The 139,856-nt window shown below is 48.4% G+C and overlaps 7 protein-coding genes across 11 annotated transcripts; 4 read left to right on the top strand and 3 right to left on the bottom strand.

Moving 5' to 3' along the window:
• Window positions 1-26,759: 26,759 nt before the first annotated feature.
• On the top strand, window positions 26,760-29,523 carry EGR4 (early growth response 4). Of its 2 annotated transcripts, none has more exons than XM_023224107.1 (2): window positions 26,760-27,277; window positions 27,678-29,523. In XM_023224107.1, exons 1-2 carry the CDS (start codon window positions 26,833-26,835, stop codon window positions 29,000-29,002), a joined length of 1,770 nt encoding a protein of 589 aa, XP_023079875.1. In that variant the 5' UTR covers window positions 26,760-26,832; the 3' UTR covers window positions 29,003-29,523. The 2 variants fall into 2 exon arrangements, with proteins under 2 accessions (XP_023079875.1, XP_023079876.1); XM_023224108.1 differs by having other exon boundaries at window positions 27,061-27,277; window positions 27,681-29,100.
• A 21,180-nt stretch (window positions 29,524-50,703) lies between these two features.
• Window positions 50,704-66,030, top strand: FBXO41 (F-box protein 41). Of its 2 annotated transcripts, XM_023223983.2 has the most exons (12): window positions 50,704-51,746; window positions 54,191-54,416; window positions 54,905-54,978; window positions 55,230-55,588; window positions 56,345-56,586; window positions 56,810-56,925; window positions 57,041-57,193; window positions 57,539-57,634; window positions 60,010-60,128; window positions 60,320-60,478; window positions 61,476-61,591; window positions 61,705-66,030. In XM_023223983.2, exons 1-12 carry the CDS (start codon window positions 50,842-50,844, stop codon window positions 61,765-61,767), a joined length of 2,628 nt encoding a protein of 875 aa, XP_023079751.1. In that variant the 5' UTR covers window positions 50,704-50,841; the 3' UTR covers window positions 61,768-66,030. The 2 variants fall into 2 exon arrangements, with proteins under 2 accessions (XP_023079751.1, XP_023079752.1); XM_023223984.2 differs by lacking the exon at window positions 57,041-57,193 and having other exon boundaries at window positions 50,803-51,746.
• A 1,691-nt stretch (window positions 66,031-67,721) lies between these two features.
• Window positions 67,722-87,541, bottom strand: CCT7 (chaperonin containing TCP1 subunit 7). Of its 2 annotated transcripts, XM_023223985.2 has the most exons (12): window positions 87,393-87,541; window positions 80,524-80,677; window positions 79,783-79,889; window positions 77,752-77,877; window positions 76,862-76,914; window positions 76,191-76,362; window positions 72,717-72,881; window positions 71,470-71,658; window positions 70,748-70,845; window positions 70,268-70,400; window positions 69,280-69,486; window positions 67,722-68,089 (listed from the first exon to the last, which is right to left on the bottom strand). In XM_023223985.2, exons 1-12 carry the CDS (start codon window positions 87,396-87,398, stop codon window positions 67,868-67,870), a joined length of 1,632 nt encoding a protein of 543 aa, XP_023079753.1. In that variant the 5' UTR covers window positions 87,399-87,541; the 3' UTR covers window positions 67,722-67,867. The 2 variants fall into 2 exon arrangements, with proteins under 2 accessions (XP_023079753.1, XP_023079754.1); XM_023223986.1 differs by lacking the exons at window positions 76,862-76,914; window positions 79,783-79,889; window positions 80,524-80,677; window positions 87,393-87,541 and having other exon boundaries at window positions 77,752-77,813.
• On the top strand, window positions 82,429-83,296 carry LOC111550522 (nuclear transport factor 2). The gene has a single exon (XM_023223987.3). It carries the CDS (start codon window positions 82,506-82,508, stop codon window positions 82,887-82,889), a length of 384 nt encoding a protein of 127 aa, XP_023079755.1. The 5' UTR covers window positions 82,429-82,505; the 3' UTR covers window positions 82,890-83,296.
• Window positions 87,542-88,480: 939 nt separating the features above from the next.
• PRADC1 (protease associated domain containing 1) lies at window positions 88,481-93,413 on the top strand. Its single transcript, XM_023223988.1, has 5 exons — window positions 88,481-88,661; window positions 91,254-91,354; window positions 91,859-91,968; window positions 92,452-92,619; window positions 92,845-93,413. Exons 1-5 carry the CDS (start codon window positions 88,496-88,498, stop codon window positions 92,963-92,965), a joined length of 666 nt encoding a protein of 221 aa, XP_023079756.1. The 5' UTR covers window positions 88,481-88,495; the 3' UTR covers window positions 92,966-93,413.
• A 770-nt stretch (window positions 93,414-94,183) lies between these two features.
• On the bottom strand, window positions 94,184-107,159 carry SMYD5 (SMYD family member 5). Of its 2 annotated transcripts, XM_023223990.2 has the most exons (14): window positions 107,026-107,111; window positions 103,252-103,322; window positions 102,423-102,531; window positions 101,211-101,350; window positions 100,642-100,763; window positions 100,185-100,254; window positions 99,495-99,599; window positions 98,596-98,658; window positions 98,298-98,368; window positions 97,875-97,981; window positions 97,404-97,460; window positions 96,449-96,543; window positions 95,709-95,779; window positions 94,185-95,613 (listed from the first exon to the last, which is right to left on the bottom strand). In XM_023223990.2, the coding sequence occupies exons 2-14, from the start codon at window positions 103,309-103,311 to the stop codon at window positions 95,466-95,468; spliced, it is 1,218 nt and encodes a 405-aa protein (XP_023079758.1). In that variant the 5' UTR covers window positions 103,312-103,322; window positions 107,026-107,111; the 3' UTR covers window positions 94,185-95,465. The 2 variants fall into 2 exon arrangements, with proteins under 2 accessions (XP_023079757.1, XP_023079758.1); XM_023223989.2 differs by lacking the exon at window positions 103,252-103,322 and having other exon boundaries at window positions 94,184-95,613; window positions 107,026-107,159.
• Window positions 107,160-108,868: 1,709 nt separating this feature from the next.
• Window positions 108,869-119,769, bottom strand: NOTO (notochord homeobox). Its single transcript, XM_023223962.2, has 3 exons — window positions 118,985-119,769; window positions 112,749-112,963; window positions 108,869-110,590 (listed from the first exon to the last, which is right to left on the bottom strand). The coding sequence occupies exons 1-3, from the start codon at window positions 119,745-119,747 to the stop codon at window positions 110,432-110,434; spliced, it is 1,137 nt and encodes a 378-aa protein (XP_023079730.1). The 5' UTR covers window positions 119,748-119,769; the 3' UTR covers window positions 108,869-110,431.
• Between the last annotated feature and the right edge of the window lie 20,087 nt (window positions 119,770-139,856).

The following is a 139,856-nucleotide window of genomic DNA, read 5'->3' as shown; positions in this document are numbered from 1 at the left end:
TCTTTCTTTGCCCCATTTAATGGGCTGCTCCCTAATAGGTCGTCAAGCATTCACAGAGCGATATGTGAGCTTCTCTGTGATCCCCCTGACCTCTGCCACCTGGGTAACTGCCCTTCTCTGGACTCCTGTGGCACCCCATGTTGTCCTCGACCGTAGGAATATCACGCAGTGGTTATACACAGAGACTTTAGGCAGAACTCTTGCCGCAACTCCCAACCCTGCCTCTTGCTAGCTGTGTGACCTTGAGCAAGCTATTTAGCCTCTCTAAACTTAAATTCCCTCATCTGAAAACTGGAAATACTAAAGTTACCATATAGGATTATTGCGAGGATTGAACAAGATGAAGCCTGTAGTGTGCTGGGTGTAATACCTGTACCTAGTAAGGGTTCCCTGAACACTTAGCTATTGTCACTGTTATCAGAGCACTTCATTTCAACTGTTAGGTGGCTGTCTGCTGTTCTGGATGGTACGTCTACGTTGTCTCTGATTCCCAATTTCTAGCATAGCAGGTATCAATATATCCTCACAGAATATTTGCATGTTTAAGTGGGGAGGTTGGGAGGACTGTGCCCAAAATAAAGGGGTCACTTTAAAAAGAGAAAGTTCTGTTATGTGTAAGGCAGGGACCTTTCTCCCACTTTCCTTGTATGCCCATCTTTGCCTCTTGGGGAATGAACACCACATTACCAGTCCTCTCTGAGCTTGGAGGAGATGCTCAAAGCCAAGACTGTGTTTCCTGAGCAGTGTTTTACTGGTGGGCAGAGCGATTATATTTTATGAGAGGTGAGAGTTTAGGCTTCACTCCCTTTCACTCTCTGCCTCCATGCAGTGAGCAGAGCAGGCTTGGCCATTCTTCTAGTCAACCTCCACTGTCCTAGCTTCTCTGCCTGGATCTGTGGGAGGAAGGGGAGTGGGTAGGCTCTGTAGACTCAACTAGCCTCTCAGAAGAAAGGGCATAGGAAGAATTTTCTAGGCTTTCACACCTAAGTCTTGTGCTCCAGCTCAGAGAAACCCTGCTTCTGGCAGGGAGCATCTACTTGTACACTATTAATAAAGTGATGCTATGTTTCCCACTTTCATGTAGAGCTGAGGGAACCCTGAAGTGGAGAAGGAACAAGTGCTGCAATTCAGATACCAATATTCCACTCCAATTGAAATACAGGATGTGGCTGGGCACCAGTGGCTCACGCTTGTAATCCTAGCACTTCGGGAGGCCAAGGCGGGAGGATCACTTGAGCCTAAGAGTTCAAGACCAGTCTGGCCAACATGGTGAAACCCTGTCTCTACAAACAATTCAAAAATTAGCCAGGCATGGTGGCGCATGCCTGTGGTTCCAGCTACATGGTTGGCTGAGGTGGGAGAATAGCTTGATCCTGGGAGGCGGAGGTTGCAGTGAGCCAAGATCGCACCACTGCATTCCAGCCTCAGCAACAGAACAAGACTCTATCTCAAAAGACAAAAAGAATAGAAAATAAATAGAGACTATGAGGGATAGACTGTGCCTCGGCCATGCCAGGGACTATGGAAAGGATGGCAACTCTATGCAGACACTCTCGAGACATTACGAGAGGGTGAGTGAGATGGGCCACAGCAGAGGAATCTTTCTTCTTACTCTCTCCCCTTCTTTTCAGATTAAATCATTTGTGATGACCACATATGGCTTCCAGAGATTAAAAAAATCAGGCTTCGGCCGGGCACGGAGGCTCAAGCCTGTAATCCCAGCACTTTGGGAGGCTGAGACGGGCAGATCACAAGGTCAGGAGATCGAGACCAGCCTGGCTAACACAGTGAAACCCCGTCTCTACTAAAAAATACAAAAAAATAGCTGGGTGAGGTGGTGGGCGCCTGTAGTCCCAGCTACTCGGGAGGCTGAGGCAGGAGAATGGCGTGAAGCGGGAGGCGGAGCTTGCAGTGAGCTGAGATCCGGCCACTGCACTCCAGCCTGGGCTACAGAGCGAGACTCTGTCTCAAAAAAAAAAAAAAATCAGGCTTCTCTGATTGAAGGAAACAGAGGCATTAAGCCTGGCTTGGTGGCAGTGAAGAAAAGTCAGGTCAGGGCAACCATCTCTTCCTCCCTTCTCCTTTGAGCCTCAATTCAAGTATCCTTTGTTTCCCATTCTGTTCCCCACACTGAGCCACACGATCTTCTCCCAATACCCCCTCAATGTTATGAGTAAATATCCTTTGGCTGGAATTAAGGTGACCTAGATTCTTGCCCAGCTCTCCCCCTAAGTCAGCAGCCTTGGGACCTTGGGTCCTTCTCTAAGAGTCAATTTCCCATCTGGAAAATGGCTATAAATACTTAGCTCTTAAGAGACTGTCAGCCGGGCACAGTGGCTCATGCTTATGATCCCAGCACTTTGGAAGGACGAGGTGGGCGGATCACTTGAGGTCAGGAGTTTGAGACCAGCCTGGTCAACATGGTGAAACCCTGTCTCTACTAAAAAAAAATACAAAAATTAGCTCGGTGTGGTGGCATATGCCTGTAGTCCCAGCTACTCAGGAGGCTGAAGCATGAGAAGCATTTGAACCTGGGAGGCAGAGGTTGCAGTGAGCCAAGATCGTGCCTTTGCACTCCAGCCTGGGCGACAGAGTGAGAGTCTTTCAAAACAAAACAAAAAGAGAGAGAGAGAGAGACTGTCAAGTTCTGGCCAGATAATACACGTAAAAGCTCTCTCCAAAGTACACAGTGCTGTAAACAATGTCCCAAAGGTTTGAAAAAGTCTTGAAACACTCAGCATCCCATAGCCCAACCCCAAAGAGTCAAGAGGAGAACAGAGCTAAGGAGTCAAAGACAATAAACACATTCCAATCTCAAGCAATAAGACTCAAATCTAGAAAGGGAACCAGGAAAAGCAGATTTAGCAACCAACTACCTCATGTTGTGACCCCAGTAAGTCACAAACCTACAATTCCACAATTCAGAGTAAGAAGAAATCTTAGTTTATACATCTCCTGCCCCCTCACTCTATAGATGCAGAACTCAAGGCTCAGGAGGTCTCGTAATCTCTCCTGATCCTCAGTCCAGTGCTGTCAACACTACACACCCCTCTCTAGAAAATAAGCCTTCAATTCTCAGCTTCTGTGATGTGATAAAACTGTGACTTGGAGAAACTAAGTGAATGTCCCAGGGTTAGAGATCTTAGTGGCTGCGGACCCAGAGGAGAAGCCTGATCTCCTCCCACCTGGTCCAGAGTTGATGTTCCTGGTTGTCACTGCAACAATGGGAAAATCCAAATTTCAGTCCCCACATACCCAGCTGAGCCCATGCCCATAAGGTGTTCAGGCTTGACAGGGGCTCTTTTGCTAAAAACCATGACTTCTGAATGAGAGAACAGATTCAGGAGTATGCCAAGGAGGTCATGGAGTCCAAGCTATGAACTTTCAGGGACACTAACAGCAAGTTTGGGACTGTATGAACAGAGCAGGTGGTTTGTTTGTTTGTTTGTTTGTTTTTTGAGATGGAATCTTGTTCTGTCACCAGACTGGAGTGCAGTGGCACGACCTCAGCTCACTGCAACCTCCGACTCCCTGGTTCAAGCAATTCTGCCTCAGCCTCCCAAGTAGCTGGGATTATAGGCACGCACCACCAGGCCCAGCTAATTTTTTTGCTATTTTTAGTAGAGACAGGGTTTCACCATGTTGTTCAGGGGTCTCAATCTCCTGACCTCGTGATCCACCCACCTCGGCCTCCCAAAGTGCTGGGATTACACATGTGAGCCAACACGCCCAACCCAGCCTTCTACATATCCAGGCCTACACCCTACATTTCCACATCCTTCTTAATTAGAAGACAACAAAGTAAGAAGAGGATTGCTGAGCTCCAGTGGCCATTTAGCATGGCACAGGCTTAGAAGCCATGGGTATTTCTCTTTCTAATCTTTGGGACATTGCAGATTCTATTCAACAGCTGTCTACTGAGTGCTGATATTGTATCAACAGTTGGAGGCTCAGGAAAAAAGGAATCTGTGGAACAGCCCTCAGATAGGACATCAGACAGACTGGTTGGGGAAGTGAGACTCAAACCATGAGAGGATGAACTAACAATCCAAGACAGTGTGAGTTTGTAGGCTAAAATTGTGAAGTAGACCATATGTTCTATGAAAACTAAAGGAGAAAGGGAAGCAGTGGAGGCTAGAATGGTCCTGGGAAGCTATAGCAGACAGACAGGAGGTAGAGAGATGAAGATTATATCTTTAAAGTTGAAAATTAACAAACAATTCAGCTCCCCTGAGTAATCAAAGCTGCAGTAGGAGATGCTCCCAGACAGATCACTATCACCGCTTACTAAGAACTAGGTTGTATGGCCTGGCAGATAGATGTTCTCGTGCCCATATTACAACAAGGCATGTAGAGAGGTTGGCAGCTTCCCAAAGACTCATTACAACGAAAAGGGCAGAGCCACGACCCAAGCTCACATAGTGCGACTGACTTCCACTTCACGTCTATTTCGCTCTCTCTCTGCGTGAGGTGCAACTCTCCAGCCTTCTGGGAGAATATCCGCTGTATCGGGCACAGAACATCTGGGACATGCACCATATATCTGGGAGGCCCAGAGCCAGGGTTTGGCTTGAAGGGCATGGGCTGTAGAGCAAGGACAACACTGAGAGTCTTGCCTACTGCATACGCAGACTAATCAAGTAGGTAAAATGCAATCTGAAAACACATACGCATGAAATAGAATAGCACTTTGAGCTCCTTAGATACGAAGTGACCATCCCAGGAAACACAATGCATATATTCACTCAAAGCAAGGTAAATAATCATATAAATCATATAATGCTCACATGGCAGACACTGTTGGTTGGATAACCCAACAACCAATCCCAGTCTGTTCCTGTTTTGTCTTTTACACTGTAGAGGTGAGAAGCCTAGTACTCACTTTCCCAGCCTTCATTGCAGACAAAGGTGACTAAATAACTTAATTCCAACCAAAGAGACATAAGGAAAGTCTACGGGGATGGGTGGAGGTGAGAAAGCTGCTGCTTTCCTGATAATAGGGTTAAGTGTGAAAGAAGGTTGTGCTGGGACCACCCTTTCCTCTCTTCATCCTGCCTTTATTGAGGATGTAATGTCTGGAATTGTGGCAGCCATTTTTGAAATAACAAGTATGAGAGAAACCGGGCACGGTGGCTCATGCCTGTAACCCGAGCACTTTGGGAGGCTAAGCCGGGCAGATCACTTGAACTCAGGAGTTCAAGACCAGCTTGGGCAACATAGAGAGATCCCATCTCAACAAAATTAAAAAAAAAAATAGTCGAGTGAGGTGGCTCATGCCTGTGGTCCTAGGTACTTGGGAGGCTGGGGAGGGAGGATCATTTGAGCCCAGGAGTTTGAGGCTATAGTGAGCTGTGATCATGTCACTGCTCTCCAGCCTGGGTGACAGAGTAAGACCCTGTCTCAAAAAAGAAAAAAAGACCCCAGCAGACACTCAGAAGGAACTGACTGGAAGAGAGAGATGGAGACTGCGAGACTGTTCCCTCGGCTTTGGCCTCACCAGAGTGCCGGATTATTCCAGTTGTCCAGAAAGCATTAAAGTCCAAAAAGTTTTGAACTTACAATCAGTCAGAAGATATCCTAGCATAAGGTTAACTTGGAGACTATGCACTTGCCATTTCTTTGAGGAGAATCCATCTACATATAGCCCTTTAATTTCTTTTTTAAAAAATGTTATTTTATTTCAGATTCACTTCCCTTTCAGCCCATCCTTAGCCCAGGTTTCCTAGCAGAAAGCACGGAGGCAAAGCTTCTGTGCTAGTGCTTTTCTGAGAGGGACAAGCCCCAGGGCAGCAAGAGGGAGGGAAGTGAGATGTGAGGGAGGCAAGGAGGGGAAGCAAACCCAAGCTGGTATACAACCAAGTTGGCCACAGCTTCACAAGCAAGCATTGCTGTTACTCAGCCACACAAGATATCTGCCAGGTAGGACTCAACTGCTTAAGAACAATCTCTTGGGGGAAAGAGAATAAAAAGATGGGATCTAGAAATCTGTGTTTTAACAAGGCCTTTGGGTGATTCTATTCACATTCAAGTTTGAAAACAAGGCCAGGCCCAGTGGCTCAAGCCTTTAATCCCAGTACTTTGGAAGGCTGAAGCAGGAGGATCGCTTGAGCCTGGAGGATGTTGAGGCTGCAGTGAGCTATGATTGTGCCACTACACTCCCACGTGGGTGGCAGAGTGAGACGCTATCTCAGAAAGAAAAGAAAAGAAAAGAAAGAAAAGAGAAGAGAAAGAAAAGAAGAAGGAAGGAAGGAGAGAGAGAGAAAGACAGAAAGACAAGAAAGAAAGAAAGACAAGAAAGAAAGAAAGAAAGAAAGAAAGAAAGAAAGAAAGAAAGAAAGAAAGAAAGAAAGAAAGAAAAGAAAAGAAAAGAAAAGAAAAGAAAAGAAAAAAGAAAAGAAAAGAAAGGAGGGAGGGAGGGAAGGAGGGAGGGAAGGAAGGAAGGAAGGAAGGAAGGAAGGAAGGAAGGAAGGAAGGAAGGAAGGAAGGAAGGAAGGAGCACTGCTTTATGGAGACAGTCACTCATCTATGGACAAAACTTCCATAAGCTACAGTAACATTAAGAGCTAAACACTATGTAGACAGCTGAAAACCTGTCACCTGGATCACAGAATTAAAAGCCAACTGCAGAAAAATTCCTTCTTTTTAAACCACAACTACAGTACAAACCTCCAAACCGCACATCTGGCCCCACCAAAAAATTTTCCATATGAATATTTTTTCCTCTTCATCCCACTCTTAGGTTTTTACTTCTTAGTGTTTCTGGCCAATGTACCAAATGTTGAAGTTTCTGAAACTGCAAACTCCCAACTTCTAAGTTGAAGCCCACTCAAGGGGCAAGGCCCCTCCCCATATAAATCTAATGTCATAAGGGAGAACACTGAAGGGCACATGTCCCTGCTGCTGGCAGCTGTCTCCCAAGAAGAAAAGAAGTCAGAGCTAAGACAGGCACACCAAGCTCACCCTCCCTAACTTTACTGAACAGAGAAGAAACTTCATTTTCCTTCTAGAAAGGATAGGAATTTCAGTAATGGGTATCCCCGCTCATGGAGGAAAAAAGCAGAAATGGAGAAAAAGAATCCTCCCCAAAATGAAGGATGGTGGAGAAGAAAACTAAAAGGAGGCTGGGCACGGTGGCTCACGCCTGTAATCCCAGCACTTTGGGAGGCCAAGGCGGGTGGATCACGAGGTCACAAGATTGAGACCAGCCTGACCAACATGGTGAAACCCCATCTCTACTAAAAATACAAAAATTAGCTGGGCGTGGTGGCAGATGCCTGTAATCCCAGCTACTTGGGAGGCTGAGGCAGGAGAACTGCTTGAACCTGGGAAGTGGAGGTTGCAGTGAGCGGAGATCACACCATTGCACTCCAGCCTGGTGACAGAGCAAGACTCCGTCTCAAAAAAGAAAAAGAAAACTAAAAGGAGCCTGCATCTTTGATGGCATCCTATAGCTGCCACACCAGCCCTGAGACTTCTGCCTCCAGATTTCTTGACACATAAGCATTTGTTATGGGTGGAATCGTACACCCCAGGAAGAGACAGGTTGAAGTCCTAACTCACAGTGCCTCAGAATGGGACTTTATTTGGGTCTTTAACAGAGGTAATCAAGTTACAAAGAGGTCATGATGTTAAGGAAGCAGGAGCACAGTACTTTGGAAGGCTGAAGCAGGAGGATCGCTTGAGTCTGGAGGATGTTGAGGCTGCAGTGAGCTATGATTGTGCCACTACACTCCCACGTGGGTGGCAGAGTGAGACGCTATCTCTCTACAGGAGAGCCACAGTGACATCATTTTAAAATCAACTCCATCTTAAACCTAGCAAGGCACATTCCTTACCAGTCACAACCCATGATGCTAAGATGTTTACAGCTGAGGAAGCAGCTTGGTAATGCCTGCAAGGACAAACTCCTACAACAACAGAAAGTCTAGATGTCCCAACACCCAAAACAACATACCCTTTCAAGATAATAATAGTTATGTTTTGATGTACTCACACACACAAAAATGTCAAGGATCGTTTCTTGAAATCAATAGGATGATACATTTTGTCATGCTATCTGCTCACCCTCACTTAGTCCTGGTTTAGTTTAGTCTTTATGTAGACAAGACCCCTATATAAGAAAAATAGCTTAAAGACAGTGCATTCCGCTGCTTGCTTTGTGAGGACACCATAGTCTGTAACGTAGTCATTTCTAATAAACTTGCTTATTTTACTGTGCTCTGTGACTCACCTTGAATTCCTTCCTGCCTGAGATCCAAGAACCCTCTCTTGGGGTCTGGATCAAGACCACTTTTTCTGGTAACAATTAGAGTGGGTCCCGATCCAACATGACTGTTGTCTTTATAAAAAGGGAAAATTTGGACCCAAAGACAGACGGACACATGCATAGATGGAAGATGATGTGAAGAGACACAGGGAGAAGACAGCCATCTGCAAGCCAAGGATGCCTGAGGCTACTAGAAGCTGCAAGAGAGACCTGAACAGATCCTCACCAAGTACCTGCAGAAGGAGCACAGCCCTGCTGACACCTAGATTCCAAAGATCCAACCTCTAGAACTGTGAGACAATAAGTTTCTGTTGTTTGAGCCATCCAGTTTGTGATACTTTGTTATGGCATTCCCAGGAAACTAATACAGCTTGGATCTATATACATATCTGTTCCAGTTATTTATTGCTGTATAACAAATTACACCCGAAATGTAGCAGCTTAAAACAATAAGCATTTATTATCTCACACAGTATGTGAGCTCAGTATCTGTGAGGCAGGAATTCAGGAGCAGCTTCAGTGGATATTTCTGCCTCTCATGAAAGTCTCAGGAGGGTAAAGTCAAGATGTTGCTGAAACATCCAGAAAACCTGGCTAGGGCTGGAGGATCCAGGTCTAAGCTGACTCACTCCTGTGGCTGGTGCTGGATGACAGTGAGAAGCTCCAGTTCCTCTCCACAGGAGCCTCTCCAGAGGGCTGTTTGAGTATGCTCATGACATGGCAGCTGCATTCCCCTAGAACGAGTGACCCAGGCAGAAGCTGGAATACCTTTCATAACCTAGGCTCAGAAGTTACACACCACCATTTCTACAATGTCCTGTCATCACACAGGTTAGTCCAATCACTGCGGGAGGGGCATGAACATCAGGAGGTCAGATAATTGGGAGCCATTCAATGACTTCTATGTCATTGAAGTGAATAAAATACCATTTTAATGTTCTTGTTCATAATTTACCTCTCTAGACATGGAAACTGGACATTCTTTTTTTTTATTTTTTTTGAGACAGCGTCTCATTCTGTCACCCAGGCTGGAGTGTAATGGTGCGATCATAGCTCATTGCAGCCTTGACCTCCTAGGCTGAAGCTGTCCTCTGCCCCGGCCTCCAGAGTGGCTGGGAGAGTGTGGGAGGATGCAGGATAGCAAGAGGATAGAAATGTAAATTTGGCCCCTAAATCCCAAATACCAAATGGTGGGGCATCAAGGGCTGGGCAGCAGGATATGGCTAGAAAAGTGAACAAAGCAAGTCAAAGTAAATAAAAAGCAATCCTGTTGCACCCACTGAAAGTGCAGAACTCATCTCTATGTAAGGCAATTCAAGCAGGAAAATCAATACAAGAAGGATTTATAGAAATTTAAAGATGATTAGCAAAACCACAAATTAATAAAGGAAACATGAAATTTGATGAGCGTGTCAGTTAAGATTTTCTTGGTTCCAGGTCAGGTGCAGTGGCTCACGACTGTAATCCCAGCACTTTGGGAGGCTGAGGCGGGCAAATCACAAGGTCAGGAGATCGAGACCATCCTGGCTAACGTGGTGAAACCCTGTCTCTACTAAAAATACAAAAAAAGAGCCGGGCGTGGTGGCGAGTGCCTGTACTCCCTGGAGGACATTATGTCAGGTGAAATAAGCCAGGCACAGAAAGACAAATACTGCATAATCTCACTTACATGTGGAATCTAAAACAGTAAAATGTATAGAAGCAGAGAGTAGTTGCCAGGGTGGTCGCTGGGGTGAGGGGGAAATAAGAAGACGTTGGTCAAAGTATCCAAAGTTTCAGTTACACAGAATGAATAAGTTCTGGAGACCTAATGCACAGCATGGTGACTATAGTTAGTAATATTATATTAGATTCTTGAAATTTGCTAAGAAGAAATCATAAGGTCTTAAGTGTTATAACCATAGGAAAAAAAAAAAGAAAACGTTAACTATGTGAGGTGCTGGATATGTTAATTAGTTGATCATGATGATTATTTCAGTGTATATGTATATTAAAACATCAAGTTGTATACCTTAAATATACACAATTTTTATTTGTCAGTTTTACAACAGTAAAGATGAAAAAATAAATTATTAGCATATCTCCCCAATTTAGTATTTGTGTTTATGTACAAATTATATATCAGCACTAGTTTTCCAATATTATAAAACATGCATAAATTTTTGAGGGATGAGGTTTTAAAGAATTATTATATAATAACATCTTAGTAGGAGAAAAGTGATAGAATAAGCTTCATTATTTTTGAAAAGTTTAGATATTGACCTGGGAATTCTACAATCGTTAGGCAAATACTAGCAAATTAATAAGGTTTTCTAGTGTTAATGTTATTTTTGCTTACAAATGTGATTTCTAATTTGTTTAAAAGTTTTGAAAAGCATATTTGTGAATAATCAAAGGAAATGTTCAAATATTCCTTTGGCAGAATTATAATGTTTAATTAAAATTTGTGTCATGAAATGTATCATATATAAGAGTACACAAAGATAATCAGTTTAAAAGAAAAAAAGAAAGATTGCTTTCATTTGGTTCAAGCAAAAAATAATTGTATAAAGGTAAAGGGTGTTTAATGGATAGTGAATAACTGTGGGGCCAGGAGTAATCTGTACCCTGCTGGCAAGTCACCTGGATAAATGTGCATTGCATCTAATGTATGTCAAGCCCTGGGTGCAGAAAAGATACAAAGGTGAATAAGAGCTGATGCCTGCCTGCAAGGAGCTTGGTGTCGAGTAGGGGAGATAGGTGTCTATACAAATAGATAATTTATACAAAAACACAGAATTTGACCAAAGCTTAACAACAATAACCAAAAAAAGATACTGAGAGCACAGTAACAAGGGGAAGGACAAGTCTACTTGAGAATTTGAGTCAAATTGAGCAAGGCCTGGAGAAAAAGCCAGGAAGAGCCTCACTGGAGAAGGCTGTGAACAAGGGCTTAGAGAAAAGAGACTTGAAGCCTTAAGAAGGGTAGGTGAGAAGTAGTAGGGACAAGGGTCATGAGGAAGGGCAGTGTCTAAATCTGGGTCTTGCTCTTAGACTTTCCAAAAGGCCCAAGAGCCCCTAAGATGAGGTTAATGTGGCCAAAGTGATAGGAAGGTTGGGCACAGATGCTGGGTCAGGTAGGAGCTCTTCAGGGAAATCTGGAGGGTGGTCTCAGCCCTAGACTCACCACCTGGGGAGCTGTCTCTGGAGGACCAGGTCTGCTATGGGATAGGTGGCTTCCTGCCTGGATAGCCAAGTCAGGGGCTGGATCAGGAGACTGATAGGAAGGCAATCCGGCCGACGTGAGAAAGTAGAAGAAAGAGAGTAAAGTGGTTAGGGGCACAGTACTGGAACCCAGTTTATGTCCCAGATCTCCACCTTCTATCTTCTTAATCCTGATTCAAAACTTAAACTCTCTGTTCCTCAGATTCCTCATTCATAAAATATGGACAATAAAATCACCTACCTCATAGAGCTGCAGTGAGCAGCAGGAAAGGAGCTGACAAATAGAAACTGCTAGCACAGGGTTAGCACCCATCAGTGTTATCTGGGAGTAGTCTCTAGGCATTTGACCAGAGGGTCCTTCCATTTCTCTATCCCCACTAATTTTTTCAAAAATCCATTTCATTGTCATCAAGGGCCAATTCATTCAGCTGGTCAAAATGTGGACTACTGAGACCAATGGGTTGAGGCTCAGTCTCCCTATGGATCCATTAATGCTTCTTGGTTCCACATCAAAGATGGAGCCTGCTTCCAGCACAGTCCCCAGCCTGGGGGACCAGCCATATTTTGAGATGGTCATGGGAGGGCCTATGGGAAAGCAGGGGTGGGCCAAGGACCCCTCCCCCATTGAACAGTGTGGACCCCACCACTCTCATCCTTTAATTTTCTAAAATAAGGAGAGAGACGAAATAGTTTCAGTCACAGGCTTCAATTTCTCTTTTTCTCACCCCTACTTCCCATATCCTCCAGCCCCTCCCACAAAGCTAACACCCCAAAGAAGAGTCTTGGCATTCCTGCCGCTCTGGAGAAAGGCTCAACCTCTGATAACCAAGGGACATAAGGCACTAAAAGGCAGTAGAACCACCAGGGAGCCCAGGAGCTCCGAGGCAAAGGTGCTGGCAGCAGGCACCCAGCAGCCTATATATGGAGCTGCCAGGAAAGCAACTTGTTTCCAGGGTGAGCCAGCGCAGCCTTTCAGGAAACTCGGAACCTAGCAACTCAGAACCTAGCAACATAATTGAAGCCTGCCACGCTCACCTCTCAGCCCTCCACCTCCAGCCCAGCTCCTGCTCTGCGCGGAGCTGCTTTGGAGAACTTGCTGCTGGCACCCAACAGCTGGGTAAATTCTGCTTACAGTGGTTCCCAAAGAGGCCTGGAGGACATCTGGGTCTTCCATGGTGGTGGGGGTTTTGGCCTCCACAACAAGGCTCTGGTGGTAGAAATGATAGCAACCCAGTGAAAAGAGAGGGACAAAAGAGTCAAAGGAGTGAGTGCAAAAGCACTGTCCAGGAAAGCAAATCAACCCAGATTGTCCCCTTGGGAAACATGGCATGTGCTTGGGGTGACAGCTGATTCTCCTCTTAATCACTGTCATGAAAACAAAATAACCATAAGAGCAAAGGCAGATTAGACAAGGGAAATTAAAGAACCCAAATACTGACAGGATGCATTTTTGAAGATATAGCCGACTCCTGGGTCCTCGTGACAACCTTCCCACACCAATTCTCAGACCACCTTCTACCTGAACCTGCACGGTGGCAAAATGGCCTCCACAAGAAGCAACCCAATGGGGCTCTGTTCTCTCCTTGCCAAGACCAGGATGATAACGCAGTTGTGATGGTCACAGGACAAGGAAAGACCATGGATATAGGCAGCAAAGTCTAAGGAGAGTTTCTTAGACAGAAGTCTGAAACTAGCATGGAGAAGAAACGGTTAAGGAGAGAGAGAGAAAGAGAGAGAGCGAGACAGAGCAGAGATGGGACCTCCAAAGGCAGGATGTAGCAAGGTTACCAGCAGCAGCCCTGTAAGGTAAGTCCGGTTCCACAGGGCCTTTCAAGAGGGATTCCTCGTGTCTAGGGCTAGAAATGACTTCTAACTGACTTCTGGTCATTTTTCCTTATTTTAACAAAGATCTATTTAATTTAATAGGTTTTGTCTCAATGCTATTTGAATATACTTTGTTGACTCAATAAGGGCTGTTTTAACCATTCTTCTTATACTATCCTTACCCCATTTCATTGCTTCTCTTCCTAATTTTCAGGCTTCCAGTTCTACCTTCTTTCTATTATTTTCCCTTACCTTTCCATCCTATGTATTAAACTTTATTCTTTTTAAAACTATTTGCTTCTATGTTTTAGCCTTTTTATTTAAGAAAAATTTAACCTTAAAAAATCTTCCTTCACTTATATTTTCTTGTATATTCCTTTAAAATGTTGTTTAGATATTTATAAATTTAATGTTTGTATTAAATTAAATACTTGTATATTCCTTTAAAATATTATTTTGAGGCCGGGCGTGGTGGCTCATGCCTGTAATCCCAGCACTTCGGGAGGCTGAGGCGGGCGGATCACGAGGTCAGGAGATCAAGACCATCCTGGCTAACACGGTGAAATCCCATCTCTACTAAAAATACAAAAAAATAGCTGGGCGTGGTGGCGGGCGCCTGTAGTCCCAGCTACTCGGGAGGCTGAGGCAGGAGAATGGCATGAACCCGGGGGGCGGAGCTTGTAGTGGGCTGAGATTGCGCCACTGCACTCCAGCCTGGGTGAAAGAGTGAGACTCTGTCTCAAAATAAATAAATAAATAAAAATAAAATAAAATATTATTTCAATATTTACAGATTTAATATTTTCTATTGTATTTAGTGTTAGTTCAACCTTTTATGCTTAAATTGTTGAGGGCTTTAGATCCTTGTTATTAACTATATCAGTCATGATTCAGAGCAGGCATGTGGCAGATACTTCCTAAAAATGGCTGCAATATTTCCATCACACATGCTCTTCCAGAATTTTGTCACTCCTCCATCAACAGGTGGAGTCTAAGTCCTCTCCCTTGAACCTAGATGAGTCTATATAACTGCCTTGACTACTAGAGTATGGCAGAAGGGATGCTATGGGACTTCTGAAGCTAAGTAATAAAGGTGATCCCTCTCCCTCTCTCTTTTTGTCTTTCTCTCTGTCTCAAAAATCTCTCCCTTGGAACCCAGCAACTCTGTTGTGAGGAAGCCCAGGTCACCTGGAAAAGTCCCCGTGGACAGGAACCCAGGAAACTCAGCTGACAGCCAGCACCAGCTGGCTCACTTGTATGCATGGACCCTCTTGGAAGCAGACCCTTCAGCCTGCAGTAGAACCCCTCCAGCTCATTCGATGTGGTACAAAGATGAACTTTCCCTGCCAAGCCCTGCCCAAATTGCAGGTTTGTGGGCAAAATAAATTATTGTTGTTGTTTTAAGCTACTAAATTCTGGATGGTTTGTTAGACAGCAATAAGATAACTGAAACTAGGAAACAGAAACTATAGGTTTTAAAACGGAAGAGGTTTACTAGAAGATATCAAATACTTACAAATTATTTGAAAGGGCTGGAATGAATCTCAGAACATAAAATTATTAAACTCAAAAATATGCTATAGTACAGGGACCAGGAAGTCCCTGCTGGCCAACACACCCACTTTTCAACACCTAAAAAACCAGAGAGTGGGCACTGGAGCACTGCTCATGTCCCTTGATATGGCTCAATAGCAGAAAAACCACCCAAAGAGACAGGGAGATGACTCTGCCCCGTGCCCACCTTCTAAGTCTCACACAAGGCATATGTTTGGTATTACTTAATTTGCATTCAAATTCTAGCTGTAAAGGAATCTGAGAACTGTAGTTTTCAGCTTTCCAGCCTCTGCAGTACAAGGAGACCCTCAGAAGCAAGGAGAAATAGAGATTAAGCAAATCAGTCCAAAATATCCGCGTCTACCTTCTGCCCAATTGATTATACCAACTACCATATTTTCAAACTGTTTTTATTTCATTTCCCTTTTTCCATATTTATTACCTGATTTTTCATGATTTGTTTTTATACCGGCTAGCAGAATTAGTGGGTGTAATGATGATAGCACTGAGGAGATCACTCTACAAGCAGGGAAGTTTAAAACCTCTGTCTCCAGATGCACCTGTGGCACTCATCTGGTCTCGCCTAATAGATACCCAGTCCTTGAGGTTGGCTCCTCAGTTGTGCCTAGCATACTCTCTTCCCTCAGTCTCACTCTACAAAAGCTACCAGGTTATTAGTGTGAAATGTATCCATCCAGCTCATTTTCTACAAATTAACATTTTTATACTCACTATCGAATTTAATAGACTAAAAATATGTACTGTTCTGCAATTCACTTTTGTTACATTACAATATATCAAAACAACTTTCTAACCGTGTATATATAGATCTATCTTATTTTAAACTGCTACAGTTTTTTTAATCACATGAATTACTATAATTATTTAACTAATCCCCTCTTGATGGATACATAGCCATTCTTTTCCAATATGGCTTCTGAGTTTTAGTTCATTCTTGCAAAGATCTTCTTCATGCCAAGATTATAAAAATTACCTGATTTATTTTTTGGTTATTTTATAGTTTGGGGTTTATTATTGTATTTTTATATATCTGGAATTTACTTTTGAGTGTTGTGTAAAATATATATTCTACTTTTTCCTACAGAGGTCTGCCCAGTTCTCTTAATACCATTTATTCAATAATCAAATGTTTGAGTTACTGTGAACAGGTACTTTTATCATATTCTAAATTCCATATCCATGTGGGTTGGTTTCTCAGCTCTGTTCCACTGGTTCATTTGGGTATCCCTTGCACTAGCACTACATTATGTTAACAGGTTTTGATATTTGATAGAGCTTTAGACATCATTTTCAAAATTCTCTTGATTATTTTTTCCTATTCTTCCAAACATGTTTTAGAACTAATTTGTCAAATTGCACCCCGTTCCACAAAAAAAACCACACAGATGTTATTGGCCTCTTTGCAGAAATTGCATGAAACTTACAGATTGATTTGGGGAACTGACTGTGGTAGCTATGGAGGTGTAGCCACTTGAGTCTCCCTTCAACAATGGATTTGCCATTCAGCTGCAAGCAGTGCAGCTATCCATGAGCCTACAGCTGTTAGCACCTTTCAGGTTCACCTCAGTTTTCAGGCCAAGACCATGCTCTTTCCAACTAGGCCCCTCACCAATGACTGAGAGCAAAGAGGGCATAGGGACTGGCCTCTTCTTCCCAGTGCAGGATTCTTCTAATGGGTATTTGCTCTGGAACTCGCCACTAGGTTGGCTGAAACCGTCAGATGCTCATTGCAGTATGAGGCTCTTCCATCCAATCTTGCCTTTATCTCTCACATGTGTTACTCCCAAATAAACTCCCTGTAGCCTTCCCTCTCAATGTCTGCTTCAGAGAGAACCCACCAACACCGACAATGACATATTCATAATATTGAGTCTTCCCATCCGATAAGACATATCTCCCCACCTAGTATATTTTTCAATGCCCTTCAGAAAAAATTTCATCATTTTCTTCATATTCATCTTTCACATTCTTAAGTTTATGACTAGTAATTACTCAATTTTTTAAAGTTTTTTTTGCTGAAGTAAATGACATCTTTAAAGTGTGATAAAATATATCAATCACACTTTAAATCAATATATTTTAAAGGTATGTAGTAGGTCATAAGGGTTTATAACTGTTATATCATTGCCTCGTCATTCATTTGTAAGTTGTCTTCCTTTTGACCTCCTGAAAACACACATAGAATTAAGCAACAACAATCTACTTTCATCAGTAAGGGAATGCATAAACAAATTGGTATATTTAAACAATGGAAAGTTAGTGACTGAGAAAAAAGGATTGATACATATAAAACATATATATATATTAATTGATACTGATGCATGAAAAAAAAATGGAGTGGGTAAATCTTACAGAGATTGTGTTAAGCAAAAGAAGCCAGACACAAAACAGTACATACTGAATTATTCCATGTATATGAAGCTCAAGAGTAGGCAAAACTAATCTATAGTGATATAACTGAGAAATATGGTTACCCGAAAGAGGGGGTATCTACTGACTGGAAAAAGGTACAAGGGAACTTTTTGGAAGATGTAAATGTTCTATATATTGATTTATGTTAAAAAGTCATCAAATGGTAGATACACTTAAGATTTGCTCATTTTACTGTATGTAAATTAAAGCTCCACGAATAAAATATAGTGGGTCGGAGGAAGACTCTTCCTCCCACTGATTCTCCACCTAAATAAATGACCACTGGCCAGGCACGGTGGCTCATGCCTGCAATTTCAGCACTTTGTGAGGCTGAAACAGGATAATTGCTTGAGCCCAGGAGTTCAAGACCAGCCTGGGCAACATAGTGAGACCCCACCTCTAAAAAAAAAAAAAATTTAAATTAGTGGGGTGTGGTAGTGCGTGCCTGTGGTCCCAGCTACTTGGGAGGCTGAGGTGGGAGGATTGCCTGAGCTGGGGAAAGTTAAGTTGAGCCATGATCGTGCCACTGCACTCCAGTCTGGGCAACAGAGCATGAGAGCCCGTCTTGAAAAAAAAAAAAAAAAAAAAAACCACTAACCCATGGTCAAAACCAAACCCAAGAGTCAACCTTGACTCCTTCCTCTCTCTTCTGCCCCATGGGTAGCTATTCACCCTTGTGTGTGTGTTATAAAAGAGCTCCTAAATGACTGCTGACTCTGAAAGCTTCTCCTTTCCTATTGCCACCCACTGTTCAGGTCTGAGGGCCCACTGTCAGGTGACTTGCCACAATGGCCTCCTAACCGATCCACCCTCCAGGTCACCTTCCACACTATATTAGTCCAAATGCCTATGCATGGAAGCTTGTGATCAGATAGGTGGGCGGGGGAAACAAGTCCAAATGCCTAAACCCGCTTAAAACGTCTTCTGGGATCCTAAGCTCACCAATTTCTCCAGCCTGACCCCGCTTGCCCTTTCCCTCCTTACGCTCCAGCCGTCATGTGCTTCCGCCAGTTCCCTGAATCCTTTTCTCCTCCCTTGTCTTTTTTCTCTCACTTTCTGGCTTTTGTATATGCTGTCCCTTTTGCCTAGAATATTCTCCCCACTCAACCTTTCCCTTTTTCTGGCTAACTTTTACTTAACCTTCTAGTTTCCATTCAAATGGAGACTAGACTTCCTTCCCCAAGGAAGCCTTCCCTGAATATCTTGATGAGCTAAGGACCTCCTGCTTCATTCTATGATCTCAAACCATCCGGTCCTTCTCCCACTGGCACATGCATCGCACCTTTCTGTAATACGTAGTTGAATTGGCTGATGTATTAAGTCCTCAACAAATATTTAGATGAATGAATGATGAATGAATGAGAGCAAGGATTGGAAGAAAACAACTAGTCATGAAATTCATGTCATAGTGACCAATTCCACCCCCATATGCATAGATGCCCAGAAAACACAGGGCATAAATTTGGGGTACGAAGAATTACTCACCATTTCTCAACTGGACATATTGTTTCTAACATCACCTTTTTTTTTTTTGTAGCAAGTGCCTGTGCTTCAACCACCACTTAATTTGTTAATTCTGACTCTTAATCCTGAGACTGTAGGTAGAGAAGATAACATACTCCCATTTCACAGGTGAGAATACACAAGCACAGAAAGTATTTGTAATTTGTTCAAGGTCACAGAACAAGCGAGTGGCAGAACTGGGTCACAATCAGTTCCTCTGACTCCCTGGTTTAAGGTTTTACTCTATTGTCAGATTCTCTACGTCTCCTGCAGGCCACGTATCCCTACCAAATGTAGGGATCACTGGTTTGGCCTTTGTGAGAGCAGGTGCTTAGAAATCCTGTTGAACTTTCTTCCTTCGCTACCTACCCTGTACCAGAAACTCACTGCACAACATTGATAAAACCAGTTCTGTTCGAGGCTCCCACTTGCTGCTGCCTGGGGAGGAGACCCCCAGGGCATCCCCCCTCATGCCTTGACTGAATAAAACTCCCTGCTGAAGTCTTCACATGGCACACCACATGAACATGTGGAACCCACTGGTTGCCAAGCCAAATGTGGCTCCAGATTATTCTAGGAAACAAATAAATTGTTTTGCTGTGGATTGAAGGAATTGCTAATTAGGGATTTTTATTTTGAGCAGTGTTCCTTGGAGCTGGCAGACAGATGGAGTAGGCGAATTGCTCCAGGGGCATTGTTAAGCAGAGGGAACTGTTTCTGCCCCTGGTTATGAGAACCTGCCAGAGCTCATTGCTGCCCAGCTCTTGCCCTCAAGGACAAGGGAGGCTTCCTGGCTTACAGTGATTTCCTCTTTTCTGGGACTGGCCCTCAAAGCACAAGCACAAGACCCTAGTGGTGTCAATTGTATATTACCCTGCCTGCTAGCCATATAATTGTCCTCGGGAGAAGAGCAGAGGTCTTTTCTAGGATTCCCTACCTGGGACTGGGAATGAAAATCCATTTATCACAGCATCTGACATGTAGAACACACAATCTGCCAATGGCCAGGTTTTCAGTTATCAGTGAGAAAAAAAAAAGGAGCTGGGAGCATTCTGAGAACTCTTAGCCTCTGATACCCAGCTTCCAACACCCAGTGTGTCCCTGATGCCCTTACAGGTTGGTTGTTTGACACTTTTCTGGATTCCCCATTCCCTTGGATATGCTAATAAGTTTATTCTTTCCTCCCCTCTTCCTTCCTTCCTTCCTTCCTTCTTTCCTTCCTTTCCTTCCTTCCTTCTTTCCTTCCTTCCTTCTTTCTTTCTTTCTCCCTCTCTCTCTCTCTTTCTTTCATCGTTCTTCTCTAAGCTAATTGAGGTTGCATTTCTGTGATTTGCAACCAGAAGCCCAGCCTGATGATGATGGACAGGATTCAAGGACACACAGAGGACCCCGGCTATGGCTCAATGGACCTAGCTATGGATAAATTGCCTGGGCATTTGGGAGTTATATTGTCCAAGCTCAGTACAGTGACCAATCTACCTCAAAGAGGTTTAAAGAAAACTATGGCAAGATGGCGGAGGAGAGACAGTGAAAAGACAGTGAGATGAGCTCGGATAAGTGAAAACAGGAGGCCAGAGAGAGAAACATGCCAGACAGATAGGTTAAGAAGGCTCGTTTCTGATTCCAGTTCTATTCTAGAGCTATAGGTCTCTCAGTCTGCTCACTAAGCCTCCTTTTTACCTTCTTAACACATGAATTGAAAATTAGTGCTCTGAACACCATTATTTAATCAAATAAAAACATTCAGCAAGATCCAAGTCCATTATTGCCCACAAAGGGAGAACGAGGCTTAGATCCAAACAACTGATGGGAGACCGATTCCAAATCACAGGGCAGTAGCAGTGTGAAGTCATTGTAACCGTCCGCCTACCTCTGACCCTCCTAGAACCCACCCTAGTCACACCTCTTCTGTGATCATCTACCTCTCAGCTCTGTCCAGTGTTGCCAAAGGAGGACTGTAGAATGGAAGACAAGAGAAAGAATAACCTCCCTCTCTCCTGTAGGAGAACAGTTTAGAAGCCAAGCCACCTTGGAAGAATCCACTTTTCCTAATGGCACGCAGCCACCTTGTTCTCCTCGCCACCTCTCTCCATGATCCAAAATAGAAAGAACAGGCCAGGTGTGCCGGCTCACACCTGTAATTCCAGCACTTTGGGAGTTCATGGTGGGAGAATCACCTGAGCCCAGGAGTTAGAAACCAGCCTGGGCAACAGAGCGAGACCCCATCTCTACAAAAAATGAATAAATAAAAATAGAAAGAATTCAAAACAGAAAGAACAAAAGTAAGGAGGGTACAGAAGCCCCCACACCCAGTGTCCCCACCCAGTCCTCCCAGTCTATGCCAGAGCAGAGCAGCCTCACTTTCAGTGCCCACTACAGGGATGTGAGGAGCATAAGGAAGGTTTTTCCACTCAAAAAGTCTTTGGGTGAGGAGGACAAGGTGGGCGGATCACTCAGGTCAGGAGTTCAAAACCAGCCTGATCAACATGGAGAAACCCCGTCTCTACTAAAAATACAAAATTAGCAGGGCATGGTGGTGCATGCCTGTAATCCTAGCTACTTGGGAGACTGAGGCAGGAGAATCGCTTGAATCCGGGAGGTGGAGGTTGCAGTGAGCCAAGATTGCGCCATTGCACTCCAGCCTGGGCAACAAAAGTGAAACTGTGTCTCAAAAAAAAAAAGTATTTGAGTGAGGTATTAAGCCTATATATCATGGAAAAGGAAATACTAAGGCCCCGTGAAAAGATTCTCATCCTTATTGATAATTTTTACAACAAAAATTAAAATATCACTGGGATGCCTCTTTCTGTTTACCAGTTGGTCCTCATATACTGCTAGTTGGCCCAGAGATTAGAACAATCTTTTTAGAGAAATATTTAACAATATATATAATTTTAAGTGTTTGTACCTTAGTCCTAAAAAAATTCACTCTTTTTAAGGACTATACTACTCTTCCCTGTGTCATTCCAATTTTAGTATATGTGCTGCTGAAATGAGCATGAAATTTCACTTTTTGTAACCTAGCCTATGGCTATAGTATGAGTTCATCATCACTAACCTGGTAAGCTTGGACAAATTTCTTAGTGTTCCATGCTCAATTTCTCCTTCTGTAAAATAGAAATAATAATACTACTAATCAGGTTGTGGTGAGGATTAAATGATGAGTATATGTAAAGCTCTCAATACCTGTCAGATAGTGCCTATAGTAAATAACATGCAATTGTTAGCTAGAATACTGTAATATTATTACCCTATCAATGTACCACATATACATAAAAGGCTATATATAGCCAGATTTGTTATAATAGTGAAAGACAGGAAACAAGTTAAAAAATTATATTCATCTACACAATGAAATACTCTGGTGAAATTGTTACCAACACTATAGATCAACACTGTAGATGGGTATCATTATGGAAAAAATAAAAAAAAACAAGGTACAGTGTTAAGTTAGTTACAAGACTATGTATAGTATGAAAATGATGTAAATAAGAATGATGATAATGTGATTGTTGACTAAATGGATGTTGCATGAATATGCATGAAAAAAATCTATAGGAATTGACCTAAAATGTGTTCATGTGTGTGTGTGTACAGGATAGTGAAAGATACCCTGTTCTTTGCATTCTAATTTTTAACATTTGTCTTTTTTCAATAAGCCTGTTACTTTCATGGGCACTAAAAATAATAGCCATACTCATAATCATAATAATGACCCAAACCACAAACAAATGATGGGCCATGAGCAGGGAAGAGAAAAGAGACAGAGAAGGTCGGCCGCTTGCCTCAGGGGCAGATGATCACACTACTTCTGCCCTACTGGCTGTGGAAGCCCGGGGGCACTGCTGAGGTCTTGGAAGTGGAGTTGGGCACTGCAGACGCTGCGACTGGATGCAGCCTTCGTCTCTGCTGTGGCTTCATTGGCCATGTTTTTTGTTAATCTGATGGCTAACCCTGCCTCTGTCTCTGCTTTTAAATAAATCCTTTAGGAAGAGAAAAAAAGAGGGAATGGAGGGAGGGGGCAGGAGAGAAGAAGAGAGGAGAGGTAAGGAAGAGAGAAGAAAGGAGAAGCAGAGAGGAAAGAGGAGTGAGAGATGCAGTGCCCCTGCATCTCCATGGCCCCAGGAAGTGGGACATGGAACTGTTCCTCAGTTCTCATTGTCAGGAGTCGCCATGGAGACCGAGTGCTGGCCTCTTCATGATTAATACTCCCAGGCAGCTGTCTTCTTGGAGTCTTTTAAAATATATACACTATTATTTGAACACAATGATATTTAGAGCAGAAAGATCAAGGTAGGGTGTGGAGGAGGGAGCAGTAGCATAACCAGAACTATGACAGGGGCTGAGCCCTCCCCAGAAGAGAGAGCAGGGAGGCTGCCTCTACCCTCCCTCTGCCCCTCCCCACCTCCTTCCCTGGATTCAAAGCTTCCAGTCTCATGCACTGCGGCATCAGCATCTGAAGGGCCAACCCAGCACCTGGCACTAGGCTGTGCTCAATGAATATTTGATGAATGAATTTCTTCATTCATTAATTCATTCAGCAAATGTTTGTTCAGTGCTTGTCTAGAAAGTGAATTCTCCTTTGCACCTTTTCCCATGGAAATAGAAACTTTGCTCTCACCTTCCCCAAGAGCACACATACAAACACACACACAGACACACACACACACACACACACACACACCCCAACAACTTACACAGCAGCTCCAAAGAACCTTATATGTGCTACTCCTCAGTACTAGTTGTGACCCACTAGTGTGACCTATCCATGGCCATCACTCCAGGGAATTCTTGCAGGGATGGGCACCAGCCAGCTTGAGTTTGCACATCACATCCTATTTGAAAGCTACAGGGAGATCCTCCATCTAAAGCCATCTAACAGTGAATCCTTTTGTAAAATTAATTATCTTCTCCTAAATTGTCTTATAGAGTAAGATAGCCTGGACTTGACTCTCAGCCCTACCACTGAATAGAAGTGTGGTGTCGATCAAGTCATTTGACGTTTTTGAGTCTGCTTCCTCATCTGTGAAATTGGTCTCCAATTCCTTACCCCATAGAACTTTTGTGGAGATTGAATGATAAAATATTTGTAAAGTGCTCAATGTATGTGATTTCCCTTTTTTCCCTTATGTACATTTGTGTTTTTATATTTGAAGTGTGATTAAAATGGAGCTCATAGATCTAAGCTCCTCTCTCTTCCTTCCCTTCCCAAAGACCTTTTGGGCCCAGAATCTCTTTGTAAGCTGTTAAAATGTAGGGAGAAGGGACGAGCTGGGAAGAACTACAAAATGCTCAGCCCCCTTTATATTCCCTCTCAGTCCTCAAGGAGCCAAATGCAGATGCAAATTGCCCTCCAGAGGCAGCCATCCTCTGTGCCTGTGAGTGTGTGTATGTGTGTCCACTGGAGGTGAGTAGTATAGACATGGGGGTGTGAGCCATCCCACACCCAGAGCACAAGCTGTCTCTTCCCTATCTCCTTTCCTAATCACTCCTACCCAACCCCAAGCCCTTCCCCCAGGTCTGGCCTCTAACACAAGAAACTTAGGGTGACTTGGACCCTTGTCCTAACACAGACCTAGTCCAACAGCCCTTGGCAGAGAGCAGCAATGGTTTGGCAACTCACCAAGAGAGTAGGGGAATTATCTGTGACTAAGAAGGAGGAAGAATGCTGTGGCAGAGGGAAGAACAGCAGAAGGGATGGGCAACCTGGGGCCGACCAATCTGGCCCGACGGGGTGACCTGGGGAGACCTGGACACCAGCCCAGCCAAACTCCTCCCCTCCTCCTCCCTCTGAGGCAGTAGGATGCCAGAGTGGATTTGAGACATGTGTGCCCTCCGTGTCTGGTGTGGGCTCACCTGGCCTTGGCAATGCATTTGGATTAGAATCAAACCCTGGATCTGAAATAGAGTATAAGGAAAATCATGCTTGGTGTGTCCAATCTTTACAGACATCTGCTGGGTTTCTGCATTTCCTACATGCTCATGTATGTGTTACTAACATAGAACTATAAGTGTAGCCATTTAGTAAGACACACTGCAAGTGCATGACCCTGTGAGAACCTTTGTATGATTTGTGGACTCGAGGAGAAGATGCATACAAATGTGTCAGCATATGTTTTGCAGGTGATTGTGTGAAAGGACCTATTCTGTGAAAACACTTATAGGGTCATAGTGGGATGAAGAGTGGGCACCTAGTGCTGGAGATGGGGCTCAGGGTCCCAGCAGACATAAAACCAAAGTCTACCTTCTGGTCTGTGATAGGCACTTAAGAAATGAATACTGAATGAATGAACATCGAGAAACTGAATGAATGGATGTTTGGATAATGGACATAGGGTGAAAGGACTGAGAATGTGGTGGGGTTTGGGCATTCTTGGGTTCTCTCTCTCTTGAAAAGGAGGGCATGGGGTGGAAGAGAGGCTGGGAACTATACAGACCATGATGCTGAGTCCACCACCCCCAAAGGGCTTTGTTTCTATTTCAAAGAAAGTAGAGAAGGAAGGCGGAGCCCTAGACCTGCCTGCCTTACCCTCCAGCACACAGAGTCTCAGGAATTGATGCTCTTCATAAAGAAGAACATGCTATTCCATGTATTTATTTAATCCTTCCCCCCATGTATTTATTTATTTGGTTTCAGAAAGGAGTTAAGTGAGCTATAATACAAAATAAAATAAACATTGTAAAAAGAATGTAAGAATGAGACAGAGGGAAAACCATAGCAGAAGAGAAATTAGACTAGGAGAGTAGGCAAGCTTCTTTGCTGGAGTTGGCTCTGATGCTTCTGCAGCCAAGATTCACAGCCTCCTTAAGGCTAGGAATTTTTTTTCCTCAAAAGAAGTCCAACTATTTCAAGTACTGATTCCAGGGAGATATTTCCCGTGGATTCCCTATGTGTTGCTGGGAACAACATCCTTAGAGTGAAAGTCATTTGTATGAAGGCAGAAAAAAATGGTCTGCAGAAGCATCTCATACCCTGTGGGTGAGGGAGGAGTGAGCAGGAATTGGCCCTACTTTCCTGGAAGACAATTTGCCAGTTGTCTATCAAAATTTTACATATACTTTGGCATATAATTACACTCGTTGGAATTTATCTCACAAACACATTCACATTTCTATACTCAAGGATGTTGACTCCAACAACATTGGTATAAGTAAAAGGTTGGAAACTGCCTACATGCTCACGGATAGGGGACAAATCGACTAACTCAAGGTCCTCCCTTACAATGGAGTACTATACAGCCTTGAAAAAGAATGACAAGATCTTTATGTTAGGACATGGCACAATCTCTTAAGTTATTTCAAGTGAAAAAATAATAATAATATTGCAGAACAATGTGTATGCTTGGATATACATAAAATTATTCTGAAAGAATACCCAAGAAACTTAAATGTGGCTACCCCAGGAGTTAGTAATAAACGTGGGTGGAAAAAAGAGGGACTTTTACTTTTCAATTTAGAATATACCCTGTCGTGCTAGTTGACTTTCCTCCTACTATTGACAAGTATTACAGTCCTTTTTAATTTAAATAAGTTATTTTTCCTAGCACAAATTAAAAAAAAATTAAAATGGAAAAACACAGGCGTGAGCAAAATAAATGAATGGCAATAATCTCCATGGTTTACTGAATGCGCCTGGACGTTTAAGTGCTCTCAGTTTTTCTCCATAGGAAATGCACAGGTGAGAAACTGACGTTCAAGGGGATTCAATGTCAAGCTAGTAAGTGGTAGAGGGCAGATTCAAACCCAACACTGTGGAACCCCAAGTCCAGAGTCCTCCCCTGCTGCCCCTCGGCCTCTGCCTCTAGTCGGGAAGCCCATCTACTGGACTGTCGGCGGGGTGAGGCGCAGCGCCCCAGACCGGTGCATCCGCGGCCCCGCACACAGGCTCCACGCTTGGGGAGCGCGCGCACGCAGCGGCGCTAGCCTGGCGGCTGCGGCGACAACAACAACGTCACAGCTCGAGCTTTCCTTTTCGGGAGTCCCCGGCACACATCCTGTGTCCATGTTTGGGCATTTACGTCACGGCGGCAGGGCCGGGGCCTCCCAAAATGGCAGTGGCCCGGGGAGTCGGAAGCCCGGAGCCAGCGCCGCCGCAGCTATATAAGTGGGGGGGCTGTGGGTTGGGGGAGCCCGGCTGCGCTTTGGAGAGGCGAGGAGCCGCCGCCCGAGGCCGGTGCGGGCGAGCGAGGGCGCCGCGGCTCCCCAACTCCTTTCCCAGAGGTGAGTGCCCGAAGCCAGGAGCCCGGGCGCCTAGGTCTGCGCGCTGCGGGGAACCCCTACCGCCAGCCTCCCCGCCACCCGCGCGCCCCCAAGCCCAACGGGCGAGGCCCCGGGCGCCCCACAGCCGGCGCCGCGCCATGCTCCACCTTAGCGAGTTTTCCGAACCCGACGCCCTCCTCGTCAAGTCCACTGAAGGCTGTTGCGCCGAACCCAGCGCTGAATTGCCCCGGCTGCCCGCCAGGGACGCTCCCGCGGCCACCGGCTACCCTGGAGGTAAGGAGGGCGAGCAGGGGTGCTCAGACGACTACAGCACAGCGCGGGGGCGCACCACACCTGAGAACCGGGAGGGACTGGGACACTGGAGCTGTGAGAATAGGGGCGATGGGAAGCTTAGGAGTCCTGGGGTGCGCACCCCCATTCCCACCCACACTGGGCCGCCAGCGCCTCCGCAGGAACCTGTGCGGTTATCGGAGCGCCCTTTTGCCTGTGCACGTGTGTTTTGCGTGTGCATGTTTCTATGTGCTCCTTGGGACGTATGCGGGCCCCTGCTGAATCAGAATGTGCAAAAGGCACTTTGTGTATATCCGTGGGCACCAAGAGTTTCGTGGGTAGGGGCTGTGGACTCAGGTGCACCCTTTGATGTGCCCAGAGCTGATTCCTGCTCCCTCCTCAGCAGGCGATTTCTTGAGCTGGGCTTTGAACAGCTGCAGCGCAAGTGGGGACTTAGCCGACTCCTGCTTCCTGGAGGGGCCTGCGCCCACACCCCCTCCCGGCCTCAGCTACAGCGGTAGCTTCTTCATTCAGGCAGTGCCCGAACACCCGCACGACCCAGAGGCACTCTTCAACCTCATGTCGGGCATCTTAGGCCTGGCACCGTTCCCCGGTCCAGAGGCAGCAGCGTCCAGATCCCCGCTGGATTCCTCTTTTCCCGCGGGGCCCGATGCCTTGCTGCCGGCTCCGCCGGACCTTTACTCCCCGGATCTGGGCGCTGTCCCCTTCCCAGAGGCGTTCTGGGAGGCCTCGCCTTGCGCGGGCGCCCCCTCACAGTGCCTGTATGAGCCTCAGCTCTCCCCGCCCGACGTCAAGCCCGGCCTCCGGGCGCCTCCCGCCTCGCCAGCGCTGGACGCTGCCTCTGCCTTCAAGGGTCCCTACGCGCCCTGGGAGCTGCTTTCTGTGGGGGGCCCGGGGAACTGTGGGTCACAGGGAGGCTACCAGGCCGCCCCCGAGGCTCGTTTTCCCGCAATAGGGACCAAGATTGAGGACTTGCTGTCCATCAGCTGCCCTGCGGAACTGCCGGCCGTCCCAGCCAACAGACTCTACCCTAGCGGGGCCTACGACGCTTTCCCGCTGGCCCCGGGTGACTTAGGGGAGGGGGCTGAGGGCCTCCCTGGGCTCCTGACCCCTCCTAGTGGGGAGGGAGGGAGTAGCGGCGACGGCGGAGAGTTTCTGGTCAGTACGCAGCCTCAGCTTTCCCCGCTGGGCCTTCGCAGCACCGCCGCGGCGGACTTCCCTAAACCTTTGGTGGCGGACATCCCTGGAAGCAGCGGCGTGGCTGCACCACCCGTGCCGCCACTGCCGCCCACCCCTTTCCCCCAGGCCAAGGTGCGACGCAAGGGGCGCCGTGGCGGCAAATGCAGCACGCGCTGCTTCTGCCCGCGGCCGCACGCCAAGGCCTTCGCTTGCCCGGTGGAGAGTTGTGTGCGGAGCTTTGCGCGCTCCGACGAGCTCAATCGCCACCTGCGCATCCACACGGGCCACAAACCCTTCCAGTGCCGCATCTGCCTCCGCAACTTCAGCCGCAGCGACCACCTCACCACGCACGTGCGCACCCACACCGGCGAGAAGCCCTTTGCTTGCGACGTGTGCGGCCGCCGCTTCGCGCGCAGCGATGAGAAGAAACGGCACAGCAAGGTGCACCTCAAGCAGAAGGCGCGCGCCGAGGAGCGGCTCAAGGGCCTCGGCTTTTACTCGCTGGGCCTCTCCTTCGCCTCCCTCTGAGCAAGAGATGGGTTTATGGGTTGGAGCGCCGCCATTCGGCGCGCGCGAGATCCGGGCCGTTCCCCTCCCCGCTCTTCTTCCAACTCCTCCTCGCACGCCCGAGGGCCGGCCTCCGGTCCCGCTTCCAGTTTCCTTGAAGCGCCCGCCGCACATGCCCTATTCAGCACCAGTTCCGCGGACAGTTCCCGCGGTCCAGGCGCTGTCCCTTGTCAGCCGCGCTTTGGGGGAAGTCTTCTGAGACCACCCAGTGAATAGGCACTACCCTGGGATTCAAGACAGTCTTTTGTAACTGGCGCACGCCCCACGCCTTCCTCTATAACCCCCAGAGACAGGCTGGGGCAGCGCCAAGCCGGTCTCGCGCGGGACTTTGTACAGCAGTGTCTTATCCAGCAGCCATTGGATGTAACGTTTTGCTTTGGGGTTTTTTTCCTTTTGTTGTTGTTAATTTTTGTAAAGCAGACGCTACTCTCAAGCAGTTGACAAAACTGTTTATTTTTGCAATTAAAATTATTGTGCTAAAAGCTTACCGAATCTGCCATGTAAGCTCCTGTCCCTTCCCCTCAGCTTCTCCCCCAGGACCATAAGTGCCCGAGGATAAAGGACATCCCCACGCTCATGGGGTACAGGCCCTGAACATGTTACACACCCACTTCAGGTACACCTGCCAGGAACTGCGGCACAGAGTAGGCATTCAATAAATGTGTGCTGCGTTAAAGAACGAATTTAATCACAGCTCACCTAAGGGCTGGAGGTGTTTCTGGAACTTCAAAGTGGTTAAAAGGTGTAGGTGTTCAACATTATATATATATATATATATTATTCTCCTTAATCCTCAAAATCCCAAATAAAGCAGGCATACACCTCACTTCAAAGATGTGGAAGCAATGTAGATAGCTTGCTGGAACAATGTAGTTAACCCAGCCTAGGAACAGACAGGTCAAACACATCTATCTAACTTCAAAGCCAACCCTCATTTTCCAACCCCAGAATGGAGGCACCTAAGCTTAACAGCACTGATTGGAAACGCTTCCTACCAGAAGGTGAGAAACAGGTTTGGCAGCTAGAGGGAGCTCCAGGCAGTAGCGACAGCAGCAAAAGGCTGCAGTATTTTGGTGCTGTTTGTGAAAGCCCAGAGTGTTCACTGTCACAGAGGCTCTAGACAGTATCTATGCATCTGTTAAAGAGTCACATGGTGTCAGGGCCCAAAGGGTATCAGCATTTAGCTAGAGCATACCTGAATATAGCAAGGAGCAGGCACTCGCCAGAGACTCATGGTCACCTTAGTTGCTCTTCCCACAAAAAGGATCTTCTCCAGGACGCATCAGCCTACTTACCATTCAGCCATGCGCCTGCCACAGCCACTTTTCTCCAGCTGTCCTTCCAAGTGAACCCTTTATGGCTTTGGGATCAGAGGAAAGCTAGGAGGGTGATGAGGAAAGCATGACCTTGTAATGGCCCTTTTTACTCTTTGAACTCCCTACCCAAAGCTTTTCCACTCTTTCTGGCCACCTTGGGCAGACCTTGGAGCATAAAAAGGCTGCTGTGCTTTCCATCTCTCTGCTCCAATGACCCCTCTCTGATAAGGAAGAAAGAAGGCCTGTGTCTGGGGACTTCATTCTTTTCTCTTCTGAGCTGAGCTGTTCTTGAATTAAGAGAGCTTACAGCCCTATGATGCCAGATCAAACCAGCTTCTGATCCTCTTGCTTCTTTCTTCACCCCTTCACTCTCAGATATGCTCACCCTCCACCGCACAGTCCAACTGACCAGAGACAGAATGATCAACTCAGAGAATCCCATCCTTTTCTCTCCCCAGGTGTTAAGTGCTTTCATGTGGCCAAGTATCTTGTATCTAAGAAACTAATTTGTGGTAAAGGACTTAATATTACCTCTTCTAGGAGAATTAACATTTTAGAAGAGCAGCCTGCAGAGGGCAATGTTTAACCCTATGAAGAGGCCCAAATGGTGAACTGTCAGGCACTGTGATAAGTAAGTGGTATATTCATGGAGACGCAAGATAATGATGACCCTCATTGTCTATTTAAGTCACCACACCTTTCACTTATTAGGCATGGGCCACCTGACTTCACTTTTCATGAAGAGTAGGGCAAGAAAAGCATAATGGCCCATATTTCAAGCAACTGCTCCCAAACCACACAACCTGAACAAAGGAGGAAATGCAGACAGTGGGTGGCTGGCCCCTGATCACCCCTATCTTGTCCTCTCCAGCAGCATTACAGCAAGTGCTATCAGCTCTATTATTCCCCTTGTCCTCACACTCACCTAGGCTTAACATCACTGATGAGAAAATTGAACCCCAAAGAAGTGACTTAGTAGTAGTCCTGGTATCAGAGCCCAGTCTGGCTCTATAATTCCTAGCTGAGAAGTTCCTGCTATGTCCCAAGGGACACTGCTCCCATTTATTGGAGCGTCCCCTAGGGATTGTGAGGGACGAGAATGTTAGGCTAGAGATGGAAAGAGTTAAAACCAAACAATCTGAAAATCAATCCAAACCCAGGACCCAACCAGAATTGGAGACCAAAGAGCTCATTTTCCTTATTTGCTCCTCTTTTTCAACTGGTCCTCAAAACATGTTTTCCTGGAGCAGTTCTTAGCTTTCTTCTTTCCTATTTCAACACTTTCCTTAGAGAGTACATTCATTGCCAAGCCTTCAGCTATTATTCCTACGTAAATGGCTTCTAAGTCAGGCAGCCCCATGGTTCTAATGAATACCCCAATATGGATGTCCCACCGCCATTCCAAATACAGTCTGTCTAAAATCAAATCACCCTTCCACATTTCTGGTAATAGCAATGTTATTTGATTCGCTGAACTCATCTAAGCAACTACAGCTCTGTGGGATTCTTCCCTCCCCACACATCCAGGCTGTCACTTAGACTTGTTGAATCTTACTGTAATTCTTCAGGGTCTTCTCTACTCTCATTCATGGCACATTGTTTCCTGTTACGTATTATAATCTTTAGCTTGTGAGCTCAACTTCAGTGGGGATTTACTTGGGCAGCAATACTCTGTGGCCTTGGGTGATGGTATGTTTCTCCTGAGCAGTTTCCTGTTTGCTTCTACCAGGCACTCCAAGAGTATCACCTGCTGGAGATCAATCTTTTGTTAATTTATTGGCTTGAAGTTCTTGTAACATGCAGATGTTTTGAGTTCAAACTCCAGCTCAAGTAGTTATAAATTCTCAGAGGCAGTTCCCCCTTCTCTAACCAGGACCCAGGTCAGGACAAACAAGAAATATGCCTCCCTTCCCATGCCTTCTGGGGTTAGTCATGGCATATCTGATGCTTCTATTTCTTGGTCTTGGTCCCCTTATTTTGGTCCATGTAGACTTTTTCCCCTTTCTTGCAAGCTCAGCTAAGCATTTCAGGAAATGTCTGTCAATTTTATGAAGCAGTCCACATATTTTGTAGCAAGAGAGTCTTTGGGCTATCTAGTCAACAATGTTGTTGAAAACTGAAGCCAGATGATATGAATTCTTCTATTAAAATATTTCCCACACTTATCCTCTCTGTGCCGATTGCCAGCACCTTAGTCCATGCCACTCCCTCCATATACACACATACCTTGGCTATGTCAATTTCATATAATCACATAACAACGTTGCAGTTGGAAGAAGTTTGTAAGAATATCCTGTCCAGGCCAGGAATGGTGGCTTATGCCTGTAATCCCAGTACTTTGGAAGGCCAAGGCGGGTGGATGGCTTGAGTCCAGGAGATCAAGACCAGCCTGGGCAACATGGCAAAACCCTGTCTCTATTTTTTAACATATTTTTTTTAAAAAGAACATCCTGTCCAAACCCACGCTCTATAGAAGAGAAAACTGAAGCCCAAGATATTTGGGGATTTTCTGAAGGGCACACAGATAATAATAGAATGAAATGGGCCTTGAACCTGGACCTTCCAGTTCCAAGACCAGTGTATATCTAAATATTCACTCACTCTACAGATACTGAGTGCTACTACATGCTGGGCCAGTGGTTCCCAACTATTTTACTTTCTGGTGCACCTGAGAAATTCTACACACACATAAGTAATAGAGGAACAGAGAAGTCCTGATTCTCACACTGGAAAGGTGGGAAAAAGCAATACAAATCTTGATGAGGTGGGATATGGGGGAGAGTTTGAGAAAGCACCCCAGAATGTTTGCTATTTTCTCTCTCTTCACCCCAACTCCTGTACCCTATTTGAGAGAGGGCTACATTATGCCAAACTGCTTCCTGTGGTCCCTCTGCCTCCCTTATCCCTCTTTTATTCCACATTGCCCAGCACTAATGATGAAAATTTCCTAATATGCCATTCACAACAAACAAGTGTTTATCCCAAACTGACCAAGGTTTCCACTCTTCTATTAAAAAAATACCTATTTTTCACCCTTACTGTCAAAGCCCTCTATATCTGATCCAAATTCACCTTCCAACCTCCTCTGTCATCTCTCCCTTTGTGCTTTGCTCTGCCACCTCTCTTCCCCCACCAGTTATCCAAATGCTCCCACTCTTGAGCACCTTCAAGGGCAGAAACCTTGTTTGATCCACATGTGTGGTCCCCGTATCACCAAGCCTAACATGAAAGTGCTTAATTATTGTGTCAATTAGTTGAACAACAACCAAAAAAAAAAAAAAAAAAAACTCAAAAGGAGAAGAAGGGAAACAGAAAGGGGAAGAAGAGAAGTGAGGTGGTTGGAGAGCATGAAGCTGGCAAAGAGAGAGGGAGGAGAAAGGATCAGGAGGGAGAGATGGGAAAAAGCAGGACTGAGGACCGAGTCTGCAGCGAGGGGCTCTGATGGGCACCATAGGTCTCATGAGTGGGTCTACACCTCTGGCTAGTCTGGGTCTTTCCAGCTCTTCCTGAGCCCACAATTCTCCGTCTCAGCTCTGGGACCCCAGAGGTGTCTCCGTCACTGAGCTCTCTCTCTCTTTTGGTTTCTCTGGTTCACATGGAGTGGGATTCAGTTTAACATTTTTAGAACTGTGGTTCCCATAACAACCAAGCAGGAACTGTTATCTGTGAAATGTAGCATGAGCACACATGCGCACAAATACACATGCATACATTCATAGACATATGCACACACACATGCACATATGTGCAAATACAGATGCATGAACTCATACCCACACATACACACATGCACACATGCATGTGCTCACTGATACATGCACCTGTGTACACCTGCATACACACACACATCCACACATACTCATGCACACATGCACAAAAGCGCACACATAGCCGTGCATGTCCCAAATTGTTTTGACACATTCACAGGATTCACAGAGTGAGGAGAAACATCACAACAACAAAGGTTAAACCAAGAAAATATACGGACATTTTTGGCCATCTGCAAGAGCAGATGGATTTGGGGAATCTGCATTTTAACAGGTGAAGGTCTAGTGGACTTTATTATAGAGAGAAGGCAGGAGAGCACTGTGGTTGAGCATAGACTTTGGAGTTTGATGACTTGAGTTCAAATCCTGACTATGCCATTTTTTGAGCTCTGAACTTTAGCGGCTTCATCTGCAAAGTGGGGATAATAATATTAGGAAGAGTAAATGATATGCATAAAAATTATCAGCATGATGCTTGGCGCCTGGTTAATAGGAGCTGTTATCGTTTAGGTATTAGGAAAAGTGATTTCTCATTTGCCCAATCTCAGAAGACTTCCTCGAGGAGGAAAGAAATTCAAGAGCTACAGAGAGGAAGAGATCAAAAGAGGGGGAATTCGACCTGATTGGCCACTGTACAGCCTCTGTCCTTATTAAATTTGCCATTCCCCCAAAGCCACTGACAAGTTTACAAATTATCCTTCCTGATACTGAATGTCCCAATGCCTCTGCCTTCACAGGAATGGGATGGGGATCAAAGAGAGTTCCCATGAGCCCCAGAGTTACTGGAAACCTGGGACTAAGTTGGGTTTCTGCTCTCCTGCAACCAGACTGCCCCTCAAGGCACATGTGCACAGCCCTGCCCAAGCACCACCCTCAGGCTGAAATAACACTTTCCCCTTTTCTCATCCAAGCCTCAGCTCTGCTTTGGCCTTGGTAGCCTCCAAACCTGTTTCTCAGCCCCACTGCAGCCCTGTGGACTTCCTCCAAACGCAGGACAGCCAGATTGTTCCTGCCTCACCAGCTGGGTAGGCCTTAGGCCAAAGGTGGGGCCCTCTGGGTGCTCCAGTCCCAAGAAGCCTGGCTGCTCTCCTAGCCAAGTGGTGGGAGTGGGTAGGAGGGAACCAGGGACCTGGAGGCCTTTTCCTCCTCCTCTAGGTCCGGGATGGGATTTGTGATGGGTACACGTGTTCCTAGGCGGCTCTTTAAGAGCAGAATTGGGTCCCCGGATGGGGTCCGGCAGCAGCTCCGCTGGTTCCTTAGGAATGCCCAGAGGGGATCATCCCAGGCGGTCTCCGCGGAGACCAAGCGTCTGACCCGAGGTCGCCGAGTGCACGACCCAGGCGCGCTGCCCATGAGGCCGCTTAGGGACCGTGGCGCAAGTCTCAGGAGTAGCGCCCGCGCCCGCCCCATTCCGGATTCACAGAACAGCCCACCCCCGGATTTGCCCCCACGTGGAAGCAGGCCCAAGCCAGAGTGGTAGGGTTAGGGTGGAGAGGCCCTGATTCAAGCTGGGCAACAGAAGCCACAGCTGGAGGTGCCCAGGGCGGGGAGTGCACTGGGCGGTGCCGGGAGCCGGGAAGACTGGCATCCGGGAGAAGCGCGGCGCAACCTGTCCCTGCACCCCCAGGGCGGCGCCGAAGACCCCTCCCCCATCGAAACCACCTTGAGCGGAAAACGTGGGGTCCCGGCGCAGCCGCTTCTGGCCGCATCTGCCGCTCCCCAGCTTGCTGGAGAGCCCGCCCCGGAGGAGGGGCTGGCTCCGCCCCACCTCCGTGCTGCCTCCCTCCCACTTCCCTTGCTTTCCTCGGGCCGCGCGCCCCCTCCTCCTCCTCCTCCTCCTCCTCCTCCATCCTTCCTCCCGCCGGGTTCGTGCGCCCCTCCCGCTGCGACTGGCTGGGAGGCTCGGCCGCCCCCGCCCCGACAGGGAGGCGGGGGCGCTAGCCGCGGCCGCCACCCGAGGCTGCGGAGGGGAACGAGATCCGAGGCCCCGAGGCGGCCCTGCGTCTGGACCGGGCGCGCAGGGGCTCTTCTGCGCCCCCCAGCCCTGGGCCGCTGGGCCTGGCCTCGCCGCGGGGTGGAGGAGGTAAGGGCGAGTTGCGGACACGCTGCGGGACTGCTCCCGGAGAGGGAAGGAGGGAGGACCCCAGCCACTGTGCCTTCTTCCCCTTCCTTCTCCCCCACAGCCCTCCGGAGGCCCGCGAGGCCGCCCAACCGGGAGGGATTCTGGGCAGGCCAGACCAGAGGAAGGGAAGGGGTTAATTTAAGAAATTAAAATCAGAACGTTTTGAGATCAGGCTTCCCCTCCCCCCTCTCGCCTGTCGCTCCCTGAGCCAGGTTTTGGGGCGGGGGCGGGCTCCAGAACCCCACTGGGACTCTGGACCTTGGAGAACAGGGGCCAGAGGGAGGGAGGAGGGGAAGCGCCCTGAAACCCCAACCCTCCCTGCCGACTTCCGAGGGGCTGGGGGAGGGGCCTGGTGTTGAGGCCTGGCTGGGCACCTGTGCGGGTGTCAGTGCGTGCTGGTGTGCACGTGTGATAGTCTGGAGGTGTGCATGTGTGTGCACGCATGTTTCTGACTCTTTATATCCAGTGCCTGTACTGGTGACAGTGCTCACAGTGTCTCTGAATGTGTGCTCCCCTCTGCATTGCTTTGCATGCGAGTGTGTGTGACACGGGGCCTGTGTGCACTGCCCACAGTCTGCCGGCGAGTACTGTGTGGGCCTGCTCTCTCCTTAGGTCTCTCTGCAGCGAGGGACCCAGATGGTTTTCTGGGTGTGGGATCCAGGTTCTGGAGCCTGTGTGTGACCTTGGGAGGTGTGTGCCTGTTTGCAGGAGCAGGAGAGTGAGGGAGGGCTTAGAACAGAAAAAGCAGTGCCAGGGCTGCCAGAAGGCAGAGGACTGGATGCATTGACCCCTGAGGGTCTTCGCCAGGCTAGAGTGACTACTCTGGGAGGTATACATGTTGGGGCCACAGCCACAGGTGTGGAGAGTCAGAGCCCCAGCCTTCTTGGGGGATTCAGAGGGATTTATAGAGGCAGTGGGCATTCCTTTACTCCCCACCCACAGGGGCCTAATAGGGGTATAATGGGGACAACTCCAGCTGCCTCCCCCATCCTTAGGATACCTCCACCTGCTGACACATGCCTCCTAAAAGTACCCAGCTTAGAACTTCATTTCTTTGGCTTGTAAATCCATCTGTTAACATCCAAATCTTCCTTCCCCATTTCTGTAATTTCCACCTTCTCAGCCCCTTTTCTGCAATGTGGATTTTACATGGAAAGAGAGGGAAAGAATGGGGAGTTGGGGGCAGAGAGGCAGGGCCACCAGTAAACAAACTCTATTACCTTCTCAATTTTGCCTGATCTGAATTTAACAGAGAAAGAGACAGACACAGAAAGGGAGTTTGGTGATATCCACACAGTTGTTTCTAGATTTAGGAATGCCTATATGGCTTCATTTTTGTTTTTGTATTGGAATATTTGTTTTTTAGACAGGCTCTTGCTCTGTCACCAAGGCTGGAGTGCAGTGGAGTGATCATAGCTCACTGCAGCCTTGACCTCCCAGGCCCAACCGATCCTCCCACCTCAGTCTCCCAGGTAGCTGGGACCACAGGCATATGCCACCACACCTGCCTACTTTTTTTTTTCTTTTGGTAGAGACAGGGTCTCCCTATGTTGCCCAGTTGGTCTCAAACTCCTGGGCTCAAGTCCTCCTGCCTCAGCCTCCTGAAGTGGTGGGATTATAGCCACTGTGCCCAGCTTTGTTTTGGAATATTTGTAATGGGAAGGGGGTGATGGTTGTTGAAAAGTAATTACCATCCTGCCTTTGAATTCCCTAGATCTCTTTACCTCTCTGGTGACCTATCACACCCTTTATCCATTCATTTAACAAATATTAGGCCAGGCGCAGTGGCTCACACCTATAATCCCAGCACTTTGGGATGCCAAGGTGGGTGGATCACCTGAGGTCAGGAGTTCGAGACCAGCCTGACCAACATGGAGAAACCCCATCTCTACTAAAAATACAAAAACTAGCCAGTGCGGTGGTGCATGCCTGTAATCTCAGCTACTCAGGAGACTGAGGCAGGAGAATTGCTTGAACTTGGGAGGCAGAGGTTGGGGTGAGCTGAGATCATGCCACTGAACTCCAGCCTGGACAACAAGAGTGAAACTCTGTCTCAAAAACATAAAAAAAATTATTGCATGTTACCATGAGCCAACCTGTGTGTATTACAGTGTTAGCATGATGTTCCCAATCAGAAGGAGCACAATGTGGAGACCAAGGGCATGAGCTTTGGTCGTCAGGTAGTACTGGGTTCATATCCTACTTTATCATGGTTTTAATTATTCATTAGGTTGTAACAGACCACCCCAGAATTTCTGGATTTAAAACAACAGTGATTTATTATTCCTTCATGGTCTGTGGGTCAGCTGTGACTGTGACTGTGGCTGTGGGCCCTGCTGTTCTCACGTGGACTTTCACACAGCTGCATTATGTTGAGAAACTAATAGGAGAAGGACATCAAAATAGCCTGTCATTCTCCAGGGTCTCAATACATGTGGCATCTAATCATTTACTAGTCTGGCCCAAGTTTCTTATGTGGCAACTGGATCCCAAGAGGGAGTATTTCAAGAGGACAAGTCCTAAGTTACAACTGCTGATCAAGCCTCTGCCTGCATCAGGCTTGCAAATGTCCAGTTGGCCAAAGCAAGTCACATGGCCAATCCCTGAGTCAGTGTGGGAGGAGAGCACATAAGGACAGGAATACTGGGAGGCATGTCTCATTGGGGACCACCAAAGCAACAGTCCATGACAGGCTTTCCTTGGGCAAGTGATTTGGACTCTCTGAGCCTCAGTTTCCTCATCCTAGTATGGAAGCAGTACCACCTACTTGGCAGCATTGTTGTGAGGACCGAGTGAATAACCTGATGTCTGACCAGAATCATTAGTAGATAAGTATTCACTGTTTTGATTGTTAAACTGCAGGCACCCTAATGGCACAACTCTCATTCATTTATGTGTACCCAGTGCCTAGCATGGGCCTTGTGCTGGACATCATTTGCTGGGTGGATTAAAATGGACTGAAGCAGACAAGCCCTGAGCCTTAGAAGTCAGCTAGAGCAAAGCTGCAGCAATGAGAAGACAGCAAGCTCTTACCTCCCAGTAGGTGACCAGCGGAACCAGGAAGCCACCTGTTATTCAAGGTGATTCTTGGATTTACTTAATTGTACCAGTTCATCCAGTTCCATGATGACGAGTGGTGGAAATTGCTTTGGTTACATGAAATCAATTTCTCCATTATTCAGTGTGATTCCTCTAACAACATACTGATATCTACTGTGTGTGAGGATGAATCCGTTGTATTGTCTCTGCTTCCAGTGTATGTGTTAGGAGTTATTTGATGTGCCAACATGTCCATGATTATCAGTATGTGATGCCTGCTACCACATCCTTGAAGAGGTACAGTAAGGAGTGATTCATGCAGTGATATGATTTGAGCTGTAGAGGAAGAGGTCAAGGAAGGCTTGAAGGAAAAGGTGGCATTTGAGCTGGGCCTGCAGAATTCAGGCCCAGGAGTCCCAGGAAGAGGGACCAGCATGAGCCTAGACTTGGGGATATGACAGCGCATGGCATTTCCCCATGGAGCAAAATCTTGTAGGGCACCCTAAGAACGCATATGGGAGACAAGCAAGGACAAACGCTAGAGCTGGCGGAGCTCAGGGATGGTTAGATTCCAGCCAATCTTGAGGGTGGGCAAGGCCAGGTGGATGTAACCTCTCAGAAGATGGCCAGCCTTCTGAAATATTTTTAGAATAAAAGTGATGTGACTGGATCAATATATGCAGAAAATTTTGAAAGCTGTGAGAATTCAAAGCTGGGAGATTTATAGACTCCATTTAGACAATATCAGTGGTCCATATAGAAGGGGATATAGGTCTGAACTGGGGAAGTGGCTGTAGGAAAAGTAGACAGAATCAAATATTTAGAAGTTAGTGTTGACAAAAATCAGTGATTGATGAGATCTGAGGGGGACTGAAAATTCAGAGATGGCTTTGGGGCGGCAGGGGATGTGGCGCTATCCAGGGTGCTGAATAGATAACAAGGGCATTGGTTGAGATGAGAAAGAATGTTTGGAGGTGGGCATTGGGGTATTGTGAGTTCAGTATTAGTCACATTAAGCTTTGAGCCACCAATATTGAAATACCACTCTTTTCATTCTCTCCCTGTCTACTGGCTGCTTCTAAGAAGCATTTTTTTTTTTTTTTAAAGAATTGCTATACATTTCAGGTCTAAGGCATTGAATTATTCGTGCCTCGGGCCTGCAGAAGTGAAGATATACAGTAGAATTAGGTTAGCCTTAAGAAGCATTTAAATATGTTCAGGTCACTCCCATCTTAGAAACTGCTTCTGGATTCTCCCATGCTGCCTCCTTGTCTTCACAGTTGAGCTTCTTGTATTCACTCATTGTCTCCTCACGTCCTTACCTCACTCACTCCTCAGCCCACATCAACCAGGCCCATCAAAGCAGCCCTCTTGAAAGTGCCCAGTGGGCCCTTCCCTCTTCTGCTCTTACTTGAGTTGTCAACATTATTTCTACTGTTGCTCACTCCTCTCCTGAACCTCCTCTCCTCCCTAAGATTCCTTGCCAGAACTCCCATTTCTGCTGCTGGTTCTTAGGAACCTCTTGGTTCTTCTGCCTCTCTGAGGGTCCATCTTTTCCCGCAGCTCCCCTCTCTCTGAACCCTCTCCCTGGACTTGCTCATTGATTAAATACTTTCCTTTTTACCCTTAAGTTGCCAAAACTGTATTTTTTGGTTCCGTGTTGCAATCCATGTACTGAATATCTCTACTTCCATGGCCCACTGGAACCTCAAACTCATGGAATCCACAGCCAAAATTATCTCCCTTCAAAACTTGCCATCCTCCACTTTTCCTCCTTGCTGAATCACATCCTCATCTCCCCAGTTGTTTAAGACCCAAACCCGAGCCTCATTCTTGATTCCTCCCTTTCTTACCTGCCACGGTCATTCTGTCACCAGGCCTTCTTGACTCTCCTTCCTTAATTACTCCCATATCCATCCTTCTGCCCATTTGCACTCCTGCTACCTTTGTTAATAGCTTCCACTTCCAGTGTTCCAACAACCTTCTTCCTGACCTTGGCTCTCTGTATTTTATTCTCTAAACTAAATCTGATCAAGCCCTTGCCAGTTGTTCATTCCACAAACACTACCCCATGAGCACCTGCCCCACGCCAGGCACTGTTAGAAGTGTTGGGGAAATAGCAGTGATTGAGATACACAATGTCTCTATCCTCAAGGAGCTTACATTTTAGTTCCCTGAAGGAGGAATACTCTTTCTCACTTCCTTGCCCTTATATATGCTGTTTCATGTGCGCTGAATGTCTTTCTTCTCCTACCCCAACCTCATAATTGCTCTTCCTCACCTGGCAATTATATTTTGCTCTTCAAGAGTCAGCTTAGATGCTACCGTCTCTGGGGATTCCCCAGTCCCCCAATTCTTCAAGTTAGGTTAAGTGTAGATCCCATGTCTGCCTCTTGCATAATGCTTATTTCATAATTGTATCCTCTAACACCTCAGTCAGCCCCAGGAGACAACAAACTGTGTGTAGGCCAGGACTGGATCTTGTTTGTCTTTGCCCTCAACAAACCTAGCACAGCACCTGGTATAGCTCATGGCACAGGGTAGGTACTCAGTAAATAGACGTAGAATAAATTTGTGTTTGAATAGAGCTTAGGAGAGAACTCTTGGCTAGAAATGCAGATTTGGGAGATGATTAGTTAAGAATCTTGATTGCAAGGGACAGAAATTCAACCTGAACTACTTTAAGTAAATTTACCAATTCCTATAACTGGGAAGAAGGGAAATGAATGAGTCTTGGACACCCAGGTCCTCACAGATGTGGTGAGGACTCTCCAGCTCTTGGCTCAGCTTTCTTCTGAGTATTCCCCACCATGCATGGGCTTTCTCCATGTGATGGGTGGAGGTTGCACAAGGCCATAGATAGCTTCACCATCCTAGCATGGGATCCCAGAGGGACAAGAGAACTACTTGATCTTTCATATAAACTCCCAGTAGAGGACTCTGTTGGCTCAGCTTGAGGAATATGCTCAACCCTGGGTCAATCACTGTGGCCAAGAAGATAGAAATACTGTGATTGGCCAGGCCTGGGTCATGTGCCCACCTACTAGGATTGACACCCCGGCCAGAACCACATAAAGTACAGAGGGGCAGCTCACTAAAGAAAGGATGAGCTGTTGCTATTACCAGAAGGTGAAGAAGACTTGCTGAGCAGATGAAAATCATAATGCCCACTGCAGGGACTATCAGTGACCACATGATGGTGGAAGCCATAGAAATGCAAGATGATCTGTGTTGCTGGCAAAGTCAATATGTGAGAATATGATAGGAAGCACAAGCTAGAGAAGACACACATCTTAAGATGGTTGGTTTTGTTTGAAGAGATAAGACTCACATACCTGTAAGCCTTAAAAAAAAAAAAAAAGAAAAAGAAAAAGGTACCTCTGATTAGTTCAGCCTGTAGAATCCTTCTATCCAAAGAAAACCTTGACGGGGACTTGAAAGAAAGTAGGCTTGAGATAGGCATTTCAGATACAAGGAGCATCACAGGTCTGGAGGCATGGTCAGGCCAAAAAAGGAAGCAAGTCTTAGGACTGCAGAGGTTGCTGATTTGGGGAGACTAGAATGCAAAGGAAAATCTCCAACTGTTCTGTCCTGGTGCTCATAGTATAGACTTGTGATAAAATTTGAACACTTCTGTTTTCCTTTTTCCTCTGTCCTGCCTCCCCCTGACTTTATTGCCCTTTCGCCTGCATTCAAGCAAAGCTTCAGGTGCATGCTTAGGAGGTGCATAAATCTAGACAAAAATTTTCCTAAGATTTGTAGTCATTCCTCAGCTCCAGCAGATGGAGGGCAACTGGAGGAGGGCAGGCCTGGGGTGAAGAGGCACCTGTACCCCAGAAGTCCCTCTCCTCCTCCACCTTATACATCCATCCACAGGCTGACACCCCCAGACTTTCACCTTCCCCTGCTCTCTGGCAGCCTGGCTAGCAGGATGCTGTGAGGCAAAAAGGGGCACTTCAAAAGTATATGGTGAGAGAGAGCAGGGTGGGGAGAAGGCTGGCTACTTCTGGGGCCCTGAAAGATGCCCCCCACAGGAAGGACCAGCACTTAGTTAGGATGAACAGATACACACAGATGCCCTGACACCAGGCTCACCATACATTATAGAATATCCTTGTTCTTGAACAGTTCTGTATGTATGTGAACTCTAGAATATCTCTGGTCACTTTGCCAACTTCTTCAGTTTTGTCTATAGTTATTAGTCTATTCAAGTTTTCTATTGCTTCTTGAGTCAATTTTGATAATATATATTTTCCTAGAAAAGCATTCAGTTCACCCAGATTTTCAAAGATTTGGGCCAAGAGTTGTACCTGGTAGTAATTTAAGAAAATCTTCTCTGTGCCAGCAGTTATCTCTCTTTTTTTTTTCCTATGTGTTATATATAAATGCATTTTCTCTCTCTCTCTCTCTATTTCTCTCTCTCTCTCTCTCTCTCTCTCTCTGAATAGATTTGCCAGAGACCTAATTATTTTGCTGGTCTTTTCAAAGAACCATCTTTTGGATTTACTTCTCAAGTCTACATTTTGGGTTTTAATATACCTAAAGGATGGTGATGTTGGAACAATTATTACACACCATTTTTTTTTCTTCTTTTGAGATGGAGTTTTGCTGTTGTTGCCCAGACTGGCGTGCAGTGATGCAATGGCTTACTGCAGCCTTCACCTCCTGAGTTCAAGCGATTATCCTGCCTCAGCATCCTGAGTAGCTGGGATTACAGTCACCTGCCGTGACGCCTGTCTAATTTTTGTATTTTTAGTAGAGACAGGGTTTCACCCTGTTGGCCAGGCTAGTCTCAAACTCCTGACCTCAGGTGATCCACCCGCCTCGGCCTCCCAAAGGGCTGGGATTACAGACGTGAGCCACCGCACCCAGCCTACTACATATCATTTTTTTAAAAAAAGAAAGTTAAGTATTGGCCAGGAGTGGTGGCTCATGCCTGTAATCCTAGCACTTTGGGAGGCTGAGGCAGGTGGATCAGGAGTTCAAGACCAGCCTGGTCAACATGGTAAAACCCCCTCTCTACTAAAAACACAAAAATTAGCTGGGCCTGGTGGCACACACCTGTAATCCCAGTTACTCGGGAGGCTGAGGCAGGAGAATTTACTTGAACCCAGGGGGCAGAGGTTGTAGTGAGCTGAGATCACACCACTTCACTCTAACCTGGGAGACAGAGCAAAACTCTGTCCAAAAAGAAAAAAAGAAAGTTAAGTCTTGTCTCATATATACTAAGGTATTTATGGATGAAACAATATGATATTTAGGATTTGCTCAAAATTATCCAATAGTGGGGGCAGGGCAAGTGTGAAGCAGGGAAGTAGTGTGCAGATGAAAAATAATTGGCCAAGAGTTGAGAATTCTTGAAGCTGGATGATGGGTACCTAGGAGTTCATCATAATAGTCTATTTTTGAACATGTATGAAAATGTCTATAATGGAAAGTTGGTTTTTAAAAATTCCTGTCACACCATGCACACCAAAAATTTCTAGCTGGGTTATAAAATGCAAATGGACCGGGTGTGGTGGCTCACACTTGTAATCCCAGCACTTTGGCAGGTCGAGGTGGGCAGATCACCTGAGGTCAAGAGTTCAAGACCAGCCTGGCAAACATGGTGAAATGCTGTCTCTACTAAAAATACAAAAATTAGCTGGGTATGGTGGTGGGTGCTTGTGATCCCAGCTACTCGGGAGGCTGAAGCACAAGAATCACTTGAACCCAGGAGGCAGAGGTTGCAGTGAGCCAAGATCACCACACCACTACACTCCAATCTGGGCAACAGAGCAAAACTCTGTCTAAAAAAAAAAAAAAGAAAAGCAATCAAAATGTAGGTCACATGCAGTGGTTCAGGCCTATACTCCCAGCAGTTTGGGAAGTTGAGGTGAGTGGATCATTTGAGCCTAGCACTTTCTGACCGGCCTGGACAACAAAGTGAGACGCTGTCTCTTTTTTTTTCTTTTTTTTTTTTTTAATTATTATTATACTTTAAGTTCTAGGGTACATGTGCACAACATGCAGGCTTGTTATATATGTATACATGTGACATGTTGGTGTGCTGCACCCATTAACTCGCTATTTACATTAGGTATATCTCCTAATGCTATCCCTCCCCCCACCAACCCTGTCTCTTAAAAAAAAAAAAAAAAATCCAAAAGGAAATCATACAGCCTAAAGTATTTATATACTACCAAGTCATTGTTAGTTTATGGTATTATGGTTAGTTTAAAGTCTTTAATTCTAAAAAGTATTCTGGAATTTTAAAAAAGGAAATCACGAGTATCGAAAGAAAACATATGTAACTGTTTATAATCTTTGGGTAGGGAGAGATTTCCTAAGCATAAAAACAAAATCCGATTTTACTGCGGCATAATTCAAAACTTTAGTATATCAATAAAGACCATAAACAAAAGTAAAAGCCAATCAACACACTTGAGAAAAATATTTGCAGTATTAAATGACAAAGGATCAATAATATTAAAAGCTTTTGTAAATCGATAAGAAAATATGAATGTTAAGTATGAAAATGAGTGAAGTAGTGCACAGGCAAGTTACCAAAGAGATAGAAATGGCTGGTGTATGTGTGAAAAAATATCTAGCCATCACAATTAAGGACATGGAAGTGAAACAGCCAGGCCACTTTTCAGTTTCAAATTGGTAAGAGCACAGAGGCCAGATTATGAAGCTGAGGAGTTTGGCTGCAGTTGGTAGTGGATGGGGGTCCCCTTGAAGGAGTCTGAGCAGAGGAATCTGATGCCTTTACAGATGGAATAGAGCTGCAGGACTGAAGGCTGAGCCAGCAGTCTAATGTGATGAGGTTGTGGCCTAGAAGAGTACAAAGCATGAGAAAAGAACAGTTGGGTTGAAAGCACTTGGAAGGAAAAACCAGTAGGTCTTGATGGTTAGCAGAGAGAAAAATCAAGATGGTCAGTGGCATGGCTGGGAGGACAGTGACACCAAAGGAAACAGGGGTGCTGGTAGTAAGTGAGGAGAAGTCTGGGATTTGCTTTTGAAACCGTGGGCCATTGTATTAGTCTGGAGTCTCATTACTAGAGACTGGCAACTGACGCAAATGATTAAAGCTACAAAAACATTTGCAGCCCTTCTCAATGGTCAAGTCCTGGGTTAAAGCTTCAGGCACATCTGGATGTGGATGTTCAAATATCATCAGGGGTCCTTTACTTCTTTTGTCTCAAAGAGAGGACAAAAATGGCCACAGGATGCTCCAGGCTCACATCCTACCAACTGAGCACAGCTCCTGAAGTGCCTGTATCGGCCCAGGTTGAGAAATGAGTCCATTACTGACCGGACCACTGTGATTCTAATGGAACAGACTGAGGTCATGTGTGTTCCCTGGGAGCCAATGGATGTGGTCAGCCCTACCCAAATCTATTCAAAGTGCAGGGAATGGTTCTCAAAGGAAAAATTGGGGATCAATTCACAATAAAGAGGGATTAGAGCCAGGCAGTAAAAACAATAAAAGTGCACTGTATTTCACTTCTTAGATGTCCAAGATCAACATAGTCCCCCTTTACTGTGTAATTTCAAAAAATATTTTCATGTTTATCATAACGCAACTATCCCTCATCAAACTTAAAGCATAGTTATCCCACTTCTGGGAGGAGACATTCCAAGTTTTCACCCAGTTACCATATCTATCCCCCATTCAACATCTTGGCAATGGCAAAGGGCTGTTTGGTTAGGTACTAAGCTCATGGTCTTTCCATTTGAGGCCCAACTACAATGATGGAGAGAAAATTGTATAGCTGAAAGAAGAAAAACCCTCCTAGTTGAAGAGGGGCGTGAGGAAAAAACCTGGTCTGTGGTCCACATGCTTGACTGAATGGTGAGGAAGAGGTTCCCTGGTGCACCAACCTCACTGCTCTGATTTCGCTGTCTCTGTGGGAGGAACACTGAGGGATGCAGGTTTGGGGAGGTTCAGGGCAACCATAGGGGCTGAACAATCCTTTGGTTTGTGGGGGCTTTCTGGCAATACAATTCCCTTAATCCCCGGGAGGCTTTTCAGTCAGTTTGCATTTGGTTATCCCCAGAGCTATTAACCAAAGCTAGAGACCTCTATGAAAGTTATGATTCTTAGCTGGGCGCAGTGGCTCACACCTGTAATCCCAGCACTTTGGGAGGCTGAGGCAGGCAGACCATGAGGTCAGGAGATCAAGGCCATCCTGGCTAACACAATGAAACCCCATCTCTACTAAAAATACAAAAAAATTAGCTGGGCGTGGTTTTGGGCACCTGTAGTCCCAGCTACTCAGGAGGCTGAGGTAGGAGAATGGCATGAACCCAGGAGGCGGAGGTTGCAGTGAGCCGAGATCATGCCACTGCACTCCAGCCTGGGTGACAGAGCGAGACTCTGTCTCAAAAAAAAAAAAAAAAAAGAAAAAAAGGAAAAAAAGAAAGTTACGATTCTTGAATGAAGTCCCTGGTGGTGGTGTAGAAGGAGGGTAGGGGTTATCTCTTAGCAACAGGCCCCAGTGTTCTGCCCATCCCAGGAGCCCTTGGTTCTGCAGCCTCTAGCTGGGCCTCTGCCACAGGGCAATGCAAACTCCTAGTCTGGGGTGGGAGGCAGAAGGTTATCTGCCTCTTCTCACTCAAGCTTCATCCCAATGGAAGGCTGCTTATAATGGAAGCTTCTGTCCAGCTGGGGGGGGCACAGCAGGAGAGGTTCAGCAGGGCCCGAGGAGTTGAGTGCCTGTCAGGCCCCAGGCTTGTCTCCCTCTTAGTTCCCAGCCTCTTTGTCTTCGCTTGAGCTGCCTTTAGCTTGAAACAAAGAACTGGCTCTTAATTATCTGACGCTCAGCCATATTGAATTACTGGCCACAAGCAGAAAGGGCCTCTCTGGGCAAGCCCAAATTTTCTTCCTTTCTGCTTTCAGATGGGCTCCTTTCAGCCAGAGTGTCTCTCTTGCTTGTTGGACCTTACTGAGGCCATTGGAAAGACACTCCCAACATCCTGACATTTTTCTCCAAATCCCCTAATGTTCCAGCCATGGTAGGTACATGGCCTGAGCTCCAGGGATGGGGGGAGACAGTTTCATCATCTGCTTTGCTGCTGCTCTGTTCACCAACCTGTGAATGGGGAATGGGGGAAGTAGTGCCAGCTTATGCCCCCCTCCTTAGTTCAGCTAATTTCTTTTGTGGGTCTATGAAAATTTTCCATCTCTGATTCTAATTTCTTGGTTAGGATGTTTTCTGGGTGCAAGTAACACAGACAGACCCAGCTGTAACTAGCTTAAGCAAAAAAGGGAAATAGGGGCTGGGTGCAGTGGCTCACACCTGTAATCCCAACACTTTCGAAGGCTGAGGCAGGTGGATCACTTGAGGCCAGGAGTTCGAGACTAGCCTGGCCACCATGGTGAAATCCTGTCTCTACTAAAAATACAACAATTAGCTGGGCATGGTGGCACATGCCTGCAGTCCCAGCTACTTGGGACTCCTGAGGCAGGAGAATCGCTTGAACTTCAGAGGGGGAGGTTGTAGTGAGCTGAGACTGCATGACTGCATTCCAGCCCAGGTGAAAGAGTGAGACTCCATCTCATAAAAAAGGGGGTGGTGGTGCAGAACTGATTAGTTTGTGTAACTGAACAGGCCAGGCTCTCAAACAGTGTCTGTGAGGAATGTCTTTCTCCATCTAAGTTTTGCTTCTTTGGGTTGGCTTCATTCCCAGGTGTCTCCTCCCAAAAGGAGAAAGGATGGCCCCAGCAGCTCCGGCCTTCTCCATCAGCTTAGAAACCTGATCCCAAAGACAATGCTTTCCCTCAGTCATTCTAGAACAGTCCTGAGGCTCACTGGCTCAACTTTGGTGCTCTATGTTTACCCCAGGACTGGGGATTTGCCAGGTCTATGTCACATCCCCAAGACCATGTGGACTGAGAAAGTGGGGAAGGATGGTTCCCTATGGTCAAAGCAGGGTGCTGTTACCAGGAGGAGGACTGGTTGCTGGGCTGGCAAAGGTAACAGACATCCAGCCATACATCCTGTGGAAATGCCAGAAGGCAACAGAACTATGCGGCAGGTCAGGATGGAGAAGTAGAGCTTACAGGTGCAAGTAAACCTGTGGGAGGGAAGCCGACTGCCTTCCTGGGGGGAGGATAGAGACGGAGGGCTCCAGAGGCAGACCTCAGGGAATGAGGACGTTTAGGAAGGTAGCAAGAACAGGAAGTTGCAGAACCCATGGGAAAATCCAGACAGGAAAGCTCATGGAATCCTGTGAAGATGGAAGGGTCAACAGTATCAGCCATGGGACCAAGTAGGTGAAGACCCTTGATGACAACTGGCTTAAGTGATCAGCAGGTGGTCTGTGACCTTGATCACAGGGCAGTGGAAGCCCGATTGCAGACAGGAAGAGGATGGCAGTGAGGAATGGGATGGAGACCCCACAAGGTAGGAGAAGGGTGACAGGAAGCCAGATCTGGAGGGGCAGCAGGAGTTGACGGTGAGGAGGGTTGGAATGCCAGAATTGGTGGGGGGATGGAGGGACCTTGTGCCAAAAGGGATGTGGGGAGGATGGATAATAAAGCCCTTGGGGTAAAGGTGGGGCAGGGACACTTACTGGAAGCCTACTTCACCTTTTCTAGGTCTGAGAAAAAGACCTAAGGGCTTGGAGTAATAGGGATAGGAGGATGTGGTGCAGAAGTCGGGACAAAACAAACAGTGACACAAGCGATGTCATTAAGTAGAGTGATGTTTTGGTTACTGCAACATGGTACCAATAGTTCCAGCCTGTGTGGGGGTACAGTCTGCAAAAACTGAAAATAAGCATCTTCTTTCCAAGGATTTTTACACTCATCTTAAGTATACAGCTTGATGATTATTTAAATATGTACACAACTGTATAACCACCACCCAGAGCAGATATAGAACATTCTCCTCATCACATAAAGCTGCCTCTTGCCCCTTCCCAGTCCATGTAGCCCCCAGCTGGGGACCTCTATGCTGACTTCATCATCAGTTATGTCTGTTCTTGAACTCCATCTCTGGCATTCTACAGCATGCACTCTTTGGTCTGGCTTCTTTCATGCAACATAATATTGGATGGACTCATCCATGTCACTGTGTGTACCAATAGTTTCTTTTCTTATTGCTGGGTAAATTCCATCATTAATATGCTACAGTTTAACCGTTCTACCATTGATGGGCACTTGGGTCGTTTCCAGGTTGGAACCATTATAAATAAAAGTAATTATGAGCCAGCCCCTTTAAAAACAGATTATCTCATTCTCTCGCTCTCTCTCTCTCTTGCACATATACAGGCCCTCGCACAGGTGCCAGAGCAGGCCAGCCTCCTCTGGGAGGTCGCCCCTTGCCCCTCGATGCTGTTTCCTCATGGCTGGGGGATGAGGGCTCGGGACTGAGAGCCGGGGTGGGAGCAGTGATACCCTCTTCCTAAGACTCATCGCGTCTCTTCCAGCCTCCTCGCCCCGGGCCGCGGGCGCCCTGAGCCTTCCTGACCCCGCAGGGGGCCTGGCCCGTGGTCCCCCATGAGCGCGCCTGGCTGACCGGCGGGGCGGCCGCGGTGGAGCCCGCGTGCCGCGGGGGCGGCGGGGCCATGGCCTCGCTGGACCTGCCGTACCGCTGCCCCCGCTGCGGGGAGCACAAGCGCTTCCGGAGCCTGTCGTCGCTGCGCGCGCACCTGGAGTACAGCCACACCTACGAGACGCTCTACATCCTCTCCAAGACCAACAGCATTTGCGACGGCGCCGCCGCGGCCGCGGCCGCCGCCGCGGCCGCCTCGGGCTTCCCGCTGGCGCCCGAGCCCGCCGCCCTGCTGGCCGTGCCCGGCGCCCGGCGCGAGGTCTTCGAGAGCACGTCCTTCCAGGGCAAGGAGCAGGCGGCTGGGCCGTCGCCCGCGGCGCCGCACCTGCTGCACCACCACCACCACCACGCGCCCCTCGCACACTTCCCCGGCGACCTGGTGCCCGCTAGCCTGCCCTGCGAGGAGTTGGCCGAACCGGGCCTCGTGCCCGCCGCCGCCGCGCGCTATGCGCTGCGCGAGATCGAGATCCCGCTGGGGGAGCTGTTCGCCCGCAAGTCCGTGGCGTCCTCGGCGTGCTCGACGCCGCCGCCTGGGCCTGGCCCTGGCCCTTGCCCCGGGCCTGCCTCCGCTTCGCCCGCGTCCCCCTCACCTGCGGATGTGGCCTACGAAGAGGGCCTGGCGCGCCTCAAGATCCGCGCGCTGGAGAAGCTGGAGGTGGACCGGCGGCTGGAGCGCCTGAGCGAGGAGGTGGAGCAGAAGATCGCGGGCCAGGTGGGCCGGCTGCAGGCCGAGCTGGAGCGCAAGGCGGCGGAGCTGGAGACTGCACGGCAGGAGAGTGCGAGGCTTGGGCGCGAGAAGGAGGAGCTGGAGGAACGCGCGTCTGAGCTCTCCCGCCAGGTGGACGTGAGCGTAGAGCTTCTGGCCTCACTCAAGCAGGACCTGGTGCACAAGGAACAGGAGCTGAGCCGCAAGCAGCAGTGAGTGGACCCTCGGGGCCCTGTGGGTGGTTGTGCCTGTGCCGGTCACTGTGCCGCCGCCACCACCACCGTGGGCGTACCTGAGTGTGTCTGTATGTGACCATGGCTTTGTAATAGAGGATCTGTGGCCAGGAGCATGCATGTGGGGCCAAGAGTGTCATGATGATGTGTGTTTGTGTGGTACTGTGAGGTACTGTGAGGACATGGCAGTGTGACCCTGTGCCTCTGTGAAGACTGCCTTTCTTCTTCTCTGCCCTAGACAAACCAACTCCTGCATTTTGGCACCAGATCCTCTTCTCTTTTGCCTACCCAAAGACATAGCTCAACTCTCCCCTCGGGAGCATCATCAGATTTTCTGTTTCTGCATATTTCTTTTTTTCTTTCTTTCTTTTTTTTTTTTTTTTTTTGAGACAGAGTCTTGCTTTGTCGCCTGGGCTGGAGTGCAGTGGCGTGATCTCGCCTCACTGCAACCTCCGCCTCCTGGGTTCACGCCATTCTGCCTCAGCCTCCCGAGTAGCTGGGACTACAGGCGCCCGCCACCACCCCTGGCAATTTGTGTGTGTGTGTGTGTGTGTGTGTGTATGTGTATGTATATATATATATATATATATTTTTTTTTTTTTTTTTTTTTTTAATGGAGACGGGGTTTCACCGTTTTAGTCAGGATGGTCTCCATCTCCTGACCTCGTGATCAGCCCTCCTCGACCTCCCAAAGTGCTGGGATTACAGGCGTGAGCCACCGCACCCAGCCTGTTTCTGCATATTTCTAAAAGCATACAGACATGTTATTTCTCTCATCTGCCATAACTCCCTTCCCCTTAAGCTACTGCTCCTTTTCTCTCCTCCTTACAGAAAACTCCTTGTATTTGTTTATACTTCTTGTCTCCAATTTCTTTCCTCACTTTCTCTCTTGAACCCAGGCTGATCGGGTTTCCACCTCTGCCAGGGTCCCCATGTTACCAGTGACCTTTCTGTTGCTAAGGCCTAGCCATGGTCTTACTTGGTCCATTGGCGGCATTTGACATAGCTGATCCCTGACATGCCTTCTTCACTTGGCTTCCAGGACACTCTTGGGATTTCCTTCTATCTGTCTCAATCTTCTTCATTTCTCTGGTCTTTAAATGTAGGATTATGAACTACAGATGACCCCTGACTTACGATGGTTTGACACAATTTTTAGATTTTCTGATGCTACAAAAGCATCACGCAGTCCGTAGAAACTGTACTGTGTGAAAATGAAAAACAGTATGTACAACCATACTGTTTCTTTAGTACAGTATTCAATAAATTACATGAGATCAACACTTTTTTTTATAAAATAGATTTTGTGTTCAGTGATTTTGTCCAACTGTAGGCTAATATAAGTGCTCTGAGCACATTTAAGGCAAGCCAGGCTAAGCACTGATGTTCAGTAGGGTAGGTGCATTAAATGCATTTTTGACTGATGATATTTTCAACTTACAATGGGCTGACGGGGATGTATCCCCATTGTAAGCCAAGGAGCATTTGTATATAGATGTTATTTATGTGTCCCCATTGTGATATAAACTCCATAAAGGCAGGAGTTGTTCACTGCTATTTCCCCAATACGTAGTACAGTGCCTGGCACCTAGAGGGTGCTCAATAAACGTTGAATGGATGCACAAACAACCGGGAATGCATTTGGGAGAAAGTACACACTGATTCTATGTGTGCCATGTGTTCATGCAGTTCCTAGAAGTTGGTGCAAACTATCAGTATGCTTCCGCATTTGAGTGTATTGCTCTGTGGGGTGATGTGACTTAGTGTGTATTTTTGAAGGTTCCTGAAAGTATGTTTGACTGTGTCGGTGGTACTGTGCCTCCATGGTGCCTCCTCACACGTGAGCACATGCCCGAGCTGGAAAATGATGTGAGTACACGAACATGAATGTGTGGGGCAGTGCGTGGGGCTGTGTAATGGGCCTCTGTGTGGGGACATGTGACATGGCTGGTGGCTCTAAGTACGTGCCTAGGAGTGTTCTGTGTTGGGATGCTGGGTACTGAAGGCCATGCACATGTGACTGAACATGTCTGTGTTTCTGTATGAGAGAGGTGTGTCTGGTTATGGCATATGAATGTACATGGGGTACGTGTGTGGGGATGTGTGTGTGCCTCGAGTGGTTGTGTGGGACTGAGTATGCCTGAGTATTTCTGTGGAGAGCAGGGTGTGTAGTATTTCTGTGGAGAGCAGGGTCTGGGGCCGGGTGGGTGGGGTGTGAGTGTGTGGCTCGGAGTGCATGCATGCATTTCTGTATGTATCATCGTGCGGGGCTAGGCCTGTTCTGCAGGAACCCATGTGACCATTAGCAGACACTGCAGGCAGCTGTGCCGGTGTCTCCCCGCACTGGCCAGGCTCTCCTCCAGAGGGTGGGTGGGCGGGCAGGCAGGCTGAGGCTCTGGGGTAAGAGACTGCTCTGGGCCCAGGGAGGTGGTGCAGATCGACCAGTTCCTGAAGGAGACAGCAGCGCGGGAGGCCAGCGCCAAACTGCGGCTGCAGCAGTTCATTGAGGAGCTCCTTGAGCGGGCTGACCGTGCTGAGCGACAGCTGCAGGTCATCAGCAGCAGCTGTGGCAGCACGCCCAGTGCCAGCCTGGGCCGTGGAGGTGGGGGCGGTGGTGCTGGCCCCAATGCCCGGGGCCCAGGCAGAATGGTGAGTGCCCACCTGCTTTCTCTCCTCTACCTGCACACCTGGTCCCCCACAACCTCACCTTTCACGTGGCTGGATATCTCCCCATGATGCCCCATTCGCCCCTTCTTTGGCTTTTCCCCCATGAGCAGATGCCAGGAATGGGGAGACCCTCTGATTGGGCAGGAGTGCCAGTGCCAGCCCCCGAGGCTGTAGTGAGATATGATTCAGTGACTCCAGCCCTCAGGGGCTATCTCTGCCCATCCCTGCAAATGAGAGTCCAGGAGCCACAAGCTGGGGTCCGGGGTGTTGGGTGGGTGTGGGGAGGGGCTGGTGAGCCTGCCTCTCTGGGCTGTCTGTCTGTCCATATGTCCATCTTTCCCAACTGTTTTCCCTTCTCTCTCCTCTCCCCCATTTCCTCTCCATCTTTTTCCCTGTTTCCCCTGCTATTCCTGCTCATCCTCTTGCCTCCTCCGCCCCTCTCCTTTACCTCCTGCTCTGGGGGCCCACAGCGAGAACACCACGCGGGCCCGGCCGTGCCTAGCACATATGCAGTGTCACGGCATGGCTCCTCTCCCAGCACAGGGTAAGCCTCGGGCCCAGCACACCCCATGCAGCCCACCCTCGCCCTGGAAAGATCCGCTGACCTGTCTGGGGCTTGTGTCATCCTCCTGTCCCTACCCCCCTGGGTCACGTGTGTCTGCCTTTCCACACCCAGAGGGGGCTTTTGGAAAGCAGCACGGGTGGGTTGCCCTCAGCCTACGGTAGGGGCAGGGTGGGGAGTTTGGGCAGGCCTGGTGCCTCTCACCCCTTACTGTGTGATCCACCCTGCCCCAGGGCCTCCAGCCGTGTGCCAGCCGCATCCCAGAGCTCCGGCTGCTATGACAGTGACAGTCTGGAGCTGCCCAGGCCGGAGGAGGGGGCCCCTGAGGACAGTGGCCCTGGGGGCTTGGGCACACGGGCCCAGGCTGCCAATGGGGGCTCAGAGCGGTCCCAGCCCCCTCGCAGCTCAGGCCTGCGGCGCCAGGCCATCCAGAACTGGCAGCGCAGACCCCGCCGACACAGCACTGAGGGGGAAGAGGGTGATGTCTCTGACGTTGGCTCCCGAACCACTGAGTCAGAGGCTGAGGGCCCGTTGGATGTGCCCCGCCCCGGGCCTGCTATGGCTGGGCCATTGAGCAGCTGCCGGCTCTCAGGTAGGTCCCGGAAGGGTTGGCAGGGGGACACAGGTCTGAGGCAGTGAATCTCCTGGGCTCCTGCACCCCCCTCCCCTTTCCCCAGACTTGCCCACCCCTCCTACGTAGCGCTCTTCAAGCCTAGGGCAGGAACTCTTGTGACAGGGCAGGGCTGCAGTGGCACAAGTATGCTCAGATTGTCTGATGCACAAGAATGCCACATCCGAGGGACGGGGAGGTCCATTCACGTGGTGGGCTCATCAACATTTATAGGACAGCAGTTGATTGTTGCCTCCCAACTCTGAAGCCCCTGGTGCAGTGGGGGAGAGGCCTCCCACCATATTCACAGAAGGCCCCATACATATGTGGGTGGGTTGGGAGGTGAGAGGGCTAGGGTCAGGGTTGTAGCTGCACCCCATGTTCTGGGTAGCCCCATGCCCACCTTCTGTTTCCAGAGGCCCAGTTTATACCGCAGCACCCCCCAACCCCTTTCCCTCTCCAAATCTGATGTATTGCCTCATGTAGGGGGTGAGTTTGAATGATATATAACCTTAAAAAGAAAGTTTACACAAGGGATGCCTTTTTGTAATTTGTAAAACTGGAGATGGGGTACCGCAAAGGACAGAGACGCAGACGCCCCTTTTCCTTCCTTCCTAGGCCCTGGTACCACAGCATGCCCATTGCTCTGCAGCTCCTACCCTGCCCCAGCTCCCCACACACATCCCCGCACCAGCCTTGACCCTCCACGCTCACTTTTGAAACCCTTGTATTCTGCAGCCCGTCCTGAGGGAGGCAGTGGACGGGGTCGGCGAGCAGAGAGGGGCAGCCCCTCACGCTCCAATGAGGTCATCAGCCCAGAGATCCTGAAGATGCGAGCCGCCCTCTTCTGCATCTTCACCTACCTGGACACGCGCACACTGCTGCACGCTGCTGAGGTCTGCCGGGACTGGCGCTTCGTGGCCCGCCACCCTGCAGTCTGGACAAGGGTGCTGCTTGAGAATGCCCGCGTCTGCTCCAAGGTGCCTGCCCCTGCCTGCCTTCTGTGCCCTGCTGTGAACCCACCTTTCCCCGTGGGTAGAATCTGGCCCCTGAAGGTCTGGTTCTTGCAACCCTTACAACACTGTAGCGCCAACCTGGCTTCCCTGAAATGCTCTCATGCAGCCTCCTATCCGGGGCTGGCCCACCTCCAGCCAACCAAGTGCAGACCCCTTCATCTCCAAATACTCTTCCCCTCCCCCACAGTTCCTGGCAATGCTGGCTCAGTGGTGCACCCAGGCCCACTCTCTGACGCTGCAGAACTTGAAGCCCCGGCAGCGGGGAAAGAAGGAGAGCAAGGAGGAGTATGCCCGGAGCACCCGGTGAGGCCTGCAGTGGGTGGGTGCTGGGTGCTGTTGGGCCACAGACCTGGAATTAAGTAAGGATGTGTCCCAGAGGAGGAGGTGGCCAGCTCTCTGACCTCTTGGTCATCCCCAGGGGCTGCTTGGAAGCTGGGCTGGAGTCCCTGCTGAAGGCAGCTGGGGGGAACCTGCTGATCCTGCGCATCTCCCACTGTCCAAACATCCTCACCGACCGCTCGCTCTGGCTGGCCAGTTGCTACTGCCGTGCCCTGCAGGCTGTCACCTACAGGTGGGTCAACCGACTAGAAGCATGGCCTGTTCCCTCTAGGCCCAGGGTCCCACGGGATCCCTAGGTGCTACATAGCCTCCGCCAGGGTTCTCAAGCAAAGGGATCCAAGAGCTCTATGGCTGAAGGGAAGGAAGCTTTGGCAAGAGCAGAGGCCACCAAGAATGGGCAACTCCAGCTTTGTCTTGTATCTTTTCATTTTCTCTCTCTCTCTCTTTTTTTTTAAATAGAGACGGGGTCTCGCCGTATTGCCCAAGCTGGTCTAGAACTCCTGGGCTCAGGTGATCCCCAACCCTGGCCTTGACCTCCCAAAGTCTTGGGATTACCAGCAGCTTTATCTTTTCACAGGAGTGCCACAGACCCCGTGGGCCATGAGGTCATTTGGGCCCTGGGCGCAGGCTGCAGAGAGATCGTCTCCCTCCAAGTGGCACCCCTTCACCCCTGGTGAGCCCTGACAGGTTTGGGGGATGGGAGGGGGAACACGGTTGGGCCTGGTCTGGGGCTGAGGACTGAGCGGATCTGAGCCCATTCCACAAGCTATCAGGACAGGTTAACACACATTAATCTGTCCATTGAGGCATTAGGAGCAGGGCTTTAAAATCAGACCTGGTTGGCCGGGCACAGTGACTCACACCTGTAATCCCAGTACTTTGAGAGGCCAGGTTGGGCAGATCACCTGAGGTCTGGAGTTCGAGACCAGCCTGACCAACATGGAGAAACCCTGTCTCTACTAAAAATACAAAATTAGCCGAGCGTGGTGGTGCATGCCTGTAATCCCAGCTACTCGAAGGGCTGAGGCAGGAGACTCACTTGAACCCGGGAGGCGGAGGTTGCGGTGAGCCGAGATTGTGCCATTGCACTCCAGCCTGGGCAATAAGAGTGAGACTCTGTCTCAAAAATAAATAAATAAATAAATAAATAAATAAATAAATAAATAAATAAATAAATAAATAAATAAAATCAGACCTGGGGTCATGTCCTGGCTTACTGGCAGTGCCACCTTGGGAATCCCAATCATGTCTTAGTTTCTCAAACTGCAAAGTAAAGGTGGTATTAGGAACTAGGGCTGTTGCTGGCCCAAATGAGATCAGGTACACAAAGCCTGCAGGGTCCACAGTAATTGTTCAGTAAACACCAGTTAAAAACTACCAGCTTTGTTTGACATATGAAAGGTGGTTCAGGGAGGTCAGTATATGAAAGAGCTGGTCGTTGGAGAATCCAGGTTATGAAATCATTTCTCACTCTGCTTGGAGTTCCTCTAACACACCAGGCTCTTTTACTCCTGTCCACGCGACAGCTCCTCCCAGCCATCCAGTGTGCCTTCTGTAACACCCTGGGTAGAGCGTGTCACTGCGCCCCTGCCTCAATCCCCACTGCATTTTGCCCTGATCCCTCTGTCATCTACTTTGCAATAATTTCTTTTTTTTTTTTTTTTTTTCTTTTGTGAGACGGAGTCTCGCTCTGTCACCCAGGCTGGAGTGCAGTGGCCAGATCTCAGCTCACTGCAAGCTCCGCCTCCCGGGTTTACACCATTCTCCTGCTTCAGCCTCCCAAGTAGCTGGGACTACAGGCATGGGCCACCACGCCCAGCTAATTTTTTTATTTGTAGTAAAGACAGGCTTTCACCATGTTGGCCAGGCTGATCTCGAACTCCTGGCCTCAGGTGATCTGCCCGCCTCGGCCTCCCAAAATGCTGGGATTACAGACATGAGCCACCACACCCACCCCTACTTTGCAATAATTTCTTGATATTTCGATCTCCTCCACTAGGCAGGTGGTTCTCAAGGCAGAATCTAGGAATGTCCATTTCTGTATCCCTGGTACCAAGTGCATAATAGATGCCAGAGAGATGTCTGTTGCCTGGGCAAATGTTGAGGGATGAAGTGTTCAGGGAAATGGCGTTTGGTATGAATGGAAAGGAAAGTTGGGGCAATGAGGAAGGGCCTTGCTAAGGAATTTAGGTTTTTTGCATTTTATCTAGAAAGTATTGGAAGCTGTTGGGGGGATTTTAGATTTTAAGAAAGGGATTAAGATCAGACTGGTAATGTTCTATGCCCCTCACCACTTTCCTGCCACCAAAGAGACTGTCCACTCTTTGAGGGCAGGGACCATGTCTATGTTGTCAGCACTGCACCCCAGGGCCTAGCTCAGTTGTTGTTGACTTGATAACCACTTGCTAAATGGCGGAGTGAGTGGATGTAGGAATGAGGGGTTCCCTGTCTACAGTGTGGAGGATGAGATGGCAGGGAGACTAGTGTTAACCCAGAGAATGCCAATGGTGGTCTGAACTGTGGGTTCAATAATAGTTAAGGCCAGGCACAGTGGCTCACACCTGTAATCCCAGCACTTTGGGAGGCCGAGGCAGTGGATCACTTGAGGCCAGGAGTTTGAGACCAGCCTGGCCAACATGGTGAAACCCCGTCTCTACTAAAAGTACAAGAAAATGAGCCAGGCATGGTGGTGCATGCCTGTAGTCCCAGTTACTTGGGAAGCTGAGGCAGGAGAATCACTTGAACTCAGGAGGCAGAGGTTGCAGTGAGCCGAAATTCCACCACTGCACTCCAGCCTGGGTGGTAGAATGAGCCCTGTCTCAAAAAAAAAAAAAAAAAAAAAACAGAGTGCTTGGGAATCAGAAGCTACAGGACTTGGTGGATGAGATGAGGGCAGAGGAGTCAGGGATGATCCCGGTTTTCTGACTTGACCAGCTGGGTTGTTGGAGGAACGCTTGCCTGAATCAGGGAGGGGTCCCACAGGAGGAGCATGCTGGGGTGTCAGGCATCCAAAGACTTCCCTGACGGCTCCCCCTTCCCATTCTCCAGCCAGCAGCCCACGCGCTTCAGTAACCGCTGCCTGCAGATGATTGGTCGCTGTTGGCCCCACCTGCGGGCCCTGGGGGTCGGGGGTGCCGGCTGTGGGGTGCAGGGCCTGGCATCACTTGGTGAGTCTTTCCTTGGACGGGGTGGTGGGTAGTAAGAAGCAGGCATGGGTGCAGTGCTGCCCCGTGAAATCCCACAGGGGCCTGGGGCTGCAGCCTGGGTGGTGGCGGGTGGCAGAGTGGTGGCCAGGGTGCTGGCTGCAGGGGTGACCTCGGGAGTTTGTCAGCAGGATCCCCCTTCTTCCTCTTCCTAGCGAGAAACTGCATGCGGCTGCAGGTCCTGGAGCTTGACCATGTGTCAGAGATCACCCAGGAGGTGGCGGCAGAGGTCTGCCGGGAAGGCCTGAAGGGATTGGAGATGCTAGTGCTCACAGCGACTCCAGTCACCCCTAAGGCCCTGCTGCATTTCAACAGTGAGCAATGGGGGAATGCGGGGCAGGCTATGACTATCACCTGCCACGGGGCTCTGTCAGCAGGTAGCCTAACTATCACTGGGGCAGATGGATCAGGGCCTCCAGCCAAGGGCAGAGGCAGGGGGACAGGTTAAGAGCACTGGTTCTGGAGCTTGACTGACCTAGGTCCCAGGTCTGGCTCTGCTACTTATTAGCTGAGTGATGTTGGGCAAGCTACTATACCTCTCTGAGTCCTGTATTCCCATCTTCTAAGGTGACTTTCTAGGATGGGTGAGAGGATTAAATGAGATATGTGAAAGCTCCCCCCACCCCCCACCCCAGGACAGTTCTCAGGGTGAAGACTCCTCTCTCCCTGGACTCCAGATCATACCTCCTTGGCTTCCACACCTTTCTCAAACCACCCACTCCACTCTCAGTCACTACTCCTGCACTGAGGACCTTCTTTCCAAGACCTTCTTCCCCCTTCAGCCACATGGGACGCCCTGGACTTTATCACCAGAACTAACTGCTCAGCCTCCAGAATCATGACCTCCAGGCCCTTCTCAGCCATCTGATCTTCCTCCACCTCCCCCGACTTCACGCCATATCCAGTTCCTTAAGCCGTCTGTTCCAAGTGTTTGTCCCACCTCCCCCTCCTTTGTGCTTCAGCCTGGATCCACGAGCCTCACCTCAGCCACTCTGTTCCTTGTCATTCATCCCCAAATGCCCAGACCATGGTATAGCTGCCCCCTGTGTCAGGGAAGTTCCTAGAGGCCTTGGACAACTGGCGGCTGCCCACTCACCCTCCCAGAGGCCACTGCAGCCTCTCCTGTCCCTCAGCCCCACCTCCCTCTCCCCGCATCCGGTCGCAAGCCCCCAGGTGGCATGGGTCTGCTCTCCTTTGTCGTGTTCCCAATGGCTGGCGCCTGATTGTCTGATTTCATTAATTAGTGAGAGGAGAGGAGGCAGCTCCACAGCCCACGCCAAACACGCCCTTGCCTTGCCCATCTTTTCTCAGGCATCTGCCGGAACCTCAAGTCGATTGTGGTCCAGATTGGGATTGCGGATTATTTCAAAGAGCCCAGCAGCCCTGAGGCCCAAAAGCTGTTTGAGGACATGGTGACAAAACTCCAGGTGAGGGGTCGGCTCTGAGGCTGTCCAAGACCCCAAGTGGCATCCCTAGACTGGGGCTGGTGACCTGGGTGAGTGTGGCAGGAGGGAGAATTAACCCAGGGTTTGGTCCGCAGGCCCTGCGACGGAGGCCCGGCTTCTCTAAGATTCTGCACATCAAGGTGGAAGGCGGCTGCTAACCCGGGTAGGGGGCGGCAGGGCCCCTGCCAGCCCCATATCAGGGCACTCTCTTTGGACCTCAGAGGGACCCTGGTTTGGACTAGACCTTTGGAGGTCGAGTGTTATCCCTGGCTTCTGGAGGGGGACTGACAAATCTCCTGTCCTCTTCCTGGAGCAGCGGAGCAACAGGCCTGACCCAGGGCACTGCTTCCCTAGTACAGGGGCTTGGACAGAAGCTGCCCTCCGACCCCGACCCTACCCCGGCTGGAGCAGCCTCTGGCACAGCCAGTGAGGAGCTGTCACCACCAGCGCCTGGTGTCATCACCTGGAGGATCTGCAATAACCACCCAGTGGCTCCTCAGCTGTTCTGGCCGGCCTCTCCTTCCTGAGGCCCAGCCTCCTGGTCAGGAGCCTCTGGGGCCCCAGGCCAGCGGGGGCTCCACAGGGCAGCTCAGACTTGGCAAGGAGGACTCTTCTCCCCAACCCTGCCCCAGCCTTCTGGGGGCACCCTTCAGACAGCCTGCCTAGGCTCTGGATCCACATTTTCTGGGGATACCACAGGCAGACCTAGGGGCCTGGGCACGTGGTCAGCCAAAAGCTGGGGGCAGCAGTACAGTGGGGTAGTGGGGGTGGGTTTGGAAATGAAACAGTCACCCACAACTTCTCTCCAGGATGAGACCACCCTTCCAAGGTGGGGGATTGCCAGGGAGAGGAAACTTATTTATTGCTGTAAGACAAGACCCGTCCTCCCAACCCCACACCCCACCGCATACCAGAGCTAAATTCAAAGCTGAAAGGCGCACGTTTCTATACCTACATTCATTCCTGAGGGACCCTCCAGAGGGTCAAGGTCCCAGCCCCAGGCAGCCCTGTCACAGTGAGAAGTACTTCCTGTCCTCAAAGAATTTCCTTCTAATCCAGGTGCTTGGGCAGGAACCTGATGGCCTTCGGGTCACCAAGGCTGTCTGGGAGGGAGGCACGGGGCCGCCCTCTGTGCTGAGGCCGCGGAGGAAGCCAGGAGGAGGGTGGCTTGCTTTGCTTCCTTGTCTAATTAGCTTGCTTGAAGATGTAGCCTTGGCAGGGAGCCAGACCCATGGGGCCAAGGAAGAGGAAGAGCTTCCTCAACAGACTCACTTCCCCTTCTTCGGTCTCCACGCGCCCCACGGGCTGAGGGCTGCATTGGGGTCTTCTGCCTAGGGGAAGTGCTGGACCTGGGCTGGAGCCACTTGGCTTAGAAGCCACAGGATTCCAGTGGGGCTTTTCACTGGCCTTTGCAGTCCCCAAAGGATCAGGTCTCAGAACCAAGGCTCCAAAGGCTTGAGGTCTCCCCAGTTCCTCCTCTCAGAACTCCCATAGTGGCTCAGAGGCCTGGGGTCTTGCCAACTTTCATTTGGAAAGTTCTTTCAAACATCTAAACTAGATCTGTCCTAGGGTTTCTTTCTCTCCTAGATAGGATCAGCTCCCAGCCCTAGCCATTAGGCTGCTGGTCCTGGCTGGGGATGGGGTCCCCTCATTACCCAGTCCTTCCCAGGAACCCAACTCCCTAACGCAGCCTGGCTTGGACATGAAGACCCAGCCCTCGGTTACCTTGTAAAGAGTCCTCCAGAGCTGGGACCCCACGGACGCAGCAGCACACCCAGCTCCCATGGCGTCATCCCTAGCTCTGTCCCAGATCTTGCTATCATTGTTGACTTTTCCTCCTGTGGCTTGTTCTGTCCCTGCCCTTTGAAAACCTAAAATACCAAGGGTGTCATGCTGGCAACTCCCTGCCCAGTCCTGCACGAAGCCTTGGCTGTGTGTGGCACCCCCTGAGCAGCTGGCTCCATTGGCTTCTCCCTGTCCTCAGGGGTCAGGAAAAAGCAGCACGGCTTTCTTTCCTCTCCTCCAGAGGCCTGGAAGGGAGGTGGGGGTCCACTAAGGGCCTGGCTACCTTGGATTTGTTGGTCCTGCCTTGCCAACTGCAGCCTGCAGCTCCTGCTCCCTGTGACCCCAGAACCAGAGGTGCTGCCTTCCCTGTCTCCTGGACAAAGCACAAAGGGATGCCCTGCTTGGCTTCAGTCTGCCCAACTGAGGGATTTTCTCTGTCCCAGGGACCTTCCATCCCTGAATACAAGGCTCTGGGCAACTTCTCTCCGCGTGGTACACACTAGAATGCCTGGCATTAGCCCAGGGAAAGGAGGTTGGGGCATATGGGCAGCGAGCCAGGGGGGAGAAAGGTGGTGCTGAAAACCCAGACACTAGTTGCAGTTTCACTCATTCATTCATTTGTGCAACAGTATTGAGCACCACCAGCACTGGAGGCAGAGGGGTGAACAAGATACCCTTCTGCCTGGGGGACGTCCACTTGCCATGGGTTTGGCTATTTCCAGGAAAGCCCCTCAGTCCTCCACCCTGTTCTGGCTGTGTGTGAAGGATGTGTGTGAGCAGGCCCAATCCTTTGCAGCAGGAATGAGAGGTCAGAGTATCCCACTGCACACGCACCCCCGGGCTGACAGACTTGTGCCCCCCAGCCTTCATGCATGCCTGAGCACTGGCAGCTTTGCAGCCCCTGCCCCACCAGCCCCTTCGTTTGTTCTTTCCTTGGGGATGAGCCCTGCTGCTGAGTAGGGAGCTTTTGCTTGCTGGGAGGCTCTATGCATTGATTTCTTTGGCAACCATACAGCTAGGGCTGAGGATGAGAACCAGGACAGAGGGCCTGGCTATCCCCAGAAGCACTTCATCCATCTTTACCCACCCAAAGGGATCCCTCCACATCTCATACCCAGTAAGATGCAAGAAAGGAATATCTGAGAGCAAGCAGCCCTGCTCCAGGGGACCCAGGTATGTGTAGAGGCCCAGTGGGGGTGGCCACTTGGTATTTCTACCACCCCCTGCCATCTAGTCTGGCCCCAGTGCCTACCTGGGAGGTTGGTGTACTTGGCTTAAGTACTTCATGCTTTATTTAGGCTGCTTCCCCACAGCACCGACAGGAGATGAAGATGCACTTACATGCATCCCTGCGGGAATAAAGAGTGGGTGGGCTGCCCAGCACCATGGCCTTTCCCCAGCCAGGAGAGACCACCTAAGGATCAAGGCAGCTCCTGTTTTCTTGGTCCTGTGACACTCGAGTCTGAGCCAGCCCCTCAGGAATTGCCTCAAAAGGGGGAAAACAAAAACAAAAACAAAGGCCTCCTTCCCAAGGCCTGCTACTCCAAGGTTTGGCTCCATCCCTTGCCTTTGGGTCCTGCCTATTACCCTGGTCCTGGTCTCTAATCTTTGGGGCCACAGGTGGGGAGTCACCTGGGCCCCGATTCCTCTAAGGCACTAAGTTGAAGGAGGCCTTCCCAGAGTGACTATTGGTGCCAAAGTCCCAGTTCCTGTTGGACTTGGGGTAAAAACAGGAGAGAGAGTGAGTGGGTGTATGGCCCAAGTGCCCAGAGAAGTTAACTTGAACCCATGGGACATGTCCCAGCCTGTCAGTCCCTGATGAGTGTTAACTTCCTTCCCCTGGGGGCCTGGCCCTTCTCTCTACCCCAGTGGCCATGCTTTCTCACCCAGCCTTGTGCCCAGCCTGCATTTCTGTATATACTGCTGTGTATTGTGTGTATGTATGTATTCCTGGACAAGTGTGTTCATCTGCAGCCCTTGCCTGAGGATAAGGTTTAGGATTGGGTAAAGATCAGAATACCAGGGCCAGCTAAGGCAGCGACTCCCTCCCCAACCCCTTGGGACCTCAGGCAGTCCCAAGGCTGCCCTGACAATCAGGCAGGCTCCCCACCATGAGACTAAGCCTCTGCCACTGCCAGCATGGCCCAAGGAAGGCTTGGCCTTGGGTTTGCCAGCCTCAGCTCTGCCCTGGCAAGGGTCTTGTATCCAGGGCAGAGGCCTGAGGTGACCCAGGCTTGCCTCGTGGCTGATGCCAGCAGGCTTGGTTCTAGTGGGCACCACTGGTGGGTGACCTCCATAACTGGCCCTTAGGCCCTGCCTTCCTGCACAGCTAGGCTATAAGGGGCCTGAGCGTGAGAGGGTAGCTTCCCCAGCCCCAAGCACAGGCAGAGGGGTGGAAAGCAATTTTTGGTTTTATTTTTGTTTCTGAAGTGGTGCCTGTACCTCCAGCCCCCAGGGGGCCTTTCCTGGCCACACTTCTCTGCCCCACCCAGGCATCGCCATCCCAGCACTTTGCTCCATGTCACCCATAAGATGCCCTTTGCTGAATGTACCTGAGTGTATGTATTTAAAAGGACTCACATGGGCATCAGAGAATTTATGGCTCTGTATCCAATAAAAAAGATGGTGAAACTGGTATATCTGCCCCAGAGAAGTAAATGGTATTGTGGCCACACTTGTCGTCTGTGTTATCATGGTCTTTCTGCAGCTCAAGTGTACAGAGGCAGGTAACCCAGTGGAATGAAGTATTAGCAAGACTTGCCAGCGGGCACGGTTGCTCACACCTGTAATCCTAGCACTTTGGGAGACTGAGGCGGGAGAATTGCTTGAGCCCAGGAATTCGAGACTAGTCTGGGCAACATAGTGAAACCCTGTCTCTACAAAAAAAAAATTGAAAAATTAGCTGGGCATGTGCCTGCAGTGCTAGCTACTTGGGAGGCTGAGGTGGGAGGATATCGAGCCAGGGAGGTGGAGGTTACAGTGAGCTGAGATCACGCCACTGCACACTCCAGCTTAGGTAACCGAGTGAGGCCCTGTCTCAGAAACAAAAACTTGCCTCAGGACTGCAGAAAAGCCACCTAGGGTTACTGTCCTGCCACTGCTCAACCCTGCTTTCAGTGTGTGCATCCAGAGGAAATGCCTTGAGATACATCATTTCTGACTCTCAGCTGGGAGACTATCTTCAAGGGCAAATTCAGCACCAGTACAACAGGGCAGCAGGCACTGCCCATACCATCCCTGGATTGGCTGCCTCCTTAGGAGGCTCTGGGCAGCCAATCAGGCTTTGACTGTGGGAGATCAGGTTGCCATCATGGTCTGGCCTTGACTTCCTCATCCAAAATGCCCTTGTGCCCCTGACTTGATTCCTAGGGTCTTGAAATATTTAAAATCAGAAAAAAGAGTAAGTGTTTTAGGCTTAAATTGTGTCTCTGACATCAAGTAAAATGAACATTTAAGTCTCACCACTCTTTGAGACAGCTACTCTTACCCTGTCATATAGGTAGAATAGCAGAGGCTCAGAAAAATTAGTCTACCCAAAGACCATCAAATTAGGAGGAATGCCAGATTCTAAAGCCTGGACCTGCCCACCACCCTCTGTGCTTTTGAGTCCATCTAACCAGGAATGACTGGGTTCAGAGAATTTTTTTAAAAAATCCCTTTCCAGTTTTAGCTAGGAACTCTCAATGGCTGACAATGACATCATCATTTACCTCCAGCTTTAACGACGACCAACTACAGAAGGGTGCAGGCCAGCTATCAGGACCAGTGTAAATGAGGAGGATGTTAAGACGCTGCTGGATTTCCAGCTCATCTGTGCCAGCCATTCCAAACTCCCATTGGTCACAAGAGAGGAAGACGACCAAGATCACTGGGGGCTAAGCTGAAAAGACCAGGGGAGTGCTTTCAGTCATCTCCTTAGTAGACTTCCAAGGGATCACTAGAATTTAGAGAGCATGAGATCCTCCCTAAAACACCCTTCTCACAGTCTTGAGTAAGAGGGAACAAAAGACTAAACCAAAAGAATATGGAGATAGAAGGGGCAAACAAGGTAATGTAACCCATTCACTCAAACCAGAGAAACCCTGGGAGCAGTGCCTGACTAGGCCAGGGATAAATAAGATGATGCCAGAAGAAAGCAACTGCATGTTGTCCAGCCACTTCTGGAACGAAGAATGCAAACATAGTGAAACTTCCAGACAGGGGCCACTCTAGTGGAGCTGACCCCAGAATGCTCTTGTCTCCCTGTTGGACAAGTGCATGTAAAGCTAAAATTCTGAGCTACAGCCAGACATTGATGAGTACTGTGCCAAAATAATTTACAAAGTTATCCGAAGTCTTACATTTTATTTAAATAGCCTCCAGTGAGAAGAAAGTGGGCCAATTACTACCGCTTCCTTGTAAAATGAAGTAACCAAGCCAAGGAGAGTAGGTGCACCTAGCAGCCAGCCAGTCATGTGACAGGTGGGGTGCCTCTCAGTGCGGGCGGCCACGACCACGGCCCCGGCCTGCTGCTGGGGGAGCATCCACAGTTGAGCGGGGGTTCTTGATGGTTTCATCTACAGACACGATCAGGCAGGCAGCCTCAGAGGCTGCTGTCAACGCATTGATCCGCACCATAGCTGGCTCCCACACGAAGGCCTCAAAGTTGTCAGCAATGTCCTCGTTGTTGATGTCTACCCCATACCACGTGCCCCCCTGAAAGAGTAGGAAAAGAAAGGAGGTAATATGACACTGCTTTCAACTTTCCTCTTGCAAACTGGTACTCCAAAAGACACTGCTAGGAACCCACAGATTCTCTGAACTTTGGTGGCATTTTGCTGAAGAATACTGCATCTTCCTATGGCAGCATGTCAGGAACCTGGAAACACCCCTACTTCCCGCCAACTCCTCCCTTTTACCCTGGACATACCACACAAGACCTCTGGGATCTTCTCCCAGGCAAGCTGTTGTGTTTCGGGGTAGCCCATCCTCAGGTCACCTGAGGACTATGTATCTATCAAACAGTGAGTTCTCAAGATAAACAAGAATGACAAAAATACTATTCAATCTCTCATCTCATTGCTTCAAATAGCCCAATTTTACAGATGAGGCAAGTGAGACACAGAGATAAAGTCACTTTAAGCAAAAGTCCTAATACAAGCCAGAAGCAGGGTCATTCACTGGGTACTGAGCACTTAACAAACCTACATCTATTTAACAAACGGAGAAATTAAACTCTCAGAGAGGTTGAACTAACCAACCCAGGGTCACACTTGGAGGGCTCTGGAGAGCTTCACCACACTGATAAGCCCACTCCATGTGGTCAGCGTGTGCTTCCAGGAAGGTGGATGCAAAGTTCCTCCTGTGGTACCATGAGGAGCATCATACTTTTTTTTTTGAGACAGAGTCTCGCACTATCACCCGGGCTGGAATGCAAATGGCGTGATCTCCGCTCACTGCAACCTCTGCCTGCTGGCTTCAAGCGATTCTCCTGCCTCAGCCTCCCAAGTAGCTGGGATTACAGGTGCCCACCACCACGCCTGGCTAATTTTTTTGTATTTTTAGTAGAGACAGGGTTTCACTATGTTGGCCAGGCTGGTCTCAAACTCCTGACTTCATGATCCACCCACCTCAGCCTCCCAAAGTGCTGGGATTACAAGCATGAGTCACCGCGCCCAGCCACAATCATATTCTTGGTAGAAGCAATGAAGAAACCCTGGATCTCCAGTGCTAGCACCATGGCTTTCCTTCTGCCCTCTGAGGAGGCAGGTGGTCAGGCAGACAGGCTGGGTGGAGTTGCAGCCTATCTCCTGGGCTAAGAGTGCACAGCTTGAGTAAGCACAGTTCACATTCAGAACCCAGCCCACCCGCCCAAACCCAGAACCCTGGGGAGAGAAAGGACCCACCTGGGCATGCCGAGCCCGCAGTTTGTTGAGAATGTTTGTGGCATCAAAGCCAGCATTGTCACACAGCTGGCGTGGGATAATCTCCAAGGCCTTGGCATACGCCCCAATCAACAGCTGCTGTTTTCCTGGAATAGTCCTTGAGTAATCCCGCAGGTACTTGGAGAGCTCCATCTCAATGGCCCCGCCACCAGCTACCACTGAATCATTCTGCAGAGACCAGACCTCACAATGGAAGAAGGCCCCTGGTCCAAACTTCCATGCTGGGCCACTCAGTAGGTCCCTTCAGCCCAGAAAGAGTGGTTCTTCATTCCTTCCTCCATCCCAAGCCCCAAAAGCCCAGACACAGCCCCTATCTAGAACATCCCAACTTCAACCTGCTGAACCTTATGGTTTCTATTTTCAAGGTCACCTGCAGCTCAAGGACACTGACACAATTACTGGAATATCTGACTACATTAGCTCCACAGTTTGCTAACAAAACCAAGTGTTTCTTCTGCTTGCTCTGTTGCCCAGGCTGGAGTGCTGTGGTGTGATCATAGCTCACTGTGGCCACCAACTCCTGGGCTCAAGGGATCTTTCCACCTCAGCCTCCCAAGTAGCTGGGACTGACTACAGGCACATACCACCATTCCTGGCTAATTTTTTTTTTTTTTTTTTTTAGAGACAGGGTCTCACTATGTTGCCCAGGCTGGTGTCAAACTCTTGGCCTCAAGCAACCCTCCCACCTCGGCCTTCCGAAGTGCTGGGATTACAGGTGTGAGCTACCACACCTGGCTAAAAGAACAAGTCTTAGCTTTCGAGGCAGGATGACCTATTTTTGAGAAACTGAGGCTCAGTTTCTCTACCATTTGTGGGGCAAATCAGGGCTCACCACACCACCCAGGAAAGGGCAGGTTATATAGAGAAGGAATCACCACACAAATCCAAGGTCTGATCAGCTAGGGAGATGAGAGTAGGCTGTGCAGGCAGGAGGCCATCAGCCCCATACCTTGATGGCCCTCCTGACGATCATGATGGCATCATGCAGGGACCGCTCTGTCTCCTCCATAAACTGCTCGGCACCACCACGGAGGATGAAGGTGCATGTCTTGGCCTTGGGACAGCCAGTAAAAAAATTGTACCTATGCCCAGGATTAAATAGTACACACATGAACTCTTGTCTGCCACCGTCCTACTGTATTGCCCTCACTGCCAGCCCTCCCAACACTCAGCAGCTGCTCTTACATTCTTCACTCAGGTTACCCAATCCCAACCTTATAGACACTTTCTTGGAAAGGTCTACAGCTGTACCACCAGGGCATAAAAGATTGTGGAGTCAAGGCTTTAGATCTTCCTGTAATGCTGTATATTATCTGAGCTCTTTATGGCTCAAAGGTGAGACTCTGTAAAACCTGTATACCACAGCCGAAAGACGGCAGAAGACCAGACCCAGGCAGGTTTGTGAGCTCAGCCTGGGCCCACGGCTCACCTCTCGCCTCCAATCTGGGTCTCTTCAAACACCTGGCATCGACCCAGCACATCTGCTGACAGAGCATTCACACTGGTCTGGATTGAGCCTCCACACGCCTAGGGAGCAAGGAAGGCAAGATCTAGCAGTGAAGGTTCCCGAGGCCAGGTAGCTTCCTGCCACCTCGTCTCAAAGCCAATTCCCAAGCCTCTGCATTACCCACCCTTTCCCTTGACTTCCAGGTGACCCTTCCCCCTCTCTGAAAGAGCAAAAAACCAAAATAGAACTAAAACACATCAAGGGCAAACAGGAGAAGTTAAAAGGAGATAAGGACCCATTCGATTCAGCTTATACTCCCTCCCCTAAACTAGGGTGGCACTGGGTCCAGCAATTGAACTCAGGAGTACTTTAAACCTAGAAGTATCGTTTGTGGGATGCTCAGAAAAGGGAAGAAATCTGGCTAGAAGAATCCATATTTGAGTTTGTCCAGCTAATCATAGCATTACTGCTAGGTTCTCTCACAAACTAGATTTCTGGACTTGTTTTGGTTAGACTAAAGTAGTTTGTGCCACTGGGCACACACACATGGAAATGGAGTGCTTCCTGGAAAAAAAGAGAGTTAAAAAAAAAACAGGGCTCAATTCACATGCCAACCTGACAGTACACTATCGGTTATACCAGGGGTCAGTGAAAACCCTTCAGGGCCACAAAGGCCAAGAAGTAGCCTGTGAAAATCTGGTTACCATCATTGTCCTCTTCAGATCCTCCTCAGGTACTCGGCCAGCACAGAACATGTCCCTGTCAGCAAAGTACTGGGTGGCCACATCCCCAATGGGGAGTTTGGACAAGACAACTTTGGCTCCAGAATGATAGATCTTCTCTAACTTGTCATAGAGAATGTTCCATTCAGCATCAACAATTGCCTGATAATCCTGGAGAGACCCAGAAAAGGATGAGAATGCTTTGGGGTGAAGGTTGACATATATGGTAAGGTAAAATATACCCATCCGCCCCCACCAAATAAAACATGCTGTTTATCTGGGAATTAACAGAGATAAACAGAATAGCCACTCCTCAGTCCAAGCAAACAAGGACCCCATAAGATGACTTACGAATCACCTGAAACTCCCCAACACAAAAACAGAAAGTAACCCCAAGGCTGAGAACCAGAGCTGGTGCTGTCAAGATGTGAGAAATAATTTAACCTGGTTGAGGTCTAGCCTCTTCTGAGGTGCTGGATTCATGGGGTTCCCAATAAGACCCCTTTGGCTGGGCACAGTGGCTCATGCCTGTAATCACAGCACTTTGGGAGGCCAAGGCAGGTGGATCACCTGAGGTCAGGAGTTCAAGACCAGCCTGGCCAACATGGTGAAACCCTGTCTCTACTAAAAATACAAAAAAAATTAGCTGGGCACGGTGGCACATACCTGTAATCCCAGCTACTCAGGAGGCTGAGACAGGGGAATTGCTTGAACCCAGCAGGCAGAGGTTGCAATGAGCCAAGATTGCACCACTGCACTCCAGCCTGGGCGACAGAGTGAGATTCCATCTTGAAGGAAAAAAAAAAGACCCCTTCCCCAAGAACTGCTCAAAGGTGGGTGACACGGCTACCTCCAGAGGTAGCCTGAGTAACATCAACAATGACAGCACACCTGTCTATGCAGCACTAGGTCTAGTCTAGAAGTGGAGGAACTCACACTGCACCAACAAGAGGAACCAAAATACTGGGCAGGCTATGCAGCTGGAGAGGCCCTGCCAACCCCTTCCCCAGGACCAGAGCATATTTCAACAGGTCTGCCCTATCCAAATTTCCTCAGGTCAAGGTCACTCAGGGAGAATACAGAATATGGAAAGAAGGGGGCCTAGTACTTAGATATCAGTATTCGGGGGGCAGGAAGAGAAAGGGGCCCACAACAGCCATGAAGACCCAGGGCTCTGGCTCAGAAAGCTGCCCATTTCTATGCCCCCACCAACTGGTGAACCCACCTACCTCAACTGTGTGGACTCTTATCTCAGCATTGTCTTTCTCAGCTTTCAACTCGAGCTCGACATTCAAAAGGGCAATCTTAGGATTGTGATACTTTTTGGGTTGCATTTCAAACCCAGCGTAAGAGAAAGTCTTCTTGAATGCAACACCAGCTACCAGCTGAGAATCCTGTTTTAAAAAAACAAACAATTTAACGTTTTGGTACCAGCATGAAATAAAATCAAGCTAGTTGTTTGCTGGTTAGTGCTTATCCATTCCTGTGAACCTGAGCTAATGATGTCTTTATTTCACTGTTGTAACACAGCCTTTCTGTTATCATAAAATCGGAGACAAATCCTTTTTTTTTTTTTTTTTTTAACTAACACAACATATTATTTCAGTTATCCCTTTAGCATTAAGGAAAATCATCTGGTTAGCAGAGGCAAAGCATGGTAAAGGCCTACTGGGCTGTCCTCTAAGACTGACCTCTGCAGCACTGGCCAATGGAGAATGCTGTACAAACTTCCATAAAGCATGCCAGAAGAGAAGCCAGGTGTTTACAAAGAAGGCAAAAGTCGTGCAATGCTACCCCCTTCTATGCCCCAACTCCCAAACTCAAGTCTCCTCCTGCACACCTCCACGTACCCATAACTTGCACGGCACCCTCCACCTGCATACCCCCAATAGCATGGATACTACAGCCTTGACGCTTCCTCCCTCCAGAAGATGAAGCCAAAAGGTCATAAGAATCAGAAATCCCCCGTGTAATTTCTAAGTTATCACTGCAGGTCCTCAGACCTCAATCCCTCAAGTTAGGATCTCCCACCACTTGTTCCACAACAGAGCTTCTCTGTGGGTTGGATTTAACAGCAGGGCATAATAGAAAGCACACTGCACTCAGGGCTGACTCAGCACTACCATGAGACTTAGGTTTCAACGTCAGATCTTCTCCTTACTAAATGACCGAGTCATTTCCAACACCATAAAAAAGGGTATTCAGTTCAATAACCTTTAGGTTATCTGCCAGTGCTCATCTACAATTCTAATCTGTAATACTGTAACCCATGGGTGAAGAGTATCTGTCCCCAATTCCTACATCATTCAAATCCACAGCTTCCTAAAGGCAGTGATGCCTGAGCTGAATGATGGATAAGCAGATATTAGTTAAACAGAAAAAAGGAAAAAACGAGTGCTCCTAAGAGGTAGGAGGCAGTGTTGTGGAATCAGGGAATGAAAAGCCATTTGAAGTTGCTAGAATTTAAAGAACCAGCCAGTAAGGAAGAGAGAGGAGAAGCAGGCAGGGGCCAGTTTAGAAGGGTCTTACAGGCTCTGTTAATGCCTGGCTTTGTATAGGGAGTGCAGACATCAGAAGGCTTTACACAGAGGAAGAAAGTAGGAGACTTCACCTTGCAAACAGTAAGTAAGTACAATGGATTTAGGGGATCCAAGACTGGAAGAGGGGTGGCAATGGTCCCAGGAAAGAGTAAAAGAGACAGACTCAAGATATAATTAGGAAATCACGAGGAAAATGGAACAATGGTAATTGACAGGTTGGAGTCAGAAGAGTTTTCAAGGATGATCCCAGATTTCTAGTTTGAATAAACGGTGGTGACACCAACTATGACAGGAAATACAGAAAATGCTATCACAGGACTAGAGGACAAGATAAAGCGTTTAATAGCAGTTAGATATAAGAGCATGAAGCTCAGAGGAGAGGTGAGGACTAAAGATATGGATCAGGAAACTCTCAGTTAACCCTGGTAACAAGTAAATAATCACTACCACTATTTATTGAATTCTGGGTCAGGTTTGTATGTATTTAACAAATGTAGGACAGTCTGGGAAAAACACAAGTGTGGCTTAGAGTCCCTGGCTTTCTTGCCAGGTAAGATTATTAGTACTAATTTCTAGTTTAGTGGATGCCAATCTAATCTCAAGCATTTATGGAAGTAGGAAGGCCCAAGAGAAGATGAAAAATTGCTACTAAACGGCCGGGCGCGGTGGCTCAAGCCTGTAATCCCACTACTTTGGGAGGCTGAGACGGGCAGATCACGAGGTCAGGAGATGGAGACCATCCTGGCTAACACGGTGGAACCCCGTCTCTACTAAAAAATACAAAAAACTAGCCGGGCGAGGTGGCGGGCGCCTGTAGTCCCAGCTACTCGGAGGCTGAGGCAGGAGAATGGCATAAACCCGGGAGGTGGAGCTTGCAGTGAGCTGAGAACCGGCCACTGCACTCCAGCCCGGGCGACAGAGCGAGACTCCGTCTCAAAAAAAAAAAAAAAAAAAGAAAAATTGCTACTAAAGCAGTGAGTAAAGACAAAGTCAGCAAGCCACGATGAAGACAGGGAAATGGCTCAGATGACTTCCAGGTTCCTCACGGCTTTATTATATACAGAGAATCTCAGCCTACTGGTCTGACACGTGCCACAATAGGAGGGGAAATGGCAAAGTGGGAATGCAATTTGGGAGGGTAAAATTTAAAGAGAAGGGCCAGGCTATCTTTCAAGCTGGTCCTCCTCTACCCAAATCGCTTCAGTTGAGGTCACTGACGACGAGAAATAAGTACAGGAGGCCATAGACTGCAAAGGCCAAAAGTAGCATGGAGATACCAAGGATGTTTCCAGACAGACACTGCTGTGTTAAGGAGTTCTGCTGTCCAAGACAGTAGCCACTAGCTACGTGTTGCCATTTAAATTGAAATAAAATTAAGATTCAGTTCCTCAGTTACATTAGTTGCATTTCAGGTGCTCAGTAGCCAAGTGTGGATAGGGCTATCATATTGGACAGTGCAGATACGTAACAGTCCCACCACCCTACAGAAAGCTCTACTGGAGGGTGCTGAGTTAAAAGCTACACATGCTAATATGGATCAGTTTCGAGAGTATGCTGTTAAATGGACAAAAGCAAGCTACAGAACACTATATAAGCAATCTTTTGTCTTTAAAAAACAGTTTTTACATACAAGCTCATATATGCACAAAGTAACTCTGCAAGGATACACACAAACTAATAGTGGCGGTATATGGGGCAGGGGTAGTGCATGAAACAATTCTAACTTTAGACCCCTTCACAGTTTGAAATATGTATCACCTATTCAAGATAAATGAATGAAAGAAGGGCGAGCTTAATGGTATCAATTAGGAGTAAACCACTGAACTGAAAAATCCCTCTCAGATGCATTAATTGGGAGGTCACTGATAATTTATTTGAGCTAGTCCTACTACCCCCCAACCACCCACTGACACAGAGAATCTGAGATTCTGAAAATCATCCAGTCCAATTTTTCTATTCTGCTGACAAATAATATCCACAGAGGTTACCAAGTTTATCTAGTCACAGCCTCTAATGGCAGTATGGGAAGTACAATATAAGTCTGACTTCCTGCCTAACATGCATTCTCTTTACTCCTGTAATGAGTACCCTTCTGCCATAGGAAGCTGTCTGAAGAGTCAATATGAAAGCAAGAGCTGTCTAGGAAGGCCACAGCAGGCTTACCTCAAGGGCTCCACCCTGTACCTTCTTGATTCCAATCATTTTAAGCTGCAGCAAATCATCGAGCATCATCACTGCATCCACCACCATCTTAGCAAAGAAAGCTTTCTGCTGGGAGATCAGCTTGGAGCTCAGAGCGGTCATGGCACACTTTTCCAGCAGCTTCCTCTGCTCCCTGGGACACAAGGGCAGAATCTGCATCAGGTCTTGAAAACCAAATCCCTCTTATCTATTCTATTACCATGTGGAGGTAGTTCCCTTCCAGTCTCTAAACTCAGCCCTCTCCAACTTCACCTTCTGTATCTTTAGGGCAGATTATCAGTGATAGACGGTGACTGCAGTCAAAGATCTCATATGTGGCAGCTTTTAAACTATAGTCGACAGCTTCTTTTGTGCTCTGTGGCCTGGGACACAGCCAAGGGTCTGGCATGAGCCAAACAGCACCAGGCACACAGAGGGACTGCAGCATGCTTCTGTATCCAATTTGGCCACAGGAAGTCAGTCAAGGTTCTGACAAAGGCCTGACGAGGTGACTCGCACCTGTAATCCCAGCACTTTGGGAGGCGGAGTTGGGAGATCACTTGAGCCCAACAGTTCCAGACCAGCCTGGGCAATATAGCAAGGCTACATCACTTAAAAAAAAAAAAAAAAAAAAAGGCCCACTACAGACTTACACTTTATCTGCCTTCTTCACGGTCACAGCAATCTCTTTGATCTTGTTAACCGCCTGCCAAGAACAGAGGTTGAATGAGTTTCTCATGCTAAAGCAAACTGCTGAAATGGACCCCAATCTCTCACTAGTCCCGAGTCTGTTTACTCCCAAATCCTAAGCATTTCTACTTTACAGCTGAAACAACACTTCTAGGTCTTGTAACTGCTCAGAAAAATGTAAAACTCTCTAGTTCAGAAAATTCCAAAAGTCAGAAATGCAGAGTGAGTATACAGTTCTGAAGAATCAGGGTGCTTCCAAGATTTTGTTCTGGGTCTGCAGGTAACACACTAAAACAAATGAGTGGAAACAGCTGTGACACGGGATTAAGCCAAACCTCCTGGTTTACTAAAAACACCTATGACAACTTCTACCACTTTATATATTAGTTATATATAAAATATGCATACAAATATATAAACTATCTTTTCCAAAGTACTCCTCATATATTATTTCATTTTAATGTCACTACTCAAATTAGAGATAGCAAAGAGAGAAAGTAAGGCCTAGAAAGATTAAATGACTTGCCCCAGATCACAAATGAAGGTTAGAGGGCAAATATCTAGGTCTCAATATACATCATGAGGTACTTGATAAAAACTAGTCCTTACTAAAAGACTATGTCTATATCACAGTCTACCAGGCTGACCCTAACCTGAGGCTTAAAAAGATTAAGTAATACACCTCATCAAATGGCTACAGAATAGTAGAACTGAGATTACTAGGGAGATGTCAGAAAATGCCCAAAGTACCCTGTTCCCCAGTCCCTCCACACTCCTGGAAAGAAATTCCCCTTCCTAAGAGAAATGTGAAGGTGCCCAGACCCAAGGCAAGGTTAATCAGTACTGCCCATACCAGCTGGGTGGCTGTGCGGAAAGCTCGAATGATGATCTGGGGGTGTAAACCTTCCTCCACATAGGGTTTCACCTGCTTCAGAAACTCTGCAGCCAGCAAGGTCACTGAGGTGGTGCCATCACCCACCTGGAAGATGACAGAAAATACACGTTTTCTGATATTCAGGGAATAAAGCCCTGAAACTCCATTTTTAGGCACACTACCCATTTAAACTGAGTATTCTTTAAATGGATGTCAAGCTTTTTTCTGGAAGCACAGGTTTTTGCAACAAGTAGAAAGAAGGTAATGGTAGTTAGATATCCATTATGTCAAATAGTCCTGGGCTACAAAATTAATTCCCCAGACAGCCCCATTCTCTAAAGAGGGCTGATGTGGACAATCAGATGTTCTCAGGGTATAAAATTACACACATGAATTAAGTGGGAACTTATGTTACGTACAAGGCATTGTGATAAGACAGTCATTGTCACGTGTATTATAATACAGTACTTACAAAAATCATGGTACCAAGAAGCATGAGACAAACATTGTTTAAGAAGCAAAAGGTGGTTGGGCACAGTGGCTCACACCTGTTAATCCCAGCACTTTGGGAGGCCGAGGCAGGCGGATCACCTGAGGTCAGGAGTTCAAGACCAGCCTGGCCAACATGGTGAAACCCCGTCTCTACTAAAAATACAAAAATTACCTGGGCATGGTGGCAGGTGCCTGTAATCTCAGCTACTCGGGAGGCTGAGGCAGGAGAATTGCTTGAATCAAGGAGGCAGAGGTTGCTGTGAGCCGAGATCACACCACTGCAATTCAGCCTGGGCAACAAGAATGAAACCCCCTCTCAAAAGAAAAAAAACAAAACAAAACTGGGAATAAGCAGATTACTAGTCTGCTAATCTTTTTTAGATGGTGCTTTTCTGTGATGAGATCTAAACCCTACTTAATGAGGGTGAAAAAAAAGAGCTTTCAAGAATATTGGATCAACTTAAAACTGGAAGAGATTAATTTCGGTAGAGATGGGGTTATGCTGTATTGCCCAGGCTGATCTCAAACTCCTGGATTGAAGCAATCCTCCCACCTTGGCCTCCTAAAGTGATGAGATACAAGCATGAGCCACCATGCTCAGCCCAGAAATTTATTTTTAACTTCATGTATGTTCACTGTGTAAGGTAAGAAAGTCTCACAGGGCAAAAAAAAAAAAAAAAGGTTACTACAGAAAAGGTTTAAGTGGCCAGATTTCTGGACCAAAAGGCATTATTCCCTCATTGAAGACAAAAACAAATCAAATCCAGACTCTTCTCACTTTAATTTTAAATATGCTATACCTATTTTATAGGCTAGTGGGTCCTAATAAACCTTTTAATATAATTTCAGGACATACCTGTAGTATATATATTTTGCAGTACTCTAAAATACAAAACCTATCTGTCAACACATTTATTAATACTCCAGTGTTAGAATTTATTTTTAAAAGACAGACTGGCTGATGCCACGAATTATACACTTAAAAATGGTTATAAGAATAAATTTTATGTCTATTTTATCATCAGTTCAAAAAAAAAGGCCTGGTGTAGTGGGAAATACCAGTAGTTCCAACGACTAAGGAAGCTGAGGTGAGAGGAGGCTTCAGCCCACGAGCTGAAGGCCAACCCGGGCAACATAGTAAGACCCTATCTCCTAAAAAAAAAAAGCGGGGGGCAGATTGGAAGCCTTAGTTTACAGCCCCATTTTATAAGCGATGAGAGGTGGAATTATTTAACCTAGCAATTCAAACAAATGACAGCACACAACCTGTTAAGGTCTCAGGCAGTAGACTGATATCTAAAGACTTGTCATTCACCAATGTATTAAAGGATATGAAAAGCTACATGTAATGAAATAGTATGAATTTTAAAATGCTAATAATTCTAAATACTTTTATAAGCATGTATTACTTGTACAATTATAATTATATAAAATCTTAAAAAAATTTAATAGAGGAGAACTAAGGAGCAAGCAAGCATGTGTTTCAACCTCCATTTAAATACACAACTATTCTCCTACCTCAGCATCTTGGGATTTGGCAATGTCTACCAAAGTCTTTGCTGCAGGATGGACAACATCAAGAAGTTTCAGAATTGTGGCCCCATCATTAGAAATTGTTGCTTTGCCTTAAAAGAAACAAACAAAAATTTAAAGCCCCTTTCTTAAATGCTGTCTTCAAGCTGGACCTAGAGACCATGTACACTTTACTGGGATGGGGCAGAAGGGATCACGACAGGGCTGAAGGGAAAGGATACCTATCTGATCTTTCTGTACAGAATTCACTCTGTACACAAAGGGTCTAATATCACAAGCTTTTGAAGACCACAGACTCCCAATTTTCCTTGAAGAGTAATTAATACATGTCAACTGGATACAAAAAAGATTTTTTAAATAAAAGTAACCACTCAGATATTCTTACCACAGTTGATATCCTCACACATCAATATACCAAGATATAAACAGGAATTTTCTTGTCTTGATAACAATGGAAGTGACCACAGGAAACTCCAGATGGTTCTATTTCATGTTTCTAGGCCATGTCTCCCTATGAGGCAACAGGCTTCTGAACCTAGGTTCTCTCATATATTCCCACACGGGCTCAGCAGTCAGGACAATATAAGAATTGGAACTGCTTCAGAGTGAGTCATCTTTCAATGATCTTAAAAACAGTGGGATTTCTGAGACCAACGTATGCTAGTCCCAAACACCCCCCAGGAGCCTCCTCTCTGCACATAGGCCTGAGGAACTCTGTAGACTTACCTCTGCCATCCACAATAAGCTTGTCCATGCCACGGGGACCCAGGGTGGTTCTTACAGCTTCAGCAATCACCTGGCAGGCACTGATGTTACTCACAAGCTGGGGGATGCCTTGGGAGCTATCAGTCCCCTCTTTCAATAGGATAACTGGTGTGGGCTAGAAAAGAAAGAAAAATTAACTGCTTTTAATAATCATCTATTATAAGGAGACTGGCAGGGGAAAGGGGAAAATGCTCCCATCTCTCCCTTAACAGAATTATCTAGAGGTCTTCTTAAACCACATTCCCCCAACTGTCTACCACATCCATTCCCCAACCAGCCTCTACCTCCAGAGACACTATCAAATTTAGCCTACCCTGCAGGTATGCTAGACACGAAAATGGTTTGAGAAACACTGACCTCGTCTAAAAAGAACAAATCATGAGTTCTCCAGTGCCCAGCTGAATGACCAAGGCCTTTTCAACTTCTGACCTTACTCCCTGTGCGGAGGAATTAGGTCACAACACACGAGGAAGAGGCAGACCCTGCTAAGTGTTCATCCCGCAGCAAAACACCCACTTGTCTGTGTTACAGCTCAATCTTAGGGAAGCAGATGGGGCACTGATGCAAAATGCAAGATGCCAAGAGCTTGAGGTGTTGTCCTGGAGATGCCTAGGCAGTCAGCTTTATATAACAGTGATGTTCAGCTGCAGTGTAGGAAAACAGGCAGAGAAACAAATAGTACCTTTGCCCTGTTTTGAAAAATGATGGCAAATCTAATTCATATAGCAGTGTTTCCATCTCTCATGCTGGCTCAATAAAGTTTCTGTGTGACTAATTTCCAATCAGATACCCCAAAGAAGTTTCTCTCTTTCTATATTGCATTGGTCTCCAGAACATTCCCTATCCCTGTAAGGGCTTCATTTGCAGATCTGCTTTAGAAACTCTGAGAAACAGGGATACTTGCTTGTTTTAAAGGGCCTGCTCAGATATATTTGCTCCAGTGACCACCTTTATTAGCACAGAGGGTACTTTCTCTCTGCATTCAAACGTGAGCCTTCAGAGATGAGCCCACAAACTAGATCCAGTCTTCTCAAGTGTTTCTGGCTAATTTTGTGTGTGACACAGAATGTAGTAGGATAAATACTATTTCAAAAACTTTTACTGTGTTTAAATTTGTTACTAGGCTATGATTAAAAATGCACTTCTTGGCCAGGCGTGGTGGCTCACGCCTGTAATCCTAGCATTCTGGGAGGCCAAGGCGGGCGGATCACAAGGTCAGGAGATCGAGACCATCCTGGCTAACACGGTGAAACCCCGTCTCTACTAAAAATAAAAAAAATTAGCCAGGCGTGGTGGTGGGCACCTGTAGTCCCAGCTACTCCGGAGGCTGAGGCAGGAGAATGGCGTGAACCCGGGAGGCGGAGCTTGCAGTGAGCCCAGATGGCGCCACTGCACTCCAGCCTGAGCGACAGAGCGAGACTCCCTATCAAAAAAAAAAGAGTATTTCTTAATGTGGAATGCAATAAAGTTTGAAAGCCATCGCCTAGTCCTTACATGTACGTGAGATGTCTGAGCAAGGAAGGCACAGGAAAGCACAGGGTTTTCCCAGCCTAACAACGAGGAGTGAGGAATTCCTGCCAAAGACAGTCTAGCCACTCATGAGGCTGATTCCTTATTAACTGGTCAATTTCTTAAAAAGCTCAACTCTTTTGGCCAGTGCAGCTGGAGGGTAGTAAGCAAGAGAAGACTGGAAAAAAGCTGAAGAGGCAGGCAGGAACCAGATCACATACTCACTTGTACACACACTAAGGTGAGGAGTTCAGATTACATTCCTAAAAAGGAAAGCCCTGGGAAGCTTTCAGCAGAGGAAAGGCATACTGTGATTTACATAAAAACAAAAACCACTGTAGAAAAAAGAGGCGCAGACCGCGCTGGGTTGCCGCCGCCGCTGCCACCATCGTGCCAGCCCCTCGGGTCTCCGTGAGGCCGGGTGACGCTCCAGAATGGGAGACAAGCCAATTTGGGAGCAGATTGGATCCAGCTTCATTCAACATTACTACCAGTTATTTGATAATGATAGAACCCAACTAGGCGCAATTTACATTGATGCGTCATGCCTTACGTGGGAAGGACAACAGTTCCAGGGGAAAGCTGCCATTGTGGAGAAGTTGTCTAGCCTTCCGTTCCAGAAAATCCAGCACAGCATCACCGCGCAGGACCATCAGCCCACTCCAGATAGCTGCATCATCAGCATGGTTGTGGGCCAGCTTAAGGCGGATGAAGACCCCATCATGGGGTTCCACCAGATGTTCCTATTAAAGAACATCAACGATGCTTGGGTTTGCACCAATGACATGTTCAGGCTCGCCCTGCACAACTTCGGCTGACCTCCTCTCAACTAGGCACTCACGCTGTTTCCTCCTCCCTCCTCTTCCCAATACTATTCCCACTCCTCCAGATGCTCCAAATATCATGCACAAATGAGCAGGGCCGCGGCGGGAGTGGGCGCAGTGCGCTGCTGCCACCGAGGTGTTGTGCATGATGTTTGGACGCTAGACTAGTTGCATCTGATGGGAGAAATTTGTGTTGTACCAGCGCATGCCTTGGAAAGACTTAAGTAATGCAAAAGGTTGTCCTTTTTTTTTTTTAATCTACTGACAAGTTGCTCTAGTAACCCAAAGAAGTGAAGGAGAAAGCAGCTGCCTCACCGCCCAGACATTGATTTGTTCAGATGTTTCAATGCCTCATGATACAATAAAACCACAAAAATTTTCTTAAAAAAAAAAAAAAAAAAGAAAAAAGAGGATCACTGGATCACTTGAGCTCATGGAGTTCAAGATCAGCCTGGAGAACAGGGCAAGACTCTGTCTCTACAAAAAGAAAACGAAAGATACCCAATAAACTCTACGGAATAAGAGAGTGGGAGTAATTTAATATATTATTCTTTTTTTTTTTTTTAATATTTCTAAGAGACAGGGTCTTGCTCCACCATCCACGCTGGAGTGCAGTGGTAAGATCATAGCTTACTATAAGATCAAGCCTCCTGAGCCAGGCCTCGACGTGTGTGGTACCACACCTGGCTAATTTTTTAAATTTGTATCTAAAAAATGTCGCCCAGGCTGGTCTCCAACTCCTGGCCTCAAACAACCCTCCTGCCTCAGCCTTCTAAAGCACTAGGATTACAGGCATGAGGCACCATGCCAGGCCCTCATTAATTTTTTTTAAATGTTTGTCAAATAATCAAACATTACTCATTTTATTTTTATTTTAAAAAGAATGCTTGTCATGTAAACCCCTACATTTGGGGTCAGGCATCAATTGAAGGGAAAATTCCTTCCTTTTGCTGGAGTGTCCCAGGTCTGGTGGCAAGAAATGGCTTCTCTATACTGCCAGCATTCTTCCTGGCCCTTCAGCTGGCCCAGTCCGTGGCACCTTCTGTAAGGGAAAGATGTGTGTCCTGAAAGGCCCCACCATCTGCCAGTCTTGCTAAATCATTCCTTATGGCAGCCCCAAGTCTTCTCTGGTCCACCCCTGCCACAGGTGGAGTATTACACTTTAAATCAAAAACTAACACGAGTCTCAATCACTTTTCCTATCACCTTCAACAAGTTCTTTCACCTCCTTAACAGCTTAACTTATCCAATGCTTGTGTATACTTTTTCTCACCTCAACCTGCAAAGTGTACCCCCATCTAAAATAGTCACTGCCATCTTCTACCAAAACCACTTTCTTACCACCAGGCCACCAATTCCTCAGGGCTCCAATTCTTCCAAAAAGTTTTCTCTACAGTAATAACAGGGGCATGTGAACAGGGGATCCTGTAACTTTCTCTTCACTTGCACTTGCTCACAACTTTTGTATCACCATTTAAGTATAAGCTTTCCAAAAACAAGGACCAGAATAACCTTAATTTGAAGAGTGCCAAGATTTGGTCACGCATGAAGCAATATTCAGTAGCTTTTGGGGCTTAAAATCCAACTGCTACTTGTAAGTGTTGAACAGCACTGGCTTCTTGACTTTTGGGGAGAAAAGCACTGTCAGTATAGTAACACTAAATTTACTTAGAGTTCTTAAGTACAATGCAAGAAGAGCTTGGAAACAGCTAACCACAGATTCCCCAGGGTCCCTATGCTTTGTAGGCCCAGAAGAAATGGCAGGCTGGGTAGAGAGCGTCTATGGGGTGGAAAAGGTGGCAGAGCTGGATTGAGTCAAACCAAGCCAAGCACGATATAGGTTCTCTTCTAACAGTTTCCCAGCAACAGGCACTGTATGGAAAGTCCAGCTTCCGTCCCTTAGTTACTTTCAACCTCGCTCCTTTTTTTTTTTAATTCCTCTAATAAATAAGAAACTGGGCCGGGCACGGTGGCTCAAGCCTGTAATCCCAGCACTTTGGGAGGCCGAGACGGGCGGATCACGAGGTCAGGAGATCGAGACCATCCTGGCTAACACGGTGAAACCCCGTCTCTACTAAAAATACAAAAAACTAGCTGGGCGAGGTGGCGGGCGCCTGTAGTCCCAGCTACTCGGGAGGCTGAGGCAGGAGAATGGTGTAAACCCGGGAGGCGGAGCTTGCAGTGAGCTGAGATCCGGCCACTGCACTTCAGCCTGGGTGACAGAGCGAGACTCCGTCTCAACAAAAAAAAAAAAAAAAAAAAAAAAGAAAGAAGGTCGGGTGTGGTGGCTCACGCCTGTAATCCCAGCACTTTGGGAGGCCAAGGTGGGTGAATCACAAGGTCAGGTGTTTGACACCAGCTTGGTCAACATGGTGAAACCCGGTCTCTCCTAAAAACACAAAAATTAGCCAGGCGTGGCGGCATACGCCTGTAATCCCAGCTACTTGGGAGGCTGAGGCAGGAGAATTGCTTGAACCTGGGAGTGGAGGTTGCAGTGAGCCAAGATCATGCCACTGCACTCCAGCCTGGGCAACAGCAAGACTCCATCTCAGGGGGGAAAAAAAAAAGAAAGAAACAAAAGCGACTCCAGTAATCTGCCACAGGTATCATGGAAGGTTTTGGAATTTCCGCTTACTGATCTTCCTCTTCATCCTACTTTAAAACTTTCACTAAGCATCATTAAGCTTAATGGTTTACAAAACAAGTGTGTATATGCCAAGGCACACAGCGCTCAACACCACAAAGGCAAAGACATACATTTTATACAAGCTGTACCGTCATCACAGGACTGAGGTTTCAGGGGACCTTTTCACCTCTCTTTCGATTACAGAGGGATTCTAGAATATCAGGGGCCAATTTGAAGACAGGAAAACTCTTGGAGATAGAAGTTTTACGTTCCAAAAATGGGGAGGAGATAGTAAGAGCTAATACAGCAGGGAAATAATCAATCTGACAGAGTAGGGTCAGTTCAGGGAAAACCCAAGTGTGGTGACCTAGATAGAGCCCATTGGTGAAGTTTTATCACGGCAGAGAATGGCGGTTCTGATCCCCAGCTGTGTGATTGTGAACCAAAGCTCTTATGGAAGACTTGGCAGCGGGATGGACTGATTACAGAGATGAAAGGAAGCAAACAACCACCTCACCGAGTAAGAGCTAACATTGCTGAGTACTTATTATCTGCTAGGCACACTGACAAACTGAGAACCAGAAATTAAATAACATGCTCAAAGTCACACAGCTAGTAAGTGCCAGAGCTAAGTTACAAACAGAGGCATTCAGTGTAGCTCCAGAGGCCTTACTCTAAACTGCTATACTATGCTGCCTCTGCACAGAAGATGAAGACTTCAAGAATGAGCAATGCTGGAGACATAAAGGGAAGAGGAAGTACAGTTAAATGCTAATTTCCTTCTACGTTGGGTACAAGCGGGATTCACAGGGCATCTGGTAGAACACCTAAAAGGAGTCTGCCTCCCTAACAGGACAGGGAAAAGCTGCAGGAAGCAGGAAAAGAACAGAAGATTGAGTCGGACAGGCCAAAATGAATAAGTGAACTGCAAAGTGCACAGAAAGCAGTATCTCAGTCAGGGTCAAACACCACCTCGGAAGCTGGACCTACTCAACAACAACCCAGGAGATACCATCGAGGCTTGGGACCCACGGGAAGCATCTGAAGCTCCGAGAGGGAGAAAAGAGGTGTGGGGAGTAGGGCTACAAGGAGCACTTTAGGTGGCTCCAGGACTCACAGCAACTCCCTCGCCCCACATTTTAAGAAAACGAGACCCAGAGTCAGGTAGCCAACTAGAAAAGTCTTTCTAATGTCACCGGAGTCCGAGCTCCATCTGCCTTTCCCGTTCTCCTGGCTAAGAGGCTGCACCCCCTGGCAACCACCAGGGCTTGGTACATTCAGTAGGCACTAAAGACACATTTATTTAATGACTGACCGAGTGAGTGAGTGTATGAATTAAAAGTACTAAGGAAGGCGTCTGCTTCTCTGCACACTGCGGCGAGGGTCAGCGAGTGACCATAGTGAGTCCCTGGGCGGGCACAATATGAGGTCCCCAATGTGCCTCTGCCAGTTGTAGGAAGCACACGTCTTTACAGACTGCAAATCTCAGGGCAGCCCCGGCTTCCAAGTCTAGCGCCGACCGCGTAACCACGGCCGACCTGCACTCGTTTCACGCAAGTCCCGGTCATGCGGGGCTCAAAAAGAGGTCCCGGACGTGGGTTCGCGGGCCCGAAGCACCCTGGGACTTGTAGTCCCCAACCGGCCCGCCCAGAGACTCCCCTAAAGCCCCACGCAGCCCTCGCCAACGGCTCCAGCGCAGTGCTCGGGCCGAGCCAGGCCGCGGGGGCCCGGGGTGGCCCATAAGCTGGGGACCTGGGCGAGAACAGAGGCGTCAAGTAAAAGAGGGTTCTACAGAGCAAGCCCCGGCCGAGTGGGGCCGGCCACCGGCCAGATAGCAGCTGATGGCGACGGATGCGCGAGACGCCACTCACCATCATTTTGGAAGCTTATTCAGCAGCCCGCCACTCTCCCCTCTTCTCCGAGACCTGGCCGCCCAGCAACCCACAATTCCTCGCGCAATAGAAATACCCAGAAGATTGGGCCGGGAGAGGAAGAGAACGGACCACTTCCGCTACTCTATGGTTCGTTACCACCGAGTCGGTGCGGCTAGAAGGACCTGAGGCTGGGCTTCAGGGGCTCGCTAGTGAGGGGTGGTCATTAAAGAGGGTTATCACCGCATTTCGGTCGTGCTTCTTTGAGCACGGAGGGTCTTTGCTCGGCCCGCATCACCTACTAACTTAATTCCACCCTCCTCCATCCCCGGGCGCCAGACCAAGGAATGAAATAAAGGCAAAAGTGTGGGATAGGCTGGTGCCAAAGCACTTTACGTGAGCGATCTCATTTAATCGTCACAACCGTATTGCGTTGGTCCTATTATTAAGGCCATTTTACTGATGAGAGAACGGAGGCTGACAGGTTACGGTGTCCAGTGTCACAGTTACACAGTGTCAACGGGGCGAGCGTGGGAAGCTGGCCCCAAAGCCCGTTTTCTGGCTTTGCACTGGTCAGAGGCTCCTCGTGGATGGCGTGCGCCAGGCCGCGTCCCCAGCGCCTATCCACTGTGAGCTCGCAAGCGTTGGTGGCACTGGGCGGAGAAACCCCTGGCGCAAGACGAGTGCCTTCCCGTGAAGGCGTGGGGAGGAGGGAAGCGCAGCTGGGAGAAGGCTAATCGTAGTCAAGCGAGGCGGCCTTAGAGTGGACAAGAACGAGACCGCAAGGACTAACGGCCATGACTATCGGCAGCTGAAGCAAGTCCGGTACCGGCACACCTCCACGGCTTGTCCTCCGCGGCCCGCCCACCGCCCTCGAGGACCAGGAGAGTCGAGTCCAAACTGAGAAATGCTGGGGCGGGGCTGAGGCGAGGGCTGGCTGTAGCTGTTAAGAGTTTAAGCCAATCAGTCCCCGGCTCCACTTCTCTCTACCAATAAAAAGTAGGCTAAGGCGCAGAGGCGGAAAATGTGGCTACATGAGCAGGCGTCGGAGCCAATCAGCCGTGAGCCTCGTTCTCGTCGTCCAGCCCGCGGCGAGAGCGGATATGTGGGCGGGAGGCCGGGGCAGCTGTCAGGCTAAAGTCGGGAGAGCGACGCGCGGCGGGGCGGCGGGAGGAAACGCGGCGCCGGGCCGGGCCCTGGAGATGGTCCCCGGCGCCGCGGGCTGGTGTTGTCTCGTGCTCTGGCTTCCCGCGTGCGTCGCGGCCCACGGTGAGCGGCAACGGGTGGGACTGCGTTGCAGGGCGGGGCTGGCCATCCAGCTTGCGCCGCGTCTCGGGTTGGGGGCCACGGGTCACCTTGGGGACCCCGCGAGTTCAGAGCAGAACAGGTCTGGGAGCGGGCGCCCGGAATAAGTGGGTGGTGGTCCAGGGACATAAAGTGGGCGCAGCCTGAGGCTGAAGCTGTGAGTCCTCAGCTTCCCACGACAAAGCAGATCTCCCCACTCGCCCCTCCCGGCCCACTAGCGCCGACCCAGGTGACTTAGGGTGCGACCGGGAGGGACGGCTAAGGAAAGATACTACAGGCTGGAGATATGTATGTGAGCACTCACATGTACAGGAGCACACATTCCTACACGTGGGCACACACGCACAAACCGTTTACACCTACACAAGCACATAAATGTATACATCTATGCACACACATCAGCACATACGTATACCCACAACTTACACAAATAAGCACACGCAAAGGCAAGCAAGGGTGGGGGAGGGACTGTTTGACGCTAGTCCAGGAAGGCTTTCTGGGGGTGTATTTGTATCTGACGGGGAGTCCCCACTCCCAGGACTGTATAGCCCAGTGCCAAGCCATGGGAGCTCTAACTGATGGCTTTCAATTGGGCAGTAAACAAAGACAGCTAAAGCCTTAATCAATCCCAGCCTTGGTACACAGTAGTGACTTAGTAGTTTATTGATAGATCAATGGACTTGTGACAGCAGTTTTCTTTTTTTTTTTTTTTTTTTTTTTTGACGGAGTCTTGCTTTGTCGCCCAGGCTGGAGTGCAGTGGCGCCATCTGGGCTCACTGCAAGCTCCGCCTACCGGGTTCACGCCATTCTCCTGCCTCAGCCTCCCGAGTAGCTGGGACTACAGGCGCCCACCACCACGCCCGGTTAATTTTTTTGTATTTTTAGTAGAGACAGGGTTTCACCGTGTTAGCTAGCATGGTCTTGATCTCCTGACCTCGTGATCTGCCCGCCTCGGCCTCCCAAAGTGGATTACAGGCGTGGGATTACAGGCGTGAGTCTCCACCCCAGGCTATGACAGCAGTTTTCATCCTTCAACATTCCGCAGTCTCTCTGGGTTGAGGAAACCAGGGACTCAAGTCCAGGTACAACGTTAAACTTTGGTGCTGGGGAGAAGATCCCATGCCCCAGAAAAATATAGTTGTCTGGAAATTCTCTTCCTCGGTGCTATGGAGCTGGATATAGTTGTTGTTCATTCATTCAGCAAAATTTATAGGGCTACCCCTATATTTACTTATGAAGTTACGAAGTGGAAGAGACAGATATTTAAAAATTATGAATCCAGGGCAGGTGCGGTGGCTCACACCTGTAATCCCAGGACTTTGGTAAGCCAAGGTGGGAGGATCACAAGCCCAGACAACAAGGCGAGACCCTATTCCTATTTAAAAAATGAAAAAAAAAAAAAAAAATCAGCCTGGGCAACATGGCGAAACCCTGTCTCTACTAAAAAATACCAAAAAAAAAAAAAAAAAAAAAAAAAAATTAGCCAGGCATTGTGGCACATGCCTGTAGTCCCAGCTATTTGGGAGGCTGAGGCATGAGAATCGCTTGAGCCTGGGAGGTGGAGGTTGCTGTGAGGCGAGATCATGCCACTGCACTCCGGCCTGGGTGATAAAGTGAGATCCTGTCTCAAAAAAAGAAAAAGAAAAATTATGAAAGGTGTATAATTACAAATTATGTTGAAAGTCCCCATTTATTGAAGAGTACATTTGAATGGGTATGGGAGGGCAATCATGAGGCAGAACCTTTCTCTGAGGAAGTGACATTTAAGGTATGACCTGAAGGATGACTAGGAAAGAGTCAGGTAAAGGGGTGGAAGTAGGGTGGGGTGGGAGTAGGGGGCCTTCCAGGCCCAGGGAACAGCTTGCAGAAAGACCCAGAGAAGTGAAGAAACTGAAAGGTCTGTGTAGCTTGAACACAGGATGGAGAAGATGAGGCTGGAGGAGTGGCCAGGGGCCACAGCAAACAGGGTCTTGCAGGCCACAGTTTAAAAAGAGTTTAAATTTTAAATGCAAAGGGCAGTTATTGAAAGGTATTGAACCCCTAGGCATGGTGATGTGCTCATAATTGCTAAGATGTTTTCGATTTCTGGTTGTTGTTTGGGGAACAAGAATGGAGGCAGGGAGGCCAGGTAAGAAGCTGAGCTGTCAGGACAAGAGATGATAGTGACTGGACTAAGAGGGTGGCAGCGGGACCAGAAAGTCAACTTTTAAATTTTAGTGAGAATTGCTTTGTACGCAGGTCACTACATCTCTACCCTGAAACTCCCAGGTCTTCAGAGCAAAAATATTAACCCTGGAGCTCTCAGTTTTCCTGGCTTACTGTGTAAGCAGCAGCAGCTGATATAAACCTCTGGGGTTACTAACTCTGCATCAACTCTATCCTCCCCAGGACAGAGACCATCTAGCCCCCAACCCCGCCACTAGGGGACCCCGCTGGCTGAAGCCAGGACCCTGCGTCCAGACCATAGCCAGCCCAGCTGAAGACACAGGGTCTGGGATCTGAACCTAAACCAGTTTGTTCCTGGGAGGCTTCTTACCTGTACTCTTTATCCTTCAGGCTTCCGTATCCATGATTATTTGTACTTTCAAGTGCTGAGTCCTGGGGACATTCGATACATCTTCACAGCCACACCTGCCAAGGACTTTGGTGGTATCTTTGTAAGTTAAGGGAGACACCTATCTCTGATCCTCAATCTCCCTCTTCCCCTCACTGGCTGCAGTGACCCTCTCATCCCACCTGAGTGTGGGACAGGGAAGGGAGCGGAATCAGCTCTGCCTTCCATGAGCTGCAGCACAGAAAGGAAGCTCTTCCAGCTACTCCCGAGTATAATATAGACCTAGGCACCACGGAGGGACAAGTTGTCTTTTTAGGGGACATGAAGTGAAAAGCCAAGAGCACCAGCTTCCTCTGCCAGCTCTACCTCTGAACTATGTGACTTAAGGCAAGTCACTTCCTCTCTCTGGATCTACAACCAACTCCCCTGCCTATCTCATGGAAGGGTAGGCTGGTGTAGGACAACCAGATAGGCCTTTGCGATAAGAAACCACTCCGTGTTTCCTTCACACTTTACAAGGTGCCGATAAGATGGGATTGTCAGCCCAGTCCTAAAGCTGGTGTGTCTCATTACACTCTCACCTCTCCAAATGTTAAATGTTTTTCAGCACACAAGGTATGAGCAGATTCACCTTGTCCCCGCTGAACCTCCAGAGGCCTGCGGGGAACTCAGCAACGGTTTCTTCATCCAGGACCAGATTGCTCTGGTGGAGAGGGGGTAAGGAGTGGGCAGGCAGGACATGAGGGTTGAGCAGGCATAGGGCAGATTCTGAGATTATTGGTGGTAGTGCTTTGAAAGAGCTGTTTTTGAAATTTTCATCTTTTTAAGGGTCTTTGAGAAATGTCTACCTGGGCCAACATGGAGAAATCCTGTCTGTACAAAAAATACAAAACTTAGCTGGGCACGGTGTTGCACACCTGTGGTCCCAGCTACTCAGGAGGCTGAGGTGAGAGGATTGCTTGAGGCCACGTTAAGGCTGCAGTGAGCCGAGATCATGTCACTGCACTCCAGCCTGGGCAACAGAGCAAAACCTTGTCTCAAAAACAAAAAGTTTTAAAATTATCCATGCTTTTAGCTATTTACTTATGAGCCTTTATAACAAATTATTCAGAGTCTGCCTTCTATACTCCCAGGGTGATGGTCTGGTGAAGGGGGAGCTAGGACCTGTCTTTCCTTTGGTCTCATCACCACCTCTTCCAGGGGCTGCTCCTTCCTCTCCAAGACTCGGGTGGTCCAGGAGCACGGCGGGCGGGCAGTGATCATCTCTGACAACGCGGTTGACAATGACAGCTTCTACGTGGAGATGATCCAGGACAGTACCCAGCGCACAGCTGACATCCCTGCCCTCTTCCTGCTTGGCCGAGATGGGTGAGGGCTCCTCGCCTCTGGCTTTATCAGCACGAGGCTGGGCGCCGTGACTTGGGGAGGTCAGGGGTAATCACCAGTCCCTTCTTGCAGGCCTCAACTTGGGGTACTTCAATTAGAGGGCAAAAAAAGTTCTTGGGCTTTGAAACTCCCAGATTGATGGGGACAGTGGGGCATGATGGGGTACCAAGAAAGTGACCATCACCACTTCTCTTCATGCCCTCCCAGCTACATGATCCGCCGCTCTCTGGAACAGCATGGGCTGCCATGGGCCATCATTTCCATCCCAGTCAATGTCACCAGCATCCCCACCTTTGAGCTGCTGCAACCACCCTGGACCTTCTGGTAGAAGAGTTTGTCCCACATTCCAGCCATAAGTGACTCTGAGCTGGGAAGGGGAAACCCAGGAATTTTACTATTTGGAATTTGGGGAGAGCATCTGGGGGCAAGTGGAGCCAGGTAGAGGAAAAGAGTTTGGGCATTGCTAGGCTGAAAGGGAAGCCACACCACTGGCCTTACCTTCCCCAGGGTCCCCAAGGGTGTCTCATGCTGCAAGAAGGGGCAAAAGACAGGCCCCAGGGTTTCTGGCTAAAACCTGAAACAAAAGGAGCTGAAGGTAGGCAGCCTGAGAGCCATCTGTGACCTGTCACACTCACCTGGCTCCAGCCTCCCCTACCCAGGGTCTCTGCACAGTGACCTTCACAGCAGTTGTTGGAGTGGTTTAAAGAGCTAGTGTTTGGCAACTCAATAAACCCTCACTGACTTTTTAGCAATAAAGCTTCTCATCAGGGTTGCAACTGTGTCCTAGAATAAGAGCACACAGGGGTGGGCAGGACCTTCATACTCACTCATCTCATCCTATACTGTCGTTCTGAGGAAAGGAAATGCCCACAGAGGACAGTAACTGGCCCAGGTCATTTGGGACCAGTGCTCAGACTGCTAGTCTTAGATCCCAGCACAGCTTCCTGTTGAGAGCCAAGGAAGCTCTGGGAAGCCAGAGTTCAGCCCCTCAGGAGAAGACTCATGTTAGAGCATGGGGATCCAAACTGGACCTCAGGGCCAAGCATGGTGGCCCATGCCTGTAATCCCAGCACTTCGGGAGGCCAAGGTGGGAGGATCACTTGAGCCCAAGAATTCAAGACCAGCCTCGGCAACAACATAGTAAGACCCCATGTGTACAGAAAAATTAAAAATTCGCTGGGTGTGGTGGCGTGACCCTATAGTCCCAGCTACTCAGGAGGCGGAGGTGGGAGGATCACTTGGGTCCAGTTCAAGGCTGTAGTGAGCTATGATTGCATTTCTGCACACCAGCCTGGGTGACAAGGTGAGACCCTGTCTCAAAATTAAAAAGCCACCCAAACTGGACCTCAAGACCCTTGCTCTTGGGCATTAGAACATTTGCATAGCAGAGTGTAAATAAGAGCAGAGGTGAGCCCAAGCTGGTGAGCCTGGAGCCCCCATCTCCTACCATTACCTGGTCTAATGAGTACCCCTTTGCACCCACCTGTGACTGCTGCACACCTGGGGCAGCCTGCCCAGCCACTAGCCACAAAGCATTCCTGCAGAGGCCTGTCACCACTTACATTTTATTGAGAACAGTGGGGGGCAAGGGGGGAGTGCTGACTGTTGTGAAGGAGTAAGAACCCAATGGGTAAGGGGCCAGACAGGTTCCACCTGGCTCCATGGTCCAGGAAAGGGCCTGTGGGGTGGGCACCTGTCCTCTCTGGGATCCCTCAGCAGGGGAATGTGGCAGGCTCCTCCAGGAAAGGGAGGCATTGGGAATGATGGGTTGTAATTCCCATAACATCCAACCCAAGAGTGAGAGGGGTGGTGCTAATCTGGGGGTAGGAGGGGACAAGACAGGGCTACTCTCCAAGTATCTAGCCCAGCTCCTCGAGGTTTCTGGAAGACTTCAATGTTCCTCTGTGGAGACCCTAAAGATGGAGATTGAGGCCAGGAGAGCCCCTCACTGGCCCATTTTAACTGGCCCCAGGAATACCAGAGCATCCTGATCTAAGGAGCAGAGGCCTGTCAAGCCCCAGGTCTCAGCCATGCTGCTGAGTGCTCATTGGGAAGCAGGTGTGAGAAAGCGTGATGACCCTCGACGTGTCCCTCCTGAGGAAGGCAGAGGCCTTTTCCATACTCCATAGGGCCAGCCACTATGCCAGGTCCTGAGAGGCAAGGCACGAGTTACAAAGATTCTGGAGTCTGGAGAAGGGGTTAATCTCCACTTCCCCAGATGTCCAAATGGGGGTGTGAGTAATCCCCCTGTCCAGCATTCCCAGGAGACAGCCTCAGGGAAGGAGCTCAGGAGGCCCAGATCCTTCTGCCCGCCTCTCCTCGCTGTGCCAGTGGTCAAGCAGTTGCCTTACCAGCCACAGCTGTGGTGGGGGGCGGTGAGGGCGCCTCACCACCTCCCCTCCCTGCTTTGCTGAACTCGGTCTCAGATTCACCCCCTCAAAAGAAATCAACAGCAAGTTGAAAGGGGAGAAGCCTCTGGTGAGTGGGTGAGTATAGGCCGTGGGGCCGAGGAGAAGAAACACTGTTAGGCCCTGGCCCTGATTCCAGCCCCTCAAACCCTAGAGTGGAAGAACCTCAAGGGGAGGCCAGTTGTGAAAAGCTCAGTGCCAGTGCAGAGTCTGAGCCAACTCAGCAGCAGTGTCCAGGGCATGAGGTCTGGTGGGGGCTGGGGCCAGGGATCCAGGCTCTGTCCTACCCTCTGGCAGAGAGGGCTTGAATGGGGAAAGCAGGCAATGGGAGTGGGAAGTTCCCTCCGAGCCATTTCTCTGGGGGAAGAACCCCCTTTTCTGGCAGGGTCTAGGGCAGGGCCCTTTCTGGGCAGGGCAACATCACACATCAGTCATCTCATCCCCCAGCTCTGCATCTTCTGGCTCTCCTTCCTCCTCCTCTTCCTCCTCTTCCTCTTCTGAGGTCACATTGGGTTCATCAGCCTCTGCCAGGCATTTGGGACAGGAACAGACAAACAAATAGTTCTCCCTGCAGCGGTGAGGGATGGTGAGGGGGAAAAGTCAGGGAGCTACGGGGCAGAGGACCCCAGAGCCCAGCCGCCCAACCATGTCCCCAGCTGGGACCTGAGGATCTTGTGGCGGCTGTGGCGGCTGCGCTCCCGCTGACAGCAGTCCAAGTAGCTGATACAAATTTCCTGTAGGGTAGAGAGGTGCAGTCTGATGGTCTGTGCTCTCTTAAATGGCAAAAGGGTCTCCCCAACACCTACCCTATCTCCAACCACTGCCCCATCTCTAGGAGCCAGGCTTGCGTTGCCCTTCAGTGAAGGGGTGGGCTACCCTCATCCAGTTCCCAGTGCCTTCAGTAGGCAGGCCACTATAAGCCTCCAACAGCCTGTGCCTGAGACAGAGGAGACTGGTTAGCCTCAGGCCGTGGTGAAAGCCAGTCATTGGCCAAGGTCTGCAGCTGGGATCACAGGTCTTGGTATGATGCTACTTGCCCTGAAGAAGATTCAACCAGGCACTGTGCCTGCAATAACAGACAAGACCGTAAACCCACAAAGAGCTATCTCCTGCTTTCCTAGAAACTACATATCTGCATTTGACCAAAAGATAGCTGGGGACAAGAATCTGAGCACATATGTGTCCCTCAAACACTGTCCTGAGGCTTTCTGGAGTCATATTTTGAAAAAGTGCGGTAGGGTTAGAACAGAACCATGAGCTGAAAGACTCAGACCCTAAGGTATGTGGGGATTCTACCCAACAGCCTGAACTTCAAGTGCTGTAGCCACGGCTGCTCCTGATCCCTGCAGAGAACTTCCAAGGCCTACTGCCCACCCATCCCCATGGTTCCTGGCCCCTCTCACCTCTCCTGGCTTAATATCCTCCAGAGCAGTGACATGCAAAAGGAAGTTGTTTTCTGGAAAGGAGGTCTCTGCATTGGGCACACAACTGTGGTTGCCTGGATCACAAGAGGCAGGTAATGAGGATTATTGCCTAAAAAAAGAATAGCCTCAATTCTGCAGAGCACTGGGTCCTTTCTTGCTCTTTCATCCCTGCCAAGGCTGAGCACGTTTTGGAACCCAAGTTTCCAGACTCTGCTTCCAGTGTTCTTTCCTGAACACCATACAGCACAACACAAATGAACTCCACTGCACTCCCACTCCAACCCACTGTGACTGGCCAACTTCATTCTCAGTTATGTTCCCACTGTCTCACAAAGGGAAGGACAGGGCTCTGAAGGAATGCCCACCCAAGACCACTTAACTCAGTTCTGCCAGCTATTGGACATCTAGTAACAGCTGACACAGGCCCTCTGAGAATCCAGTTTGGGAGAGTAGAGTGGCCCAGGACCCTGGGAGGAGGAGTTTGCAGTCAGGAAACCAGGGGGTGGGAGGCTGAAGTCTGGAAAAGGCAGCTGTCTGAGCTGAATCTGCCCCTCCTCATCAGGTGCTGATGAGACTCGCCCTTTAGCCTGGGCTCCCAGTACTCCCAAATCTCACAGGGCAGTGATGGTGCAAAGCCCATGCATCCCTTTGCAAGAATCAGAGCTCTATGCCTGCCTTAGTACAGGGCCCGGCCTATTGTAAGGTTTTATATATAATAAGCAGGTATTACAGCACAAACGGGTGAACAAATGAAAAAAATGATAGAACAAAAAGGCCCAGGGGAATTCCTGTGGGAGCTCAGATCTAATGGGGCTCCCAGACTCAACCCTACCAGCCTATAAAGGGCCAACTGAGAAAGATAAACTGTGGCTGCGAGGCCACCTGACAAAGGCAGAAGCGCCTAGGACCATCCCTCCTCAACGCCATGACTCACAGCAGCTCTGAAGCACAAAGAGGCCAGATCCTTCACAGTTAAGAAACTCTCCAGTTGCTGTAAGACAGTAATATACAGACATTATTCTACCCATTTTTATAGGCAGGAAAAGGAAATGAGGCTTACAAGGACAGGTACTGTCGCCACTGTCCTGCCACCCCACCACACTAAGGCATCAGTCCCTACCATATTACCTAAACTTGCCTCTCTGAGACAGAAGCCTTGCTTTTCTGTCTATAAGACACCTTATTTATCCAGCACCCCCTCTCCTCCCAGCATCAAGTCTCTGGATAAATCTTGGGGCTGTTTCTCACCTGTGTGCCCTGTGGATAGATCTGAAGCTCCCCACAGGCACAAAGGGATTACCTTCCCCCACCATTAATACAGAGCATCCTGGGGAAAGATTTTGTGTCCACCATCTGACTAGAGGGTCACCATGGTTGGGTAAGGCCAAGGCCCTATCTCACCAACCTGCCTCGATGTCCTTGTACAGCTGGTCAATGAAGATGTCAAGTTGCTCACGGTCCTGAGGCTTCAACTCCAGAGCATCACAGGCATGGACCCACTGGCTTAGGGAGCTGGGGGTCCCAGGCAGCCCATGGTTGGGGAGGCGGAAGCCCAGGTCACAGGGCTCTCCACCTCCAGGTAAGTTAAGCCCAAGAAGAAGGGTCTCTCACCCTACCCCATTTCATTCTCCAGGGTGGGGGCCCATCTTCCCCAACAGAGGCTCCCCAAAACAGATTCCAATGCCTGATTCTGACTTCTGCCACTGTGTCCACTTCAGTGATCTGCCCAGAGTCCTACCCTACCCCATCCCAGTCTTGAACTGTGGCTACCTTCCTCAATCAGTTTCCCACCCCGAGAGTAAGTTCAATAGCTCTGGAACATTCTAACCTGGTCCCGATTCCTTGGCCATTGGTCCCAACAAGAGCAAAGAGAGACCGGAATCCATCTGGAGTGAACCACTGTGGGGGCAAAAAAGAGATAAAGAGATAAGCGCTCATGTTAACAGCCACTTGCTTTTCTTCCAATTGGACTCTGTTCGGGAAGCCTTCTGTGAGTCAGGCTCATCCCAACTCCAGAAGACCAAGTCGGCTTTGGCTCAGCTGTCCCAGTAGGAGATGCTGAGCTTGCTGCTGCTGGAAAGCTGGAGTAACAAGGAGGCCACTGGTCCCACCCTCTCCTCACTCACCTGACTGACTGCTTCCTCATAGAGGGCCTCTGTGAAGAGTCTCCGCAGAAGTTCCAGTTGGCCCTGGTTTAGGGGAAGCAGAGAGAGATTTGTATCCCTGGGGATTTCCCATTGGCACCCAAGCAGGGCCCAGGCGACTAGGGAGGGAAGGAAAAAGGGCCAGCTCTGTAGACTGAGCTTTCCATAGGGGCAAAGGAAGGCCACAAAGTCCACCTCCAAAGAGCTTTGGCAGTCTGCCGGCCTGTTCCAACCCGGGGTGGCAAACCCAAATTTCGCTCCATTTTCCAGCACTTGTACCAGCAAGGCTGAGACAGCCCGAAATGTCTATCCACACCACCACCGTCAAATCTCCCTTGACCTGGCCTCCAGACCAGCTGGGCTCTCCCACTCCCTTCCTGTAAGTTCAGTGCAACAGGGCCCACCCCAGATGCAAACCTTTTACACACCTGCCTCCACCCTCAGGCAGCTCCTGCAGGGAAGTCTGCTGTACTCAGTGAGGACCCATACTCTTTGATTGGGAATGGTCACTCAAGACATGGGCAGTTTCACGCTGCTCTGATTCTGTGGCCCCACAACCCTCTAGTCTCCATTCTACCTGATTTGCCCACTGCTATCCTATGACAAGTCCTGCCTTCTAACACCAGTTAGGGAGCACTTTCAGGGCAGGGCATCCAACACGCCCTTCCTCTGTTGTCACCCCACTTCCCAACTGTAGGTCCACATGAGGTCATGAAGTAAACAGTGGCAGGAACGTAAGTCCTCTGAATCTATTTCTGGACCCAAGTTCTAACTCCTTCCTGTAGCTGAGAAGTGATCAAACGTGGTGCTTCCCACAGATGGCCAGAGACATCCTAGGGTATTTGGGGAGGGAATGAGACAGGCCATGGGAGAAGAAGAACCTTGAATTTGTCTCCCAGAAGTTTATGGACAATTTCCTCCTCTTCGTTGGCTGTTTTGTTACAGAACTGGGAGAAGAGCCTGATCCAACGGTCCTTGTCCTTCGCCTGCAGTGAACAAATATACTTAAGGGTCACAGACACCCACCTTCTTACTGGCACTCCCGCCCACTTATGAAATACCACCACACAGGAGCTTATAGGAGCCCTTCCTCTGCCTGAGGCTTCCTCCCAATGGTGCCCAACCATCTCCCCAGCTGGAGCCCAGATAGCCAATTCAACAACACTTGGAAAACAGGAGAAAGAGGCTGAGGAACAACATTAATAGAAGGGCGGTTAGAGTGGCTTCTCTCGCTTTATGTAAGACGCAATCCTGAAAAAGTGGTGCCAAAAATCAAATGCATGAATTGCTACTGCACAAGGCATCTTCTGTATCAGAAACTACAGGCATACTATCACACTGGTCTTTAAGTTAAAATTAAAAAAAAGACTACAGGCAAAATGAGCCCTCCACTCCCTATGCCTGACTTATGTTTAGCGCATTCCTAAGGTTTTACATAGCAAGGAGCTCTCCTTTGGGAAGGCCAGGAAGAACTCTGCATCCAAGTTAGGGCTTTGAGGTGAGGAAAAGACCGAGACCAAGGGTTGAATGGGGCCAAAGTCAGCTTCCCTGAGAGGGTTGGGTGGGCTCACCTGCTTCACTGTGGCCACCATCCTGGCCATCAACATGATGCTTGCAGTCTCAGGTGGGTAGTGAACGCTCCTGGGGAAAGAGAAAAAAGATTGGCCTAGAAATTCTCTCCCTAGTAGCTGAGCTCAGGGAAGCCGAGTCTGACTGGTACAGAGAAAACTTCCTACCAATTCCGTCAATTACCATGAGAGAAAGTTCATAGGCAAGGACTTAGGCAAGACTTTGCATCCCTATTGGCTTAATGGGGCTCTTTCTGGGAGAGTGTTAAATGCTAAGGACAGGAGGACTGACAGCCCAGATTAAAAGCAGGGGATAGCGTGATGTGACTTCTGTTTAACCCTAAGAAAGGAGGAAAAATCCGGGGAATTGTAACTTAAGAAAGATGGCAACACCCGATGAGCCCAGGCAGGCAACCTGAGAGGAAAGGATAAAGGAAAGAAGAGAAGAAAAGTGACTCACCTCCATGCCTCCTGAAGCTTATTGAGAGGATGCAAGGGGTCATCCTGGGAAGGGCCTGGGCACAGGACCTGGTGGTATTGCTCAGTGGCTGCCAGCCGACATTCTGCACTGCAGTACATCACCTGTTAGGTGGGATAGAAGTCAGTACCCTAGGATCTGGCCCTAGTATCACCTCCTCTAACTGCATCCCTTCCATAAATAGCCCCTGAGCTGTAGCTCAGATGTATTATGAGAAGAGAAAACATAGGGTGCTCTGGGGACACGTGAAAGGCACACCTAGGCTTACAAAACCACAGAAAGGGAAGAGAACTTTTCAGGTAGAGGGGAGAGCCCTTGCCAGGTCCCCAGAAAGAAAGCAATCTCCCACCAAGCCCATTTTCCAGACAATGTAACTGTGCCAGGGACGATGAAACTGGAACAATAACCAAGCCTTTTCAACATCTTATCCTACATTATAGGTTTCAAGGCCCATGACCAGGTCTGTCATTGCTCCTGTCTCCCCACTGAGGACTCCAGCTAAGGCCTCCCTCACCCACCCCCTTCCAGGTATACTCCCCAAGAATACTCACTTGGCAATGAGGACAGTTCTGGTGGAGGTCCTTGCGCACAGTGCACAGCTCTGGGTGAGGCAGAACCTGGCCTGGTTTCCCGGTCAGCCTCTGGGCATTCTCCTCTGCCTTCTCCAGTGCCCGAAGGCAGTGGTCACAGGCTGAGGGTGAGAGCCAGACACGACAGTGTCTTGAAAGCAGAGGCCGTATCTATCCCTTTCACAGCCCTGCGGAGCACCTGCTATGTGTCAGGCACCATTCTGGTGTTTCATAAAAGTTTGGGAAGTGAGTAAATGAATAATTACATGCATGCATGAATGAATGAATGAATTTCACATGCAGCCAAAGGTAGATGATCCCCTCCTCCCTCTCAAGGACTTCCTGGCCCTTATTGTCTAACTCTCCTTGCTTCTTAATCATACTCACTCTGTGGGGCTCCCCTACCACCCCAACACTGGGCTTTTCCCATACTCTGGGACCAACCGACCCTCCTTTCATTGTGTGTCTCCAGCTTAAGAAATGTGTGGGCCAGGCACAGTGGCTCATGCCTGTAATTCCAGCACTTTGGGAGGCCAAGGCAAGTGGAGCACCTGAGGTTAGGAGTTCAAGACCAACCTGGCCAACATGGTGAAACCCCGTTTCTACTAAAAATACAAAAATTAGGTGGACACGGTTGTGCGTGCCTATAATCGCAGCTACTCAGGAGGCTGAGGCAGGAGAATTGCTTGAACCTGGGAGGCAGAGGTTGCAGAGAGCCGAGATCGCACAACTGCACTCTAGCCTGGGCAACAAGAGCGAACTCCGTCCCCCTCCCCACAACTCCAAAAGAAGAAAAGTGTGAAAAAAGCATGTGGTCAGCAAAGCCAAGGGCATCCTACTGTACTCACCCCTAACTCAGCCTTCTTTGAACAAGGGCCATGTAGCCTCCTATTGGTGGAGGACTCTACTTTGGCACTGGGCCTTCAGCATGACCATGGAGTCAAACTCGCCTGAGTCCTGCTGTGCTCTCTCAGGGAGCACATCTGAAGAGCCTCCCACCACAGGAATTAGCCTCAAACACCTGAGACTGGACACAGGCGTGGTTCTCAGGCATAGTCCTTCAATGGAAGATAGCATTTCCTCCCAACACCCAGAGTTCCAGAGACATCAGCCAGTAGGGATGTATGCAGCTCATTTCCATGCACAAAGGCGACTGGGCCCAGCAGCCATGAGGAGTAGGAGAGCTGTACTCACCTCGGTAGCGATAAAGTGCATTCCAGAGAAACTGTGCAGCCACCAGGGGCCGTTCTACGAAGATGGTCTCCCCCTTCCGGATCAGCTGTGTGGCAAACAGGCCCTTTCCCTAAGAGGGCAGAGGGATAGGATGGCTGTAAGAAGGAATAGAAGACATAGCTCCAAGAGCTTCCAGGAGGCTGTCCAGCCTCACTCCCACATGCCTCACTCTTAGGAGAGGCCTCTGCCTCTATGAGTTCATGAAGACTGGTCAGTACCCTCCATAACTTTCTCCTCTGGAAATGCAGCACTGACCTATTTTCAGTTGTACTCCTTTCAGCCCATTCAGAGCAGAAGGCCTGGAACAGGAAGGAAGCCACCATGGCAGTCATCTCAGATTACTCAGAGAAATTTTCTGAGTATGGCCAGAGCAGGGCCAAGGGTTATAGCAGGCTGGGGCCTCCAGTACCAGGAGCTGGTAACAGCAGGGCACTCATCTCTGAGTCAGCCACAAGCCACTCCAGGATCCTGGCAGTGGCGTTGCTACACAGGGCTGCAGAGAAATCCTACACCATGGGACAGGGAAGCCTTGTTTGGGGGAGAATGTGCCCTCTTCCTTGGTCAGCTGAATACCCACAGCACCTAGCACAGTGCCTGGCATCCAACAAGTCCTTGGGGGTTGCACTGAAAGAAAGGAGCTAATACTAGTACCAGTCCTAACATTAACTTGCTGTGAACCTTTGAGCCAACTGCTTCACTTTATATCTGTTTCCCATTTGAAAAGTGAGCATAATAATAATATCTACAAGGTAGTTTCCAGGGTGCAACAATATAGCACAGATGAATGTACCTTATGAGCTCTAGCTTCTTCCTCCTCAATGAGAGGTACAGGGACTGGCAACATGGGCATCACCTAGGACTCTGTTAGAAATGCAGAATCTTAGGCCCCACCCCAGACCTGCTGAATCAGAATCTGCAGCGTAACAAGATGCCCAGGTGATTCACACGCATGTTAGTTTGAGAAGCACTGGTCTAAAACACTATATACATCATGTAAAGGATGAAAGATGAGAAAACAACCTCTGAACTGCCATCTCTCAAATGTGCAAAAGGACTTAGCAGATGGCTTCAGAACCCAGGCAGTTACTGGCCTTATTGGGCATATACTCCCGCTACTCAAAGATGATGTGTGGAGCCCTGCCAACACTGAGCTGCCACAACAAAAGAAGAGGAAAAAAATGCTTGACACCGAAGCAAAATGACATATCAGTGTTGCCTCCCAGGTAGCTCCCTGACTCCTCAGAAGGCCAGATAGGGTTACTCTCAAACTCAGAGCGAAAAATCTCAACCCTGTGAACAACTCTGGAAGCTCTATCTCACAGTAGAATGGGACAGGTGAAACAAAACCAGGAGGCAAAGCCCTGGGCACACCCTTGCCTGGCTTCCTGGAAGCCCTTCCCCCTATGCCTTGTATCCCATCCCAATCTAGCAAGGCCAAACCTTGGCCTTCCTCTATGGGACAAGACAATATGAAAAGGGACTCACATTATTTCTGACAATCTCAAATTTCAATATTGGACAAATACAGATCTCCCTCTCTTTGTGAAGAACTAAATGCAGACAATATTTAGTAATCAAAACAAAGAGAAAAGAATCGGAGTTGTTCCTTTATAAAGTCACTCATTCCCAAAACTGATGAGCATATTTCAAGGAAAACAGAGTCTAACTCATATTAAGGTTGGGCCGGGCGCAGGGGCTCACACTTGTAATCCCAGCACTTTGGGAGGCTGAGGCAGACGGATCACGAGGTCAGGAGTTCAAGACCAGCCTGAACAATATGGTGAAACCCTGTCTCTACTAAAAATACAAAAATTAGCTGGACATGGTGGTGTTCGCCTGTAGTCCCAGCTCTTCAGGAGGCTGAGGCAGGAGAAACACCTGAACCCAGGAGGCAGAGGTTGCAGTGAGCCAAGATTGCGTTACTGCACTACAGCCTGGGTGACAGAGTGAGACCCCATCTCAAAAAAAAAAAAAAAAAAAAAAAAAGAAGGTTGGAGAGCACTGAACCTGAAAGGGACAAACCATACATCCTTCCAATTTGAAAAAAAAGTTTTAAAAAAAATAATGCAGGCTGGATGTGGTGGCTCATGCCTGTAAATCTAGCACTTTGGGAAGCGAGGATGAAGGATCGCTTGAGCCCAAGAGTTTGAGACTATTCTGGGCAACATAGCAAGACCCCATCTCTATTTAAAAAAAAATTGTGCAAAACTCTAAGACTATGTAGTAGATTTTTTTTTTTTGAGTCGGATTCTCTCTTTGTTGCCCAGGCTGAGGTGCATTAGCACTATCTCAGCTCACTGCAGCCTCTGCCTCCCGGGTTCAAGCAATTCTCGTGCCTTGGCCTCAGGTAGCTGGGATTACAGGCGTGCGCCACTACACCCGGCTAATTTTTGTATTTTCAGTAGAGATGGGGTTTCACTATGTTGGTCAGGCTGGTCTCGAACTCCTGACATCAAGTTCAAGTGATCCGCCCGCCTCGGCCTTCCAAAGTGCTGGGATTACAGGTGTGAGCCACCGCACCCGGCCTAATTTTTGTATTTTTAGTAGAGACAGGGTTTCACCATGTTAGCCAGGCTGGTCTTGAACTCCTGACCTCAAGTGATCAGCCCACCTCAGCCGCCGAAAGTGCTGGAATTACAGGAATGAGCCACCATGCCCGGGCAGACTATGTAGTAGATTTTAAAATCTTGATTAAAAGAAGAAAGCCCACAATAAGCCATGCTGCTATCTGGCTAGCGCACCAGTATGGTAGTCCAGCTGGCTTCCACTGGACCTGGTGAGGTTTCTATTCTGATTGGTCATGTCTCTGGCATAATAGTTGATAAATTTTTGAAAAGTCATTCCTATCCACAGAAGCAATAAAAAGTAGTCAGAAACTACTCCCACTTGAGGCCCTGGTCTATAAAGTTTCATGACCCAATTCTCTCAAACCGCTATTTAAACAATGTAATGACAGAAAACACGGAAAGCTTTTTTATTTTACCAAAAACACACACACACACACACATATAACCCTCATGTGGTAACTTTAGGAAAATAACACAGAGAAAAAAAATCACAAACCAATCTTATTTGAATAGAGAAGCAAAAAGCCCAGGAAAATCCACGCTGTTACCAAGTCCAGGAAGGTATATTATTTTCTCCAGCTGCAGATCAGATATAGGCAAGGAAAGGGCAATCGGCTGGGGCCTTGATAGATGCCTGGGCCAGGAAAACTCTGCAAGGAGAGTGGCTGAAGTGATGAAGTGAGAGGGAAGAAATGAAGAGAGGAAGGGGCTGAGAGACTGGGGGCTAATGAAGAAAAAGGTGAGGAAAATTACTGCAAACCAAGAATGATGGAACTGAGACATCTTCAAACTGTGGCCACCCAGGAACACTAGAGACTACGGAGATGGAGATATGAACAGGTAAGGAGACCAAGGATGTAGGGAAGCTGATTTACCAGGGAAGGAGCAGAGTGCTCCAGATACCTTTGGAGCAGAAAGGGGGCAAGGGAAGGTTGGGCTGGGAAACTAGATCAATACGATAATGCTGAGAGCAGATGACAGACAACTAGAGATCTTATATCTTGGGCAAGAAACAACGATACACACAGCCACTACATAGGATAAATTATTCAACCTCACTAGTAACCAAAGAAACATAAATGAAAACAAATATCATTTTGCACATATCAATAGGCAAAGATCACTAGGAAAAAAATAGTGCTGGACAAAACAAAAGGATGTTTGCATAGAAAATGAGCTCTAAGACTTTTGACTCCAGGTTTCAAAAATACAACAATAAAGGGTCCATTAATAAGGGGTTGGTTGAGAGGGTTGTGGCCCTCTCACGGAAGAAGCTACTACTCACCTCTTAAAAATTAATATGTAGAAATAGGCTTGATATTGAAAGACTCACTGCTGCATCAAAAAGCAATTTCTAAAAATGTAATTTTAACGTACACATCTTTGCACAAGTATAGAAGTATGAGTGATGTTTATGTTTTCTTTCCTTACACGCATTTTCTATTTTTTTCCACAGTGAACTTTTGGAACATAATAAAAACGACAAAATCATGTCACCTTCCTGCTAAAAACTCTCCCAACGCCCCCACGGCCTTTGGACTCTGGTCCAAATTCCTCAGCACTCCAAGGACCTTCGTGAAGGGTCTTGGCCTGTCTCCTCATCCCCCCACCCAAATTTCATACATTAAGTTCGTGAGGACCCACTCTTTTACACCTCAGTTTTCTCTGCCCAGCACGTCCCCGCCCACCGTTCCAGGGACCCAGCAGCAAAGCCCCCTAGCCCCGCCCCGAGCAGTCACAGCAGGGCCTCCGGCTGGCTGGCCGAATTCCGCCGGGAGGAAATGCGCACGGAGACTCCGGAGGCCCGGGTCTATCGCGTGACCGCGCCACGAGCCTGCGCGCGGGGACAGACTGGGAGCCCCCCGGCCGCGAGCAGGGGCCGGGCCGTAGCGTCCGAGCGGCACGGAAGCCTCTAGGCTCCGGGCATGGAGTCCTGCAGGGCTGTCTCCGTGGCCGGACTGGGCTGAGGCTCCCGGCAGGATCCGCCCCGACCTCACCTTGGCGCTACTCACGAAACGGACTTCCACGGAGACCCGGGCGCGGCCCGCCACGCCCACGCAGAAGGAGAACACGTCGCACGTGGAGGCCGCCATCTTGGCGTGCCTCCGCCTTATGACCCTTAACCCCACCTCAACCTGCGAGGCCCCACCTCCTTCTGGCCCCGCCCCCGGCGAGAGTGCCTCGGAGGTTGCGAGGTTTTGCGCTCCACCAAGTCTGAATTTAGGTGCGGTGGTTTGTTGACGGGAGTGTAGCTGGGCCTGCCTTTGTGCTCTTACATCGGTACCTTTTTGTGTCTGTACCTCTGTATCAGAGTCTGTGTATGCGTACATAGTTTTGATGTGTGTATCTTTGAGTCCGTGGCATGGTTTTTTTTTTTTTGAGACAGTCTCACTCTGTCGCCCAGGATGGTGTGCAGTGGCGCGATCTCGGCTCACTGCAACCTCTGCCTCCCAGGTTCAAGTGATTCTCCTGCCTCAGTCTTCCGAGGAGCTGGGCGTACAGGTGTGCGCCACTAAGTCCAGTTAATGTTCGTATTTTTAGCAGGTTTCACCATGTTGGCCAGGCTGGTCTCGAACTTCTGACCTCAAGTGATCCGCCCGCTTCGACCTCCCAAAGTATTGGGATTACAGGCGTGAGCCACCTCGCCCGGCCTACGATGCATGTTTCTATGTATGTTGTCTGTGTCCACACAGTGGCCTGTCTTCACTGAGTAAAGTGCTCTTTGGATCCAGCCCTAGAGTGGGACAGCAGAAGGCCAACTTACTCCTATTCTCCCTAGCTCTCAGCCTGAAGGGAAGGACTAGCTTATACCCCGGAGCTCACTCACCGCACCTGAAGAGTCCAGGACAAGATTTCCTTTCTCGGTAATCCCTCTGGCAGCAGGGCGGACAGTCCTGCCAAAGGTCAGGGTGGACTTGTGCCTGTCTCAGATTCTTCAGTGGCTTAGGGGCCTTGCAACCCGGGGGTAGTAGAGGAGTCCATAGTGGACCTCAGGTTTGAGAACCTCTGAAACTGGATACAGAAGTGAGTGTGCATATGCACACACTGTTGTGAAAAGGGGGAGGGGCCTGTTCTCTCATTCAGGACCCAAAAAGCTGCAAACCACAGACCTATGGCCTTTGTCCCCACAGCTAGGCCTGACTATCAAGCCTTGTTTTGTTTCCTTGTCCCCTGATTTTGTGTGTTTTGTTTGAGACAGGGTCTCGCTTTGTCGCCCATACTGGCATGGGGCGATCTCGACTCACTGCAGCCTCCAGCTCCCGGGCTCAAGAACAGACTGGGCAACGTAGTGAGACCTCATCTCTCCAAAAAATAGAAAAATTTGCCGGGCATGGTGGTGCGTGGGAGGATCACCTGAACCTGGGGAGGTCGAGACTGCAGTGAGCCGTCATCAAGCCACAATTATCTATCAAATAATTACAGATCGATGGTTGACAGGGACAGAGAAAGGTTCTTGAAACTGACTCTGCCTCCCCTCAAGCCTGCAGTCTGGTGTCAAGGAGCGAATAGTCCACGGACTTGGGGGAGATAGATAGTTGGCAGGGCCAGAGAAAAGGTTCTTGAAACCGACCCTGGGTCCCCTCAAGCCTGCAGCCCGGTGTCAGGGAGCGAATAGTCCATGGACCTGGGGGCAAACCTACCCCGAGAGCAGCTGGGGGCTGTGCCCTCACTCACCACCAGGTAGCAGGGCAGGCTTCCTTCCACCCCTCAGCTCAGTCCCCAACAGCCATTCTAGAATCTGAATGATCTGTGCTACGGAAATCAGCTCTGAAAATCCTGGCAGCAGGTTTCTTTCAGAGAAATCGAGCACATTCTTGAGAAGAAGAAGGATCCATGAGTCAGAGTCATGAAAGGGGGAATTTATAACTGTCCTGTGAAAACACAGCAGAGTTTATGACAAAATGCCAGCCTTGGCATACACAAATACTTCTATAAAAAGATGGGGCTTTGCGAGGCCAAGGCAGGAGAACCAATTGAAGCCTGGAGTTCAAGACCAGCCTGGGCAACAAAGGGACGTTGTCTCTACAAAAATGTTTAAAAATTAGCCAGGCGTGGTGTCACGTGCCTGTAGACCCAGCTGCTCAGGAGGCTAAGGTGGGAGGATCACTTGAGCCCAGGAGGTTGAGGCTGCCATGAGCTATAATTGCACCACTGCACTCCAGCCTGGGTGACAGAGCGAGACCTTGTCTTGGCTGCTGGGCCTGAGCTGCTTCTGAGAATGGTAACAGTTCAGACAAAACAAGAAAACGTTGGGAAACTTTGTGAAGTTTTACCTTCTCCTCTTTGCTCTCAACTCCTTCTGATGGGGAAAGAGTCTTCTATGGCCAGATGCTTATTCAAAGAGGTTCCTTCTCCACAGCCAGGCCAGGAAAATATTAATTGCTGGTACAAGTATCACTCCCCCAGGTGAGAGGAGCTGTGATATTATGAAATATATATTTGGTCTTCATCTCGATTTCCTGGCATAGAACTCCTAAAATCCCTAGAATCTCTGAAGTGATGTTTTTCATATGCTAATGAGTCGACTGATGACTGATAGACCTTAAGACTCCATAAAAAACAAAAAGGGCAGGGTTGGGCTGGGTGGTGGCTCATGCATGTAATCCCAGCACTTTGGGAGGCTGAGGTGGGTGGATCACAAGGTCAGGAGTTCAAGACCAGCCTGACCATATGGTGAAACCCCGTCTCTACTAAAAATATAAAAATTAGCCAAGCGTGGTGGTGTGCGCCTAGAGGCTGAGGCAGGAGAATCACTTGAACCCGGGAGGCAGAAGTTGCGGTGAGCCAAGATCACACCACTGCACTCTGTCTCAAAAAAAAAAAAAAAATGGAGGGGCCGCCTTGTGAAATGAGCCCTCAATCTGTGGGGTCAGAGACTACCTGCAGGTAGATCATGTCAGAATTTACTGAATTAGAGGTTAGAATGTGGGGTACACCCCTATATGTTTGGTCACAGAAGTGTTCTGTGTTGATTGTTGAGGGGTGAAAGCAAAAGAAAAACCGTTTTTTTTTTTTTTCCATTTGGTCTTTTCTACTCAGGGGCTTACAAGCCTTGACAGTAACCACACACTTCACACTGTGCCTGGCACATTATTGCTTTACAGACATCTTCTCGCCCCTGGGTGGTCTAAGTTATGAATGCACCCATCATACATACAAAGATAAAAGGCTCGGAAGTTCCATAGGTTGGCCAAGGATATAGTTGAAGGCAAGAATCTGTGCCTCCAATTATTACATTATTCCAGTTTCCAGGAATCAGTATAGAAAAGGGGGTCCCTGCTTGACAGCTCAGATTCCTCTGGTTGAGGAGGCTTTTTGTTGAAGTGTGAGGCAGGGAGCCCCAGTGGGTACCCCCAGGAGGAACTAGCCCAGGCAGCCTGGCTAGGGCCTCTGTCCCAGTCCTCAGCCGTCTACTCCTGACTCGGCATCATCACTCTGGATACTGGCGTTGGAGCTGCTGGAAGGCTCATCCAGGGAGGCAGCCTCGGCAGATGGAACCGCTGCCCTCAGCTTTTGCTGCTTCTGATACTTGACCCTGCGGTTCTGGAACCAGACTCTCACCTATAATTGGAGACAGTGGGCAGAGATCAGAATGTGACCAGCAGGTCCCACTGCTTCCCAATTCCTGGAGTGAACACCCCTCTCTGCCTGGCCAATATTTGCTCTTCCTTCTCAGGGAGGCACCTCCTCCAAAACACCCCTTTCTGTAATTCCAGACACCATTCATTCATCCGAGTATTTACTGAGCTTCCAGGATGTGCTAAGCACCATCCTAGGTGATGCTGATACAGTGGCGAGCAACAGAGGCAAGCTGCCTACCCTCGTGGAGCTCAGGAGCTAGTGAAGAAACACTGGCAAGAAACATGTAAACTAACAGAGCTATGTAAACACAAAACGGGATACAAACAGGGCTTTGGGTAGAGGAGGCCTCCCTGAGGAACCAGCACTAAAGCTGAGGCTCAAAGAGAGAGAGGCCCACCTGATGGGGACAGAGAAGAGCAGGCCCACAGGGCAGGGAACAACCTGTAGGAAGGCTCTGAAATGGAACCAAGCTTGGAGTGTTTGAGGACCAGGAAGGAGGAGAGCATGGATGAGAGCGAGAGGAGAAAGTCAAGGGAGGGAAATGGGAGAGGTCAGTGGCTGCCAGATCACCCAGGACCTGGAAGGCCATATAGATAAGGAGTGTCACCCGTGAGGCTTTTACGTGGGCCCATGTAATCCTATTTACATCCGAAGTGCACTGTGCACCTGGCTGCTGTGTGAAGCATGGATGGCAGCAGAAGCAGGGAGACAGGAGAGAGGCCACCGCAGCAGCCCCGGGAGAGCTGGGGCGTACATTAGGGGTGACGGAGAGAAGTGAAGCAACTCTAGCTGTATTTTGGAGGTAGAGATGACAAGGCTCGATGGTTGGAAGCGGGGGAGAAGGAGCAATCTAGGATGATGGGGTTTTTGAGTAACCAGGTGGATGGTGGAGGCATGTATGGGAAAGGAACACATTTGGGCAAGAAAAAAGTCAGGAATTGAGGTTTAGACTTGGGTTTCAGATACGTGCCCATGAGACATCTAAGTGGAATCACCAAGAAGGCAGTTAGAGATATAAGTCAGACAAGATGGTTGCGCTGAGGATACAAATTTGGGAGTCATTGGCTTATAGATGGCATTTTAAGCCATGGGAATAGATGAGACCAGCTGGGAAGAGATTTCGAGGTCCCCAAGGGAAGGGTAGCCTGCCAAGGAGACAGAGCTGGGAGGAAAACCAGACAACGTGGTGTCTGGAGGCTATGAGGACATGTTTCAATAAGGGATGGGGTGGCTGACTGTCCAGTACTAAGAGCTGCTGAGTGGTGGACTGAGTTGAAGAAAGTAAAGTGTCATATTGTTGGTTCTGGCAACATGGAGGTTATTAGAGACCTTGCTGAGAAGTTTTGATGGCATGGTAGGGAAAAGTCATGTTGGAATGTGTGAAGGAGTGGGAGGTGAGGACACTGACAAAAGTGAACATGGCAAGTTCTTGAGAAGTTTGCTTGTGAAAGGAGCAGAGAATTGACATAATAGCTGGAGAGGAATATAGGGGTGAAAGAAACATTGATTATATTGACTCTCTTCAATATCTACTTTTTTTCTTTTTTCTTTTTTTTTTTTGTTGTTGTTGTTGTTGCTTTTTGAGACGGAGTCTCGCACTGTTGCCCAGGCTGTAGTGCAGTGGTGTGATCTCCGCTCACTGCAACCGCTGCCTCCTGGGCTCAAGCGATTCTCCTGCCTTGGCCTCCTAAGTAGCTGGGATTATAGGCACCCAGCTAATTTTTGTATTTTTAGTAGAGATGGGATTTCACTATGTTGGCTGGGCTGGTCTTGAACTCCTGACCTTGTGATCTGCCCACCTCGGCCTCCCAAAGTGCTGGGATTACAGGCATGAGCCACCACACCTGGCCACATCTACTTAATTTTACTAGCAAGTCCTTATTTAGCATGAAAATCCTTTATTATCAGTTTTTAGACTAATAATCTAAGTTAACATTCCAAGCTGTTCACATAATGTGACTTCAAATGGGACTTTTTTTCATTATATAGAGCGTGCAAAAAGTCAGGGCCTGTCCCCTCAACAGCCTGGCACAGGGAAGAGGGTCCATGTCTTCCTCCCACCCTCCGTTTAGGGCCTTGCCGAGGTAGTGTTTGTCCCCAGGTGCAGCCCAGGCCCAACAGGAGTCCATACTCCCACCTGGTTCTCTGTAAGTTTGAGCCGAGCTGCCAGCTGGGCTCTCTTCTTCCCCACCAGATTGTGCTGTTTTGCAAACACTTTCTCCAACTCTTCCAGCTGCTCCAAGTTAAACATAGTTCGGACTCTCTTTTGCTGTCTCTCAGTGTCCCTTAGGTCCTCCGTTGGGGCCCAGTCTGGGAAGGCCCAGAGTCCTGAGCAATGAGCCAGCTCCAACCCTAAAGAGCAACCAGCAGCAGGGGAGGTTAGCCAGCAGCAGGGGAGGTTAGCCAGAAGCCCCCGGCACTCCCACCTTGGCAAAATGAGAAGGCATACACAGCTCTACTACCTTGCCTTCCCCTTGGCCAGGTAACAGTGCAAGAAGACAGTGGAAAGAGACTGTCCAGAAATAACAGCAAACAAATAAATGGGAAAGAAGGGACAATGCAATGAGACTCTGTCTACCACCACTACTGTCTAGCCAAGTAGCTTCACTTCTGGCCCCTAATAGGAGTTGCCAAACCTCCCTTCTCTTTGCCTTCCTCTCCTTTCCTTGACTGCTTCTGGCAACACCATGGAATGGGCAGAGAAGAGTTCCCCAGGGTTTCACCCTTTTAATTCATTGAACAAATATACTTTTTGAACATCTACTGTGTGTCATGCATGGTTTCAGGACAAAACAGAAAATCCCTGTTGTTACGGAGCTTACGTCTTAGAAGTAAGGTCAGAAGAGATACAAGTCAGAAGAGAGGGTTGAGCTGAGGATACAAATTTGGGAGTCATCGCTGAGCACAGCGGCTCATGCCTGTAATTCCAGCACTTTGGGAGGCTGAAGTAGGCGGATCGCTTGAGATCAGGAGTTCGAGACCAGCCTGGCCAACATGGTGAAACCCCGTCTCTACTAAAAATACAAAAATTAGCTGGGCATGGTGGCACGCGCCTGTAATCCCAGCTACTCAGGAGGCTGAGGCAGAATTGCTTGAGTCCGGGAAGCAGAGGTTGCAGTGAGCCAAGATAGAGCCCACTCCACTCCAGCCTGGGCGACAGTGCCAGACTCTGTCTCAATTAAAAAAAAAATTGGGAGTCATCAGCTTATATAGATGGTATTTTAAGCCATGGGAATAGATGAGACCAAGCTGTGGGCCAGTGGAGATGCATCAACCAGGAGCAGTTCCTAAGTCAAATCTTGATGGGAAAGAGGGAGTGAGTCACTGGGCTATCTGGGAGGACAGTATTCCAGGCAGAAGAATGGCAAGCATAATGCTAAGGCCATTCAGCCCCCACTGGCCTTGGGGAGTCAGGGCTGGCAGACAGACTGCCCCAACAAAGGGAGTGTGTCTGGGGTCCTGGCTGCTTAGGACTCCAACCACTGGGCCCACTAGGCTTACTCTGTGCCTGCCAAGGTAGACCAAAAGATTAGGAAAAGCCCATCAGACATACAGCCTGGTGTACCTAGTCAGCCTTGTTTCAGAATCAGAAGTTGACCTTTGGGGAAGAAAGTAGGCTGTATTGTGTATTCCTTAAGAGCTCTAGTTGAGGCCAGGCATGGTGGCTCATACCTGTAATCCCAGTACTTCGGGAGGCTGAGGTGGGTGGATAGCCTGAGGTCAGGAGTTCAAAACCAGCCTAGTCAGCTTGGCAAAACCCTGTCTCTACTAAAAATACAAAAATTAGCCAGGTGTGGTGATGGGCACCTGTAATCCCAGCTACTCGGGAGGCTGAGGGAGGAGAATGGCTTGAACCTGGAAGGCGGAGGTTGCAGTGAGCCAAGATTGTGCCACTGTACTCCAGCCTGGGCGATAGAGTCAGACTCTGTCTGAAAAAAAAAAAAAAAAGCCTCTAGTTGGAATCCCAACTCTACCACCAATTACCAGCCAGAGGACCTTGGGCAAGTCAATGTACTTCTGTGAGTCTTGATTTCCTCATATGTAAAATGGTGATAATTAATCCCTACTTCCAGAGATGTCCAGATTTTAACATGGTGCTGTCTCGGCACAGTGGCTCATGCCTGTAATACCAGCACTTTGAGAGGCTGAGATGGGCCCATCACTTGAGCCCAGGAGTTGGAGACCACCCTGGGCAACATGGCAAAACCCTATCTCTACAAGCAAATACAAAAATTAGTCGGGTGTGGTGGTGCACAACTGCAGACCAGCTACTTAGGAGACTGAAGCAGGAGGATCACTTGAGCCCGGGAGGCAGAGGTTGTAGTGAGCCAAGCCGAGATCACTCCTTGCCAATAGAGCAAGACCCTGTCTCCACAACAGCAACTACCACCACCACAACAACAAAAACATATGCGCTGTTTGCTTACAGGGTGCTTAGCAGTGTGCCAGGCACAGAGCAAGAAGAAAGTCTATGGTTATTATAAAAATTAAAATAGAAGTGATAATCCAGTGGGGAAGAGAGGGATTATTTCCAGATCTGGGAGAAATTAAGCTGGATCCATATCCAATACCTTGCACTAAAAAAATCCAAACGGAGGAAATCTTTAAGTGTAAAAAGGTAAACCCACAAAAATTTAGAAAAAAACAGGCGGAAGTTATTTTATGACTTCACGGTGAGGAAGTTCTTTCCAAGTATCATATAAGACCTGGGGCCAGGCACAGTGGCTCATGCCTGTAATCCCAGCAGTTTGGGAGGCTGAGGTGGGAGGATCGCTTGAGCCCAGGAGTTCAAGATCAACCTGGGTAACATTGTGAGAGTCCACCTCTACAAAAAAAATGTTTTAAATTAGTCGAGTATGGTAGTGCATGCCTGTGGTCCCTGCTACTCAGGAGGCTAAGGAGGAGTGCTTAAGCCTGGAAGGTTGAAGCTGTGGTAAGCCATGATTGCACCACTGCACTCCAGCCTGAGTGACAGAGAACTTGTCTCACAAAAGAAAAAAGAACTGATTTATAAAACTATATCAAACATATAAAAATTAAATTTTTTTCTATGTAACAAAAGAATACCACCATAATCAAAGTCAAAGGCCAATAAATAGAAAAAAGTGTGTAGTTCATTACAGTTAAAGGGCTAATTTCTTTTTTGATTTTTTGAGATAGGGTCTTGTTCTGTCACCCGGGCTGGATTGCAGTGGCTTGACCTGGGCTCACTGCAACCTCTGCCTCCCAGGCACAAGCAATCCTCCCACTTCAGCCCCCACCAAGGTGCACACCACCATGCCCAGCTAATTTTTGTGTTTTTAGTAGAGACGGGGCTTTGCCATGTTGCCCAGGCTGGTCTCAACTCCTGAGTTCAAGTGATCCACCCGCCTCAGCCTCCCAAAGTGCTGGGATTACAGGGGTGAGCCACTGCACCCGGCCAGGGTTAATTTCCTTAGTAGAAAAGAGTATCTACAAATAGATTGTTTTAAATAACCAACTACACATATGGACAAAATACAAGAACAGATAGTTCACAGAAAAAGAAATACATCACAAGGTCAGGAGATCAAAACCATCCTGGCTAACATAGTGAAACCTTGTCTCTACTAAAAATACAAAAAATTGGCCAGGCGTGGTGACATGTGCCTGTAGTCCCAGCTACTTGGGAGGCTGAGGCAGGAGAATCACTTGAACCTGAGAGGTGGAGGTTGCAGTGAGCCAAGATTGCACCACTGCATTCTAGCCTGGGTGACAGAGCGAGACTCCGTTTCAAAAAAAAAAAAAAAAAAAGGCCGGGCACAGTGGCTCACGTCTGTAATCCCAGCACTTTGGGAGGCCAAGGCGGGTGGATCACGAGGTCAGGAGATGGAGACTATCCTGGCTAACATGGTGAAAACCCATCTCCACTAAAAATACAAAAAATTAGCCGGGTGTGGTGGCGGGCGCCTGTAGTCCCAGTTACTTGGGAGGCTGAGGCAGGAGAATGGCATGACCCTGGGAGGTGGAGCTTGCAGTGAGCCGAAATCGGGCCACTGCACTCCAGCCTGGGCAACAAAGTGAGGCTCCATCTCAAAAAAAAAAAAAAGAAAGAAAAAGAAAAAGAAAAAGAAATACAACAGCCCTTAAACATGAAAATATTCTCCATCTCACTTATTACAGAAATGCAAATTGAACTAACACAGCGATACTGTTTTCCTTCTATCAGGTTGGATAAACTAAGACGGATAACACATCATGTAGGTGAGAGTGAAGGAAAAGGGAGCACTCTCACACACAGTTGGTTTTGAACTCCGGGAGTGCAGAGCGGGTGCAAGCTCTGTGGAGGGCAATCTGGCAAAACTACAGCAAGCCCAACAAACCCAACTATACTAGAATAGCCTATGTGCAAGGTTATTCATTGCTGTGCTGTATATAACAGCAGTGACAGAAAACATCAATGGGACCTGATTAAATAAATTATGATATATTCCTTCAATGGGCTACTCTGTAGATATAAAAGAAGCTCTTTGTGGATTGGAAAAATCTCCAAGATACATGGTTGAGTGACTAGAGTAAGGTACAGAGCATAGTGTATGGTGAGTTTGGGGAAATGAAGGAAAGAATAGACGTGTGTGCATATCTGTATTCAGGTGATAAATATGCATAAAATATCTCAAGAAGTAGGTGGCTAGGTGACAGGCAAAAGAGGAAAGTCCTCTCCATATATCTTAGTACAAATTTTGACATTTGGACCTTGTGGGTGTAATACCCATGCAAAAACTAACTTGAGGCCGGGTGCAGTGGCTCATGCCTGTAATCCCAGCACTCTGGGAAGCTAAGGCGGGCAGATCATTTGTGGTCAGGAGTCAAAACCAGCCTGCCCAACATGGGGAAACCCCATCTCTACTAAAAATACAAAAATTAGCTGGTCGTGGTGGTAGGCGCCTGTAATTTCAGCCACTCTGGAGCTAAGGCAGGAGAATCACTTGAGCCCAGGAGGAGGCTGTAGTGAGCAGAGAGAGTGCCACTGCACTCCAGCCTGAGAGACATAGCGAGACTCCTTCTCAAAATAAAACAAAACAAAACACACACACACAAAAACTTGAAAATGAGACAACTGTAACATGAAGTAATAAACTATAATTCAGACCTCAGGTGTGTGAAGAGCTCAGAGAAAGGTGACTTGGAGTGATGGGCACGGCTGCCAGATCCAGTGATGTTGAATTTGGATGGGGCTGGGAGTCCAGGGGTTAATGCACTGCTGAAATGGGTTGAGGAAATGCTGGACTGGGGCGAGTGCCCTAGAGTAGGAACCCGGCAAGATTGTGTTACAACTATCTTAGCATGGGTTGACAAGTCTTGGACTAACTTTGCTCCTGTTTTCTTCGTGGGGACATGGGGAAACATGAACCTGGCAACCAAAAATGCAAAAGCACGTGTAGGTGGATGTTTAATACTAGAGGGCAAAGTTCCCTCTATAGTTACTTTTTTGTGTTTGTTTGAGAGGGAGTCTCACTCTGTCGCCCAGGCTGGAGTGCAGTGAGGCAATCTCGGCTCAATTCAACCTCTGCCTCCTGGGTTCAAGTGATTCTCCTGACTCAGCCTCCTGAGTAGCTGGGATTACATGCGTGCGCCACCACGCCCTGCTAATTTTTTGGTGTTTTTAGTTGAGACGGGGTTTCACCATGTTGGCCAGGCTGGTGTTGAACTCCTGACTGCAGGTGATCCACCCGCCTTGGTCTCCCAAAGTGCTGAAATTACAGGCGTGAGCCACCGCGCCCGGTCTTACAGTTACTTTCTCATGAGATTTAAGTGCCTGGCCCTTAAGCACCACTTAAGAACATTGCAGGCACGCAGGCTCAGAGCGGAGAAGTGTGGAGCCCAAGTTCACAGACGTGAGCAGTGGAGGCAGTAGCGGTGCGTGAGCCTTGACCAGCTCCTAACAGCTCCTCACTCAACAGCACCGCCCGGAGCGTCCACTTCTCCCCCACAACAAAAAAACAGGGCCATCGGTTCGGGTCGACAGCAGCTTTGGGAAGCGTCTCTGCCACCAAGCGCTACCCTGGGGTGTGCGAGGGAGTCAAGGGACGGGGAGACCGGGAGCAGGGCTGGGTCCCCCTGCAGCCCCAGCGCTTGCCTACTGCCCACCGCATTCAGCGCTGCGCCGCCCTCACACCCACCCTCTCCCACCTCAGCAGCTTGCCGGGCAAGCCTCGCGCCGGAGGCTTTCTCGGCAGACTGTCGGGGTCCTCCGCTTCAACTGCAAGGTCAGCGGTGGCAAAGCCCCTTCCCAGTCCAGCCGTGTGTGATTCTCAGACTCAGTGCCCTCTCCTGCACCTCTGCCGGAGGTGGCGGCCTAGGCTCTCCAGCCCCCTCCCAGTCCCCCGCATGCGGGCGCGGGGCGCGCAGTACCTGTGACGCTGAAGCCCCGCGGGCCGCAGACGGGAGCCACGCGCGGCCCTGGCACAGGGTAGAGACCCACGCTCAGGTAGGCGGGCAGCCACGATGCCGGGCACGCCCAGGGCAGGTCCGGGGCGGCGCACAGGAAAGGAGCGGTCCAGAAGGCCGGGTTGGCGCAGGCGGAGCCCGACGGCTGGGAGGCCGCCGGCGCGCGGGGGTCGGGCCTCGCCAGGATGGCCTCGACAGAGAAGGGGGACTCGAAGCGTCCGGGAGCGCGGGGCGTGTTCGGGCCGGTGGGGAACCTAGGCGCCGGAGAGCGGCCCGAGCGAGGCGACCGGACCCGAGCGCCCGAGGGAGCGGGCGGCGGGCTGCCTCGCGGCCTGGAGCTGGGCATGACGCGTCCCTTGCCGGGACGGGCGCAAGGAAGGGAGCTCGGGAGGAGTGAGAAGATTCTGCAAAAGGTCGGGAGCAAGACCGGTGGTCTGGGAACCTCCCGGCGTTCGGCGAAGGCTCTTGAATTTGGCGGGGCGGGGCATGGGGCGGCCTCTCCCCTCTGCGGCCCGGGCGGGGCCCCCAAAGCCTGTGAGCGCCCGCCGTGGGCGAGGCAAGGTGGCCACAGCACCAAAGAGTGTGTTCCCTCCCTTCCTCTGCTTTCAAAAATGCCCACCCTGGGGCGGTCAGGGGGAGGACCCTGAGCTCGCTGGTGATCCTGGGCGGAACACCCAGCCACTGGGCTCCGTCTTTGTCCTTCTGTCACTGGAGCGGGGATGCCCATTTCCCCGGGGCCTCGCAGAGGCGGAGCTGTGATCTGGAGAGCAGTAGGGCAGTGCCTGCGTTCTTGGCCTCAGCTGACCCGCGCCATCCTCGACTCAGAAGCCTCGGCCAGGTTCACCTAGGACCGCGCAGACTTTGTTCGTTTTAAATGTAAATATTTTATTTATAAGCACAGTGATAAGTAAATTTTCCACCTGGCTTCAGCCTTTTAGTTTGCCTGCCTTGAGATGCCGCTGTGGTTACCAATTTCGTTCTTTCTTTAACATTTTTTTTGGCCAGGTGCGGTGGCTCATGCCTGGCATCCCAGTGCTTTGGGAGGCCGAGGCGGGATGGCCGCTTGAGCCCAGGATTTGATTTGATTTGATTTAGGGGCAAAAGATATGGCCACTATGTCTCTACCCCTGGACTTTTAGTGTATAATTCTCTGTGTTTCCATACATAATTATCAGTTTTCAGTTGTGTCATTTATTCCTTCTTCAGACTGTAAATTCCTGAGCATAAGCATTAATATTTCCAATTTACATATTAGTAAATACAGCGAGAGGTTGACAGAACTGCCTTGGTTCAAATCACCTAGGTATGTGGTTTAAATTTGCATTTATTTCCCTGAAGATATTCATTGTGAGCATCTTTTTATATGTTTATCAGTCACTTGGATATCCTCTTTTGTGTGAAGTGCCTGTTCAACTGGTTTGCTTATTTTTGTATTTGGTCACTATCTTTTTCTTATTGTAAGAGTTTCATATATAGATAATTTGGAATCAAGTCCTTTGTTGTAATATATATAGAAGCAGATAACTTCTGTCACTCTGTGGCCTGCCTTTTCATTCTTTTAGTAGTGTTTTTTTGTTGTTGTTTGTTTGTTTGTTTTTGAGATGGAGTTACCCAGGCTAGAGTGCAGTGGCACAATCTTGGCTCACTGCAACCTTTGCCTCCCAGGTTCCAGCGATTTTCTTGCCTCAGTAGCTGGGATTACAGGCATGTGCCACCATGCCCTGCTAATTTTTGTTAAGTATGCCAAAAATAAAGCCAAATGAATAACAGACTTTATTTGTATGTATTTAGTTATTTAGAGATGGAGTTTTGCTCTTGTTGCCCGGGTTGGAGTGCAATGGCGAGATCTCGGCTCACTGCAACCTCTGCCTCCCAAGTTCAAGTGATTCTTCTGCCCCAGCCTGCTGAGTAGCTGGGATTACAGGCGCCCGCCACCATGCCTGCTAATTTTTTGTATTTTTAGTAGAGATGGAGTTTCACCATGTTGGCCAGGCTGGTCTTGAACTCTGACCTCAGGTGATCCACCCACCTCGGCCTCCCAAAGTGCTGGGATTACAGGCATAAGCCACCACACCCAGCCCTATGACAGACTTTAAAAAGACCACTGAGATGCGGTAGTACATGAACTAGGCACTTTATAAAATGAAATATCTGAATAGCTTAAAATCGTATATGGCTGGGTGTGGTGGCCCACGCCTGTAATCCCAGCACTTTGGGAGGCCAAGGTAGGCAGATCACTTGAGGTCAGGAATTCAAGACCAGCCTGGCCAACATGGTGAAACCCCATCTCTACTAAAAATACAAAAACTAGCTGGGCATTGTTGTGGGTGCCTGTAATCTCAGCTATTCGGAGGCTGAGGCAGGAGAATCGCTTGAACCTGGGAGGCGGAGGTTGTGGTGAGCCGAGATTGCACCGCAGCACTCCAGCCTGGGCAAAAGAGCAAGACTCTGTCTCAAAAAAAAAAAAGAAAAGAAAAGAAATGTACTGAACTCTATGAATCATCAGGGAAATTCAAATTCAAATCACATCGTGATCCACTATACATGCACCAGAAGATGGAAAATACCAAGGGTTGGCTGGGCTCAGTGGCTCACACCTGTAAATCCTAGCACTTTAGGAGGCCAAGGCAGGTGTGAGGGCGAGGCGGGTGAATCACTTGAGGTCAGCAGTTCGAGACCAGCCTGACTAACATGGTGAAACCCCATCTCTACTAAAAATACAAAATTAGCCAGGTGTGGTGGCGCACGTCTGTAATCTCAGAAGCTACTTGGAAGGCTGAGGCAGGAGAATCGCTTGAACCTGGGAGGCGGAGGTTGTAGTGAGCCATTGTACTCCAGCCTGGGCAACAAGAGCAAAACTCTGTCTCAAAAAAAAAAAAAAAAAAGAAAGAAAAGAAAAGAAAAGAAAAAGAAAAAGAAAAGAAAAGAAAAGAAAGAAAATACCAAGGGTTGATGATAATATGAAGCATCTGGAACTCTTACCCCCTGAATGTGGGTGTATAAATTGGTACAAACGCTTTCGAAAAATGGATGAGCAGTATTTACTTAAGCTTAACCCTCTGACCCAGCAGTTCCTATTCTAGGTACAGTGTATACCCAACACAAATATGCATATATGGTTAACAAGAGACATGTTTGAGAATGTTCACAGCAGCATTATTTGCAATAGCCCCAAATCAGAAACTACCAGAATGTCTACCAACAGTAGAATAAAGTTGTGCCACTGCCCTCCAGCCTGAGTGACAGAGTGAGACGCTGTCTCTAAAAAACAAGGCACACTTATCTATGCTGCTAGAAGTCAGGAGAATGGTTGAAGGTGATTAATGAGTGGCAAAGGGCATGACAGGAACTTCTGGGGTGGTAGCAGTGTTCTATTTATTTTCTTTTTCTTTTTCTTTCTTTTTTTTCTGAGACGGAATTTCACTATTGTTGTCCAGGCTGGAGTACAGTGGCGTGATCTCAGCTTATTGCAACCTCTGCCTCCCAGGTTCAAATGATTCTCCTGCCTCAGCCTCCCAAGTAGCTGGGATTACAGGCATGTGCCACCATGCCCAGCTAATTTTATATTTTTAGTAGAGACAGGCTTTCACCATGTTGGTCAGACTGGCTAATCTTGAACTCCTGACCTCGGGTGATCCACCTGCCTCGGCATCCCAAAGTGCTGGGATTACAGATGTGAGCCACCATGCCTGGCCAGTGTTCTATTTTTTAATCTGGATGCTGGTTACACAGATCTTTTATTTTTGAGATGGAATCTCGCTCTGTTGTCCAGGCTGGGGTACAGTGGCGCCATCTTGGCTCACTGCAAAAGCTCCACCTCCCGGGTTCACACCATTCTCCTGCCTCAGCCTCCCGAGTAGCTGGGACCACAGGCGCCTACCACCACGCCAGGCTAATTTTTTGTATTTTTAAATAGAGACGGGGTTTCACGGTGTTAGCCAGGATGGTCTCGATCTCCTGACCTCGTGATCTGCCCGCTTAGGCCTCCCAAAGTGCTGGGATTACAGACGTGAGCCACCGCATCCCGCCGGTTACACAAATCTTTAAACTTTGTGAAAATTCAGTGACCACTTGTTCCTGGTCTGGACCATTAGCAGTCCTTCCTTTATTTAGTCGTAGTTTTGCTATTGATTTTAATCACAGGATATGGAAATATCATGTTGTTCCCATTATCCCTTTGATAGTCAGGATTGGTCACCCAGGGAGTCTGATAATACTCTTCAGTGCATATTGATTCACTGGTGAGAGAAGCCCAAGTAGCCAGGGACAGTCTTAATTGCCAGTTCAGTAAAGCCACTGCTGTGTCTCCTGTGGAAATAATTCACTCTTGGAAACTCTAATATCTCTAGATCAGCAGAGCACAAAGTTACCGAGATAGGAAGCAAAAATTTTGCTAGAGAAACACTATGTGTTATATTGAGGAGATCTGTTCTCATTTCTACCCTCTGATCCACAAATCCTGGTTTGGGATTTCTCCCAGTACCATATGCTGGTTGCCAGTTTAGAGCACATCTTGCATCCTGAAGGACACTACCCATGCCCTGCAACATGTTACCATCCAGCTAGTGCATAAGTAAGTCTTCAAAAGGTCATCCTACTGTTCTTTCAAGCCAGCTGCTTCTGGGTAATGGTAGGACCAGTGAATTCCATGAGCCTGAGCCTATTGCTGTTCTTCACTTGCTGTGAAATGCTTCTTTTGTCAGAAGCAATGCTATGTGGAATGTCAAAGCATTCTATAAGTTCACAGATGTTGGCAGAAGCATTGTAGGCAGAGAAAGCAAATCTATGTCACAGTAAATGGATATTCCAGTAAGAACAAAGTAATGCCCCTATGTAATTAGCCTGGCACTAGGTAGCTGGTTGTTTTTCATATTGGGGGCTCAGTGTTGGTCTCTGCTGTTGGCAGGTTGGGCACTCAGTAGTGACTGTAGTCAGATTGGTTTTAGAGAATGGAAATCCATGTTACTAAACCCCATCCTTCCCTCCATGTTCACATTTTTCATGAGCCATTATGGTAACCACACATACTTTGTCACATCATCCCCATTGAATTTTGGGAGCCCAGCTCGATAGCATAAGTTCTGTCCATCATTTCTGGCCTACAGAGAATAGCCACCATAGAGTTCTTCAAGGATATCAGGGCTTTCCTCTTGAATGCATTTCTCATAGGCTTGATGAAGGAAGTGTCTTCTAGAACTAACTGGGGCACATATTACAGGGCCAGGTAAACAGGTCTTCCATGGCAAGTCTACCCTAGCATTCCAGCCTTCCTTAGCCATTTGATACCTCTTCTACAGTGTGCCAACTTCATCTAGAAGTTCATATCGACCAACTGAACAAATTGTTAGACTCACTCAAGCTAACACATTGAATCAGGAATCTCTGCTTAGTTGGCCCTTATAAATAGATTCAGCTTAATATGACTTTATATTTCTTCTATCCTCATCTCACACCTTTGGGATCCATGTCCATACGTTTCCCCAGGTTTCTGTATATGTAAATTGGCAACATCATGAAGTTATTTTGGTGTGTATCATACCACCTTCTCATAGGAAAGGTTTTGTACTTAATTCTCTGTGGCCTGTTTGAACTTGAGTCTACCAGCAATGAGAGGCAGTGGAGGTAAATCTAGAGGCCCACCACTTCAGGGAAGGTCATTACAAGTCCTTCAGGCAAGGGGAGATTCACTTCTTTTTTCTGAGACAGGGTCTTGCTCTGTCACCCAAGCTGGAGTGAAGTGACGTGATCATATCTCATTGTAACTTTGAACTCCTGGGCTAAATGGATCCGCCTGCCTCATGCCCAGCTAATTTTTCTTTTTTCTTTCTTTCTTTTTTTTTTTTTTTTTTTGGTTTTGTTATTTTTAGTTCTTTTTGAACCCAAAATAGCCATCGGCTAATTTTTTAAATTTTTTGTAGAGACAGAGTTGCACAGGCAGGTCTTAAGCTTGTGGACTTAAGCAAAACTCCTGCCTCAGCCTCCCAAAATGCCGCGATTACAGGCATGAGCCACTGTGCCTAGCTGAGATTCACTTCTTCAGGTAAGAGTGGAAAGTTACTTCTACTGTGAAAAGAGGTTCGGCAGAGTTTAGAGGCTCAGATTTGTTGGAACCTGGCCGTATATATCTTGATTACAATTTTCAGTCTCTCTTCTTCCCAATCAATGACACAATTTCTAGCAGAGGAGACCTGAGAGGTTGGGAACATAATTTACATCATAGGACAGCCACAAAACTTTCAGGTCCTTTCCACGGACCTTGAGATGGGAATTCAAAATCCTGACTCCTCATATTCTTTCCCCAGATTCTTCAGGGCACTTAGAAACAACTCACCAATGTTATCATAATTGTTATGTCCAAGCAAATATTTGGTCAATCAAAGATTTGACTTCTATAGACACCTGATTACGGTGCCTGCAAGTGATCATTTAAATAACTTTTTTGACTGGGTGCAGTGGCTCACACCTGTAATCCCAGCACTTTGGGAGGCCGAGGCAGGCAGATCCCCTGAGGTCAGTTTGAGACCAGCCTGGCCAACATGGCGAAACCCCATCTCTACTGAAAATACAAAAATTAGCTGGTCTTGGGGCTGGGTGCCTGTATTCTCAGCTACTTGAGAGGCTGAGGCAGGAGAATCACTTGAACCCAGGAGGCAAAGGTTGCCGTGAGCCGAGATCTTGCCATTGCACTCCAGCCTAGGCAAAAAGAGTGAGATTCTGTCTCAAAAATAAATAAATAAATAAACAAATATAATTTAATTTAAAAAAAATAAATAACTTTTTTTTTTCCTATGGCATACCATGAAGAGCCAGTGGTCTCTTTACCCCTGACAACCTCTGGTAAGGGTTATTTATGCCTTTAAATCTATTTAGGTCACAGAATCAATTCTAGATGACCCAGACTGAACCCATCACCCACTAAGGTTCTTTTATTCTTGGAACCATGTCCAGTAGCAGATTCTCTATTAGTCATGATCCGATCAGAGAAGCAGGACCCCTAGGAGTGACAAAAAATAAAGGATTTTTTTTTTTTGAGATAAGGATCTTGCTCTGTTGCCCAGGCACATCTTGAACTCCTGAACTCAATGCTTCTCTTGCCTCAGACTCCCGAGTAGCTGAGATTACAGGTGCACACCACTGTGCCTGACAGAATAAAGGATTTATTTTTATTTTTTTCATCTTATTCAACCCCAAAGAATAAAGGATTTTATTATGGGAATTTGACCTTATACAACTGTGGGAACTGGTAATAGGTCTCTGTGAGGATGTTACTTCTTTGTCTGGGTCTGGGACTAAAGTCCGCAGGCAGGCATTGGGGAGGGAAAGATGGATGTGAAGTGGGAAAATGAGGACAAACTGGAATATAGGAAGAAGGGCAAGAATAAGCTAAAACCTGCCTCAGTCTCATACCACCTCCAAGCCTCTCATTTTGTTAATGCAGGTGACATGCAAGGAAGTCTGGTGTCCTTCATTCTGAAACTAAGCACATACTTGGCTCAGGAGCTGGGAAAACTGAAGAGGGTCTGGTGGGAGCTGAAGGACCTACATGCCCAGCAGTTGCCTCCATCAGCAAAATGAGCCAGTAGATCTGCCACAATGCGTGTGAGTCGCCATAGCACCTGCTCTGTACTGCTAAACATGGCTGCTGCTTCATTTCTGCATCCTAAGCATCATGCCCAAAACCATGCAGGGAAGGAAATTCTGGGAAATGTAGTTCCAGCTTAGCTAAGTTGACACAACGCAAAGTCATTTATAAAAAGGTTTAACCGGTCAGGCGTGGTTATCCCCACACTTTGGCAGACTGAGGTGGGCAAATCATGAGGTCAGGAGTTCAAGACCAGCCTGGCCAATATGGTGAAACCCCATCTCTACTAAAAATACAAAAATTAGCCGGATGTGGTGGTGTGCACCTGTAGTCCCAGCTACTTGGGAGGCTAAGGCAGAATAATTGCTTAAACCCAGGAGGTGGAGGTTGCAGTGAGCCAAGATCAGGCCACTGCACTCCAGCTTGGGTGACAGAGCGAGACTCTGTCTCAAAAAAAAAAAAAAAAAAAAGGTTTAACCATGTATAACATAAAACATAAATACCTTGGTAAAAGTCTAAAGGCATTCTTAGGCATGATAAACATGACAATCAAAATAAAGATGAGCTCCGGGGAGGGAGAAGGGAATAGGATTAGGGAGGGTCACTTGGGCTGTCAACTTTCTCTATTGGGCCGGGCGCGGTGGCTCAAGCCTGTAATCCCAGCACTTTGGGAGGCCGAGACGGGCGGATCACGAGGTCAGGAGATCGAGACCATCCTGGCTAACATGGTGAAACCCCGTCTCTACTAAAAAAAATGCAAAAAACTAGCCGGGCGAGGTGGCGGGCGCCTGTAGTCCCAGCTACTCGTGAGGCTGAGGCAGGAGAATGGCGCAAACCCGGGAGGCGGGGCTTGCAGTGAGCTGAGATCCGGCCACTGAACTCCAGCCTGGGTGACAGAGCGAGACTCCGTCTCAAAAAAAAAAAAAAACTTTCTCTATTGTTTCATTTCTTAACACAAAACAACCATAGTAAAAATGTTTGATAAAACTGAGTAGTAGTGGGTATATGGATATTCTTTTTATTACTCTCTATACTTGTCTAAAGGCTTGAAATGTTTCATATTTTTTTCCTACCCCTCTGTATTTAAAAAAAAGTTTTTGGCCAGGCCCAGTGGCTCACGCTTGTAATCCCAGCACTTTGGGAGACTGAGGTAGACAGATCACTTGAAGTCAGGAGTTCCAGACTAGCCTGGCCAACATGGTGAAACCCTGTCTCTACTAAAAATACAAAAATTAGCTGGGTGTGGTGGTGGGTGCATAAAATCTCAGCTACTTGGGAGGCTGAGGCAGGAGAATTGCTTAAACCCAGGAGACAGAGGTTGCAGTGAGCCGAGATTGTACCACTGCACTCCTCTCAAAATAAATAAATAAATAAATAAATAAATAAATAAATAAATAAATAAATAATTTTTAAAAGTTTCTTCGTAGTGATGGGGCATTGCCATGTTGCCCAGGCTGGTCTCAAACTCCTGGCCTCAGACAATCCTCTTGCCTCAGCCTCAAAGGGCGGGGATTATAGGCGTGAGCCACCTAGCCCAGCTGCCCCCTCCCCCTTGCCCCCTTGCCACTGTGTTTTTTAAAAGACAAAATACAACTTGAGAAAATGTCACAAAAGAAGAGCTAGTTGATAGACAAATTTCCCTAGCATAAAAAAATTCTTAACAACCGAGCATGGTTGCTCACTCCTGTAGTACCAGCACTTTGGGAGGCTGAGGTGGGCAGATCACCTGAGGTCAGGAGTTCAAGACCAGCCTGACCAACATGGCGAAACCCCATATCTACTAAAATTATAAAAATTAGTCAGGCATTGTGGTGGGTGCCTGTAATCGCAGTTACTCGGGAGGCTGAGACAGGAGAATTGCTTGAACCCAGGAGGTGGAGGTTGTAGTGAACCGAGATGGCTCCACTGCACTCCAGCCTGGTGAACAAGAGTGAGATTCTGTCTCAAAAAAAAAAAAGTTTTTACAAATAAATAAGGAAAAGGCAGATAGCCCCAAAGAAAAATGAGCAACATAAGTCACAGAAGACATACAAATAGATTGTAAGCACATTAAAAGATGCTCAATGTGTTAAAAGATTATAAGCACATTAAGATGCTTAAATTTATATAAATATGATAAATGATATTTTTGACTATTTGAGTCCCAAGAATAAAAAGATTAGCAATATCCAGTGTTGGTGAAAATGTAGAGAAATGGGCCCTCTCATATATTATAGGCAAGCATGTAAATTAGTTCAGTTTTTTTGGAGAATTTTTTAAAATTTAAAACCTTTTTCTTTTCTTTCTTTCTTTCTTTCTTTCTCTTTCTTTTTTTTTTTTTTTTTTTTTTTTTTTTTTTTGGAGTCTTGCCCTGACACCCAGGCTGGAGTGCAGTGGGGTGATCTCAACTCACTGCAACCTCCGCCCCCCGGCTGAAGCCATCCTCCTACCTCTGCCTCCTGAGTAGCTGGGACCACAGGCACATCCACTATACCCAGCTATTTTTTTGTAGTTTTAGTAGACACGGGGTCTTGCCATGTTGCCCAGGCTGGTCTCAAACTCCTGAGCTCAAGTGATTCGCCTCCCTTGGCCTCCCAAAGTGCTGGGATTACAGGTATCAGCCACTGCACCTGGCCTTTTTTTTTTTTTTTTTAATAACGATGGGGCCTCACTATGTTACCCAGGGTGATCTTGAACTCTTGGACTCAAGCGATTTGCCTGCCTCAGCCTCCCAAAGTGCTGGGATCACAGGAGTGAGCCACTAAGCTCAGCCTGGAGAATAATTTGCAATAGCTACTAAAATGTCAGAAGATTCCTTTTCAAAGATTCCTGTATAAGGATGTACATTGTAGCACCTTTTATAGTAGCAAAAGCCTGGAGGCAACTTAAGCAGTCCCTAGATTTCCAGTGCCTGGAAGCAACCCAGGATTTTCTGATGAAATTAATTTTGGCGCTCAGCCTTGAACAATCAGTTTTCTTTTTCTCACTTAATTGTGGAAATTCCTCCAAGCTACCCAGTTTAGATCTAACTCATCTTTTTAGTGTCTGCATAGTGTTCCGCAGTATGGGTGGGCCACAATTTATTCAACCTTTCTTCTGTTGAAAGGCATTCCACTTCTGCCCTACAAACAGAACTGGTAATAAACATTATTTTAAATATATATTGTGTACTGGCTCTTTTATTTCTGTACAAAAAGATCCCTGAAGAGTATTAATGGACAGAAACCTGTATAAGTTTATATTTTTAAATTGTAATTGATATTACTATATTGATTTCTAAGACACTGTAAAAATTCACATGGCCCTTGTGACCTGCTGTATCTTCAGGGTCTAGTCCGTGCCAGGGACTCAGTTGGCCAAACTAAAATAAAAATATTTAAAAAGAACAAATAAATTTGTTCAGGAGCTCTCAAGCTCTCCTGCAACCAAATTCCTCCCCACTTCCCAACCCTCTTTCTCCACTAAAGAATTCTCCTTCCTTTTTTTGTCTAGACCCATTAATATGCAAGTAAGCTGGGTAGCAAGGAGGAGGAGGGAAAAATGGTAGTAATAATAATAATGGGTAATATTTACAGATCACTTAAGCTTTGCACTTGGATTATCTCACTTAAGTAGAGAATGAGTTTTCTTCTCTGGATTGAAAGAAGAAGAACGTTTTGAGCACTAGTCGAGGTCTCAGAGCCACTGGGGAAGATGTGTTAGGAAGCCCCTTTGCTGCTCATTCTCCCAACACCCTGGTGAAACCTTGTCCCTTTTCTCCTTTTTCACTCTCCTTTTGCAGGGTCTTTCTTCATCTCTCTCTCTCTGCCCCCCCTTTTTTTCCTCCCTCTATCCCTTCCTTTCTCTTTCTCTCTCTTTTCTTCTCTTGTCTTTCCAAAGAGAAGCTTTTTCATGCAGAAGAAAGGTGCTAAATGGTGATGATGCAGTTTGTTGGAGCTGGATGGAGGGCTGCCATGCAACGTGCCTTAAGTCAAGCCCAGCCTGCAGGGTCAGAGGGCCCCAGAGCTGCCTTGGGGAAGCCCCATGACTCTCCCCCTACCCCCTGCCCGGGCTGTCTCAGCTCCAGCTCACACCTGCTCTCCCCTCCCCTGCCCCTCCTGCTTCCCCTGCACCTGACAGGCCAAGAGCAAACATGGTTGGTTGTTTGTTCCTCCCTCCCCGGAATGCACAGCTAACACATTGCACTTTGCAGTTACCTAGTGTTTCCTAACTTTTTCTTATGTATGCCGCCTTTAAGACTTTCTCTGAAATCCTATGCCCTTAAATTAGACTGAAGTTGACAAACATTTACTTGTTTGAGGCCTATTCTGTGTTGGGTTTTATGAGGGGTACAAAGAGCAATGAAATATACAATTCCTGCCCAATGGGAGCTCAGAGTCTTATGGTGAGGGTGGAGGGAGGGGACAGAGAGACTCATCCACAACTAGCTAATGCAACTACCAAATTAAAGGGACAGATTCTATGGGAGTACAAAGATGGAGAGATTAGTAATAACTTCATAGGCCAGGCGCAGTGATTCACGCCTGTAATCCCAGCACTTTGGGAGGCCGAGGCAGACAGATCACCTGAGGTCTGGGGTTCAAGACCAGCCTGGCCAACATAGTGCAACCTTGTCTCTACTAAAAATACAAAATTAGCCAGGCATGGTGGTGCATGCCTGTAACCCCAGCTACTTGGGAGGCTGAGGCAGAAGAATTGCTTGAACCCAGAAAGCAGAGGTTGCAGTGAGCCAAGATCATGCCATTGCACTCCAGCCTGGGCAACAGGTGAGAGTCCATCTCAAAAATAAATAAATAAATAGATAAAGTAATAATTTCATAGGTCCAGGAGGGCTGTGTGGAGGACACTTTCCTCTGCAGAGGCATTCAAAGAGAGGGAGGCCTATCAAGGGATGAGAGTGGGTGAGATCACACAGAGAGTAAATGCTGTAGTAAAAGAGAAAGGGGTTTGTATGGATCCCTTGGGGACTGCTATGTTTAGGGACAGCAAGGACAGAGGAAGAAGGATTAGTCAGAGAGGAAGGTTGACAGCCAGGGCAAATAATCCTTGTGCAGTGAGACGAGTATGTTTTCTATTCACTTGGAGCGTTTTATAGCTGGTTGGGACTTAACAGCAAACTAGTCAAAGCCCTTTTCTTTTCTTTTCTTTTCTTTTCTTTTCTTTTCTTTTCTTTTCTTTTCTTTTCTTTTCTTCTCTTCTCTTTTCTTTTCTTTCTCTCTCTGTCCCCCTCCCTCCCTCCCTCCCTCCCTCCCTCTCTCTCTCTCTATCTTTTTCTCTCTTTCTTTCTCAGAGTCTCACTCTGTTGCCAGGCTGGAGTGCAGTGGTGCGATCTGGGCTCACTGCAACCTCTGCCTCCCGGGTTCAAGCCATACTCCTGCCTCAGCCTCCTGAGTAGCTGGGATTACAGGCACGTGCCACCACACCCGGCTCTTTTTTTGTATTTTTAGTAGAGACGGGATTTCACCATGTTGATCAGTATAGTCTCAAACTCCAGACATCGTGACCCGCCCGCCTGGGGCTCCCAAAGTGCTGGGATTACCGGCGTGAGGCACCGCGCCCCGCCATTTTTTTTTTTTTTTTTTTTTTTTTGTGAGATGGAGTCTCACTCCATCGCCCAGGTTGGAGTGCAGTGGTCTGGCGATCTTGGCTCACTGCAACCTCTGCCTCCCAGGCTCAAGCAACTCTCTGCCTTGGCCTCCCAAGTAGCTGGGACTACAGGCATCCAGCACCATGCCTGCCTAGCTTTTGCATTTTTAGTAGAGATGGGATTTCACCATGTTGGCCAAGCTGGTCTTGAACTACTGACCTCAGGTAATCCGCTCACCTCAGCCTCCCAAAGTGCTGGAATTACAGGTGTGAGCCACCTCGCATAGCCCTGGCTCCTATTTTATGTTTTTTTTTTTTGTTTGTTTGTTTTTTGTTTTTGTTTTTGCAGAGATGGGCTTTTGCTATGTTGCTCAGGCTGGTCACGAATTCCTGGACTCAAGCAATCTTCTTACCTAGCCTCCCAGAGTGTTGGGATTTTTGGTATGAGCCACTGTGTGCCTGCCCTGACAGCCCTTTCTTGTACTGAAAAGGGAAGACATTGAAGACCCACTAAGTGTGGAGTGATTTGCCCAAGAAAAAACTCAGTTCAGGATTGTGAACTTCCAACTTACTCTGCATACCTCTGTGACAACCCAAGACCCACTTCAGTGCCTTATTCATTTTTTAATCCACTAATCATGCCTTCCACGGTGCTTAGCACGTATTGGTTGAATTGAATTCTCTCTCTTCCCCTATCACTCTAGTTTCTGAAAAAAGGGACAAGAAAGAGGGATGGTCCTCCAGTGAACTCGTATTATACCACAAGCACATTGCAAGGGGCACACCTGTGCATTCTTTTTGACCCCCACAATCATACTGTTATCCCCATTTTACAGATGAGAAACCTGGATCTTGGACAGTAATGTGATTTGTTTTACAACTAGTGACCTGCCAGAATTCAAACCTATTAGGTTGGTGCAAAAGTAATTGCAGTTTTTGCTGTTGAAACTAACGGTAAAAACCACAATTACTTTTTTTTTTTTTTTTTTTTTTTTGAGACCAAGTCTCTGTCACTCAGGCTGGAGTACAGTGGCCCAGTCTCAGCTCACTGCAACCCTGCCTCCTGAGTTCAAGCAATTCTCCTGCCTCAACCTCCTGAGTAGCTGGGATTACAGGTGCATGCCACCACACGCAGCTTTTGTGTATTTTTAGTAGAAACAGCGTTTCACCATGTTTGCCAGGCTGGTCTTGAACTCCTGACCTCAGGTGATGCACACACTTTGGCCTCCTAAAGTCCTAGGATTACAGACATGAGCCACCACGTCCAGCCTAACCACAATTACTTTTGCACCAACCTACTAGTTCTGTTGACTCTAATCCTACAATGAGAGTGTTTATTTAATGGTTGAAATGGAATTGAATTGAATTGATTTTTCTTCTGTGCTCATAGCCCTTAGAGAGGAAGGAGGATTTTTTTTTTTTCTTTTGGGGGTAAACAGGAGATGGAGTTTTAGAAGGAGAGTGAGTGAGTGAGTGAGTAAGACAGAATCCCTTTAAGGGCTTTTTTTTTTTTAAACAGAGTCTTGCTTTGTCACCCAGGCTGGAGTGCAGTGGCGCCATCCTGGCTCACTGTAACCTCCACCTCCCAGGTTCAAGCGATTCTCCTGCCTCAGCCTCCTAAGTAGCTGGAATCACAGCTGCCTGCCACCAAGCCCAGCTAATTTTTGTATTTTTAGTAGAAACGGGGTTTCGCCATGTTGGACAGGCTGGTCTTGAACCTGTGACCTCAAATGATCTGCTCTCCTCAGCCTCCCAAAGTGCTGGGATTACAGGCATGAGCCACTGCACTCAGTGGGGGCCAATTAGTTTTAACTACTCATAACTGATCGAACTTCCAATACCCGTAGGAGAGGCACACAAAGGTATGAATTCCTCTTTAAAAATCACCACCTATCTTAGACCTTAGCTCCTTTTTCAGCATTTTCACCATTTGAACCTGATCTGAGGGGCGTTGTTGAAATGGACAGACACAAAGAGAGTTGGGTTGTGATGTGTGCGACCTCTCCAAATGCCATAAATAGATGGAGTCAGAGAGGGGAGAGGATGCAAGAACCACCTAGAAATAAGTTTCTCTGCTCAGGAGAAATAGGCGGTGATGGTCGTGGTGGTGGTGGTGGCAGTGGTGTGTGTGTGTGTCTTGCAGACAGATATAGTGCTGGGTAGGGGGAAGAGGACAGTCTTGCCATAAGCTCAGCTCAGACCTTCCCTCCTCCCCTGGTGAGCTTTTTAGAGCTCCTCCACAAGTGGGTTTCTAGGGTTGTCCCTGAGCCTTTTCCACTCACTACTAAGGCTAGAGAGGTTGAGTCCAGGAGGAGGGCAGGTTGGGAGAATATAGGTGGGGGAGGGCACTGGAAGTCCTGGGAAACCTCATTATCCTGGCCAAGCACAGAGGCTGGACCTTGCCACCACTGGGGGTCTAAGAGTGGGACGGGGGCTCTGGCTGGCTGTTTGTTCAGCACCGAACTGAGGTTCCTGTTAGGAAGTTTGTGTCCAGATGGATTTGTTTGCTGTTCACACTTGCAGGGAGAGCTGACCCTTGGAGTCCTGGCTTCAAACATAGGCATTAGTGTGGGAAGGGGGATTATGGGCTGAACTCAGAGTCCCCAGAATCCAGGAAAAGTCAACATCTATAAGCTCCTTTTTTTCCCTCTCCACCCCATCTTTAGAACCTGTGAATATAAGCTCCTGAAGAGGAGAGTAAAGGGTTGGACCCCACTGGAAGCTGCATAAGATGGTGAGGGGCTCAGACCTGACTTCCTCTTTTCTGGAGAGGAATCATGTGGGGGCTAGTCCCATGAGGAGTCCTGAGTCAGGAAAGGTTTGAGTTTGGCTTCCCCACTCACCAAGGGAATTCCTTAGTGAGGAACAAATTATTCTAATGCTGGCATCCACCTCTGAGATTTTGCCTTATTAGTCTGGGGTGTGGCTGGGTGTTGGGAGCTGGGAAATCTTCCTAGGTGATTCCACTGTGCAGCCAAGGCTGAGAACCACTGCTCCAGAGGCTGCCAGCTCCTCAAACCTTAATGTGAGCACAGATCCCCAGAGGGTCTAGTTCAGTTGCAGCTGCTGACTTGGGAGGTCTGGGGTAGGGCTTTAGGTTCTGGATTCTAACATTCCCAGGGGATGCTCGTGCTCCTGGTCCAGGGATGACTTGTCAAGTAGCAAGACTCTGTCCTGCTTTGGACTCCTCATTCCATTTGTCCTCACTGCACAGAGGGGAAAGGACAGAGCCATCTCTCCAAGTTTCCTGCACGTGTTCACCTAGCCCACCATTTCCCTCCACACTATTTGATAAAGTGATCAACAGACTTCATAGCCTCTTGGGCCAAGGCTAGTCTTCTAGGCCTTCTCCAGGTCTAAGTGGACAAAACAGATCCCTGACCCTGCCTTGAAACAAACCAATTCAACTAACTCCAGTTGGGGAGTGTGGCAGAATGGGGTAAAGGGTGGGAGCAAAAGTAGTAGGTACTTGGCAGGGTATGGTGGCACCTGCCTATAGTCCCAGCTACTTGAGAGGCTGAGGTGGGAAGATCTTTTGAGCCTAGGAGTTCGAGGCCACAGTGTGCTACAATTGTACCTGTGAATAGCAACTGCACTCCAGCCTGGGCAACATATCAAGAGCTTGACTCTAAAAAATAAAATGCCGGGCGCGGTGGCTCAAGCCTGTAATCCCAGCACTTTGGGAGGCTGAGACGGGCGGATCACTAGGTCAGGAGATAGAGACCATCCTGGCTAACACGGTGAAACCCTGTCTCTACTAAAAATACAAAAAACTAGCCGGGCGAGGTGGCGGGCGCCTGTAGTCCCAGCTACTCGGGAGGCTGAGGCAGGAGAATGGTGTAAAACCCGGGAGGCGGAGCTTGCAGTGAGCTGAGATCCGGCCACTGCACTCCAGCTCGGGCGACAGAGCGAGACTCCGTCTCAAAAAAATAAATAAATAAAAAATAAAAATGAAAATTAAAATAATAATAATAAAAAGTAGCAGGCACATCTTTCCCTAGTCCTTTTGGGAACTTAGGCCTACAGGGCAGGTAGGACATAAACATTGTGTGGTAGGGTGTGTTACCAAAGACGGCCGCAATAAAATCTTCCTTTCCACATGCTCTGTTACAAAGTGACCTTGCCATTTCCCCAACCCCTTTTCTTGGATCTGGGCCAGACCTATGGCTTGTTTTGGTTAATAGAATGTGGAGAGAGTGATGCGGTGTAACTTCTGAGGCTGGCCCTTATGACCTGAAGCTTTCCTTCACTGCTTGGGATTTTCACTCTTGAGATCCAGCTGCCATGTGAAGAAGCCCAAGCTAGTCATGCAGAGAGAGAGAGAGACAGAGAGGTCCCAGCCTCCCACCCAACTCTACCAAGACACTAGATTTGTGAATGAAGCTATCCTGGATATTCCAGCCTCAGCCACCATCTGATTCTAACCAACACTTAGCTACATAATTTGCAGAGCCCAATGCACAGTGGAAATGCAAGATCCATTGTTCAAAACTTATTTAGAAATTTAAGATGGCAACAGCAGAGCATTAAACTAACTGCAGGGTCCCTCTGAATTTCGGGCCCTCTGCAGCTACACAGGTTGCATGCCTGTGAAGCTGGCCCTGACTGCAACCTTATCAGATATCCCAGCTGATACCACATGAAGCAGAATATCCCAGCTGAGCCCCGCCAAATTCCTGACCCCCAGAATTGTGAATAAAATAGTTGTTGTTTTCTTTTTTTGTTGTTGAGACAGAGTCTCGCTCTGTCGCCCAGGCTGGAGTGCAGTGGTGGGATCTCAGTTCACTGCAAGCTCTCCCTCCCGGGTTTACGCCATTCTCCTGGCTCAGCCTCCCGAGTAGCTGGGACTACAGGCCCCTGCCACGTCGCCCGGCTAGTTTTTTGTATTTTTTTAGTAGAGACGGGGTTTCACCGTGTTAGCCAGGATGGTCTCGATCTCCTGACCTCGTGATCCGCCCGTCTCGGCCTCCCAAAGTGCTGGGATTACAGGCTTGAGCCACCGCGCCCGGCCTGTTGTTTTCAACCACAAAGCTTTGGAGTAGTTTTTACAGAACAGTAGATAACCAAAACAAATTGCATGGTATGACTTTCATAGAATGGGAGATCCCAGAGAGGAGGTCCTGGCAGGTCAATGACTTGGGAATCTCAAACTATAGGCCAAATTCCAGTCTCTTAGTAAACGATAATACTTGTTCACTAAATCTCCAGATCTGTGAAGACAAAGACAGTCCACAAAGTGCAGTAGAGTTAAGAACTAAGCACCATGGCTGGGCATGGGTGCTCACGCCTGTAATCCCAGCACTTTGGGAGACCAAGGCGGGTGCATCATGAGGTCAGGGGATCAAGACCATCCTGGCTATCATGGTGAAACCCCATCTCTACTAAAACTAAAGATAATTTGGCTGGGCATGGTGGCTCACACCTATATTCCCATCACTTTGGGAGGCCGAGGTGGGCAGATCACCTGTGGTCAGGAGTTCGAGACCAGCCTGGCCAACATGGTGAAACCCCATCTCTACTAAAAATGCAAAAATTAGCCAGGTGTGGTGGCACATGCCTATAATCCCAGCTACTTGGGAAGCTGAGGCAGGAGAATCGATTGAACCGGGGAGGCAGAGGCTGCAGTGAGCAGAGATTGCGCCACTGCATTCCAGCCTGGGCAACAGAGCAAAACTCTGGCTCAAAAAAAAAAAAAAAAAGAATAACTATAATGCAGTGTTTGAATGTGTAAATTACCCAAAATATGCTGACCTCACTGAAGAGAAATGCAGGGATAGGACTACCACTCTTGCTCTACCTTTTCCTTGGAGCAGGCAACTTGAAGAAGCCAAGGAAGGAAGGTCTTAAGTCAGGCAGACATAGGATTACATCAGGCTTGTGTGCATTCACCCTGTGAGAGTGACATCCTCCTCATCTGTCCCCATCCTGCTCCTCCAGCAGCCTTTCCCACCCCAGAAAATGGCAACTTCATCCTGCCAGCTGCTCAGGGCAGAAAACTCAGAGTCATCCATGGATGTACTCTTGCTCTCATTCTCACATCCAGTTCAGCAGCACCATCCTCTTGGCTCTACCTTCAAAATATATTCAGAAGCCAGGCGCAGTGACTCACACCTGTAAGCCCAACGCTTTGAGAGGTCAAGGCAGGCAGACCGCTTGGGCCCAGGAGTTTGAGACCAGCATGGGCAACATGGCGAAAATCGCATCTCTACAAAAAAATACAAAAATTAGCTTAAGCCGAAGAGGCAGAGGTTGCAGTGAGCCAAGATCGCACCACTTCACTGCAGCCTGGGTGACAGAGCAAGACTTTGTCTCAAAAGAAAGAAAAACGAAAACAAAATACATTCAGAATCTGACTTCCTCCATCACCTTCCACTGACACTCCTGTGGCCCAAGCCTCCTGTCTCTAGCTGGGATCAGTGCAGTAGCTACCTGCTCCCTTGTCTTCCCCTTCTCCTTCAGCAGCCTTCAGCGCAGCAGCAGCCAGAGTGGCTCTGGTAAAGAGAGTCAGATCATGTCACTCTGAGCAGAGGCTTAAGACCCTTCAGTGACTCCCCAAGTCAGCCCGCATGAGGGCTGACAAGGTCCTACCCTCTTTCTCTCTAACCTCACCCACTGTGATCCCTTTCTCTTGCTCTGTTCCCCCCAATGGCTCTCTGGCTTTCGCCTGACTATGCATGCTCCTGCCTCAGGACCCTCGCATTTGCTGCCCCTGATGCCTGGAGTGTTTGTCCTCTAGATGTCTGCTGGCTCATTCCCTTATCTTCTTTGAGTCTTTGATGAAATGTCACCTTTTAAATGAGGTCTGGCTGGATGCAGTGGCTCACACCTATAATCTCAGCACTTTGGGATGCCAAGGTGGTTGAATCACCTGAGGTCAGGAGTTGGAGACCAGCCTGGCCAACACGGTGAAACCCTGTCTCTACTCCCCTGTCTCTACTAAAAATACAAAAAATTAGCCGGGTGTGGTGGCATGTGCCTGTAATCCCAGCTATTCAGGAGGCTGAGACAGAAGAATCACTTGAACCTGGGAGGCAGAGGTTGCAGTGAGCTGAGATCGTGCCATTGCACTCCAGCCTGGGCAACAAGAGTGATATTCTGTCTCAAAAATAAAAAATAATAAATAAATAAATGAGGTATCTCTTGACCTGGCCAAAATGGAGATTTTGGCCTACATTCCTTATTTTCCTCTATTGCTTAATTTTTCTCCGTATCACCATCCAACAAACAGATATCTTATTTATTTTTATTACCTTTTTTCAACAAGAATGTGTGCTGCCTAAGGGCAGAATTTGTTTTGTTATGTTTCTAATAGAGACAGGGTATCCATGTTGTCCAGGCTGTACTTGAACTCCTGGGCTCAGGGGATCCTCCTGCCTCAGCCTCCAGAGAAGCTGGAATTACAGGTGTGCACCATGATGCCCAGGACAAAGATTTTGCTCTGCTTTCTTTACTGCTTTTTTCCCCTTGGTGCCTAGAATTGAGCCTAGGAACCCCACAGATATTTGTTAAATGAATAAACCAGTGAACGAACCTAGCTGATATTAGCTTCACCTGATACAGCCCACTTCATTGGATTGAGTGGAGTCTAAAGGAGGTAGTAAAGACACAGTTGTGGAGCAAGGACTCATGTACACATACATGTGGGAATCAGGGAGGGGACATGAGCTGGGCAGCAAGCAGCTCATCAGT

The sequence above is a fragment of the Piliocolobus tephrosceles genome, chromosome 15 (assembly GCF_002776525.5).
Source record: "Piliocolobus tephrosceles isolate RC106 chromosome 15, ASM277652v3, whole genome shotgun sequence".
Lineage (NCBI taxonomy): Eukaryota > Metazoa > Chordata > Mammalia > Primates > Cercopithecidae > Piliocolobus > Piliocolobus tephrosceles.
This window is presented reverse-complemented; position numbering and strand designations above follow the sequence as displayed.

Bases quoted from the DNA above. Each gene is read 5' to 3' on its own strand.
- LOC111550522 (XM_023223987.3), top strand. From the start codon at position 82,506: ATGGGAGACAAGCCAATTTGGGAGCAGATTGGATCCAGCTTCATTCAA.
- PRADC1 (XM_023223988.1), top strand. From the start codon at position 88,496: ATGTGGGCGGGAGGCCGGGGCAGCTGTCAGGCTAAAGTCGGGAGAGCG. The intron at 91,355-91,858 runs GTAAGTTAAGGG...AATGTTTTTCAG, and splicing joins AGGACTTTGGTGGTATCTTT to CACACAAGGTATGAGCAGAT. The intron at 91,969-92,451 runs GTAAGGAGTGGG...CACCTCTTCCAG, and splicing joins ATTGCTCTGGTGGAGAGGGG to GGGCTGCTCCTTCCTCTCCA.
- FBXO41 (XM_023223983.2), top strand. From the start codon at position 50,842: ATGGCCTCGCTGGACCTGCCGTACCGCTGCCCCCGCTGCGGGGAGCAC. The intron at 57,194-57,538 runs GTGGGTCAACCG...ATCTTTTCACAG, and splicing joins CTGCAGGCTGTCACCTACAG to GAGTGCCACAGACCCCGTGG. The intron at 57,635-60,009 runs GTGAGCCCTGAC...CCCATTCTCCAG, and splicing joins GTGGCACCCCTTCACCCCTG to CCAGCAGCCCACGCGCTTCA.
- SMYD5 (XM_023223989.2), bottom strand. From the start codon at position 107,121: ATGGCGGCCTCCACGTGCGACGTGTTCTCCTTCTGCGTGGGCGTGGCG. The intron at 102,532-107,025 runs GTGAGGTCGGGG...CTGCCCTCTTAG, and splicing joins GTTTCGTGAGTAGCGCCAAG to GGAAAGGGCCTGTTTGCCAC. The intron at 98,369-98,595 runs GTGAGTGAGGAG...TTGCCCCCACAG, and splicing joins ATGAGGAAGCAGTCAGTCAG to TGGTTCACTCCAGATGGATT.
- EGR4 (XM_023224107.1), top strand. From the start codon at position 26,833: ATGGCAGTGGCCCGGGGAGTCGGAAGCCCGGAGCCAGCGCCGCCGCAG. The intron at 27,278-27,677 runs GTAAGGAGGGCG...CTCCCTCCTCAG, and splicing joins GGCCACCGGCTACCCTGGAG to CAGGCGATTTCTTGAGCTGG.
- CCT7 (XM_023223985.2), bottom strand. The intron at 70,846-71,469 runs GTAACCAGATTT...CTTGCTCCCTAG, and splicing joins ATCTGAAGAGGACAATGATG to GCGTGTGGAGGCTCAATCCA. The intron at 70,401-70,747 runs GTGAGCCGTGGG...TCCTGGGCATAG, and splicing joins ACCCAGATTGGAGGCGAGAG to GTACAATTTTTTTACTGGCT.
- NOTO (XM_023223962.2), bottom strand. From the start codon at position 119,747: ATGGGCATCCCCGCTCCAGTGACAGAAGGACAAAGACGGAGCCCAGTG. The intron at 112,964-118,984 runs GTACTGCGCGCC...GTTGCTCTTTAG, and splicing joins GCGGGGCTTCAGCGTCACAG to GGTTGGAGCTGGCTCATTGC. The intron at 110,591-112,748 runs GTGGGAGTATGG...CTCCAATTATAG, and splicing joins TCAAACTTACAGAGAACCAG to GTGAGAGTCTGGTTCCAGAA.